The 144,179-nt window shown below is 38.9% G+C and overlaps 4 protein-coding genes across 6 annotated transcripts; 3 read left to right on the top strand and 1 right to left on the bottom strand.

The window, feature by feature from the left end:
- The first annotated feature begins 47,313 nt into the window (after positions 1-47,313).
- On the top strand, positions 47,314-121,034 carry sncb (synuclein, beta). 2 transcript variants are annotated; one of them, XM_067598855.1, is made up of 8 exons: positions 47,314-47,445; positions 95,617-95,699; positions 95,931-96,057; positions 108,889-109,022; positions 114,444-114,473; positions 114,754-114,839; positions 118,603-118,689; positions 120,232-121,034. In XM_067598855.1, exons 4-8 carry the CDS (start codon positions 108,902-108,904, stop codon positions 120,259-120,261), a joined length of 354 nt encoding a protein of 117 aa, XP_067454956.1. In that variant the 5' UTR covers positions 47,314-47,445; positions 95,617-95,699; positions 95,931-96,057; positions 108,889-108,901; the 3' UTR covers positions 120,262-121,034. The 2 variants fall into 2 exon arrangements, with proteins under 2 accessions (XP_067454956.1, XP_067454955.1); XM_067598854.1 differs by lacking the exons at positions 47,314-47,445; positions 95,617-95,699; positions 95,931-96,057 and adding an exon at positions 107,705-107,862.
- Positions 121,035-121,140: 106 nt separating this feature from the next.
- LOC137189154 (adipogenesis regulatory factor-like) lies at positions 121,141-122,657 on the top strand. The gene is made up of 3 exons (XM_067598856.1): positions 121,141-121,512; positions 121,762-121,824; positions 122,351-122,657. Exons 1-3 carry the CDS (start codon positions 121,434-121,436, stop codon positions 122,452-122,454), a joined length of 246 nt encoding a protein of 81 aa, XP_067454957.1. The 5' UTR covers positions 121,141-121,433; the 3' UTR covers positions 122,455-122,657.
- A 1,571-nt stretch (positions 122,658-124,228) lies between these two features.
- On the top strand, positions 124,229-128,132 carry LOC137189152 (G protein-regulated inducer of neurite outgrowth 3). The gene is made up of 2 exons (XM_067598853.1): positions 124,229-124,408; positions 124,924-128,132. Exon 2 carries the CDS (start codon positions 124,954-124,956, stop codon positions 127,144-127,146), a length of 2,193 nt encoding a protein of 730 aa, XP_067454954.1. The 5' UTR covers positions 124,229-124,408; positions 124,924-124,953; the 3' UTR covers positions 127,147-128,132.
- On the bottom strand, positions 128,081-141,856 carry cdhr2 (cadherin related family member 2). Of its 2 annotated transcripts, XM_067598852.1 has the most exons (32): positions 141,785-141,856; positions 141,484-141,676; positions 139,208-139,264; positions 139,063-139,122; positions 138,816-138,955; positions 138,672-138,722; positions 138,494-138,583; positions 138,126-138,215; positions 137,910-138,032; positions 136,392-136,538; positions 136,120-136,195; positions 135,915-136,024; positions 135,490-135,711; positions 135,233-135,382; positions 134,965-135,126; positions 134,816-134,877; positions 134,490-134,733; positions 133,960-134,199; positions 133,811-133,880; positions 133,142-133,729; positions 132,927-132,998; positions 132,231-132,280; positions 131,971-132,122; positions 131,749-131,845; positions 131,571-131,659; positions 131,349-131,420; positions 130,932-131,064; positions 130,100-130,221; positions 129,830-129,943; positions 129,660-129,743; positions 129,310-129,367; positions 128,081-129,223 (listed from the first exon to the last, which is right to left on the bottom strand). In XM_067598852.1, the coding sequence occupies exons 3-32, from the start codon at positions 139,260-139,262 to the stop codon at positions 129,074-129,076; spliced, it is 3,873 nt and encodes a 1,290-aa protein (XP_067454953.1). In that variant the 5' UTR covers positions 139,263-139,264; positions 141,484-141,676; positions 141,785-141,856; the 3' UTR covers positions 128,081-129,073. The 2 variants fall into 2 exon arrangements, with proteins under 2 accessions (XP_067454953.1, XP_067454952.1); XM_067598851.1 differs by having other exon boundaries at positions 141,484-141,816.
- Between the last annotated feature and the right edge of the window lie 2,323 nt (positions 141,857-144,179).

The following is a 144,179-nucleotide window of genomic DNA, read 5'->3' as shown; positions in this document are numbered from 1 at the left end:
ATATGTACTGATTTTCTACAGGCTACCACTGTTGTTTTGGTACTCAGAGGAAAAAACATATTTTTGAGCAATACTGTTGATGTTATTGAAATTGTCAACCTTTTAGAGTCTGTTGAAGGAAATGTTCTCTTCCTTGATCCTTTTTCCAATCCTGCTTATTCTTGATCAGACTGACATTGATGCTGCAGCCTGTCCTCGCATGCACTGAGCAGAAGGCAAAGAAACAGTCTGGAGCAAGTCTGGCTGTGACAAAGCAGTGCTTACCAATGAGCAATGATGCTGTCCTAAGAAAATCTTTCCATTTCCCCTTCATGATAATGTCTATCAAAGAGCACCTCCCCGCTTGAGTGGTCACATAAATGCACAAATCCTCTCCTAATTTCAGTAAGTCTTGCCACAAACTGCTCACCGAGACTTTCCCAAAGGAAACATATAAGGAAAGGTGAAAATCTCATGTTGTCTTGTTGACACGTTATGGGTGTCATGTGAATGAAGCAGTGATAAAAATGAGTTATGTTGACCACAAAGGCCTTGCACACTGCCTTCAGCCATCCTTCATAGCCTTATTGATTGTTTTGAAATCTGCATTGTTACTTTCTGCGTTTGCATGAGATTCAAACAGTTTTTCAAACACTGTTATCATTTGAAAATATTGGAAAATTTGTACGTAGATATGATATATGCAAGAAGACATATACACAAATAACCTGAATGACTTTTTGTGCTAGGAGCAAGTAAATCAGACTGTTTCTCCATTCAATGCTCTTGTGCGTCCTTGTGTGTGCACTTAAAGAGCATAATAGACTAAATATAATTATCTACTACATGATTCTTGATTCATTTATATGCTCCATCCAAAGAGCACAGTAAGCCTAGTTTCAAAGCACTAATGAAAGAGATGAATCCAAGTAGTGTCTCAGACTTCTAGTAAAGTACTTTGGCCCATATACCTGTTCTAAAGTGCTTATTCCCACATAGAAAGACTAAAAGCATGGAGAGGCTAGAAAGTGTCCAGCCGCCCTTATTCAGAGAAAGGCTCAGTGATGCATGAGGGCAGCAGCGTAGTTTCCTGGATTACAGACTACAAGGACAAGCCGCACTTTGTTTGTGTCGAGAGCAGTGTGTCGGACAGGCAGCAGAGTAGTGCAGCGCTGCCTCAGGACAGTGTTACCTACAGTACCAGTCAAAAGTCTGAGTGTGTAGACCATGACACCGCCTGCTCCATACTTGAGAGAGAGAGAGAGAGATAAGTCAAAATGCACTCATCCTCTGTGCGTCGCTTGACTCAGACATTTGAAATTTTGGCAGATTAGGCCTTGAGCCCATTGTTTAAATGTCCTGTTTCTGTTGTTTATTTGCTTAATAGAGCGTTGTTTGCCATTTTTTTTGTACCCTTAAGGCCGATCCACATAGAAAGCGTTTTTTTGACGTTCATCACTGGCCCGACTAATAAAACAAAAATGCTTCAATTTATCAAATATATCAATCCACACTGAGAGGCACGTCCCCCCTGGAGCTCAATGTTTTTTTTACTCTGAGTCTATTTTTTTCTTCTTGGACATTTAGTGAAGCAAAATCACACAAATATCCTGCTATTTTTAATGTATGTTGTGGACTTATTAACAGTATCTATAATGATTAATCAAGGCTCACAGTGTGACTATAGGTAGATTCTTTCCACCCACAAGGGAATTAAAATCAATGAATTGAGAAAAGAAATGTATTTTTGTTCAGTAGGTTTCTGTTGTTTGTCTGTCAAAGAAAGCTGCTTCTGAGGTGAGCAACAGCCAAACAGAGGTCAGAGTCAGTATGGATTTAATGGACAGAACGCTTGAATATAGCACTTATGCGCTGCTCATGTCTTGTTTTTAATGTGGTTTCCCATTTACATTCAGCAAAGACAATCTTGAACCTACCTGTATTTATAGGAACGGTTGATATCTAACAAAGACACTTCTACACTTTGGCAGGTGTTCAAAACTACACATTTCAGAGCTTTAGCTGACTCCTTTTTCAGAATGACAATCCTTTGCTTTGGGGGACCATTTCATTGAATTTAACAATACTTCCATTTTAATTTCCAGATCAAAAATGTGAGTGTAATTCACCTGTGGTTACAGCATAAAAAAGCTGGCTTCAAGCAACTCCAGGCTTTCAGTTTTTGTTTGACTGGTAATTCTACTGTTACTTTTAACTTCACTCTCTACACCTGAAGCTTCAGATTCACCTCTGGCTTATGTTTGGAGATTAAACTACCGAGGGATGGATATGTTGTTTCATAGCGGAGGGTTATCAGAGTCTTGTAGCAAGCTTTGCTGGGGATGTGACAAGAACCAGCTGCCTCTTAATGACAGTAAGACCAAGCAAGCAGCTGACACCTGTCATCATCCAGGGGCGAGGAGTTACAGACTGAGCTGTCCTGCAGGTAGCAGGGGTTGAACATTATCTGAACTGGTGTGACGAGGCAAGAAGCAAATGAGAGGGCAGAGTAAAGTGTTGCTCTTGAGGAAGCTGAGATCTTTCAGTGAAAGCAACAGACTCAACATGGTCTATAAATCAGTTGTACCAGTGAACTTTGTGCTGGTGTGAACAGTGAACTTACACCAACTGAACAAACAGAAGGGTAATATCAGAGGAAAATGTCAGAACAAATATTCACACCTTCCATCATTCCATTTACCAAGTCTAGAGATAGCTTATGTAGTCATGGAGCCTCTTCAGCATCTGCATCTGCTCTGACTGTATGAATTATATTGGACTTTGTTCACATTTCTGCGCTTTGATCTATGCAGAATCTGCTTGCAGAGTTTACGTATGTAAAGTTTAATATTTAAGAAACATGTTATGAACAAAGTAATTAAGAACATGATCGTTCCCTAACCTTAAGCCTAACCAGTTCCATGACCTTAACCACATAGTTATGTTAACCCAAACCACTTACTAACCCTACCAAAGTCATTTTTCTGCCTAAATTTAGTGAAACCTTAACTGTAGCTTTGTCAGATCACAAAACATTTTTATTTGAACTAATTTTTGCAAGGCACTGACAAATGTTCGCATCAGATCAGAAAATGCTTGCATTGTTCAGGTGGTGCAGTTACAATTCATAAATAATGTTGTCATTTAATTTGGAGGACGTGTTTGTTATTTTTTACATCAAAATGTGAAATGCAGGGAATCCTGATGGCCTTAGGTTTTAAAGGCCCAGTGAAATCACAGTTAGAGTATCTTTAGCTTTGATAATGTGATGTTATTCCCATATTTCTTTATTCTTTCACCTGTTGAGTTCGGTTAAAATATGATTGGAACAAAGCAAACATTTAAATGATGAGAAACTAACACTCGTAGCAGCCAACCTCCCTCCAAAATGAGACATATTCATCATGAATTCATGCAAACATGAGGTCAATTTTATCAGATTTTGAAAACCACATTTAAGGTTAACTTCAGTATTACTTTCCAAACTTCAACATCAAATCAACATCAGCAGACCCATGTAAGTGTGGTCTTTAAGCTAACATATCAGCTAATACTGTACATCCATGATCGTCTCGCAAAGTGTTCAGTCGGTAGTAAACAAGCTAGTGGAGCTTGCTAACAGAAGTGCTAGCTCAGCTACCTGTGTCGGTCATGGTCACATGATCCTCTTCTTCCAGGTCGTGGTTGTCTGTCAAGAGTCTCCTCAATACAGAGTTGCAGAAGGAACAAACATAATACAAATTTCAAACATACACGTAGCTGCTATATTTGGGTAGAAATTATCCATGAGAAAAATCAAATGTCATCTCCAAAGGAAAGTTTTCATACTTATTGAACCATCTCAGTGCGTTAATACTGTATCTTGTTTTGCTCTTTTCACTAAGGACCTTTTTATGAGTTTTTTTGAAGAAAACATTTCACTTCTTGTTTCTAATATAAAGTCAATCATAAAGTGTAAAGACAAGACTCACATTGAAAACAACTTCATTGTCAAACTGAGATGTAACAGCAGAGGTGTTGCAAATGGAGTTGGAAATCTATTTCCAGACAATGACTCACTACTGTATAGCACTTGGAAAGTTCAGGGCTTTGCATATCAAATCATTTACATACATGAGAGAGTTATAACTATGTATCTAATGTAAATGCACATATAATATGCACAATTTAACAGCATACATATAGAAACTAAAGATATAGTTTATCAAAATGGAGAGATGAGAGAATAACCAGTGAATTAATCGGCGTAGGATGCAAAACTGAGTACTGACACAATTCTCACAGATAGATGTGTGGGTTTGGTGAGTCAAGACACAGTTTGAAGTGTTAATGTAGTCACAGGAAAGAAGAAAAAAAAAAAAAACTCGCCGACAGAGCCTGCTGCAGGTGCGTAGGTTTAAGGCTGACCAGATTTTTTAGCTGAGGTGCTATTGACACAGTACGAGCTTATGAAAGGTTGTGGGAATCATTTTATTTTCCCTTGTCTGTCGTGGATTGTCTGAGCTCCTGTTTCTCTCCTTTCAGAGGAGCTGGGTGGCCAAACCAGTTATCCTGTGCTGGAAGGGACGCCCTCCAGAAAGAAGGTTTACTAAGGATAAACCTTTTTTATTAGATGATCTAATTTGTAAACTTGGACATATCTTTTATTCATCTGACAAAACATTAATGTAAGAGGAGGTTCACCTCAACTATTTATATTACAATGAACGCAGAGCTGAAATTATTTTTTAGTCGTTGTTGTTAGTCAATCAACAGAAACTTAATCGGCAACAATTTTGATTGGAATTAGATAAATTGGCCAGACTGATGTATTAAACATTATTATCATTATTATTATTATTATATTAGTAGTAGTAGTAGTAGTAGTAGTATATATGGGTATCACAGTACAGAAATATCAAAGATACCGTATGTTTTGGGTAATTTAGAAACAGTGTCTTCATTACATAGTTTGTGCATCTTGGTCACAATTCTTAAAAAATAAAAAACAAGTGGCTCAAGATTGTTTATGTTGTTTCTGTAAAGAAAAAAATTATCGGCCGATTTAAATTTCCAAATATCAATGTCAATATCAGCCTCAAAAACACAATATTTTTTAAGCAAAATGCTGAACAGTCACTGGTTCCATCTCCTCAAATGTGAGGATTTTCTGCTTTTCTCTGTTTTATCATCGTAAAGTAATTATCTTTGGCTTTTGGACTGTTGGTTGGACAAAAAAAAGACGACTGGAGATGTAACCTTGAGCTTTTATAAATTGTCATAGGTATTTATTCCGCAATTTTTTTAGATATTTCATGAACTAAATGATTAATCGATCAATTGAGAAAATCAAATGGCAAAATTAACTAACACATTAACTGATATTGAAAATAATCATCAGTTGCAGCCATAACTGAATGAGCCAAGAGGTTCTACAGTAGTGATATGAGCATATAAAACTCTTCATATCAAACTGGACTTTACATCTCACATCCCTCATTTAATCCCTGCACTTGTCACTTTCATATATTTCATCAAACTTGACTTCACATTGTACATTGCATTCAACCTCCACTGTTTCATAATTGGATTATTTATTGCACATGTCACATTTAATTTTTGCGCTTGTCACCTTCATATATTTCATGCACTTTATTTCCTTGTGTGTAGCGCAGTCCATTTATTTCTTTGTACAGCCAATATTTCATTTCAGGTTTTATGTCCCATTTTAAAACTACTATTATTCCATACTGTAAAGAGATTTGAAATTTGAAAATTTTCATTTAATTTTAGTATTTTTTTATGCTTATTTCATTATCATTTATTCATTATTACCTTACTCTTGTTCTATTTTTATTCTGCTATGTTGCGTTTGTGGGAGCAAATGCTAAGACACGTTCTTCATATTCTTGCATACTTGGCTAATAAATAGATTCTGATAATCTTATGCAATTCATATCACAAACAAGTTTTGTGAAACTTCATGGAGAATTTGAATAGGTGTATTTCAACCTGACTGTCTTGAATTTACAACCGGAGTTGGCAGGAGGAAGATTGAAGAAATGCTTTTGATGGATCTCCTCAATAAAAAGGTGGCGTTCACTTAGCTTTCAGAAAGAGTGTGGGTTAATCCTACATGTGTCCTTATCAGGGTTTTTCATTTTTGTTACCCTTTTTTGCTCCATTCTTTATCACACTCTCATCCTGTGTCTGCTCCCTTTTATTTCATGAAGGAGGGATTGAAGGAGAGCGAGGGGTTAAAGGGTCAGGTGCTGGCTGCAGAAGCACAGAAAGACTCGGCCTCATGCACCGCAGAGGTAATAAGTGGAATGATGCTGACTTAGCCTGGAGCATCTGTATTCTTATCATCTCATATGGTTATAGCACATGGCTTAGGTGTGCCTGCACACTACCCACCATTAATTAAAATTGTGCTTCTGAAAAATGAGCTGAACATTTTCCATTTGTTCTGATTGTACAATCACATTGAAGTGTTCATCATATTGCATGTCAATAATTGTAACAGGGCTGACTGATTAGATTACACAAAGTATTTCATTCAGCACTGCATGGCTTGAACCTTTAGTTCTCCATGTGACTGATCAAGGATGTCTTAAATCCCCTTCAAACAGTTTTGAAATCATTTTAACTGTTCGTGTCTTTAATAGAAAAGCCGACATGATTAAACTGTAACAAGATGTGACAAGATATTTGGTACAAGTCGTCTCCTGAGCAATGTGTTCACATCAAGTTTCAAAGCTGTTAAACACACAGTCGTGTCAAAGTTGCATAGTTTATGGACCAGTTTCTCCTTGACAACAATTCGTCTCAACATGACGTTAGATGTGTCAGCAAAAACAAGAGCTCGACTTAATTCAGAGGCGAGAGATTAAGGAATGGCCTTTGACTGAGTACGGCTTTCACCCCAATGATTAAACACACAAACTGACACCCAGTGTTCGATGAACAATCTATTATTTTTTAAATAAATCTTTCAATACAATAATGATAATGCAGGGGTTCTCAAAGTGGGGACCCCTGGGGTCAGATTCCATTCATAAGTAACCCAATGACAGAATGTATGACCATTTTGGTCATACATTGTTTGTTTCATACACTTTCTTTAATAAAACATCTAAAAGCAAAAACTTATTAGATGGGGGACTCTGGGACAAAATCTTATCAAATAGGGTTCTGTGGTCTAAATTTTGTCAGATTAGGGGTCCTTGATATGAAAAAGTTTGATAACCTACACTATGCTCTATTATCACGACCTAACACTACAACAACTTAAACTTGTGATATTATTTTGATTGTAGCTGCTTCATCAATAACAATAATAATATACACTGTGTGAAGAATTAATACTTTAATAAACTAGGTAGTTGGGTAAGTCGGTAGGTAGGTGGATGGATGGATGGATATTTTTTCTTTCCTCTAATGGTGATCCGTTGACAACATACTAAAAATCTCCAATGACCCAGGGGTAGGTCATGACCCAGACTTTGAAAAACACTGGTCCACCCTCTTGCCAGTTCACAACAAAGAAACAAACAAAAGGTCATCTTTCTCGGGGCAAGAGCAACACCTTTGGATCCATGCCACTGCCCACTGCCTAACAATAATTATCTCATCTCCTAATGTTCAAACTTATCCTTAACCACACTGAGATGGCTTACTTTGAAAAAAAGGAAATTAACTTAATCACAGTCGTGTGGTGTTTTCACATTTCAACAGAATTCAGATCTCCATGGAGTCTGACAGTTACCTTAGATACTGTTAACTTTGCTTATATAACCATTTTGTCATCAAACTATACAAGGTTGACTGCAAAGAGAAAGTTTTTGAGTATCAGACAACACCTGTAGGCTTGACAGGAGGCTATTGAAAGTTTGCTGTTGGTTGTTTCATGAAGAACTGCATCTGTGTCAGCTTCAGTTTTGTCAGGCACAGTTTTCCAATAGTGACAAGTTTTCACAGCGGGGAAAAAAGGAATAGAAACTTAGAAAAACTTCTCAAACCACTCCTGCATCTTAATTCAAATTGACCACACCTGCAGGTTTTTTCTGAAGTAGGAAACCTTTTATAGCCAATTTTCAAACCTATAGGGGTTTAGTGTTTGGTACTTGATGATAGCTTTTGGGATGAGTGTCACTTTAAATTGTGGTTCAGTGATGCATAAATTAACTTCATCCTTCACAATTTAACCCATACTGTCAAAAGCACTACTAAGGCTGCCTAGTTTTAAGCTAGCAGCAAGGTGGAGGGCAACGTTAAGAGAATTACTAATATGTACCTAACATGCATTTCTGTACACTCCAGTCAGCCTTACAGGAATTCAAACTCAGGACATTTTTGTTATGAGTCAGCAGTGCTAACCACCCAGGCACTGTGCCACCAGAGCAGGGAAAGTTTGACCTCGAGGTGGCAGTTGAGAAAAGTCAGGTCACAAAAACCGATAGGTTTCTCCCCGTTGGGAGCATGAATGTGTGAAGTACATTTCATGCCAAACTAGCCATTAGTTTTTTATGATGCACAAACAAGAAAACCCACAAATAGTCAGATGAAAGTAATCACATAACATATCACATTGCAGAGGCAAATATGCTAACAGCATGGCTTTCAGTATAGTGCTTTGTGTCACAAAACAATTAATTATCATATCAAATATGTATAGACTTCAGGGATTTTCTACCTTTTCGCTGCAGCTTTTCTTGATGCGAATATGTCAGCTTTGCAGAGTTAAGCTCAAAGGTACCACTTGAGCTGGAGGTTAAGCTTTTAGCTTAGTGGTGTACGTTCTCTCCTTTTGTGGGTTTGGAAGAATGGACTTCTGGTTTAGATTCCTGGTCACTTGAGTGAGGATAAAAGTGGCTTAGAGCCACTGATCAGTGGTGGGCAGATTGACTCTGGAGTTTTTATCTCAAGAAGGCCAGGATAGAAAAGTGAAAAAGATTTCAGCCTGCCCATAGTCACAGCTTCGCTCAAGGTAAAAATGAGATTTTATTTTTCTTACAAACATGATTTTCTTGTCCCATTCAGCATCTTGGGTTGTGACATTTGGCTATGATCTTAAAGGTTCTCTTGAGACTTACATTCAGATCTGATTTCCATATATTTTGCATGCTATGTATGGTTCAGTGAATCAGAAACACATGCTGCTTAGCATACTTATACTGTTTGGCACATGGAAGTGGAAGGCTTTTCACCAATCAGACACAAAAAAACATGGTGTTTTTGCTGGCTCTGGTAGCTTTTTGCCCTGAATGCAAGGGGGAAAGAGCAGGATAAATGGCTGGTTAAGATTTGCTCCCCTACACTATTCCTACCTCAACATCAAAGCAAATCTTAAGGAACCAGGCCATTCTGGGATGTTTTTGATCCACGTATATGTTCTTTAATGCAGGGTAGAGCTATCTAACAATTCCCAGAGCTGAAGGTGATTGGGACATCTGTCTACTTTACTGTAGTTTTTCTTTTATCATCCCACAAGGCTCCCCTTGGGACTTTTCAGATGGAAGCAGATTCAGAGGAGGGCAGTGTCCCAGGGGCATCAGTGAATCTACAATCAGCAGAGGAAGGTATTCACTGCCATCTTTGTAGCGCAATATCAAAGTTCAGAAGTGAAGTATCTTCCATTTACAGTCAAGGGATGTCTTACCCCAACCTTCAAAGGTTTAAGGTATCTTGTCTGATTTTATTGTAAGTGATTGTTTTTGTTACAACATTTCTCTTTTCATTTTCCATGTTTGAAAGGTGTATTGTGAATTTGTATTGATTTGGGTCGGGTATAGATACTAGTTTTCATAGTACATAGACATAGTTTTCATCACACAAAAAGATAGACTCAGAGTATAATTTGATGGTAATCATGAAAACAAATTTCCAGTGATAACGTTAGCATTGTGTAATTGGGGTCAATCTTAGTTTGGATGAGAAGGTGTGAATGGAATTTTTGGCCATTTCTCTGAGTGTATTTGGAGTCAAAATTATCACATTTATTATTTTTGTTAAAAGTTAAAGCAAAATTAACTAAAACAATTATGGGCAGTGGAACAAGCAATAAACACATCATTAACATTATCAACTAATAAAGTTGTTGTGGCAAACATTCTAGCAAACGGTTGTTAATTCAGATAATGAGCAACATTTGCATTCATTTTGAATAGTTTCCGACCACATAGCAAATATAAGTCCAATATTCACATCCCTTTTAGCTCTGTTTTTGGTCCCTACCAACTATAGAAAAAAAACCTGGCTCTAAATGTGCCCCTAAATGCTCCACTGTGTGCAAGTAGTTTCTAACATTGTCTCTCTGCTGTTGTTGGTGCTGGTCACCTAGCGTGCTGTAGGTTCATAAGAGCTTCAAAATGATGCTTAGAGCGGTGAGACTGACCCAAAACAGTAAAGTTGCGGGCCATAAAGCCAAAACAATAGGCTGAAAGATGCTTAAATGCTCCATTGAGCTGTGAGGAACCACGCAGGTCGGGGATATTTCTGTAGCTTTGTCACTTCGGGGTTAATCTTTCACATTACAGTCATTTGATCCATTGTTAGCAAAAAATATTGTTTAATGCAGCATTAAGAAATTACAATTTGTAATTGGATCACCAAAGGAGGTGAGTCATTGGGTTACTGAGGAGACATGCAATATGAGTAGCAAGCATCTGAAGCAGCAAGCTGTTGTGTATGTTGATTTTTTTTTTCCTTTGAAAATATCAACAATAACAGTTACAACTCTTAAAATGATCATTCTTTTTCTTGAAAGCATTGATGTGAGACGCTCAGGTGAAATGCCCTGTGGATGTTGAAACCAGACAAAACAATTGAAAAACAAAAAGTTACCACTTCATGGATCAGCGCAGTTACCCTTGATGTTTACCCATGGCAGGTCACACTCGCTTATAGGGCAGGAAAAGCTCCTTGGGAGATGAGAGCAGCTGTAGGAATCAAAGATGCTGTAGCCCCCTGTGTAACTAATGTATCACTGCATATGCCCAGCGTAATGTGATCTGACAACGCAACACAGTGCTTTTGCAATAGGATAAGTATAAGTTGTACACCAGAGTCCATGCACAGCAGGGGTATGAGTTTGAAGTCATGCAGCTTGATGTAACTTGACAACATAGGATTGTGTAGGGAAAAATATTGGATGCAAGGGGCAGCATCCAGCAGGTATGTGCCTTAAGATGTCACCCCTTCATATGAATCAACAGTAGAGCAGGAGGGGATGGTGGGGTGCATGGTGCCAGGGGGCTACAGAGACCTTATCATCAAAACAGCTAGTGGAGCAATCATGTACCACAAAGTACAGAACAGCCTGTATTATCCATTGCTTGCTCCTGTGTCCTTTGAATTTAACAAGCGATGGAATCACAAGTGATGCTATGTAATTATTTTCAACCAGGCAAATTAAACAACACAACGTCAACAGCTGTAACTTTAATCATTGATACAAGGACACACACACAGATTTAATTTTTGCAGGGGGTAACAGCGTAATATATGACACCTTGTCTCAAGGTCAAAAGGGAAATGTATTCAGCAAAAAGTCTGCACTAAGTACCTACATGATATTATGTTTGCTGGATGGTAAAGGACGCTGTCATAAAGGGTGTGTGTAAAACAAATTGCAATCTGTCTGTCAGCTCATGTTAAATGGAGTGCACCATTGATGAGACATGCAATCTGGTGTCTCCTTTTGTTAGAGCCAAGCAGTCGCTTATGAGTCATGGCATTTAATATAGATTTTATACATTGCATACATTTTGGGGATGATGGAAGCAAGGTGAAACATATTGTTCCTGTCATTATTTGATGACATCATGTTTTGTTGACCAGCAAATGTCAGAAATGACCTTCAAGAAGAATGAATATCGTGAAATATTTAATCCCATTTACGCTGATAGATTCATACAGCATATTCAATAAATTACTAAACCTGGAAATATTCCTGAACACAGGCACAAACCACTGAATATAAAAATAGGATTCAAACCATGCAAATCAGTTGAAATGTGTTCCCAGGGAAAAAATTCAGTATTCCAGTTTAACTTTTACCTCTGCTGATTCTGAGGCATTAACCGTCAATCCGGTAGTAGCCTTTCTTCATGCTTTTTACATTACATCTACGTGAACGTTTTATGGATTTGCTTTCTAATCCTCACAGTCATGAAATTCCTCAATTTTTATACCAACAAGAGCATTTATTATTCTGCCAGCACTACATTCAAAAGGGCTGGTGTGGCAGAGAGGTCAAACATGAATCAGAGAGGCTTTCTAATATAAAAATATCGCTTTAAAGAAGCCAGCAGCAGAGGCAGTTAAAGATATGGGCAAACGCCAAGAGCGGTGTTTGCAGTATTGCTGCTGGCTGTCGGTGGCTGCGATTGTATGCGCAGTAAAATAGTAATAATATGATCTTAATAAACATTGTCCTTTCAACACAATCAGCATCATTACAAGCTAAAAATCCAGTTCTGTGATTAAAGCCACAGGTGTCTAGCTTCTGGTAAGAATTTCATTATTGCTTCCAGCTATGTAGCCATGTATTACTCCTGTTCTCTCTGATCCTCTGCGTTGTCACCATGAATGAGAATATGTTCTTAGTGAACTCAGCCAGTAAATTAAGGATTAAAAAAAGACTATCCATCATGTTCATTTCGTCAGAGGTTGTTGTCCCACACAACAGATGCATGTGCTCCTTTTAACATCTCACTCGAGAATCACCACCACTTCCCACTGCCACCGCTACGACAAGAAAATCAGGGGGGAAAAAAGAATAAAGAGCGAGTGGCATATTGTTTGGATGACAGACTGAGTGTTAAAGCATCAAAGGAAACCTGCCTTTTTGTTAGCATACTTCCCACCTGTGCTTTTTCAGGATAGACGCCATGCCCCACCATGACTCAAGACGGTTGATGCATACTAATCCTGCTTTATACATACACCTCTGCAGCCCACAAACCAGTCAGAAGTGGCAGTCTGCCTCCTTGTGTTGCTACATGGCACCGGTACCACTTACCTCTGCTGCTGTCTGTGCCGCTGTGGCCCCCAGTGGCCTGTACGCTATGGGGGTAAGAGGTCTTACTGTGCATTTACTTTATAGCTGTGGCTTTATGTCTGAGTCTCAAAGGACTGGACGGAAGGCGCATGAGAGGAATACGTAATTCATTACCAGCAGGGCCTTGTGAGTACATCTTTGTGACACATATAGGAACTGTTAAAAATGAGGCTGCTGGTTTATGTAGCGTTTCCAGGCATCCATGGAGTACTCTGACATCAACACGTGTCATTATTATGCCTTCAGGGAAAAAAAGTTCACATCCATCAGGGTGAAATGTGCTCCTCTCTAAAGTAGCCTTGATGGCTGGTATTCGGTGTCCCTTAACACTTTGCTAATAAATATTTACGCCCTGTAAATATTTGAGAGCTGAGCTACATGCAGTGCAGTTTATTTTAATCATATTGCACCTTTCATTATTTTTCTGAGGCTTACAAAATCAATCTCTGCAGAGTGTGCAAAGATGCATTTAATTTTCCTTCGCTATTAATCTCTAGCCCAATGAGATGATTAATTACAGTTTAATAAAGGCTTGTGGCAGTTTGAACTGTGTCTTTATTCACGAAGGCCTCCACACGGAGCTACATTTACATTTAAATGTGTTCATGGGCGGGATGTTCTTATCTGCTGGGCTTAGGTTGGAGGGCAGGATGGGTTCAAGAGCGGAGACAACAAATGTGGTGGTTTGTCTGACTACTCTGCGGAGGCTGTCGAACCAAACCGGGAATCCTCCATGAATGACTGGTCGGTTGTTTACAAATGGCAGCTCAAATCTCCTGCAACCAGAGGTTTTCAATGTTTGGTGAGAGGAAAGACAAATTTGTCCCATGGCAGTGCAGATAAATGGTTTATTGAAATAAGAGTTGAAAGGGCCAGTAAAAGCATCTTGTCACCTCTTTTATAGTAAATGTGCTGTGTGATTACAGGAGGGGGTGCTGTGGGGTTTGCAATTGTCTGCTAATTGAATTGTGTTTTTAATATGTTTGGAGCATAAAAGATGTGCCTCGTTAGCTGACATTCTTGTTTTGAAAGGTCTAAAGACACCTCACATGTTGAATAAAATGAATGTTGGAAAAAAAAAAGAAAAGTGTTTTGTTCCAGAGGAAATAAATAACTTAACTACTGTTCTTACTTATTCATTTGCATTTATGCAATCCATTCATCTCCACTCAGGGCAATTAAGATGTCATTTGAAATAAGCAGATCTATCCTTGAGAAATGACATCGAAGCAAGGGAATATTTAGGGAGGAGAACTTGAGATTTCTTATACCCTTGGAGTATAGCAATTCATTTGACCTTCAGATGGTTTTAAAGGGAATCTCATTCAGCCATGTAAAGAGAAATGGCTTGTGTTAATGCAGAGGTATGCTGCTTGAATACAGAAGAGACTCAAAATATGTTCGCCTAACGGCTTCCCTACTAATAATGAAGCCCTGCCCATCGGTACTCGAAGAGAGATAAATGGATGCTGTCTGTTCGTATGTCCAGCACTCCAATCCTACATACAGTTCCTCTCTTGCTCTCTTTCTCTCTTTCCCTCTCTCTCTTTATCTCTCCTCCTCTGTCTCTCTCACTCTCTCTCTCTCTCTCTCGAGCATATTTTCTTGCTTGCTCCTTCACTATCACACAAACACGCTTGCACATACCCTTGGAAAAATAAGGGATGGGGGGAAAAAATGAAATGCATGAGTAAAGTTTTAATAAGGGAGAGAGGTAATTTGAAAAGTCTTTGGAGGTGTTTGGAAATTTATCAATAACAACCAGCTGGGATTTAATGCATGGGAGCATTTGGTGTAATTGCCTGCACATCCCTGATAGAGGTTCCTCTTCAATAACAAAAATATGCTCTTTAATGCAAAAAAGACTGACACTACTTACCGACTTTTCCTTTTAGCTCTGTCTAAACAGTTCATGAGATGTGATGGTTGTTGTTGTTTTTGACCACTTAACAGCCTTCTGATTTATTTCATCTAGGTACGCTTTGTGCCAATTCTTGTTGCTTGCAGTTTCATTCATGCAGAAGAAGAAAAAATGATATCCTTAATTTTCTAAGATCGCTGTACTTCAAAGGCATTCATTTGCATTCAGCGGCACAAATTTAAAGCCTCTTTTTGAAACAATAACTTTCCGCCGTGTATCTCATTCCCTCTTCAAGTCTGAGGCAGTTACAGAGGAACACCACTTTTTGTAAAAGTATCACAGGTTATTGGTAATTGCATTGGCTGGCAATGTAAGATGTGCTCATGTAAATTATAACCTGTCCTTTGTCCCATTAGTGTGACATGGATTCATTCTCTTATCTACACAGTATCTCAGAAGGGATTCAGCTTGTTTTGAATATCTTAGTGTAGCTGATGATAGTTTAAATAACACATCAGCTAGATCTATTTGAGCAATATAAACATAAGTCAAGCACGAAAAACGTCAATACTACCCTCACCACATGCTTCAAATGTAGCATAGATGGATGCTGAAGGCTTTTAATAAAGAAAAAGCAAAGCTGCTCTCACTGGCAGCTCATATTTCACTAAAAGGTTCCCATTGTTATCAGCCTGATCAATGAAATAACTCCTGATCCATACAACAAAACATCGACAAGCCCAAATGTTGGGCGAAATTTCAACCGAGAGGCACATTTTGGTTTAAAGAGTAAGCTAAGAGCTTTCTTCAGTAACATCAGACCATGATTTGAAGGGGTTCCAGGTTTTATTCAGCAAAGTTATGTGGATAATTTTGTAAACCTGTTTCTTGGAACCAGCCCCAGATCCACATTGATCTGTTTTTTTTCTTTCATATAGTTTTTGTAAAGCAAAATGATCACCGCCAGCCGTTGAAGGTTTTTGTCCCGTTGTTGTTGACACTAAAAAGAAGCTGGGCCTGACTCTTACCGTCATAAAATGCTGTGTGAATTTCCTCACACAAATTACACATGAATGATAAGGTCATGGTCACTAGCAACGTAATCATCCAAACCGGAGATTGGATGTCTTTTTGTCTGACTGTCAAGAGAGAGTCATGCAGAGGGAAGTGAGTGCTCTCTACTGTGCAGGGAACAAGCTTAGGGCCTCATAGTGTATTACAGAGGGAATAACCCACACTGCCACCCCTGCTATCAAAATTGCTTGGGAGGAGATTGCTGCGGGAGGTTGTGTCTGTCTCCGCATCCCGGTTCTATATTTTGTTCTGTGCCCAAGGTGCTTCACTGATCTCAGGCCAAAAGCTGTGTGAAAAATTCTGCCAACTCATAGAGGATGATAGCTAGAGGAGGGGAAATTCAACAATCCACCAAAGAGCGCTAGTGAAAAGGAGAGTGGAGAAGGGAGAGAGAGAGAGAGAGAGAGAGAGAGAGTGTGGGGAATGAAAAATGAACTGGAAAATGAGGACAGAACTCTAGTCTCTTATCTCCTTTTGCTGTGATGTTCTCTGAGATAAGTACCTCGTAAGTATGTTGTCAGGTCCACTGAAACACATTACTGACAGCGCCACAAGTTCCGGGGAGGTCTTCTGGTGCTACTGCTCGGCTAACCTTTTGATCTTGCACACTTTTGGTTGCTTGTTCACTGAGCTAGAAATTCCTTGACCAAGGTTTATGGATGTTGTGGTAGTGGAGAGTCCAAGTGGTAAGAGAGAGACCATCTTTTAACTGAAAGGTCATACAGTCAGTCCTTGCAACAGCCATTATGCATCCATCAGTAGGCATGTGTGCTGTCAAAGCGTGCTGGAGATGCCTGAATGCCTACCTGCTCACTCAGCGTAAGTCACCCTATATAACACTGTCAGCTGCCAAAAATGTAAATAATATATATGGTGTTTGTTAATTAATTAGATGGTGAATTCTTATCTGGTGCTTTTTCCAACAATCATGAGTCAAAAAAAAAAGCTGCTGCATGATCTGATGAACCCATAGCTGCCACTTCTTGTGGTTTCATAGCCATTTTTTATTTACTTTCTGGTGACCTTGTTTTTCTGTACAGTGCCCTTTATATGACTGATGTGGATTCACAGTAAATCAGCTGCACAGTAAAAAGCCATGAACTCAAAGCTTCTCATGGAGATCCTATGAGACTGGACAACTATTATTATACATGGAGTATCTTTCCTCTAAGTGCACGTGCACTTAAAATCTGAAATACAGGACAACATAAAATTATTGAAGGTGAATGTTATCTTAGACAGCCACAGATGTAAGTACAATGTTTCCTTTCTCATGAGCTATTTTGTCTGGAGTCAGGAATGATTGAAAACCATTTACGTCTATGCAATGCCCTGCTCAAAAAGCTTGCCTTTGCAATATGTCTACATGGCAAAGCTGCCATCACACTACAAGACATCAATGTTTTCCCTGCTATACAAGTGTAGCTTTCTTGTTTCTGGTTGTTTGTTTTCTAAAGTGGAGCCAAGCTTACCTAAGCAAAACTCAATATGGATTATGGGTTCAGTTGTTTCTACACAGAGGTGTGTGTGGCATATGTACACTGTATTTCCTCAGTACACAGTAATAAAAGAGGTGCCATGTATTGGAAATATTATTGGAAATGTGGGTGAATAAAAATATTGTTCTCATTAAGGAACAAAACCTAAATTAAGAACATGAATGCTACTGTTTGTGAACACAGTCTTTATCCCTAATATCTGTGTTGAGTTTTTATCATTACAAAAGCATTGAATACCATGCTTAGAATATTAACTGTTAAGAAATAGAGAAAATGAATATGAAAAACAAAAGGCAAACTAAAAGGAACAACATAAAAAAAGAATGGAGGTAACTTTAGCCCACAATGCACAATGATATACACCACAATCACTGGAGTAAGATATACATCAGTTGCAGATTATACCATCAGTCCGGCCCAGTCAGTCTTTAATCAACTGATCTGGATTTTCAACAAATGTAATACTGTCTTCCTGTGGAGCTATTGAGGTCATGTTTTCGACATGGGGGGTCGAGTACACACTAAACTTAGCGCTCAAGTGGTTTAACCCCTGAGAACCACGTTGCCAGGCAACTGACAACAGAAATGTTCGTCACCTTGTTCACCTTGTGAATGATTCTGTGTTTTCTGAATTTTAACATCATGCTCATGAACGAGAAAACAGAAGTAGATGACAAAAGGTGAGCGATGACCATGGGCTTTAAAAATGTGAAGATTCCCTCTTACAATGCAGGGAAGTAGGTCATTAATGACTTTTCTTGTTAACACAACCTCATTCAAAGGGAAAAAAATACAAGGGCAATCAAATATTTGAGAATTTCTGAGTATTTGGTAAAGCTCTTAAGGCAGAAAAGATGAGGCTTGAGTCATCCATGTTTAACAGATGATCATTCAAGTTAATGGTCATTTGAAAACAACATATGAGTCACAGTACAATGATATAAAGCAAGAATTGTCTGATATGAAAATCGACCTTTTTTCTTGTAATGCTTGAATCTGTTCATATTGCTGGTAATAGTTGTGTAACAGACCCTGTAAAAATGAACATTGAACAAAGTGCTTGCAGCCTTTTTAAGTTTTATTTCTATTATTTTAGTTCCAATAAAGTGGCAATGCAAAGGTTTATGCTTTGCTGACCTTGATCAGCCTGCCATTAAAAGAGGAAGTGGCTTTGAAATTGTATTGATCAACAAAAAGTAGAAGTTCTATGTCTTGCTTCAAAGCACCTTTTAAGATCCATCATCTTTTTTTCATTAAGAAGTTTATATAAGAGGCCTTATTTATTTTGGAGGACTAACTGAAGAGAGGCCAAGCCTGTGTAACTATGAGGTTTTATCAATGCTGCGATTTTTCCATTAGCAGGAAAAGGATCAGATGAAACACTAAATGGCTCGGCCTTCTATTTTAATTAGCTTTAACGGAAGTATTTTGTTCTCATTACTTATTCTATGTGGGCAAAAGTGTGTCACCACATCTTATTAAGTAGAATTCCCTTTCATACACACACTGTATATTCACCCTACAAATTGGCGACAGCTTGTTAGGGCTCACATGACGTATAAATCAGGTTTAGGCTGCCATATGTAATGAGCAATAGTTCAGATAGTAGTGTTTCTTACAAACACACAGCATAATTGGCCATTCTGTACCTGTTTCTGGTATAAATCAACCAGCTTATCTTTGAAGCAAATTGCCTGGGAACAAGCAGTGTGTTATTAATGGTGACCAACTTCTCAGGTCCACTTTACATACAGTTGTTTGCCCTATTCAAATTTATGGAGACAAGGAGACTAAACTAAAAATGTAAACATTGTTCAGAAGCACAGAGCCCATAGTTCAGCTCAGTCATTACATCTCAGTGAGTGGATAATTTCAACTGTCTCATATCTTACATGTTGACTGCAATCACATTTGTACAAATTTATCAACAATGCTTGACGCAACTGCATCAACTGCAGGATTCCCATCTCATTTTGAACCCTAGCCAGGACAAGCAAATTGCTGCCTGCAATATCAAGCTGCATTGATAAATGGGTCCCTCCTACCAGTGGGCTGTGTATTTGCATTTGCACAATTACCTTTCATTGGCAAGTGCTTGCACGCAGGTTTTCATCAGATTAGAAATTTGACATGCCTCAACATGTGTCGGAGAATAAAGAAGGCCTTTAGTAGGGATCCCAAAGGACCATTTCACACTCTCATGTTCTTCCCCAAAACAAGTGGCGGAGGCATTTGAATTACAGGAAAGACAGGGTGATACATCAGGCCCTGATCAAAGCATTCTATTGGAGTCAGCACTATCGGGCTGTATTTCTCAGAGATGATAGAGAAGGAGAGTGAAACCTTTTGAAAACAAATTTGTCACAGGGGATTATTTTTATCTTTATGATGACCTTGCAGTAAAAGAAACAAGCAGCAAAACATCATATTAGCGAACCTTTCAACTGCTTCCCACTGCTTGGGTTCCTGCTACAGAGTAGATGATACATTCTGATTCACTGGACCCCCCTGGCTCATGAATCTGGACGGATATGAAAAATGTATCAAAAAGATTGAAATTATAGCAGAACTGTATATTTTTATTTAGTGAAAGTTTTCCAATGAAAGTATTCAATACACAGCTCATGTTTACTTGCAGAAATTTTGACCTATTTAAGCCCCAGCTACAAATCAACAAATTATGTTTTTCCTAATAAAGACAAATCCAAAAAGACAGCGTGTAATTCACAAAGCACCCGCAAAGAGTGAAATGCACGCAAACTGTGCTGCCAAGCAAATAGCGTCATGGTGCACCTGTGGCATTTGCATGTATGTAAATTAGGTAATATTCATACATTCAGTGCAAAATTGGCCCCTTTCTATGCAAATAAGCCTTGTTGCAAAAACAGGCTAATTCACAAAGACAAATGCTAATTGCCACCTGCAATTAGGGTGGAGTTATTAGCGTAGCTGATGTGAACTGCGCACGCACTCACTCCTCACTCTAACCTCTCTCTCTCTCTCTCTCTCTCTCTCTCTCTTCAAATCTTCAAGCTTGTGAGACTTGAATTGATATTGAATGATATCAAAGCTTCAGCCATACATTGGAGGGATCAAGTGGGTATGGGATGGTAGGCTTATTTCAGACTTTCAGACACTTAGAAATAAAAATGTCTTGACAATGCTAATGGAGCTCAGGATTCATCCATAAGGGCTGCTTTATTACAAACAATTCTGCCATATAAACCTGGAATCTGTGCTGAATTGTGTAGAACATTAATTACTGTATTACTGTACCGGATTGATCTGGTGTTAATGAAGTTACTGCTGCTGTGCTGCTGTACTGCGTGCGTAAATGCGCATAGCCTCTTTCTCAGTTAGGAGATGCACTTATCATTTCAGATGCTGTGTGATGCTGCAGCCAGCTGTGACACACAGCTGGCTACAAAATCCCAGATACATTCAGTGACACTTGAACAACATTAGTGTAAGATTCAGACATTAATCTAACAAGTTTCAGACCTGCCAGAATCACATTAATAGCTGTATTTTGACATTTGACATTTCAGTAGATTATGTTATAGATGTGAAAGTAAAAGAAGCAGAATACATGAAAGTTGGTTTGTGATTGTGGAGGGCTCTGTGTGTGCACACCTTTGCTAATTAAAGACACACAAATTGAGGTTTTTGGGCTCTCTGCAGAAATGTGGAGAAAAGCCTGAAACACTACAAGCCGCTCCGCTCACTCAAACAGATGCAAAACAAGGGCAAACACTCAGCTGCAAAACTTTATGGGCATGTTTGTCCCAGCATATTAGTGCAAAATCTTTTGTGAATAAAAAAGATGGGGCAGATTGCGGGTGCACATGCTGTGTAATTCACTGTGCTATTAGCAGGTGCAATCCATTCTTTGTGGATTCAGCCCAAAGTATCCATGGAAGTTATGTTTGTTAAACATTCTGTTGTATTCTGAGAGAGTTTAGAAGACAAACCATTAAGCAAAATGGGATTTATTTGCACTTCTCCAGCCCAGTGCTCTCTCTTGCACTGCAGTCTGATGGATTTGACTTTGGCCAAGAGTCTGAGTGTGATTTATGATCAAACAAACAGCACCTGAACCTGGGATTTATTATCCATTACTGCTGTCCATCAGGCAACATTACATTACACTCCACTGTTCATCAATCAATCAATCAAGTTTATTTGTCACATGTAATCATATCAGGTACAATCACAGTGAAATGTAATCCCACCCGTTCCTTCAATTTTTGCATTAAAAAGAGACGGCCAAGATGGCTGCCTAGGAGAGGACAGACCCCATGTTTCCTCAGGTCCCCTTAAAGATTCGGCTTTTTGTCATTACTTTAGTGAAATGTTGATGTAAGAAGCTTTTGCAACTCAGGATGAGTCAGAAAAGTCATTGTTTTACTTGCAACCCACCTCATAATTACAAGGCAAACCATCACCTGACTCCCAGGAAACACCCAAGATGGCGGGGACATCTGCTACATCAGAGAGTCCTCCTAATGAGAACGTGGTGGCTGAGTTAACATCTGAACCATTCTCAATAATCTGGCCAAAGATACGAATAGTGTGAAAAATGGTATCAAGTCTCTGAACGAAACTGTGAATAATCTTGGCGTTAGAATCACTGAAGCAGAAACATGAATCTCCAGGTTGGAAGATGAGGAGGTAGAGGCAAGTCCAATTATGGAGAACCTGGTGAAACAGAATCAGCGACTACTGGAAAAACTGACAGCACTGGAAGGATTCTCCCAGCGCCAGACTGTCAGAATCTCTGAGGGCCGAGATCTGGAAGGATTTCTGAAAACTGTTGAGTGAGGCACTGGATGTAAAAGCTGATGACTGGTATGAGATAGACTCCATCGTGTAGGCTCTGCACCTGCAAGTGACTCAAGACCAAGACGTATCATCGTCCACTTTCTGCATGACAAAGCCAAGTCGGCTGTTCAAGCTGCAGCAAAAAAAAAGAAACAGATCACCTGGAAGGACATAAGGATCTGCTTCTTCCAAGATTTATTCCAAAGATGTACAGAAAAAAATGCAAGAAATTTGATGATGTGAGGCACATGCTAAAACAATGCAAAATTGAGTATACTTAGCTTTATCCTGCTGTTATGACCTTCACGCTTGATAACCAGTGACACCAGTTCTCCAGCCCTGCAGAGGTGAAGCAGTTTCTTTGTGGCCGAGGAATTGCTGACGAGGGAGGACAGATGCTCTTAAACCCGGGTGAAGATGGATAAATCTGCCTGTCACGGATCAGTCTAATTAAACAAAGGTACAGTCTGATCTCCTGCTTATAGTGTAAAAGGATCAGTGGACAAGATCAATAGATGAACAGTGACTGTTTGAATTTCAATCGAGTGCATTTTTTTCTACTCATAGCCCACTGGTGCACTTATCAATGAACAAATAAAACAGACTGGAAATATTGACGATGTATTTGACACTATACTCCTTTTTGTTTGCTTTCCATTGAACGGGTAAGATCTGATTTACTTTTCATATCTGTTAAAGTCCAGCCCAGTTTTGGTTATTTTGTGTTTGAGAAGGAACTTACCGGGGTTGTCATAGTGGTGCCCTTGACACAATCTTGCTATATATATTCCACCAGAATAAAATACTACCGATTTGATTTAAACATAGACCAGCATTAGTTCTTCCACAACTTGTTTTCTTTACGAGTAATCTTAAGTTATGTAACTATACATTGGAAGTTGCAAGTTGTAACTATATGACTCTATGTTTTCTAAGTGTAAAGCGAGGGGTGGGGAAGGGCAAGTCAGTAAGTGAGCCATAAGTGGGATCATCAAGTGCAGCTGACCCGTGGAAGTTGAGTTTTTCTGGGGGCTGTTATGCCCAACTGTTCACTGTGTTTTTCTGTTTTACTTGTTTTATGTTTGTCTAATCCAATATGCCTTCAGTTTTACACAGTTCAGACTAGACTGGTCACTGTATTTAACCCAGAAACCAATCAGAATTTAAAATGGACAGAACAGGCATGACTTACGTGGGGTGGTTGCATATTTACATATAATAAGTTAACACTATCTTATGACTGTATTCAGGGATGGAGCCCAAGGCCATGTGCCCAACCCTAAACACTAAACACCACTTCATTTTTTTATCATTACATTCTGGAAACCACACTCTTTTAATAATTCACTTTCCAAAAAATGTAGTAAGTTTAAAGTTTAAACATTAAACTTAAACACACAGCTTAAACAAGTAACCCTGTATGGTACAGTGTTGTCTCTAAGTAACATACCCATTTTTGGCCTCAATTATGATGCAATACTTTAAAAAAGAGGCAAGGCCCTAAGGAAACCAATAGCAGTGTTTTAATTTGTCTCATGACTCTCTGGAGGCCATTTTGAATCCCTTTTTTGTAGCCTTCGTCACATGGTTCAGCTCCATCATCTCTCTCCACAAAATTGGCCTGAAAAGGTATATTTCTGTCATTTTACAGTCTGGAAAAAATGGATTCACAACAATAAATGAGTAAAGTTGAATATTTAATTGTTTAAGGGAACTTTATTTGATAATGTTAAAATCCAAATGTTGCACTGAAGCAACGCCATACCACTATGAATTCCCACCATGAAATTCTTTGGTATTATGTATTTAGGTTTATAGACTGTTCAAAAGCATATCAGTCATCATTATTTTCTTTTTATCTCTACAAATTAACCTAGATAAATTTGATAAAGTTAGATGTAATAAAGTTCAGGCTATTACACTGTATAGTCTACTATAACAGTGCACTTTGTGAGTCCTCTCTGCAGAGCATATGTTTATATTTTACACACATTTTTCTTCTATTTAGAGAATGAACACAACAACAATTTACAGCTCTTCAAAGATGAAGAAGGTAAAATTAGCACTCTCAGTTAATATTAGTGAGGATGAAATAGAGTTTAGTAGTGAGGAAGACAACGAGCTGCAAGGAGAAAGTGAGGGTGAGAACGAGCCTGAGAGTGAGGATGAGGACAGTGAGGGTGAAAGTGCAGCGACAGGTATTACCAGTGTAAGATAGAGTGTAAAATGCATTGCTAACTATTTTTCCTGCTTTTAATGTAATGCATTTTATTGATATTTTTCAATAGCATGCTTAGGATGGCAGCAGCCAAAGATGGTGGCAACATGTGTCAGGAAAGACACACACAAGGAAACTGAAAATAAGTATTTAAATGTAACACAAATGATCAAACACTGAAATGTGATTCACTATCTAGTTTTGAAGGGGGTTGATGTAAAGTTTTCTGAAATATATTTACACTCTTTAACTCATTCATTCCTATAGGCTGTTCCACAATGGTACATGGTTGTCTGAGGGTAACATTCAGTCAAACAAGCTTATGAATGAGTTTATTTTTAATGTTTCTCAGTTTCAAGTGGAATTCATTAAACTGGTGAGGAAGTTTGTTTTTTTGGGTTTTTTTTCCATGAGTATTGTAATAAATTTTATTCAATTTTTTAACAATAACTATTTTTTTTCCATTCCTCACCATTTTGGTACTGTGCTTTAATGTAACGCACCCTAAAGTGTACCTCAAAAATATTTTTTCTTGAAAATTTCTTTAAATTATATCTACTTTGTCTATTTTATGACAAAAAAGCATTACAAACATTTTTTTTTACCAACTGGCATCATAATGCGTACCATAGAGGGTTAAACATTATACTCACAAGAAGGTAGATGGGTAATCTTGGATGCTGTCATGGAGGGTCAGAGATATGTACGCACCTAACCCATCACAACCAGAATATTTCCATGAGGTTTGTAATGTAATAAGAAATATAGGAAATGATAACATCATCATTGGAGGAGACTTTAACCATGTTAACCAAGGATTTATACTTGGATAAATCTTCTTGACCTAGGCAAATCAATGATCTGTCTTACGTTGGAGTAGATGTAATGTCAGAGAAATTGGGATTAGTTGATATGTGGAGGTTATTTCATCCTCAAGAAAATTATTATACTTTCTTCTCTCACCCACATTCTTCTTACTCCAGAATTTCTCGTTCTGGTCAACCAGATTCTTAGTGCTACAATTGGTAACATAGTTTTAAGTGACCACACCCCAGTAGACATAACTAACTCATGTTCACTGAAGCGGTACTCAAATCATTCATTACTGAATAATGAAGGCTACTGTGAATATATCAGAACAGTAATAAAGGAATTTAGGGAATTTAATGAGGGTTCTATTGATGATGTCGTAATAATAATAATAAGCTTTTTTATAAGGGCGTGTCTTATTCAATATAGCTCTCTGATTAAATTATTGAAGTTAGAGCAAGATATCAAAGAACTTGAGAAACAACACTGATGTCATCCTGAACAAGATTTATGGAATAGGCTAAAGAAATTAAGATATGAGATGAACAACATTTTACAAAAAAAAAAGCTGAATTTACATTATTCTGTACTATGTAAACATTATGATAAGGGTTAGAGCACAGGTAAAGTTTTAGCATGTAGGGTGAAACAGATGTGAACTTGTAATATCACTCCCTCTATATCTGATAGAAACAACAAACTGATTACAAATAAAAGAGATATTAATGAAGTATTAATGAAGACATTTTATCAGGAACTATGCACATCTCAAGGAAAGTTGGAGGAAGAAGGAATTTTTTTTATTTCTTCTATTAAAATTCATACTCGGAGGAACAAAGAAACTCATTAGAAGGAGAGATTACATTAGCAGAAGTTAAACAGGCAATTTATAGGTTATGTAAGGCAACGATGGATTTCCACCAGATTTCTATAAAACATTTGTGGAAGATCTTGATCCAAGACTAATAGCTGTTTACCAGGACACCTTAGAGAAAAGTATGAGATCAGCTGTTATTACCATACTCCATAAAAAAAGAAGAGACTAACAATATTGTGGAAACTACAGGCCAATTTTGTTGATTAATGTGGATGAAAAAATCATTTCCAAGGTACTTGCAGCTAGATTAGAGAGGGTACTTCCTAGTCTGGTACATGCAGGCCAGGTTGGATTTGTCGAGAATATTCAGGTGAATATTCAGAATGTTCAGCTTACAATCTACCCAGGTTATTACATATTATGTGGAAGAGTAGGAATAATGTTGATCCCATCCCAGTTGCTTTGTCCTGCAGAGAAGGCATTTGATAAAGTTGAGTTTTTTATACATCGGAGAAATTTGAATTTGGCCCCTCCTTTATGCAATGGATACAGCTAGTTTATACAGAACTGATGGCAACAGTTTTTACCAATGGAGTTATGTCATCCCCATTTAACCTTAGTCATGGCACTAGGCAGTGTTCACCATTGTCACCACAGATATCTGCCCTGTTTTTAGAACTTTTGGCAATTGCATTGAGTGAAAGATATCAAAGGGGTTCAAATGGGCCAGGAGGAACACAAGCTCTTTTTGAATGCCAACGATATTCTTTTGGCTTCAAGTAATCCACGCACAGCGGCATCTCAGATCTCTTCAATTATTAATTCATTTTCTGAAAACTATTATGTGGGAGAAATGAGCCAGATCTGGAATCCATCTTCTTGGTGACTTGTATGGGAAAATGGAATGAGGTGATTTGATGAAATTAAGAGTGAATATAATCTCAGTCAAGAGGATTTTTTGAAATTTTTACAGATCAGGGACTTTGTTCTAACCAGAAGAAAAAATAATTTTGACCCTCCAACTGGGATTCAGGAATTGTTCCACATAACTTAGCATAAAAAGGTGGTTCTAAATTCTACGGGCTTATTCAAGATGTAAATTTACCCTGATTGGAAGGTTTGAGAATAAGTTGAGAAAAAGATGTGGGTGAAAAAATTGCATGAGACAGATGGAAAAAGTTTGTTCCCTCTTGGCAAACGTGTTCACATGACGCACAATCTCAACTTATTCAGTATAAACTGTTAAATAGAAGCTACTGGACACCTCCTGGGGGGAGGGGAGGATCTGTCATAGTTCTTAGACCTTGCCACATCCCTCTGGGACTGCCCTCCTGGAATTGTAGTTCCACTTTCTTCCTGTACTCCCTTTTTGCCTCCTTTACTGCTCTTCTTACATTGTAGGCTGCTGCTTTATAATTGTCCATGTTTCCAGACTGCAGCCCTTAGTTATGGGCAGCAGTGCATGTGTTTATGGCATCCTGTTTCACAAATTCAATCCACCACAGACTCTGTGAATCCATTGATGTCATCAGTGGTATCCTGGAACGTGCTTCAGACTGCGTCATGTAGTGCAAACTGTAGGGCGGCCTCTGATTGGCCTGACCATTTCCTGACCTCTCACTTCACTGGGGCCATGCATTGTAATTTGTTTACATATTTTGACCTCAGCAAGATGGCCGCATGGTCGCTTTTCAAAACACGAGTAGCGATTCTGCTTTGTAGCAGAATGGCATGTAGCAGTGATCCAGAGTGTTTATTCCCCTTGTGGCACAGTCAATACGTTGATGGAAGTCAGGCATAATATTCTTACATTTAGCCTGATTGAAGTCTCCTGCTACAATGAGCGCAGCATCAGGATTACTGGTCTGTCAGCAGTTCAAGTCTTTGCAAACATCCGACAGGGCAGCCTTTGTACTCGCCTGTGGCGGGACTTAGACCGCTGTGATAATGACCGATGTAAACTCCGTCTGTAGAAAGTGCAGTCTGCATTTGATTGACACTAACTCCAGATTAGGTGAGCAGGAACGGGATAGCATTTTAATATTCCCACAGTCACACCAAGCCTTATTCACCATTAAGCATACGTATCCTCCTTTTTTCTTGCCAGAGTCCTCTGTACTGTCCGCAGCTCCTCCATGTTTTCCTTGGTGTTTCCTCCGATGTTGAAATGGATGCAGAGATGGATGCAGAGATGGTCTTACTTGTCTATGTGGTTGGGATAGTAGCTGGTGTTTATCCCCTCCACCTTTTCCTCATAAGTGGGGAGCAAATAGAGAGGTGACTGGATAGGTCCGTGCCTTCTACTGGTACTAGTTTCATCTCAGTTTGCTGAGCAGCAATGCACCACCAGAAAGAACTATGACCTAGTTTAACACATGCAAAACATCAAGTGACATTGCAGTGTCTAAGGAGGTGTTTCCCCACCTCTCCCAGCCTCCACAGCCTTTTCTTCTCTTTTTAGGGTGTCTTGTTTACCACTGGTTTGCACTTACAGTACTGTATTGCCTTGTCGTTACTCTCTCCTTTCTTTTTGATGTATTTTATATCTTATGTTTGAATTCATTGATTGTACTATTTTAAGCTTTTAACAGCAAATGTAAAGTCCACAGTCGGAAACCTGCAAATTATTTTCGATCCACACCTAAATTTCAATCAGCACATTAAAAGCCTTGTACAATCCTGCTTTTTCTGTAACCAAGAAACACTGCTAAATTTAGAACAATGCTGCCTAGAAATATAGTCAAGAAATTATCCATGCTTTTGTTTCCCTCTGCTGCAACTATTTATATGTCTGAATGGTTCAGCAACTGCGCATTACCTACTGGTTCAGAATGCGGCAAGGCTTCTGAGCAACACTAGAAACAGTGAAAGTGCTGTGTCTGTCCTGCTGCATTGCATTGACTTCCAATTTTAGAATTTAATTTAAATATTTCACCAAAAACAGTCACCACCTGTAGGTTAAAAGGTGGCTCTGAAAAGTTTGCAGTCAGCTTGGATTCATAACAGTTTCAAGTGTTTCTAATGGTGACCTAATTTCATGAGAAAAATACGGCATCAAAATGTCCATACTGTAGAAACATCTCAAATGACTCCTGCAGCATAACCTACTTCTCCACTGGCATCCATATGTTCAGTACTTTCCAAATACTTTTATTTTTGCTTGCTGGCAGAAGCATCTTGCTCTATTTCATCTGTTGGCACAATTTGTCCGAATCAAGCAGGTCCTGGTGTAATGACACTGAAAGTTTTGATTTTAGAGAAGAAAAGACAAAAGTTATAGAAGCAGCAAAGAGAATAAAGACAATATTTTCTTTAGTTATACTTAGACATGCCATGATGAAATTATTTTCATCCAGTTTCCATTTAAGACTGGTTCACCAGATAGAACATTTTATATAATGTAACACTGTTTGGGCCTTCTTGAAAATCCCAGTCCTAATTGTTCCAGGACTTTTGATAAGATAATTTAAAATCATGGTGCAGGGTGTGTTAACTATAAACACAGGTTTTGCTACATAATTTTTTTGTCAGCTCGGAAGTCAAAGTTTTGATATGCAATCTTTCAGAGCTGCGCCTCGCTAATTCCAAGCTCACAATGTGCCAAATGAAAATAGTCTTCCTTAGAGCACACCTTCCTTCTCTGATCCTCATAATCTTTCCCAGTATTAAAATGGGTTATTCTGCTCACACTGATTCTGGCATTGTATTTCATTTGGCTGAAATCACACATAGCAGATAGTTAATAAGGTATGACCAGACGGTCTGCATATCCAATTATTTGTTACGGATATTGAGTTCTCTGGATATGGCTACTGTATAACTACTAGATTGGGCTGATTATAAACTGATAAATTTGAAAATGATGGTCAAAAAAGTCATATAGGTGGACTAAACATTTCTCGTTGAATGGAGTCACCGCTTAAATGTTACAGAGTAAGCCTTTTAAGAGAGTATCGAATTAGGATTATTTCTAGCTTTAATTTTGCTATCTGTTTATCAACAGTGTGTCTATTAGAGTTTAAGTTATTTCGTTATCTGGTCATTCATGTTACATGTTTTGCTGCCAAAGAATTTAATTATCCAAAGGAAAATGGCAGTTCAATAAATGGAATATGATGTTACAGAATACCACATCAGAAAATAATGAGCCAAAAAGACAGTCGGAAATATGCTAACAGCCAAACTGAAGTCTTTGCAAGTGCCTCCAAGAGCTTGACAGGAGAGTGTGTACTGTACCTGTGGTTTTGTATATTTATCCCCCTCCACTGTATTTGGTTTGAAAAGTTTGTCAGTGTGGTGCCTTCTTGTGCTGGTGGACAGCTCTGACATCCGAGACATGAGCGTTGGCTGCACAAGAGCCAATTTATCTTACGATAAGTTTTTATCTCAAGAAGCTACCAAGCTCACAGTCTCCTGTTCACAACATCAGTGTTTGTTTTTATTTTCAGTCAGCATTGCTCATTAATTGAATGTCATTCAGGAGCAGACTCCATGACAGCTGGGGATCGGCTTCTGGACAGATCTGAACCCTGTCTGCAACGTACGTTTGTTGGCTCCGACGTAGAGGATACCAAAGTGTTTGTGTGTGTCACTTCAAAATTTCTCCACACTTGTTACCAGGACAACCTGCTCCTTCAGTGTGCCCTTTAAGTAAATACTGGGGAGGATGGGCGGAAAGGAAAGAAGGGATCTAGTCTTTGAGATCTCCTGGGAACCCTCGGAGAGACGGCAGGAGCAGATGTTGAGGAGGAGCCCTTCTATTCTTGGCCCGTTTCTGGAGGTGTGTTTGGTCATTAGCAAATATTCCATGCGAGTGGAGAAATGGCAAAGGATCAACATTTTCATAAGGCAGAATGTAATTCACTGCTCTAGAAAATGCATGGCTCTTGTGTGCCAAGATTGTGGGACTTCTGAGTGTCTGTTTTTTTCCTCTGATCAAACATGCATGACAGCTCGCCTTCAAAGCCAAGACAATATGTGAGCAAGCCATGCTGGCAGAGACATACGAACACTGCGTCCAGAGGACACACACACCCTCACAGATTACGGTTGACAGTCCTGCTTCTTTCATCCAGCTACAAAGATGTCCCATCACTCTATAAGTAGTTAATAGAGGTTAGGATAATACCAAGGTTGTTATATACTTATTTATCAGTAAAGAAATGCCAAGTCAGTCCTGCGACAGCCTCACTGACCTGTGTGTCATCTGCTGGTGTTCATAATATCACTGAAGCCTTTTGAGTTTCCCATCAGTCTAAAACGATTCATCTCCATCTGTACATCTGTTCAAGTCTCCTCTAGAAAGGAGAGGAACAAACAGTTGACACTTTAATTGCTTAAAGGCAAACAACACAAAACGCTCATTTCCCTGCAACCATCTAGTGTTGGCATCTGATTACTCAAATGTTGCCGGTTTAGATGAACACAAATATTCAGACCCTATTCGCCAATATTTTCAGAAGAACAACAGTGCGGCAGCTGTATTCTTGACAGTGCTGTAAACAAGCTACAGCAGCTTTAAATCTCACATAATGGAGACAGACAGAAATAACAACTGTGTGCACTTCCCCCTGAGGCAATTTTCCCTGAGGCAACTTTCCATGAGGTGAACAGATTTGCCAGCGCACACTTGAATGTGGACGTAGTGACCGACATTGAGATTACTCTTCATGGGAATAGGATATGCACCACGCTGCAGGTCGCCAGGGATCTGCAGTGAAGACATAAAAATCCTTTGAGCCTGCAATCATTGTACCAGAACATTGTTTCATTTAGCTGAAAAACACCTCAGGTAATGCACAGAGGCATCTTGAACTACATACAGTCAAAGATCAATTTTTAATAAAAATTCTAGGGCCAGATATTTTTCACACATCAAAGGCACATCTAAAGACAGCAACAAAACTGGACACAGCTCCCTGTTGCCATAATTCAACAAATTATACACTGTAGGAGACAATATTTTATCTCGTAAAAAAAAAAAAACATCCATATTTGAGACTTTCTTGGCACTGTGTATGCATTTGCATCCCCTCTAATTTGATACAGGCAGCAATTATGTATGACTAATTGTGGATAGGAAGCTTCGGTATTCACTGTTGATATTTCACAACAGTGCTAATTTAAACTGTTGATCTATGTATTGGAACAACTGTGATTAAAACATGTTATTAACATAAATGCATTATTTGGATTGTAAAACACTATTTGTATGTGGATGGCATGCAAAGTGTCTTCTTTTGTTTTGTTCTGTGTGTGTGTGTGTGTGTGTGTGTGTGTGTGTGTGTGTGTGTGTGTGTGTGTGTGTGTGTGTGTTCATTTAGTACTGAGCCACTATCACACTATCACACTCGTCAAGCACAAAATGGAAAACAAATCCTGGTCTATCGTTTGGATAGACTCCATGCAGAGGACAGGAGAGTCAATGACTCGGGTGTTGTTAGGCGGGTTAAACTTTGTGTCTATCCAGTTTCACTTTGATCATGAAAAGAGTATTAATTAGAGGAACCTTTTAAGGCTTAAGTGGGAGGATCTGAGGTCCAACTGTTTTCCACAGCTTTCTATTGCAATTGTACTCAAAGTACCCCAGAGAAAGGGGCGGTTGCTATGGTAAAATGAATTGATAAAGCAGTACTTTGATCCTGTGCATACTGAGACTCGACCTTTTATAAGCAGTGTTTATTAGATTATTTTATTATTACTGATTATTTAGACTGGTAAATGCATATATGAAATGACATGAAAAGATCTCAGTGTCTTCTTCAACTGAAGATGGCTCCCCATTCAGGGACTTTTTACTTTATGTAATTATGCTCTAATGTATATTCCTTTTCAATGATGGTCAGACAATGACATTGATTTGTCATACTGAAAGTGCTTATTCATACTGTCTGTACTGTGCCATACAGACTTTTACATTCAGGCATGTTGCATTAATTTATTAGTTTCAGTAATTAGATATTAACACTCACTATAACCGCATTAAAACAACAAGGATAAAATATGAAAATATTTTTACAGTGAAGCGGCACATCAGTGAGAAAGGCAGAAATTATACACATTTAGATCCTCTAATGGATTCTATTCATCAAGTGTAGGTAATGTTTATGTTGCTGTACAAATGACATTAATACGAACCTGATTCCCTGAACCTTGAGCCTTTGATTAGAAGTTCACCTTCTCTCTGACTGGCTCAGATTTTCAAGATTTATCTGATAAAGAACTTTATAATCATTAAAGGCCAGACATTTGTGCTTCACTTGAATAACCCTGCAGGACATTGTGATCTTGTGTCTGAGCTTGAAAGGTACCTCTTACTGTCTGTGACCTTTTACATGATGTATTTTTCCGTGTGCGAGTGTTGATAGTTGGCACAAAATATTTAGTCTTCAACCTTTTCTAATAAGTGCTGTAAATTCTGTACATTCTGTTCATGACAAGTTATAATATTGAACCATTTATTAACATATTGACAGTGTGTAATTTGCTTGACCATTTGAGCTCAAGTGTTTTTTGGCGTTTCTTTAGGATGTGCTCATATAGTCTTAATTAAAATGCATGACCAATTTTTATTAATGCCCAACCTAATTGCAAGGGCAGGGATTAATTACTCACCATATGCAGATTGTAATCTGCTCATGCGAGCATTTACAGTTGCATTTATTTCTAGCCCAGAAAACATGAATAAATGTATTAATGTCAAAGTTAAGTGTTAGTTCGACAGAAGTTCGTGCATTAACTCACATTTATTATACTGATACCCAAACAAGGTTTAGTTCAAGTCTTTATCAGCAGATGTTTTATCACTGGGCTGAGAAAGTGTAATGACTGGGGTTAATGTAGGGATTGTAATCATGATGACAAAAACTTTAGATAATCTCGATTTTACAGTAACTTCATAAAGCCCCAGACGTCTGAAACCAAAATATACTTTTAGGCACATCAAAAATGACAAATGATATTGAAGTTGCCTTTCTAAAAAAATGCACTCTTAGATTGATCTAACACCACTTCATAATTTCATTAAAATGTTTCCTGCTTTAAAAGATAAGCCCTTACTTTTCATATTGCAGATTACAAAGTGCCATTATTATCAGTTTAATTATTCTCTGACTGTGATTAGAGGCTTTAATGAATAAAATGTCTACATACTGTAATAGTAGTGATTTAATTCTCATTTAATGACGACTAAATCTCCTCACTGAGAAACACTTCCCATGTCTTGGTGCAGACGTATAAAATCCACAAGAAAATGGGTTTGAACTTCAGAAAAATAGCTGTCTTGCATTTAATCATGGGCTTTTACTTTAGATAAAGAAAGTGGTTTTAAAAAGTACAGAACTTATCAACTGTATGTATTCCCACAGTGTATTCTTGTAGAATAAACATCAGTGTAATCTTGTGGAAAATATACAACACAAAAACACTACAAATCAGTGTAGTGAAGTGGTCAGTAGCATAGGAGAGAGAGCTACTCCAGTTGCTGCTCATCTCTACAAACAATTACATTTTTGTTCATTTATTTATTTATTTTTATGTAGAATGTAGATGTCATTTTTGGCTTTAGTCAAGCTGAACAAGACCACTCAATCAAATATAACAAAAAATGACTGAGTTCCTTAAGGCTACAATGTGCAACTTTTCACCTTGAGGCAACAAAGTGCAGTGTGAGTCCTTTATTTGTCCCCTCAGGTGTGCAGGTTAGGCCAGCAATTGTCACTCAATTTGATGGGTTGTTGAGAGGACATTCAGCCTGCGGCTGTGGTAGCATAAAGCTACCACAGGCACTGAAGACATGGACAGAAGCTAATCTGAACATGTAGCATACACAAACCACACCAGTGTGATAAATACCCACAGAAAATGTCTGCGGCCCAAAATTTCCTTAAAGGACAGGTTCACAATTTTCAAGTCCATCTTAAAACAATAGTCAGGTGCCTTAACATTGAAACAGGTTTTTCTTACCATAATCTTTCCTCCTGTTCATACTGACCATTAGAAGATCCCTTCATGATGCACTTACAATGTAAGTGATGGAGGGCAAAATTCACAAGCTTCCTTCTGTGCAAAAATGTATTTAAAAGTTTATCTGAAGCTAATATAAAGCTTCAAAGTTCCTCTTTTTGTTACTATACTTCCACCACAGTTCAACATGGAAACACTGTCCGAGGAAACACAAAGAGGGAATTTGATACTAAAAAGACTGTAAATGTGTCAGATATCCACTTGATATGACTAACTCAGACTGCTGAGGCCTCATATGAACTTCAGATAAACTCTTAAATACATTTTTGTACAAATGACTGTGAACAATGAATGATTACAGCAGAGAACCCTCTTCCTGTGTTCATCCTTTTAGGCTCTAACATAGCCAACTTCAGACAAAAAGCGCACAAGGTCACAGGCAAACAGTATGATTGTTTTCTTTGTTTTTTGAACTGTGAAAAGATTCATAATTCAAATCCAATATAGAGAAATGCTGCAAGTCAACACAACAAAACAAACATTTCTTGGGACACTAAAAACTGATTAATATGTTGTTCGCCCTTCAATTAGTTTTCCGAATGCTGACAATGTTTACTTTTAGTTATTGGCGAGTGGCTGGATCAGCTTTTAGTGCTCCTCTGAAACTTTGCTTGTGTTCTAACTTAGGAACTTATTTTCTGTGCATCTTGCAGCATGTTTTCTGTATTTGCAGCACCTGCTGCTTATGTTTACTCAAGCACCATAGAAAACATATTTTTCAAAGATATAATGCCTTAAAACAAGTGACAAATAGTGTAGTACTAATTTCATTGATGTGTCTATGCAGCTGACCAATACAACTGCTTTAATTACCAAACCCAAGTACATCAGCTTTGCATACAAACCTCCAAGTAATGCCCATCATTCAGGCATAAATAAAAACAAACAAGCAAACAAAAACCTCTGTCAGTGTATCTTCCTCTCATTCCCTTTTCAATACACTCACACTCAACTCTCGCACACATGCACACGCATGCACACACACCCACACACACACACAGAGCTTTTCATGAATGCCATTCTGCAATTATTTCAAATAGCTTGCTTAAAGACATTTGAAATGACTTAGATAAAAAGATGCATTCAATACCACAAAGCTGTAAGGCAGATACAGGCTGTCACAGCAAGATGCACGATTCTGGTTTGACACTGTGCTGATTACAGTATAATTTATAGAAAGCAACTGATTTCTCACTGCAATACACATACAATCAGCTGAAAATAACTACTCAGTTGTGTCTGACTGAGCTCTGGTCAATATTATCAATAGCTAAGTAGCTGGAACTACCATAGTGAGATGGTTTTTGGCCTGGTCTGCAACTTCTCTCCCCCTAATTGCTTTACTTAAGCTAATTTATTGTGTTCGACTATGTATTTGTGTTTCAGTGACTCTCTGTGGTTTGTACATACAAACATTAACATCTTTCTCTTGCAAGTATGCACACTGCAGAAATGTCTGTGCAGATGTTGGTGGATTTGCTGTTTTAGTCTTGAAAAGATTCACCTGCACTCATCCAAGAGTCTTCATCAGCTCAACTGACAGCTGGCGAGTTCTCAGGTAGAGAAATCTTTTGAGTCATTCACACAATTATGTCAAATGAAGGTCTCCCAATGTTAAACGCGAGATGTTAAAGGGAAATTCTGCCATGTTTTATGTGGATGTCCAATCAATGTTGATGGTAAATGTAGTCAATTGAAGCAATAAATTCCTCAGTGCGTGTCATATTGACCGAGAAAGATGAGTTTTCCTGCTCACGGAGCTGTGCCCGCAGTGCCTACATGTACCAGGATGCATTGCACCGCTGCATTTCTTCAGCTGTATACTCTGGCTCGAATAAATACGGCTAAATATCTGAGTCAGCCAAAGGACTGTAAAATGTATCCTCGTCCAAAACACCCTCTGCACTCATATTTTGGGATGCCATTTCCCTGTTGGAAGCATAGCTAGTTTGCAATACAAGCGAGGAGAACAAGGAACTTTTGTTTCTGAGCGGCATCTAGAGAATGCCCCCTGGCTACCTACAGGCTGAGACTGGAAATCCAAGCTGAAATACGTAGCTTGTAGTTCTTTCTTGCCCCCAACTACGTTACTGTACATGTTAAATGGTGGTGCCGGAAGAACAACAGATTTTGCAGCTGTGCCCCAGAGACACAGAGAACATCGGCAACTACTGCAGGCGTATTCCACACTATATCCATGATTTGGATAGTTAGAGATAAGGTAGAAAATCGGCAAAATGGTCCTTTAAGGTCACATGAATTAGAGTGCAGAGAATTAGTGTAAAAGTGCCTTGGAAGGGTTGTCAGTATGACATTGTAACTATCTGGCAAGTGGTCACAGTGCCCTGGTTGTTCCAGTTTGACATAGATGGTTGTTAAAGTTTGGTACACTCACAAAAAAACATCAGAAATCAGTTTTTAGCCAATTCCACACCATCAGAAGTTTACTGCTGATTTTTCTTTATCCCTTAACCTTAAGAGGGGAACAAGGTTTCAGGGAAATCATCAGATTGCTTGAGTGCATGTTAACACAGTGGAGAGCATTGATTGTGTGTGATTCAATGTTAATGTACCCTTTAAGACATTGTAATAATTAGAAAAATCAGACGACTCAAACAAGGTGCAACCTTATCAAACCTTCACCTTGAATGCCATCATTAAAATACTTTTTTTATGGCAATTCACTAAAACATTTAGCTAAGCACATATTATTATTGCATACACACATAATTTCTAATAAATGAGACTCTATTTTCTGATTCTTTTCAGTTTCATTTCACTGTACTTAACATCCACTAAACACAGTGTGTGTGTAGTGTTTTTTTCCACTAAAGGTTTATCGGTTTCACCAAAAGTCATTTAGTCTCTAATGTCTACACCCACCTCTAATGAAGCATTCTGTCTGAAGATTAAGAAAACAATAGTATTATTTATGAGCAATTGCCTCACATTATCATCATTTCTTGAATAACATCTCTGATGGAAAAAATCATCCCGAGACAATGTTTGTTTTCCATAATGCTGCCCCTTTTAACCTATTTACATCACATTTCAATTGCAGTATAATAAATCAGTGTTTAGTGTTCTCAGTGCCCGACCTTTTCATCCAATACTGTAGATAAATAAGCATTCTGCTCTAAACCTTTTGTCTTGTCTACACGTTGAGATTCAAGACTTTTACATCCATGATTGTAAAACATATTGAAAACAAAAAATTAACACTTGTTACATGATGTGTCAAGACCTCAATGCAGATAAGTATTGACAAATACTCAGGTGTTGTCACTTTATTAGTAGACTAATACTCATACTCTGTGTTTTAAGTCTTATCATCAGCGTAGGTTATGGCAGCAGTAAGCATTTAGTTTTAAAAAGATTAAACCCTTTTTGTATGAACAGATATGCTTACACACACAAGCACATGTATACATGCATGTACCCTGGCATAGCCAATCTCAGAACATCAAAGAGCGATTCATTAGTTTTTCATTCAGATGTGAATTTCATAGTATAATTGCAGCAAAATGTTCTAACGTTGGGGGGCATTTGCAATTCAGTCACATAGAGTATGTAGTCATGAAGACACCGGCATGTGAATATTTAATCGTACAGACAGATAAATACGTCTTAGATCTATTTCTGTGTCTGTTGAACTGTTAATCTCAGACGTCTTCAACAAATAAATGCCAGATTCACAAATGAAATGAGAAAAAAATAACGCAAACGCAGATGTGGTTTGGATGTTAGACACTGAGTTTGAAGGTTATGATGCTGCTTTCTGATGATAAGACCAAAAACCTGTCCGGTGTTAATATAGTTACTTAAATTACAAACAGCGGCCGTTAAATTTAAAGTTCAAACAAAGCATATGAAACGGACATCTTGGAAAGGAACCAACCACGGCAAGTAAATGTCAATTTATGTATGTTTAAATGTAAGAATCCAAGTGAAAGGATAGGTTCAGAGTTTTTTCAAGTCTGTAATAATACAGTGCCCACACATCCATATGTACATTGACAGAGTTATTTTTAAGTGAGATCCCTTCCTAGTGTGATATCAATGAGACACTTAGGGGACAAAATCTAAATCTACATTAATATGAGGCTTCAGCAAGCTAAATCTTACCAATTGAGCTGGTATTTTCCACACTTGGTCTTTTTAGCATGAAATTCACTCTTCATGTTTCCTTGCTGAGCTGCAGTGGAGGGATAATAAAAGACATTTCACAAAGCCTCTATCAAATACCTCAAAAAAATGTAAAATCTTAATTCATACCTAGTATTCTCACACATAGAAAGGATCTCTTTAGGGCCAGTAATGACAAGAGAAATGATAATAGTGAGCATGAGCATGAAAGTATTATATTATAGTAAGACTCACTTGAGAAATTCTGAGCCTTTCCTTTAAAAATGTGACTTATATTTGTGTTACTACAATACACATAAATATACAGTGTGGATCAGTAAAGGTAATTTAACACACAGTCTTTATAGTTTGTCATTGTGGAGTCATTAATAGATGGAATTGTCCTGGTCCTAATTAAAGTAAGTATTTTATTAGTGTTCTCCATTCAGAAAAAACAAAACACGGAGATATCATTATGTGGTTTAATAAACCGAGCCATCAGTCAGCCAGATGCAAAATGACACTTGTAGAAGGTCTAGGACAGATGGGGGGCATGGTGTTAGATCTGGGAGCGTGACCGTGAAGCACAGACTCGGTGTATAACCCTTGAACCCTACATGATGGATTGCTTCCATCAACAAGCTGCTGGTGATGTTGTGTTGAGTCCAAGATGTGCAAGTGCACGCTGCAGGTGAAATGGAAGATATTCTTCAAAACATACAGAGACGGAGGAGTTGACAGAGGCCATGAAAGACATTAACGACTAGGGGTAAATAAATAAAAATTACAGCATTTTCCTTTTCACAGCATTAAATTTACACTTTACTGTTTTTCTTTTGTCACTTAAGACTCGGACAGTAAAGAGGAGTATGGCAGATGCCTTTGAATTCCACTATGCCCTAGTTCAAAGATGTACAGACCCTGAGCTAAATTCTATACTAGATTCAGACCCATACAAAAACTTCAGTACAGTTTGCTCAATCACCCATTCAGTGACTCACTGACTCTTATGGGCATATGTAGAGCGTTCCCACCCAGCGGCTAATCTCTAGTTCCCTGTGCTAGATTTCCTGCTTGAATGCACTGTAATGACATTTATATCATTTTTAGAGTAGCCTACTCATATTCCTTATAATTCCACCCACTCACAAATGTGCATTACATTATGTTGTATATGGAAGAAACATTGTGATGATTACAGAATAAATTGTAAATTGGAGAGAATCTCTCATGAATTGCCCATCACTGCTCTTCTGCACTGTGTTCTGCTACTTGGCTGGTTATCATTAATTTTCATGTGGCGTATGCTTTAAATATGAATTCTCCCATAAAGCGTTTAATCAACAGTGCATGTGCTTGGGGTGATTCTAGAGGCCCAGAAGGTGTTAAATGAATCATGGATTGCAGCTAGTCCTCTGGTACGGGAGCTTGCAAGGTCATATCTGACTGAAAGGGCAGAGGGCTAATAAACTGCTTTCCCAAATTACTTTCTCTAACTGTAAGAGTAATGTCCACATATTATCAAAGGATGTCATTTTTATAGCCCCTGGACCTGGTGTTTCATTCCTCTTTTAATTAGGATTTGCTGTGATTCTGGTCAAACTGGTGACACACACGGTTCTCAGCTGTCTGCCAGTTTTGTGCCCAGGAAAAAGCTCATGATTTTGGTAGGCTGACAAAGCAGAAAGACACCAAAACATAGTTCTGAAATATTTTAGTCTATTTGTCAAGTTGTTGGGTATTTGTCCACATGTACGTTACATGTAGATCTAACAGATACTGAGCGACATTACTATCTCATAGGAGTCGTGTTTGTGGCCACCAAATTTAAGTCCAATATTCACTGGCCTTGTAGTTCTTATTTTATTTTCTGAGAAAAATCTCTGGTTGTTTACTTGACTTTCTTCACCAGTTACTATTAGCTTCGTTTCTCTGACGTCTTGTGCTGAACATGTAGTTTACTCTTGGCTTTACCTGTTTGGTAGAAACAGCCGCCTGCTGTTTTACATCAGACGTTAGATGATACTCTTTCATATTTATGTGCAGGTCAGAGAATCAAAAAAAGAAACTAAATACTCAGTGGGGGTCATCATGAATGGATTTATAGTAGAAAAGTTTGGATATAACCTGCGTTGCAGTGAGATATATTGATGTGATTTTGTATTCTAAAGCTGCACTTCTAAGAATTCAAAAAACTACAATATAAAAAGTTGATCACAAAACAAAATAACTCTTAATGCAGCTTTAAAGTTTGCCTTGTTTGTTTGCACTAATAGCCATCAATAGGGTGCTCCTTAATTTCCATATCAGACTCTACAGTATTAATTAACATCAGCCGAAGTGCACACTTCATGGTGACAGAGACACAGCATCACTGCCTCTGTTATTTCAATCCAAGCCTGATTTTTTTTTTTTTTTCTCATACCAGACACTCCAGGGAAGATAAGGGAAAAACAACGCCTTTTTGGTTTCAGCTTCTGAATTAAACACTACCATTTCAGTATTGATAAAACATGTTTTTTAAAATTCCTTTTACTTTTACAGCAATATTTTTTTTTTCTTTTCTCGCAAGACTTGGTAAGACGATGACCATGTATGTATAGTACATCAGTATAGTATAGTACACATTTTTGCACATAGTGTACAATATTGTACCAGAAAAAATCAATTTATTGTGTTCTAATACTCTTAAATGTCTCTGATGTGGTAATGTGGTAAATGTCTCTTCACAAATGCGGTCAACTGCCACTGGGAGCCTGCTGCAGTAATAAATGTTACGATACACTAATTTTTATCCACCTGAGTTAAGTGATCTGACAACTTATAAAGACTCACTGTAGACCATGGCTTTATATAGTGTTACTTCTCCTTTAACTCACAGGAAAAAAAAGCAGATGTATTGCTTATCCTGTCGACACTAATATCCTTTGGAGATTAATTTTCCAAACTTGTTCATGTGGAGACTGCTGGCTGCTCATCTAATAATCTATTCACCATCTGTTTGACTTTGGAGACACAGTAACCGGGTTATTGCTCTCTTTAGTCTTGGGTGTTTGTACTGTTTTGAACTTTTACTACTACAGGTTTTTGACAAGAGAGCTTGTTTAGTTTGCTGGTTTGTACAGCGCGATGCCACAGTCAGTTTTGGTGAGTGAAGAGATGCATTTAGTGTTGCACTCATGGCAAGCTGTGGCTTGTTCACAGAGATTAGTGTCAACACACACACATACACACTCTCATGAATACACACACACACACATTGTGTAGTAGCAGATGATGCTATCCTGCTCACTGCATAAGCGCTCAAGTGGCACCTTGCATTAAAAACATGCCTGGCTCTGCCAGTAAGTGTTGTCAAATGCTCCATAAACTGGAAAAGTTAAAATTCCCCAAGGGCACATCAGAAAAGCTTCACAAGCCTACAGTAAGTCGTTTCCTGGGATCTTAACATTCTCAATACAGACACAGTGTTTCTGCAGTAAGTTCTGAAGTACGGAGAAAACTTTCATCTCACATCCATCCAATAGCAGCGGTGTTATTAGGTGAAATGATGAGCATACTGAAACAAAATTGTCTGTCACAGTGCATACACTCTGCGCTCTCTGTTCACTTCAAAAGGCCCATTGAACCTTAACAACCATGGACAGTGAATGTTGGCTTTAAACCCCCACCCCCCCACAAAATCCCTGGAGCAAATACTGTTTGCAGAGTGCGTCTGTATGTACAATGGTGTCAGATGTTGGAATAAAAGTACACACACATTTTCCACCGACCCCAAACAAATCCTAGAGCTAAACAACACTACAGCTACTGTATCTGCTATTCTCGGTTTTAAAACAGCGGATTCAAATATCTTTACTTGCATACTGTAGACATTTACCGCTGTCAGTAACTATTCAACTAAAAGAAGCACATGTTCCAGTATAATCACCTCATCAGCAGGAATTTCACAAACATTGCGATAGAAAATAACAGAAGCTGGAGGCAGTGTACTGTTTCCAGATCCATGTCTCCCCCCCTTTTAGCTCGGCTCCACAGGGAGTGGAAGTGTGACAACATTCTGTTTGCTGTTCCTCCCCACCGTACTGCCTACATGAGCTTCCTATGTTACTCTTGGGAGGTTTAGCAGGCTGTTTTAACTTTAGCAGACTTTATTTTACTTTAATTGTCCTGTCCCTGAGCACAGAAAATGTATCCTTTCTTCTCCCAGATGCACTCTCAGTTGGTTTTATAGTTGTTTTGCTATGTGTAGGCTACAGTAGTTCCCTCTGCAGTAGATGATTAAAGAAAACACTGTCTTGGAAAAGCAGTTTGACACTCTGTTTGACAGCGCATCGTCTTTTTGATAGAGCAGCTGAATATGATTAATTTAAGCGGTTTTACCTAATTGACGCTGTATGTTACGGAAGTATGGAAAACTATGAAATGTACCCACAGGGATCAGAATATCTTCTACGGGAAGTCTGATGGGATGCGACCTGCTAGCCTGCAACAATTTTAACATGCAAATAAGTATGAACAACATGTACTTGGCTCAAACCAGAAAGCCTCTCGTGGGATTTTACAATCTTTGCATAAATATACACTTTGGTGCCTCCAGTAAGTGTTGAAATAAAACTGCCTCATTCAGCTGTTTACTGTATGTCTCCCATATATCCTTAGCGGGTGAATGGTGCATGTAAAAGGCCAATTGTCTCTTTCATCCTCCAGACTCAGCACACAGTCAAAGTTTAGCCATCTGTTTCCACACGTGACCTTTCTTTTTAATTGCCTAAATTAGAGGAGAATGAGGAAGACTGGCTGGATGCTCACTCCTGTCCAATTTTAATATTGAAGAAACAATTGTTATTTATACTGACAAATAGCGCGGGGGAGCTATGTCTGTGTCAGCTGCTTTCCACCTGGCCATGTTGAACACCTGCCCAGAGCCAGTTTGGTTCACTGCAGATGGCTAAAGTGAGCTTCCTATCCTCAACAACCTTTCCTGCAGGCGGCACCTTGTGCACAGAGAGAGCTGCACAATCCAGCCAGTGCAATATCATGTTAATTCATGCTCTCTGATATTAACTTCTTGCAACATTGAATATGAAAAGCTGCAGAGACGAAGGAGAAAACAGAATGTGTTGATGAATGGAGGATGATAGATAATCAACAGCACAATCACGTACATGTATGCTTGTAACACAGGGTTTGATCTCCTTGAATGTTGCTTACAGAATAATGTAAAGGAACACACGGTCTTACAGAAACATGTTTGGAAACCTACTTTTATATAAATCAGGCATTTGTGTGTGTTTCCATAGAGATTGCTTGCACTCTCTATGCGGTTAATCATGTGGTTTTGTGTTAGAAACTAGATTATGCTCCAGTTCTCAGTGTGACTTCTGTGCTTGAATAGGTATTAAGGATAATGCTATCATAGAGAAAATCATTTGGCATCTTTCAGTCCCCTAATTAAGACTTGTCAGGGTGGCAATAATACACAAAACAGATAGGCAGCTATTTATTATAAACTATTCATCTGATAAGCTTGTTACTGTACACAAGATATTTCATCACGGTGATCATTCTTTTTAACCAGAAATTTGTTTTTCAGTGGAACTTAGCAACACCAAACACACTTACAAAGTACAGTAATTACATATCCTGGGAACAGTTTCCATTATTGACCTTTTCTCTAGATGCAACATATTGTAGAATTACTAATTAAAAGTTGCTCCCAGTAGTTGATCTACAGCACTGATTAATCCATTAGTATTTAATTAATCTGTTACTAAAATGAATCGATGAAAATGAAGATTTATCATCTTTTCAAAGTTTAAATGAGTTGATGGATGTGCAGGTCAGCCAGCCTCAAAGCTAACTAGGTTGGAATGAAGGTGAGCACATGAAATACAATTATTTATATATGTAGGCTTCACTTTGTAATTCCTGTATCCATTTTCGGTTCAATGTATTTCCATAGTGTTTGAAGAAAGAGGAATCAAGCACAAAGCTAAAACCGACTCAGTAACAAAGCAGAACATCTCGTGTGTGTCTTCTTGTTGTTCTCTTTTCAATGAAAACAAGCTGAAGGAGACTTATGACAGGCTGCCATGGTGATCTATAAAAAATTAAGACTTGTAAAATAACACAGGCACTTTCTACTAAGCTTTGTAAAAAATTTAAAGTCAAGAGGAAAAAGAGCTGCAACCAAAATTCCAACCTCATTATTTATTGCCAACAAAATGTATTGGCCTCAGTGGAGGTCAGACCATTGTTGTGACTGTGGTAGGGGACTTAGCTAGCGGACGTATGTGTGGCTAGTGGGCAGAGGTTTCAGGGTCACGCACTGACATGCCTCAAGGAAGCTGTGTAATGAAGCATTAGACACAGCTGGTGCTTGCCAGGGCTGGCCCCAAGTTACAACAATGAATGAAAGGTCATTTTGTGACCAAAACTGTATTAGATTAAATGAGTGTATTTGTGGTGCTGCAGAGGAGGTGTGGGCACTGTAGGTATACTGTGGGTTAACCTTGGTTTGGGGTGGCACACAGGATAACCTAAAGACTAAGAAAAGATGACAAATGACATTGAAAGCGTGCACCAAACCCCTTTGACCACAAAACCCCTTTGTCAATGTATCCATGCACAGCTCCAAAGAGTAATGCAGGGGAAAGCGCGGCAAAGCAGATCTCATCAAGTAATGTATAGCGGCAATACAATGAACGACGAAGGGTAGCCCAGGGGTAATCGATAATTTGAGCCACCAATCTGTTCCAGGTGCTTTATGATGTGACTGAGGTAATTATCACCAGATCAATAAAAGAGTTTGTTGTGCAGAGGAATGGGTGAGGGGAGGGGGGTAATTGGTTTCTGCTGCTGAACTGATTTTATGTATGTATTTTTCCAACCCGTGGATAGGGGTTAAAAATGATTCTCTCCAGAAGTAGTAAAAGTCTGTTTGTCCAGCGCTGTTCATTCCCTCTGGGTTCAGGACCAATATTCTGAGATGTCCATGGGTTTATTTGCATTTGCATGCATCATTAAACTCTCACAAAGGAAGATTTGGTGAGTCTTGGAGCAAAGAAGAATGTACCGAGGTCGGGACTAAAATGAGAATGAAAAAGAAAAAAGGGTGGCCAACTTCAGAGGAGAGTTCATTTGGGAGAGTAAAGAATAAAACTATTTCTCTTTACTTGCAAGAAAAAAATGTTCATAAAACTGATGATCAAAACACACCAACACCATTGTTGTGGAATTGCTGCAAAAACACTGGACACAAACACAGAAATAAAAGCACAGACACCGGTTGATCTGAAGATTAATGAAATTATTATTGATCAATAAGGAGACAGAACTCACACAAAGCGACTCATTCCTCTGTCTCTCTATACAAAGCAAAACTGACCTTTTTATAGTCTTTAGAGACAAAGAAATGATCATCGATTGGTTAAATCATACAAACTTATGGATTACAGCCAATGGCAAACAGCCACGAGATACGTTTATATGCACATGTATGTTAACTAGGAGCCACATCACCTAAAGACACAATCAAGCAAGAGCCTCGAACCATATGTGGCCTTCTACTCCTCAACATGTCCTGTTTACTGCAAGACACAGAATGGCACCTTATTTGGGCCTAAGGCAGGATAGAAAGTGAGGAGTGTGGGCCTCCTAAAGCACATTCCTTCTCAGGAACATGCACACATTAGCAAAGGAGAGAAGTAATGATCATCCTTACACATCTCTGCACATTAAAATGATGAGACAATCCTCTGATCTTTGATTACCTTTACACCATCCTTAAACTCTGCCATGTGGGTTGTTTAGTGAGACAGAGACAAGCTACAGAAAACAAGAAGAAACCATTTCTGGATTACATTTTATAAGATGAGTTCAGGTGAAAAAGAACATGCGGCCACCCAGCTTGGGAGCCCACTTCAGTTCTTAATCCTTCCACTTTTTGCCTCTTTATCCCTATTTGCACGGGAGTAGTATTATCTGGGGACCTGGTGTGATTTAGAAATGCCCCCCCCCAATATTGTTTGTGCTCAGCAGGTTCATCTGGGAGCCCTGAAGCTCTGTCAAACACCTCAAGGGAAAATGATGCAGAGGATGATCCATCCAGTCAAGGCTTGGGCTCCAAAGCACCACCTTCACCTGCTGCTGCTGCTGAACCAAAGCCAAAAGGTGGGCTCTCATATTTAGTAATGTTCTTATCAATTCAGTAAGAATCACTTTATAAAAAAGATGATATGGTCACCTATAGGTTCTTCATTGTCAAAGTTTCTGTGTACTCGGAACACTAAATCCTCATTCCTGTGTAAACAACAGTACATGTTGTAAAAAATCATCATTAATTATTTTGTTTTGATTGATCTCTTTGGAAGTGGAAATTCAATTGCATCATTCCATTAAATTGGAATCAAATTTATTGGAAATAACATGTATGTAATGAGTTTATAAACTAATGAAAATAGTTAACTAAAAAGTTGATTTAAGGATTTAATTGCATACATTCAGTTATTGCTAAATGAATTTGTTGATTGAATCAGTTCAGTCATATTCATACCATACCTGAAATAAACAGAACTGATCATAAAATATGTAAGCTTTGATGCATCAAATTGTTGCTGAAGGAATGAAAATTGAATTCAATCACTGTTGCATTGAATTTTCCCATTATTTTTTACCAATAGAATTTGCTCAACAACAAAAAAAAGTTATGTTTTTGTAGCGCATCGCCAAAGAAAGGGGTGAAAAACCCACATAATGGAGGCACTGGACTTGGAGGCACTTGACTTGGAGGCACTTGACTGTCTCATACAAAATGACAACACTCATGACTACAAGAAGGAGCAGCTTGAATGGGAGAAAGAGGTGGGGAGAAATAGAGCTGGAGAAGAAACGTCTTGATTTTGAATTGAAGAGGATGGAAACCGAGGATAGAAGAGCAAAAGAGAACAAGTAGTTAATGCTTTAATTTCAGTGCTTTAGGCCCCCGCCCCACCTTCCACCTTTTATGGCCCCCATCACTACCCTTTGCAGGAAAGCATTATTTGTTCTTGTTATGCATTTTAGATATTAGATAATCCGTTGACTGTTTAAATGCAAGAGTCATAAGTTGTGGCAGGTCATAACTTGATGTTATTTGTTTTTCAGTTGGAAAGTAGTGATGCAACTATGCCACTTTTTCACTGTAAATTACAAGTCCTAAACTTTCAGAATCAGCGAATGCATACAGAGTACTGAACTGATCCATTGATTTCATTGAATATTATAGATTTAGACCATCAATTTTGGGTCATTGGATAAAAATGATTGATCAAAGTTTCTCCATTACAGAGGTCTAACAGGCTTTTGTGCATCAAAATTGGAGCAAATCAAGTCACTTTGGTTTTAGAACAAAGTATTTCATTTTATGTAAAGCGGGAAAAGGTGAAACAACCAAGTTATTGTATAACAGAGTTGAAACTGAATGTCAATTGCAAAATTCAGAAATGTGCCTTTTTATTTTAAACCTGCAGTGCAGAACTTTTACATATAAATAAATGTCTGTTACATTCAAGCCCTTACCAAAGAAGTTCACACAATGTTAATTAAGCCAATCTCTCTGTATTTCATAGTATACCAGAGTTTTTAATCTAGTGTCGGGTTTGACATTCCTGCACTGGCCAGTTAAATGCATACTGCGCATGCTCTATGAGCAGAGCATGCACCCTACAGACTTCCACTGGCCGAGCTGGCTAACTTCCAGTTAGCTCTCTGCTAAGTTGAACAGGTTGCCAACTCTCACACTTCAGGCATGTGACACACGCTTGCACCTTCAGTTTCATGTTCTCACGCTTTCCAGACAATTCTCACGCTAAACCACTGCAACAGCAACTTTTATTTTTACAGTTATACACAGGACTGTATTTGAGACTAAACGCACCTAAACACCGTTTACCCTATTAACATGATAGTTTCTTAAGCTGTTAAAAGGAGCAATTACCTCAGTAATTGGACTTAAGCATTGGTCATGATGGGAAAAATTATGTTAACCATGCTTGTAAGACCAAGTTAAGACTAAGTTTTACATTTAGCCAAAGAATTAGAACATGAACCAAACATGGTTATGTAATAACTATAAAAATGTCAAACAATACAATCAAAATGCTGAAAACAGATGAAAAGTTCCATGAGGTAAGCCTGTGCTGGTTGAAATAATATTTCTGTTTTATCTCAATGTATTCAATATCTTATGCCTACACTGACATTTTACCAAAATAAACAATATAAAAATAACTACAGGGTATAAGTTAAAAATCAAATTACCAGTGTTTTATTAAATTAATGTAAACGATGGAAGAAACAAAACACAGAACTCAGACAAACACATTCAAGTACATGAATGCTCTTTGTAAGATTTTGCATACATTCTAGTCAAGTCAGGTCAGTTTTATTTATATAGCACCAAATTACAACAGAAGTTATCTCAGGGCACTTTTCATATAGAACTGGTCTATGTGGTTTGTCCATGTGGTGTTGCTGTACCTAGCTGTCAGAGATGGTGGACCCACTCAACCAATTATATTTAGGGATACAATGGTAACTGGGTCCGCCCACTTACTGCCAAAAAGAAAAACCACTGGCAAGTGAGCAGGTGAGAGTTTTGTTAGCAGGAGTAATGATAGTAGTTGACAGTCATGCGCTCCTTCGGATTCTGTGCGCGCTCAAAGCATGGTTTTGTACTTGCACTTGCAGGCAACAATATTGCTCACATGAGCAGAGATATTCTGTGTGCAAGTGCAAAAATAATATGCATGTGTGGCTGTTTGAGTTGCGCGCGTGTATATCTGCGTGTGTGGATCTCATGCACTATTTCGGGGAAATATTGACTGTAAAGTGTCTGGTTGCCAGCTATAGGCCTAACATTACTGGTCCACCTGAGCCTGGTCAGTTTAGGCTAACGTGTTGTCACTTACTTCAGGGCTTGGTCTTGAGAAGCTGCAGCATTTATTAACTGACACACTGTAGCCTGTACTGTACATTTACTGCCATATTGACAACATCACCTCGCATTCACCGTCACTTTTCTGCCACTCGCTTAATTGAAGAATGAGGAGAGGGAGGATGACTCAAAACAATTCCACGGTAATGTAGGGTGTTATGGTGCTCGCACAGTGTGTGAGTGAAAATCATTAGTAGTCCATTGATATTAATGAACGTGTGAAATTTTAACAGCAGTGCTCATAATTTTGATTAGATTATTTGAGTGCCACTGCTAAAATTGATTATAGGGGAAATACTGCTTTTATAATTTCCACTGCACCCTCCACAATTCTCGACTGGAAAAGAGGCAGAAAAAAAACACGGAGAAAACAAAAAACCTTTGGCGAAATATGGTAGGTAATTTGCGGTGGAATCTTTACTTTACAAATTACAGACATGGCAGATTCACATGGGATCCAACCCAGTAGAGAGATCCACCCCAGTATCACAGCAGTTCATGAAATAGTCACGAAATTGAATGTATAGATTCGTGTACATGGACACAAATTTTTCTTTTTTTCCGAAATAAAAACATGATTCTTATTTTCAGGTGATTATACACTAATTAAAACATGCTTATGAATATTCCAGGGTCAGACTGGGACAAAAAAACAGCCCTTTTCTTAGATGCCACTAAATTCTACACACTGCACCTTTAAGCTTTGAGCAGCACACAACAAAATTTCTGCAGTCTTTTTTTTATTAACTTAGAAATATTTCCAAAATACAATCTCTTTTATCTTTCAAAGACACAGAAACCATTTAACACACCTTCATCTCCTCCCGCCTCGACTATTGCAACAGCCTCTTCACCTGCCTCAACCAAAAATCTATTAATCGGCTCCAGATTATATGGAACTCAGCTGCCAGGCTTTTAACAAGATCCAAGAGGAGTGACTATATTACACCTGTTTTAGCCTCCTTGCACCGGCTCCCAGTATGTTTTAGAATTGATTTTAAGATCCAACTGTTGACTTTTAAGGCTCTTCATGGCCTCTCCCTGTACTATATATCTGACCTCTTAGTGACATATGAGCCAGTACGTAGCCTGAGATCCTGGGGCAGAGGTCTTTTATCTGTTCCTGAGACGCAGCTGAAAACTAGAAGTGACAGAGCATTTGCAGTCAGAGCCCCAAAGCCATGAAACGAGCTGCCTGAGGAAATCAGGTCAGCAGAATCAGTGACCTCTTTTAAATCTCTTCTTAATACATACTTTTATTGGAGAGCTTTTCCTGATTTTACTTGATTTTTATTGACTGCCCCTTTGCATGGCGACACTGCAATTGGTTTTATTTATTTGCTTATTTTGCTTTTGTGATCTGCTTTCTGTTTTTATTATCTATTTCTGTTTTTATGATCTGTTTCTGTTTTTATGATTTGCTTATTTTGTTTTTATGATCTGCTTATTTTGTTTTTATGATCTGCTTATTTTGTTTTTATGATCTGCTTGTTTTGAAATTGTTGCCTCGTGTGAAGCACTTTGTAACGTGGGTTTAGAAAAGTGCTCTATAAATAAAGATTATTATTATTATTATTTACACATATAATATAATTTGATATGGCATACAAGTATTGTACTGTATGGCAGCACTGTTAAAGTCCACGCTCACACATCTTATTCAACAGAATTCGTGGTGTTGACTTCAGGTCGACGGTTCAGACGCGACATTGCAGACTGAACCGGTTCAAGAACTCATTCATTCCATCCTCCATCAAGATATTAAATATCAACAAGTAGTTGTACTATATGATTTTGTTTAGGGACTAAGATATAATGATTTGATTATTTATTATCTGGTTTGATTATAACTGGCTTTATCATTCGAAACTATTGTCTTTTTCTTCAACATGAATTTCAGCAGGAGTGTATGTATGTGTGATCTATGTACTATGCGTATATGTGCATTGTGACATTTTTGGCAAGTCTGTTGTATGATGCAGCGGCTTGGAGCCCAAGACAAATTTCCCTGCAGGACAATAATTTATATCTTATCTCATTAGTGTTCATTTGGAGTTTCTGGGCACACACCTATACGTCACATATTCGTTCTCCTTACAGCCTTGTTTTGGTCTCCACCAAGTCCTGAGAAAAATATCTGGCTCTCAAATGGCTACTGAATGCTCCACAATATCCACCAACTAATCGCAAACTTTGTCTGCTATTAGAACATTTTCCCTTGAAAAAGCTGCCTGCTGCTTCTGGAGAAATTGTGAAGGAGACTGGGAGGGAGACTGAACCAAAAAAGTGTAGTTCCCGGCCGTACAACCAAAACAATGAGCCGAAAAATTATATAGAACTCAATAGAGCTGAGAGAAACTGCAGCATCGGATGATAATAGTCTCTGGGTTCATCAGAATGAGTGACCCCTTTCACATTAAACACAGTCATTTGATCCTTGTTAACATAAAAATATTGATTAGTGCAGCTTTAAAGTTTTTAGTGAAGAGGGATTGAAATCTGGTTCCCACAAAACATGTTTCATTACAAAATATCTAAAGCTTAGTGCTGTGTGTTGAACAAAAGATTTAAGCTCAGATGCAATTCTCAAGCAATCATACTATCAGCTTAAAATATTTTTTATACCGTAAAGCTGTAACGTTTTACAACTGTGGAATTGGTGAAATCGGGACTGCAGGTGAGGAGGACAGGGTGGGAAGAAAGTTGGAAGGGAGCCATGATGAGTGTGAATTCAAGGTGGGGGATGTTGGTAATAGAGGTCCCACTAGGTGACCAGGGGTGGGGGAGGATTTTATGTCAACCCCTCTGCAGAACAGGTTTTCAAACGGGTAAAAACTCATTCAAACTGTTCATGTGCATTTCCACCTCTGGCTGGCCCTTTGTGCCTTGAGCTAATAATCTTTCTGATGCCACTCCACACCTGCCTCACTCCTCTTTCTTGCAGACGATTCTCCTCACACTCTTTATTTTACTGTTCAGCTCCCTGTGGGTAGATTTAACCTCCTGTCTGTCCTTAGCCCTTCTTACCCTCCAACTTATTTGAGGGATTTAATGTCTTTAGTTATCTGCGGTTTGCTTTTGTTTTATAAATTGTTGAGTCTGCCCATTGTAGTAACAGTAACAGCAGCAAACTCAATTTGGCATAAGCCTAACTATGCAGCAGGAGACATCCAAAGTATCCACCATGTGCTCTACAGAGCAGATTTCACTCCACACTAAACTGTCTAGTTCAGCACACATGAGACAACGATTTCACAGCTGTGAGGGCAACGGACTCCTGATAGACAATGGACACACCTGAATACTCTGAGACAGATTGTGGAGTGTAGAGAAGAAAAATGCCAGTCTAGCATTTGTATTTGCACACAGCAAATTCTGTCTTAAGCCAGGATTACATTGTTGTTTTTGGTGCAGATTTTGTGTTTGGATGCAGCTAGTCTCATGATACCAGACAAGTCTGGGGATTTCTAAATGCACGGTGGTTGTTTGAACAGTGACAAGAACAGCCACTAACAAACCCTTACATTTTGTCAAAGACACACCTTACCGGAAAGGATGCTCTCCCCCCATTCTCCTCTGTATTGAACTGCATGTCACTGCCTAAAGACTTTGGATTGATTCTGCAAATTCTCCAATTGTTTCCACTGAGTTTTAACAACAAAACCTGGGAGATTTGTCCTCAGTCTCTATGAACAAAGTGTTTAGAGGCTGACCTGTGAGTCAAGGATGCAGCAGATACAAACAAAAAGCTGAATCAACATTCACATGTTGATGACACTTTATTTGAACTCTCTCTCAATCTGTGATTTGTTGTGGCTTTTCTGCTCAGTATTATAGTGTTAGGATAATCCCTCATTTCATTTTTTTTTTTTTCATATGTAGAGCAAGGGTGCACAGCAGACATGTACTGTTGCTTGTGTTGTGTGTAGTGTCTTCTTGTTCCTGTGGAGAGAGGTTTTTTTTGTAGTGTTTCTTAAAAAATAAACCAACAAATAGTCCAGCATATAACACCCTGTAAAACAGCAAATTGTTGTTTCTATATATAGAGAAACAAATTAGATATGATGTGTTAATTAATGAGCTTTAGATAATTTTGTTACCTTTGAACAGAGCCAGGCTAGCTGTTTCCCCCTGTTTCCAGTCTTTATGCTAAACTAACTTAATTGCCTGCTGGCTCCAGCTACATATTTACTGTACAGATGCTAGTGTTAACGGTCTCTTCATCTAATTCTCGGCAAGAAAGCAAATAAGCATATTTCCCAAAAAGAATCATGAGATTAGAGTATAATCTTATGAAAAGTCTCTCTGAAATATACAGTATGTTGTCATGTTTGTCCCAATTTTAACCATGCTAGTGACACAGCTCTAGTGATGGTCTGTCAGTTGGTCCACCACTTTGGTCCAGACTGAAATAGCTTAACAACTATCTGATGGATCGCAATGAAATTTTGTACAGACATTCATGATTCACAGAGGATGAATCCTAAAAGTGTTGGCAATCTCCTGAATTTTCCTCGAGCGCCACCATGAAGTTGACATTTGTGGTTCAGAGTGAAATATCTCTACAGATATTAGATGGACTGACATGAAATTTACAACAGATATTCAGGGTTCCCAGAGGATCTATTCCAATGACTTTGCTGATCCTCTGACCTTTCCTCCAGCACCACCAGCAGGTCAAATTTTCACTTATACTGTGATATACAATAGCTCAACATCAGCTTGATGGATTGGCACAAAATTTGGTCTAATTCAATGAAAAAAGGTAACACCTGCACACTTATTCCAAACTTTTAAACAAAAGTTTAATGAGAACTTTTTGATCCTACTGAGATCTTTGTCGTTTTATTCAAATTTGTGTGTCAAGGCCTAAAAATATACAAAATGCATATGTATATATGCATATGCATATATATATATATATATATATATATATATATAGAGAGAGAGAGAGAGAGAGAGAGAGAGAGAGAGAGGGGGGGGGGGCCATCATAACACTACCACTATTTTTTACTTATAATTTAGAGAAAATGTTTGATCTCGTACTCTTAATTCAGAGATCTCTAGGTGTGAGAGTCTGAAGAGTGAAAATATAAAAAATTTCTCTTTGGAGTAAGAGGGTGTTTAAATCGACTCCTCTTTTCTGAGATCTAACGTACTCAATGCCAATATATCTGAGAGGGGCCACGGGGTGGTTTGCCTCTCTGAAATGCACTGCCACTGGGTTACGCTGGTCCTGGGTTGGATGTAGCTTCTGTGCTCTGCTATCCTGTTTTTAGTGCTCTTTGTGTTTTTCCTACATATGCTAAACCACATGGGCATTTGATAAGATAGATCACATTTCTTGTAGAACAAGATATAGTGCCTCTTACTTTCATTGTTTTTCCTGTTATCGGGTGGGTGTAGGTGGTACTTATATGTAAAATTGCACTGGGTGCATGAACCACACTGATAATTAGCTGGTGGAGGATTAAGGAAAGTTGTGTTTTTAGCAGGGATGAGATCAGATTTCACCAGAATTCATCTCAAGTTAGGGGGACATTTTTACACTTCTTTTGGTTGATCTTTGAATTAATTTGTAAGTAGTGGATCCGAGCTCAAAATGTGCCAGTGTTTTTGAATAATTTTTTCAAAATCTTTGCCCAGAGCTGAATATTTTAAAAAGCACTTAGGACCATTATTTGGTGGAGGTTTTTCTTTTTTGATAAGGCACTCTTCCTGTTTTACAGTGCTGAACCTGTCTCAGGCAGCTTTTATCCAATTTTCATTATACCCTCTTTCCTTGAATCTGTATTCTAATTCATCTGCTTGTTTGTTATAGGCAATTTGTTTTGTGCAGATTCTCCTGATACGGCTGAACTGGCTAATGGGGAGGCTTTTTCAGATGGGCTGGATGAAAAGACTGTTCATGTAAAAAAGAACAAAAAGAACAACTTTTCTATAAAGGTCTGTTACCAATATCCTGCCCTCACATTATACTAAAATATCCGAAAAACTGATTTGTTGTACATCATGATTAATGGTAAAAAATGGCAATGATTGACATACTCAAAAAAATGCAATAAGCTATCAAAAGGACCATCGCAGATCATGACAATGTCGTCCACATAATGCTTCTATACTTTGATGTAGTTGTGGAAGAGATTTTCAGAGGAGATGACATAATCATTATCAAAACAGGCTATATATAGGGAACTGAAGTTAGGAGACATTTTGCTGCCCATGGCAGTCCCTTTGCATTGTCTGTATAAAGAAGACATTTTTAGAACAAGAACAATCTCAGTCAGGTCCCTCATACAATGAGTACTTGGTAAAGTCCCAGGTGGTCTTTCATCCAAAAATTGGGTCAGAACATTTCAGCCAACCTGGTGGTCGACATTGGTAAATAAATTCTTTATGTCCATTGTCACTAAGTGCATCAATGCTTCAATCTTCAACTTTCAGATGTTAATCATGTCCATTGAATCAGGCACATAGGATGAAAGGGAAATGACAAAGGGCTTCATAAAAAGTCAGCATAGCTGGAAATGTTTTCAGTTAATGGCAGAAACAATTGGTCTACCAGGTGGATTTTCAAGACTTTTGTGAATTTTTGGTAGGGTATAACTAACTAAGTGATAGGATGTGACACCTACATGAATTCACACTCTTTTTTTGTAATTTCTCCTGCTTCCAAAAAGACCCTAAGTTTCTTGTCAAGCTCTTTTTCATGATTGAGAGTTGGATCTTTTTCTAATTTTTCATAATAGATGGGATCTGACAAGTATTGTTCAACTTCTTTGATGTAATCTGCACGTTTGAGTATGCAAATTGCACCACCTTTATCAGCAGGTTTCATAACAATGCTGGTGTCATTCTTCAGTTCTGCCAAAGCCTCACGTTCCTTTTTGGATAAATTGTATTACACTTTATACTCTCTTTTCTTATTCAAAATACTCAATATATCTTTTTCCACATGTCTTCTGTAGATATCAGTGGAAGTGTCTCTAAATTTTAGGGGGCAAAAGGTGAACTTAGCCCGAAATGGAGTGGAAACCTTGTTAGGGATAATGTCTTGTTCAGAGTGGGGCAAGAATAGAAGAATTTTTGTTAATAACACTAGATTCAGTATGCGTGTCACATGCATTTATTGAGCTTTCATTACAAACCTTTTTGCATGAAAAAAACTCTCAGACTTTGAAAGGGCCTCAGTGCGTAGTGGAGACAAAATTAAGGTCCTTACAAAGGGCAGTTTCACATTCTGGGGATATTTGTCTCTTATTTGGATATTTGTCACTTAAGAAATCTTGCTGTGGGTGTTTTATTATGTTTTGTCTTTGGTCTTCTCTTACCCCGCTGGCACTTTTTCTAGGCTGGGGGCCATTCTCCACCTGACTGCCCATCCTCCCCTTCAACCTTTGCCTAAAAAAGCAGGGGAGCTTTCTCGTGAGCTTCGGCTGCCATCTCATTTGCCATCCAGTGATGATGCGCTGGAGGTGGCAGGCTGTCTGGAAGGATCTCCTCTGACATTGGATCAGGGATCCCCTTTGTTCTCTGCATGACTTTTCCCACTGCGCCAGGGGTAGACTTTCTGTAGTTTGTTGTCATCCGAATCCCTTTTGAACTTAATTTTGTTAGATTTTATCTATTTTTATCTTTTCTATCTGAGCAGATTGTTTTCAGTGGCTGAGAGTCTTTCCTTATGTGAGGTTTCAGCTTCCAGCTCAGTTTTTACAGTTTGTATGTCTTCACGTATCTTAGACAGTTGATCAGTAGCTTCTTAGATTATTAGTGTCATTAGGTCTAGTGAACATTTGTTTGAGACTTGGCACCATTTGTTACAAAACGTCTCATTTTCCTGTCTAATAGTAGGTAAAAGTTTTGCAATTCAATTATTTTGTACTTAATTGAATTGTTAATAGTTTTGGTTTGATCACCTTGGGTGGTTTGGATGGTTAACCACACCTGCCATCATAGAGCTTGTCAGCCTAGTGGTGTGCATGATGTATAAATATGGGCATGTCAGGTCAAACATTTTGACCTGACAAAGATCCAAGGAGGATCCAAATGTTGTCATTAAACTTTTGTGGCTTGGAGTAAGTGTGCAGGTGTTATCTTTTTTCATTGATGTGGTTTTCCTGATAGCCTCACACCTAGGCTACGTGATATGTGTATAATTACTCTCCTTCAACAAAACATTTGGTCCAGACAGTCATGGTTCCCAGACGATGTGACGTTGATGATCCTCTGATTTTTCCTCTTAACACCACCATGAGGTTGACTTCTGGTCAAATTTTCCAATACTTTGGTTTATGATCAAATACCTGCAAAACAACTTATGAGATTTCCATCATCCACAGCTGTACTGTGTTTAGTGCTAATTAGCAAATGTTAGCATGCTATCTTGTTAAAGCACCACGGTGGAGATAGTAAACATTGTACCTTCAGTGTGCTAGTATTATCATTGTGAGCATTTTGCTCTAGTACAGCCTCACAGAGCTGCTAGCATGGCTGAAGGCTCTCTGTCTTGTTTATCAGCGCTTGAAGACTCATGTATAAAAAGTCATAGCAGACTCAAGTTGACAAGTAAAATTGAAAATGTCCTTTTTTCATTGTTGGTCAAGTGCTAATATATTGTAAATAAGTCTGTGATCTAATTTGTGGACAATCTGTCTAATCAAATGAAATGACTGATTTTCATTTTATTAATCTTTTTAATTTGAATCTGCACTCAATTACATGTTTTTGTATCTTTCCCAGCACCACACACAACAGTATAATTTGTTTGTTGTGGTGGGTCCATCTTGGTTTGCTCTGCATCATAAGCATTTGCAGCAGTCCTTGTAATTCACTGTAAATGTGATTGATGCTTGCAAAAACACTCCAAGACAGAACTGTAATCGATTATGTTTGATTTATTGTCTTTGCAGTATCAGTATGCATTGTGTAACCATTGTAACAACAGAAACTTTCTGTGCAGCCTCACTCACAGAACCATAATCATTCTTATCCCAACCCTCTATTTGATGTAGAATCAACGCTCCCAAGCTGTGCTCATCATATTTCATTACTGTAATTCACAGTGAAGGTCATTTTTATGAATTGACTGAGGAAAGACCAGTTTTTGTCTAAACTTAATTAAAACTCAAGCATAGCTTTCTGGCCAAGGCTTTTTTTCTTCCTTCATGATTCAATAATCAACAGAAGTAAATCATCTACAGTCTATTGAATCAGTTGCCAGCAGGCTGGAACAAATGCAAAAAATAAATAGACCTACTCTGGCATGCCCTGAGTTACTGGCAGGAGCTGCAAGGTTACTCTGTGAAGCACTCAGAGGCACCTTTAGACCACATGGCTGCAATTATCATAGTCAGACACTGTTCAAAGCACTGTGCCATGATTTATGGAGTGCTGATCAGCTGTGATATCAACTATATATGTTATTTTATCCTGTGATCTACTGCAATCACAATATATCCTCAGTGCTGCTGGTGCCACTATAGCTTCACTAATTACTAATGGTGATTTAATGTAACACCGTGACTATTTCCCCTCCTGTGCAGGCCCCATCCCTGCACTGTTGTCCTTGTAAATTAGGTGTGCACCACTGATTAATGGTTAACAGCCACTATTCCAAGAGAAGCATCATCAGCAAAGCATTTAATTAAATGGTTGTCTCAATTACTTAGCAAACTAATGTAGCTTAAACAGAAGCTAACTTTATTAAACCATATGAAATGTCACCCTCTCAGCTGAGGTTTTACACAAACATTCAAATACTAATCTAAATGTTATACAGGTGTTATTTTAAAATTAGAGATTACAAAGGCAATAGAGGACATCAGAGACTTATTTTTTAGTTATATAGATTATTTATCTCCCCTAAAACAATTGAAGAAAAAAGACTGGAAGGCCATGTACTTTTAGATGACACAGCAATGGTACAATTTGCAGGATATTTTTAGAACCTGTGTATTTCCTAAATCAAAAACATTTCCCCCTCAAATTAATTGCTTCTATCAACTGGTTCAATTCCTGAGCTGCCCTGCAAAAGACAAAGTGCCGAGCCAAACATGGTGCCCCGTGCCATCAATCATTGCTCTGTATTAACTACCCCACCTCCCATTGCAAAGAAAAGAATTAAAGTTAAACTAGTTGATTTGTTATGGTAGACCATAAATCACACTGGTATGTGAAACCTACCATCTCCTGGGGCCCCTTTTCATGTTCCTCGATCAGTAGGCTGAGGTTAGAAAGTACTGCTTTGAACTAGTCCGATGGTACTCATTTATTTATTTGCTTGTTTGTTTTTAATGAAATGATAGTTGCCTCAGTCACAGTAAAATATGCTTAATTAAAGCTCTTTATGTGAGCCTATAAGCACTGCACATGTACATATAGATAAAGCGCTTGCATTATTTGGAAAGAAAAGGGGAAACACTTTTCAGAGGGGGAGAGATACAGAAGTCTTGAAGATTATGCTGTCTGTATGGCTTTATGTTTCTTCTGACTTCAATACAGCGACAGGAGAGAAGTGTTGTCTTTTTGTCTCAGCTGGATGTCATTTTGAAACGTACAGTGACATATTGTTTTGAACAGCCCCAACAGCTAATGAGCTGTTCTCTTCTCATAATGTTCCATCTTTTCAGGACTGGCTATTGTTATTTTTTGCCCCTACATTTAGTCAATTTTTGTTTTTGTTTTGACAATACAAAAATAACAAATGAAGTTGTCAGCACTCACAAATAAGTGCATATCATTAAAACAGACACGTTTTAGCCCTAGGCTTTAATGCTGAGGAAAGGAAAACACGTCAGTTTTTTTGCTACTGTGCATCATTAAAAAAGTGATTTACACGTAGTTGTGAGTGGTGATGACTTCATTTGTTATTTTTGTGATTTTGGGGTTGGCACCAATTACACTCTAAAGACTGTGAGTTGAGCATGCCAGTTCTTTTATTTGACAATACAAACATACTATGTGACAAGGGATGTCCCACGAAACCCGGTTCTGAATTGGAACCAGTTCTAAATTGTTAAGAACCCGGGGTATTTTTAAGGTTGGGTTCTTTTATCCATATTTTTATACGTTTTGATGTAACTCATGGTACTGCAGGCACCTTCTCTTCTTGGTCCTCTCCTCTGCTCTGTGTTGGTTTGACTGAGGGCAGGGCTCAGCAAAGCAGGGAAGCCGCAGCGGAGACAGTTGCTGCCTTCAGATGGAATTTGTGAGCTCATGGTTACGACATGAGAAGTCATGTACACGATATGCTTGGTGTTCAAATGGTTAAGTCATGAGAACACCACTGCCAGGCAACACGGATGCCAAAAGACTCTTATTAGCATTACCGTCGGCGTCTAGAAGCCGAGACTAACAATTCAGCTAACTAGCGAGCAGGTAATGTAATACAGGAAATGCAAAGGCATAATGAGGCTGTTGGGAATATCAACATTTTCCTCAACATATTTTAAAATTGCTAAGAAAAACTCTATATGACTAAAATTAAAATAACATTAATTTATATTATATGAACTTCCATGGCCTCCGCAATTTCTGAAAATGTTAACAACACATCACAACTCGTGAATTCAGAGCTTTCAGAAAATTTCCACTTCCAAGTGTTCCATGAAGAGAGAGGGGGGCATTTATATGGACTCTTCTCGTGACACGGTAAACATGACCCCATTTGAAGGCAGCAAGTGAATCAGAAGATAACGTAGGCCTACTTGAGTTAAAGACAACTATGCTCATTACTGTGACTGCAATAAAACCTTCACAGGTAAAAAGCCAGCAAGACTAATTTATCAAAACACCTGTTCAACAAGCATAGATGTGGAAAAGCATTGCTTTGCCCACATTCTCCCATCCACTGCTGGCATGTTTTACACAACCACAGCGCACTGGTTAGGCTAACAGCTAATTGTTTTAGCTAAAACAAGCTAAAATGAAAGCTGTCTGTATGTAGCCTAACTGTTAATTTGTAGCTAATTTGTAACATATATTAAAAGGTGGCATATTCTTGTAAACTCAGCTGCTAGCTGAGACGGCAGCCTTCCCTCCAAACCAGCCCTTCCTCTCTACCAGCGGTACCTGCAGGCAGGTCTTCTTTCTACTCAGTATTTTGATGTCAGGGATATTAGTTATTTTATATTTTCTACATTTTAGATTTGTTTCCAGTGAGATATTACTGGGTTTATCTAGACTTCCTGAGGTAAACATTACTGTTTCTGCTCTAGAAACAACATTTAGTTATGTTTAAAATATGAATTCTAATCCTGTTCTGAACTTATTATTTTTTATTAAAAAAAATAAAAAATTTTAAGAAGAACAATTCTTTAGTTATGAAAAAGAACCAATAAGAGTACTAATAAAGAACTGGACCTAAAAGTAGTATCAGTAAGAGTAACAGTATCAATAAAATCCTAACAAAACCCGTCCCTACATGTGACTGAGACTTTTCCATCAGTCTTGGCCACTTCTCAGAAAGCTATTCTGGTACTGGCGGTGCCTTCGTCTGCCAGCATAAAAGAGGTGGGCATTGTGATAATGTCTGGACTTTGAACAGCTGACTAGGAGTGAGTCACGATTTCCAAGGCTTTGTCTTGAAACATCCACAACACTAAATGTTTACTCCTTGGCAGCTTCCAGTCATTGTAAGCATTTGGCCACTGCTACTCGGTGTATACTCCATTTTTTAACAGAGGAAATGAGAGGGACCCCTTACCATGCAGCATAACTGGCAGGCTCATATCCCATATCCAGTGACATTCAGGGATCATGCAGAGAGCACTGAAATCCTCAGCATGCTACGTTATAGGACAGAGGAGTAAGAAGGGCCAATTTGATAATGAGATACAGCACAAGGGCTGTCTGTGGCCACTCGGCTTCAGCAGCACAGGAGACCTTGTTATTGTCCAGGGCAGGCCACGGGTCAGACAGTCCCTGTCTAAAAATTTTATGGATGGAAATCTGTCTGAAGAATATCAAGTACATTGTGTCTGCACAAGTAATGAGACCTCAACACATCATCAACTGAAGACACATCAAAATCTGCAGACAGAAGCCTCACCTTGTTAAATTGCACGACAAATTAAGTTAAGACAGCAAATTACAGGACTCCACAGTTTCTGGACGAATTACCATATCTTGTTAAAATCAAGCCACAACACTATTGTCTTAACTTTGATGTCAACAGTTTATGTAGTCTCTTATGGAATTTCCTTTTATCCAGTAATTGAATAAAAATAATATGCTTATCACCGTTTTTTGTACGCAAAGCTAATCTATTACTGGCATGGTTAGCTCTCGGTGGCTGGAAAAGCAAATTAAGTTGTTGACACAGGATATTCATGACAGCCAACCGTTTAAAAAACGTCACTTGTGTGGATTATAATTGTTTTGCTGGTGTCTATTAATCGTAAGGTTCACATTTGAAATAAATTAGATTCTGTGTAACAAATCTATTTGTGCTGAGAGGAAAACAAGATAGGAAAGTCAAATCCATTAAACAGCCATTCATACTGCTGTTCCACCTAATTGAGAAAGCAGTACTGTTTTCTGTTTACATAACTTTACAGTGGGCACAATATCTACAGAATGACTTCCATGGGTACTGGCAAAATCTCATCTCTCAACAATGCATTATTCACGCTTTACCAAAGGAGCAGTGTTGTACAGAGTAGTGGAGTTCACAATGTCGAGAATACTCAAGCGACCCAGAGGTCACAGAGACGGTGAGAAATTCTCCCTATCATCACTCAGAGAGAGACATGTAGGGTACATTTACAAAGCTATGTAAAGCTGGAAAATATACTTAAAGGATATCAGTATGGATTACATTCTCCCATACATACTCTACATCTACAGTGAATCTTGCCAGTTTAGCTGGAAGCGCTTACAATTAGGCGTTGAGCAGAGACACATTATTCATATCTAAGCCAACTATCATGGTGTGAACACACATACTGTATAGCCTGTTGCCAGTAAAGTCACATTGGCTGGTCCTGACTTTGATTTTTGGCACGTTTTCAGAGCTCCGGCTCTGTCTGGCTGAGGCAGCTTAGTTAATGAGCTAACCATGAGAAGTGTAAAAGCCTACCTGCTGGCTTTCAACTAAAAGGCAGGACAGCTAAGAGCCCTGCCAAAATGCATTTCTTTCAATTAGACTTTGAAGAAGCCCCGACTTGCTTCCACTCAGGCTCGCTTAGTTCACATGGCTTGGCTCAAAAGGATTCCTGGTTAATATTATAAATAACCACAGGTTTGATGTTTTGTAGATGACAAAACAAAACTGAGTAGGATTTTGTTTGAGGACTTTGATTTGTTCAGCACTTACTCTGTGCTCTGAATCATTAGCAGCTAGCAGTATTTGTGTGCCAGCATCACTGCAGCTTCATCAGTTGTACATCAAATTAAGTGCTTTGTTTGCTTCAGATTTTACAGAAAGTAAAATCCTAATGACCAACTTCTTGAAGTTTTAGAGCTCTACAACCAATTTAGATCAGAAAATGTGTTGATATAAAGCCATAAAGCTTTGATTTGTGGTGAGACATTGGCACAATCTTTATGTACTTTTGGCTCATTGATTCACTATGCTGCAGGGGTCTGCAGAGAATGTCGACTATTTGGAGCTGCTCAGCACTACACAATAATAAGGACTGACTGAGAGAGATTTGTGCGAACAGTTCTGTTGGTTCTGGGAGTCTGTTTGAGCTGGGCACATTCAAACAGTGTTACCCAGAAGGCTTTTTTTTGTTTCAGTGCAAGCTACAAATCACAGCATAGTATATCTGCTGCAATTTTAGTAAAGAGAAGAGGAGGAGGATGGTGGGGGGAGGGGAGGAGGGGAAGCAGGGAATGTAGCCTCTTCTGTCAGACATGGGGTGAACTCAAAGAGGGTCATTTCACAGTGAGGATAGAGAAACCGCAAAGTAAGTATGATGAACTTGAAACTTTGATTTTTCTCGCATCTCTTCTCTGACATAGCTGACAGATACGTCTAAATCACCTCCTGCTTTAGGGCTCGCTTTACGGAGTAAATGTTGTACAATGTTGTGGCATAACTTTTTTTTTTTTGTTTGTTTGTTTTTTGAGGAATATAATTCAAATGCATTTCATTGCAGGAGCCTCTAATTGTAAATCTGTTACTTGTTTCCCTTTGGCACTTTTATGAAGGATTGAAATCAGCTGTTGAAAGTTAAATCAAAATGTATAGATGTGATTGAACTGTGGTTTAAAATTAAACAAGCTCTCAAAGATTTAGGAATTCAATTCACACAGTGTTTAAAAAAATTGCTAATGTGGTCATTAAAATTGCTTGAAAAAGCCCCAAGATGATTATTTAACAAATAGCCTCCCAGGAATCCCCCAGGAATTTATTCCCGGTGGGGGGGGTTCTGTTGACCACAGTCTCCTCAGTAATTTCTAATTCAACTGAAATTGCATATAATTGCAGCAAATGCTACGGACAAGGAAAGCTGCATTTTTGGTAAATGTGGTAAATTATGTTTGCTTTGTGGCATATTGTTGTACAAGAGCCTCCTACTCATAAGGCTGGACTCTGGATAAGCTGCAGGGAGCAGAGCAGCTCTGCTACAGATTTATACAAGAGATTATACTTGTCTGCTGGAGAGTACCTATACTACCTCTTAACCATCCCCTCTAAATATGTGTGTGTGTGTGTGTGTGTGTGTGTGTGTGTGTGTGTGTGCGTGTTTGTCTGTGTGTGTGTGTGGTCTATTCATAGATACACTTGTAGATGCATAATTCTATATGTGTGAGCGAGGAACAGACTAAATGTATATTTACACTGTAGGAATAGCTAATCACTTGCTAGCAAGAGTAAAAAAAGCAACAAAAATTATACATAATTTACAATGGGGTAGTTAAGTTATATCAAGTTCTAAAGCAGATGTGATGCTGATTGATTGATTACATTTGCTAACATCAAGGTTGTTTAAACGTCTATTTTCTTCACAGCATCCACTGCACAGTAGGTGATGTCAGATTCCCATTGTATTTGAAGCAAAAGTCTGTTAATTTATTTTTCATGATGAAGAGGTGTATAAAATCAATCAGAACACATACTGGAGCCATACAGAAAGAAATCTCTCCTATCCAATATCTCAATATGGAGGCTGTTTCAAATGCACTTTGTGATTCATTAATTTGAGCTGACGCTTTCTTCTTCCATCCCAGAAGGAAGCACAGTGATAACCTGAAAATAATGTGTCAATGCTCTTGTCTAAGCCCCACACCATTTGGGTATAGGCCTGTGTATTGGCAGGAAACCATGCTTTGACAAAATAATCCGTCTCTGCATAGCGGACATTATCCACCTCTGATGCTTTCACCCGTTGAGCCGTATTCTGGGACTCTTCCATGTTAACCACCGTGCAGGATTGCCCCTCTCACAATTTTCTGGGATTCCTTTCTTTGCAAATTGAGCATTGCATGTGGTTAATGATCATTTATATATCATGAATGACTAATATTCCTTTTCTGTTTTATTGTGGAAATAGATTGATGATTGATCACTGTGTATCAAATCGCCAGTTACAGATTAGTGAAAGTATCCCATTAATTAAGTGACAAGCCCATAGTGAGTTTGTCTAAATTAGCGGAGGAGTTAAGTCTGCAAATGACTTATCCTGTCTTGTTCTTAATTACATGAACTATTGTATACATTATAAATTATCCTGATAACTAGACCCCAAACTGCTGATACCACAGATCTGTCTCCAGAGTGGTGAAACAGCATAAGATATGTGGATGAAATTATCACCCGCTCCTGTTAGAAATCTAATCCCTGAAAGATATTTGAGAAATCTAGATATTCGCAATGGATCGTGGTGGAATGAAGCGTGTGGTTTAAAATTAATTATCTGTGTGTTCTTGGGGCATGAAGCCATAAGCTATGAAAGTGATATGATATAACTCAGTCATTAAGAAATAACTGCTTCATGCAACCTATCTCCTTGGTCTGCCCCCTTGGTGGTAATTTCTCCAGTCAAGGTCGTGGCCATCAGCAATCAAGCAGCCATCAGTCATTTCCTGACAAAGTAATACATATAAGGGCTAATCATTCATTACCATCTCTTGACATGGCCTGCTTTTTTGTTATAATTTGTGACAAAGGAGAAATCAATAATGTTTCAATGAAATAAATTGGGAGCTGTAGGTATAGCTGACAGTTCGTTTGCACAAAGGAAAGTCACATCAAACTTTAAAGTGGCTCTATTTATCCACAGGCTAGGTGATTGAATATGATTTGCCCACTCCATCCCAGCGTTTTGCTGTTCTTTCACTTAATCCCTGGAGTGCAGATGTTGTCAACTCGATTACAACTCCTGGCATGAATGAATACACATGGCACGGTGACATTTTTTAGATAAATATCTGTGTACTTGAGAAGACACTTTTAAGCCTGGGGCTCCAACAAGATTAAATGGCCAGGCAATCGCTTGTGAATCTGCAAATGATTTGAAATAAAAGCAAAAAATGATGAAATATTTCTGTCCTCATCTTGTCCTTCCGAAGAGAGAGGTGGATTCATTCGGGGGAAAAGATTGGATCACGGAGCTCTTCTTTAATGTCTCTCAAAATATACAGCACATTTCATATTTCTGACAACTTAACATAAATGTATTCCCTTAATTTGATGGCCAGTTATCTTTTCAGAGCTACCCAAGGATTAAACACACTGAGCGAACAAGAATCTGTGGAATGACTGATGAGCTGACGTCAAACTCGCTATCGCTCGCTGGAAAATCGCAGGAAGAAAAAAAAAAAAGAATGTCCTGTGTCATCAGACTCCCATTATTTTTTTTTTCCCATCTAACAGCAACCTGATAATTCTCTTGTGTGGATAGCCCCACTAATTATACCCTGCTGCAATATGAAAATGCAATGGATGAGAAATAGGTGCAACAGAAAGAAGGTCAGAAGCTTCCCGTGCCTTGTTGCTAATGTGTGTACATTTTATTTCATGTGGTTTTGAGTGAAAAAAGGAGGGAGTGGAGGGTTCAGTATCGATTAAAAATCCAGAACAAATAGTGGCAGACGGACGACAGAAATGAGCATGAGGGACGACGGAGAAAGAGGGAGTGAAGGAGAGAAAATGGGTGTCCACCAAAAGTGAAATGGTGGAGCAAGAGGAGGAAGAACTTGAGAGAGGGTGTGTGAGAGAGATGAGAGAGAGCAAAGAGGAGAAGCGGTGATGAGAGAGCGTATTAGTACGAGAAAGAGAGGGAGGAAGAGTGAGGAGTGATAGAGTCACAGAACAAAAGGAAGACAGAAAATGGGGAGGGAAAGCTGAGGGAAAAGTAGAGATGGAGGGAAGAGAGGGACAGACGACGGGGAAAGTGCTGGAGTGCCCCCCACAGGCTTGCTGACGTACCGCCATGGCAACACACACTGATCCATGTATCATTGCAATGCATTGCCTGTGTAAATTGAAACATTACACAGTGATCACCTGAATGGTTGCAGTCATTTCCTAATAAGTGCAGTGAATGAAATGAATGCAATTGCTTTCTTTCTGACAGACTTGTTTTCTCATTACATAAACTACTTCAAATTTATATCCAGCCAGAGAAAATGAGGAAACGCAAACACCGACAGTCGACGGTTTTCTATCACAGACAGTGAAAACTGTTGCTGTGCAGACACCCAGAGACTTACCTTGCTGCTAAATTCATGTGGGAAAGGAAACTCCACATACCCAAGGTCAATCAGCACATCACATCCTACTTGTGTTACCATGAGAACAAGAGGCCTAGCAGTCTTATTTATATTCACAGTCACACAGATGGACATTTGCAATAGCAATTAAATGCCATTTTGCCTTTGTAGGCAGAAACAAAAACATAGACGGGGTGATTACAAAACCTTTGTGATGCATCTGCAGCAAATTGTGATTTTATTTTAAGTAACTTGGTTTTTCATAGATTTTTCATGTAACCCTTAGAATACACATTTTGAGTTGTTGTGATAATATGCAAGTTTCATAACTGCCATTCATTTCCACCAAAAAGTGCAGTCAAATTGAAATTGAAAGTGGGTGTTTAAATGCCAAGAGCACATTTTAAATAATTTTATGAGTGAACACAATTTGAATCAAGCTAAAAGCTAAGGAAGCTATTTTTTGAGCGTGCAAGCAATAAGTCCCCTCCATCTCTGCTCCTTGTGTGTGTGAAGTTTGCTCAGCACAGTGGGGTCACTGCAAAAACCTGAATATATGGATGGTAAAGTCCAACCCTGAGGGTTCAATCAGAGGCAGAAACACAAACATAACCCTCTGTTTGTGCTGCAGTCTCAACTGCGAAGGAACGGTGCCAAGAGCTGGAGGACCTTCAGGGAAAAAAAAGGTGTATTTGAAAGAGGGACAGGAGAAGAATGTGATGAAACGCTGATGAGAGATAAAGGTGAAGGTTACAAGGACACATTTTAGAATCCACATTTTTTCCTCACCTCATTTAAAAATTTCACTCCCCTCATTCTACTGCTGCTGCTGTGGAGGTCAAAAAATATGATAGAAGCATGTTTGCAATGCTCAATTCAGTAGGCTCTGATTTAAAGGGTCAGGAGTTTCATGACTAAACATGCTAAGGCGCTCTATAAATAGTGCCGAGCAAATGCTTATAATGGCCTTGGAGAGCTGGGGAAGCATGACTGACATTTAGCATGTCCATATATAACATAAAACTCCCAGACCTGCCCGTAAGTTGTGCTCATCCTGTGGGTAGCATGGCAGAGTACTTATTGATCTGCAATCGCCTCATAAAGGCATTTCTCAGCAAATAAGGGACAAGGCGCAAATGGCCATGCATTTATTCATCCTCCTCATGACCCCACTCACCCAGAGAGGAGTGAAAAGAGAGCATTTGACCAAGCAATCAGAAAGAAAGTAGACAGAAATTTGTTATGCGTACTTGGTACAACCTGAATGTTGATCTTCTCTACTTAAATATTCTCCATAACCCTGAGTTGAGGTTTTCCATCATGCAGCTTTTTATTGAAGAGTAAAATGTAATGCACCAAAGCAACAATGTTAGTGTTTTCCACAATGCCTATGAGTTCGGCAGCTTAACATGATTGATAAGTATGTGCAAGCATCGTTTAACATAAAGCATCAATGCATTAAAATGTCCAATCAATCATTAGTAATAATGAGTAGAAAAATAAATCGAGTTTCAAAGTAGCTACTGCTTCACAACCCGATGATTAACTCTGCAAAAAATAGCACCACCGTGCCTGTGCAGCCACTGCCCCGGCAAGGACTTGGACAACAAAAGCCCACCTGGACTCTGCCATTCCAACTCAATGTAATCAAACGCTGTGTGCTCAGAAAATGCAGACATGTTAAAATCTGAAAGGATGACATTAAGGATGAGAGATGAACAGGATGACAGAGGGCTGTGTGAGACAATAAAATCAAGGCCATCCAAGAACCAAGATGGATTGATGAGTCCATTGAGTGGAGATGGCAGGCAGCCAGCTAGCACAGAGGTCAGTGCAGAAGGATATCTCTTGGAAGAAATGATGCATTTAAGAGGGCCAAGGCTGCTAGGGTGGGCTCACTGGCGGGGAGAGAAAGCGAGAGATATGAAGTGAGCGATGGATGAGGAGGCGGAGAGAGGAGGCTGGTATGTAGATGAAGTGGGGACGTGAGAAATATTTAAAATGAGAACAAGAAATGATGGAGAGTGAGAGAGCGATCGATTTAACAGGATACAGGTAAGTGGACAATGGGAGGGGAAATATGGAAGCGGGAGTGAAGAAGAGTGATGAAGGGTTACGACTCGATGACAAAAGGCGACAGGTGGAGAAAACATGATGTGACGAGCCAAGTTAATTTGAATTAAAGCTGTGAGAATTACTGATAAATTTGTCACATTAGCTGTAACAATGTCAGAGGATAAAGAACAATAAGAATTCATCCAACACATGAACACATACTGTACTAGAGAGACCCGCTTTTTCCATTGAGACACGAGGTTTCATACCACAGCGGGTGCCAGAAACATTATACCCAGGGAGACTGGTTTTATTAATCAAACTGATTATTCAGTGAGTCAGCCACTCACACAAACAAGGAAAAATAATGGGTTTGAGCCTTAGCCACCAAAAATGAAAAATATCACCCATCTGCCCATTGTGATTTGCTGCGATGGATCCGGCTAAGTGTCTGCTAACACCCCGGCTGGCTAATTGTGTTAGGGTTTATAACGGTGAGGTCCACAATGAAATTCATGCAACCCATCTGCCACATAAATAAACAATGCAGATGGAGATGAAGTGAATCAGTCGGAAGTGAACTGTATGACTTTTCAAAAGGTCTCCGCTCTATTCACTGTTTGGCATGCCATCTCAAGACCTTGACTTTATTCCCCTCCACTCTCCCCTTCTTTCAAATTCCACCCTTGACATTCCCCCCTTAGACAAATAGCTGCAGAAATCCATCCTGTAATGTGGACAGCCGTGGAGGTTGTCTCCCTTCATATTTTCTCTCTCCTCACTTCTCTGACAAGGAGCTAAATGCTGCACGAGGTATTAGTTGACTATGGCCTGATTGATATCCCATATGGAGGTGCTAAAATGCAACCCTTCGCTTCCTGTTACAATTCAAGGTCACCAGACTAATAAATAGAAGTATTTCCGCAGGGAAGTAAAGCAGAAAGCTTTCATAGATTTGTGATAATGCTGATTTAATATCCTTGTTAAAGTGAAACATGAGATCTTAAGAAGAAAGAAAGACAATGATCATTTGATGGAGGACAGTCACATCAAAAGGTACCATGAATGAATTCACTGGAAGGGTTTCAACAAAACTTCAAATCAGAGAGGTAGACATAAAGAGCTTAACTCTGCTTTTAACTTACCACGATAATGTTTGATGTGTCAGCTCATTGCATTTCCTTCTATTTAGAAATGCAGTCAAAGAATGAAATGAATCCCCTTAAGATGTCCCCAAGGGAAGTTCTTCAGATTTTTTTTTCCCTCCTCCATCTGTCAAAATCATACTTTCACTCCAATACACAGCCCGCGGAATATATAAAACGAGAAGGTTGTCGTAAATGTATATTAAGCATTTTAGAAGCACAGTTGACAACTACCGAGGGCTAAATCGCTCAGTTGAAGCAGAACCTGTTCTCAGGCAAAACACAGCATCCTCATAATCCAGGTCATATATATAGAGAGCTCTCCAAGCCACGGGAGTATCATACATACATGCATGTGCACATATTAGGAAAAGATAAAAAAGGAATTTCCTCTCAGGCGAAACTGGGTAGGTTAAACTACAAATGATACTTTAGCAGATACAAGTAACTTTTTACATTAAGGGAGTTCTATTCCCTTACCAAGAAAATACATACTGTTGCAGATGAAAAGAATTTGATTCAGCCAAAATGTAAAAACTTGTGACACATTGATCAGTTTTTTTTTTCTAGCATTGTACAGCTCTGTGATGAAGTTTCTACACTGCAGGAATATTACTAGATTGAGTTTGGTTTCTGTTGCTGACCTTTGTTACTGCAGGTGCTCTGCTGTGCTTGGATGCTAGCTGCAAGCCAGCAATGTCATTTTGTATGACTCGCCAGGCAGGCAGCACTAGTAAGTTTAGGCAGCTTGTGTTCAGGTTGTTACTTCAACCTCTCCTCATTGGGCACACTCTCCATCTGCCTGCTCTGTGTCAGCTTGGCAAATGTCCAACAAGCTGTGGGTAACCCCTCCTTTCACTGCCACTGCATCCACATGGGAAAGAAATACCTACAGCAGTGCTTTGATATTTTTTTCTAAAGCACCGAACAGCGCAGCTGGCATTCTCTGGATGAGCGGTATGAGTGTGGTGATGCACAAAGAGCTAGCTCCCCTTGTAGTGAATTGTTGGACAAGTTAGACTCACCTCTTTTGACCACAGTAGCCTCTGTGCAGCCCTCAGCCTGTTTTCACTGTGACAGCTAAGTCCCATCCCATTTCAGCTGACAGGACCTGCTTGTACCAGGTTGTGATCCCTTTGACAAAAGAGCTTTAACCTACCTCAAGAAATATCAGAGTCCAGATAAGTTGCAGCTCAGCCCCCATCTTATAATTGTGCTGCAAAGGTGTGATTTCCCTCGAGGTAGCTCGGCTTGTTGCACCGTCGTGCGCAGCAGCAAACATGGCTTGCGCTCACTCATTCGTCTCGTAGCTTCACTCTTTGTTGAACTCTGCAAAATTCCAACTTCCTGCTATATTTCATGCCCTAGTGTTGTCATTTTAGAAACCTGTCAACTTTTACCATCACAGCTAAAGAAAACTTACCATGTTAAAGTACTCATTGCCTCAGTCCTGAAAGGCATACCAGGCTTCTTGACATATAGAGACAGTCTGGGAACAGACTCCTGCTCAGCACACTATTAAATCAAGATGTAGAAATAAACGTTATAGTTCAGATAATACGACAAATTTTACATGCTATTCATGACTTAATATTAGGAAATAATATAAAAATAATAAATAATATAAAAAATCTTTTTATTCAGCAGCTATCTGTGTTTACATCATTGGTATTGATTGTCACCGAGGGCACATCCTGGATGAAAGTTAACACTAGTCTTGGGCAGTATCTACCTTTTCATACCTTCATACCTTCCTACATTTCACCGGGGTATACAGTATATTTGTATTTTTAAAAAAACCTGTAAAAGCTGAGCTGCTGGTGAAAGAAGTCACTGTAGTGTATTATTTCACATGTGTGTTTAGTGTTTTCAGACAATTTCCACAACAGTAGCATGTATGACATTGTCTACTGGATGTGCGGGTCAGAGGTTTTTTAATTCTTGCACCCACCTGACCCGTTCTGAGAGCCAATCCGCACTGCCCGACCTGCAAAAATCAACCACTCAAATCTGACCTGACCCAGCGCCACTCTGCTGTTGCAATCCACATTGTGGTCAGAGGGGGGATTACATGCTGCCTTCAAGTGCTCCTCGTAAACTCCAGGTGTACTCTGAGTTTGAATTTTTGAGGGTATTGAAAATCATACCTTCAGGATTTCTAAATACCCTGACATACTGTAATACTGTGATACTGCCAAAGGCTACTTGACACCAGTTCAGTGTTATAGTTCTCTTTTGGGATCTGCCCTTATTGGTAGATGCACGATATGAGCCCCCTTGTGAACTACAGGATTCAGCAGGTCTTCTTGTGGTATCTTAAACTGCCCTGTTCTTTGCTCTCTGCTTGCCAAGATAATATTTGACTTTCATGCACTGTCGGTTCACTCCGTCTGTACTAACTCAACAGTAAATGTTATCATATATACTAATTTTGTATGTACTCACAAAGCTTTTGGCCTGTCTAACAAAGTTGTTGCTATTAATACAGATGTCTTCTTCACTCTTGTGCTTCTAAGGAGCAGAGGAGACTGACTGCCCTCTGCATACATTGCACTCACATACCCGGCTCTCGACTCATGCAATCAGCTGTTTGGTTGCTGTTTAAATCCAGCTCAGGGCGAGCACTGTCGAAACAGTCTTTGTGCATACTATTACCAGATCCTTCACTGCTAGGAGGGTTGATTGCTTGGCAACACTCAAATTCGCTCTCTCCCAGGAGTAAAAATGCATCTTGGAATTATTTAAATGACTTTCATTGAGAGATGTCATTGATGATAACTGTGTTTCACCCTAACACATCTATTAGACACTAGCATATTATGAGGGGTCCATATTATGCGTGGAGACTGCAACTTGTTTTTTTTTTCCTTTTAGCTGAACTGCAAGGGTTTGTCAGGGAATTACTTATATCCTCCACCCAGCTGGTGTTACACTGGATGAACCGACCAAAGTGGAACGCAAGCTTATCTGCATAACCCCACTTTCCTGAGAGAAAAGAAGTAAGATTGGCCTTACAGCATCCCTTAGGACTTGGTGAAGTGCAGAATTAAACTCTGGTAGTAAGCATGTTACATGAAATAATTATGCACTCCAAAAGGACACACATATATTTATCCCTCCTAAGGATGTTCTCCCACTCACACTGGACTTAAATCCTCTGGGACACAGAAATCCCAGATGATTTAACTTGTACCTTGTACCTGACAAGAACAATATCAGTGATATTATGCTATAAATAACTTCATGTACCATCTTTGGTATTTATGTAGTAAAAGAAAAATACCTTGAACAAGCAATAATTGAAGAAGATAAATGTTTTGTGTAGAAGTAACACTATGAAATGGAATAAATAAAACCATGAGGTAGTTTCCGGCCCATTCTAAAGCATTTATTTGGCGTCATAGCGTAGTAGTCAGGTTGTCTCAGGTTTCAAGGATTATTAGGTGATTATTTGTGCTGTCAGGGACGTGCTGTACTCAGGCTGTTATAAATGGTGTGTTTCACTCAGGGACCAAGTATCCTATCAATCTAACACTTTAGAGTATCATCAGTAGACCTTGGTGTGCTCTGCAGCTCAAGAGAATTGACTATCTTTTCAACAGGCTAAGTCATATTAATGCGTCTTTTAATTTTTTATTAGTTCACCAGCAGTTAGTTATAATTATGTACATGGAATCTGTTGCTTTGCCATATGTTTTCCCAGTATAGCCATTGTGGAATAACTCGTGTAATTTAACAGTAATGCCATGCATTGCTTAATGTCTTAATTTATTATACGAAATTTCCACGCTGGCATTCACAGATGCTTTACACTTGTGTTTGTTGCTGTTGAATCTGTTTACTGTTGGATCTCAAAATAAATATTTCCTTTGAAATGCAAATCATGGCATGCACAAAAGATAAAGAAATGTGTATAGCCGTGTTTTCTGCTTCTCTCCTCTTGCTGAGGAGCATGTAGTGTGTATCCTGAGCTTAAACATAGGGTTGTGAAGATGCTGTCATCATTTGCTATGATGTCAAGCTGTTTGCTCCTGGGAAATAGACAGAACGCTATGTGAAAGAGTATCTCATGATTTTCTAGCATCTTCTGACCACTTCCTTCATCTTCTGCCACTTAAAAAAACAGCATTTGCATCATTATTGCAAGTCTGAATAATAAATAAATTATGCTCAGCATTTCAGGATGAAATAGATAAATGCTAAAATCTGACTGTTTTTACTTGTATAAAAATGAATCCACTGTCCAGAAGGAAGGATCCCTGCATAGCTTTATCAGCTTATTGAGACTTTTGATCTTCCAGCTGAGCTTTGAGCTGGTATCTCTTTGTACAATGACACTTGAGAACCTATTCATCTTTGGTGCTTGACGTTTCAGATGCCTTTTTGAGTGTTAAAAAGATGTCCTCTGAGTGTTCATCAGAAGAGCGCCTGATCAATTGTGAGAGAAATGTAATAAAACATGTATAAATGTGGTAAGGGGATCCTCACATTGGCTACCGCACTTCGTATCTCCCTGCAGATTGATTTCTGTCCTGCGCAGCAGCAGAGTCAACTAAATATGTAATAGGCTGGCTATCTGCTCAAGCTCAGGAAATTACGAATGGATATTTAATGAACTGGGTGGACTTCAATATATCACTTCAACATGTGCACATACTGTATGTGGGAGGAAGAAAAGGATGTGGAAGGCAAATTCTGTTGGTCAAGAAATGAATGTGCTTTATCTCATCATCGCGGTCTTAAATTAGACCATCAAGTCTATGATGTCAACTCCTGCGAGGAAATTCGTGCAAAAGTACTATACATCTTACATTTTATCAGACATCACCATGGAGGGTGAGATTAATGTCATTCTGCTACAGTCTGCAGAGATGCAAAGATAAGATTGTTCATTTGTTGTGGAATACTAAATGCATGGACACGTTCTAAATGACATTATTCTAAAAGTGTAAAATAAACAACCCATTTCAACCAAGATTCACATAATTTTATACACTGTAGGCTAAATTTAGACATCTCTATTCCTAGCCAGAGGCAAAAGAGTCGAGATTCTCTTGAAAATGTCAGCGAGATGACTCTGAGGACTGGTAGCAACAGTGACAGCTGACAATGAATGGATGGCTGACATTGTGCACAAAATACCAGTATCTCATATTGTGATGATGGAAAATGAAAATAAAGATCTCGGGGAAAAAAAAAAACTATGATTCATCACCGTGAATCTACATTTCACTTGTTTCACCAGTTTTGTCTCTTGGTGATGTGACAGAATTGTGCCGCAAGATTTTGTTCTATAGCTTTTGGACTAAATTGCTCATAAACATTGATTATGTGTCTGAGATCACAATTGCAACCCATTTTTTGCTTTAGAGAGCTTTAGCTAAAGCTGAGCTGCATTACTGTCGTTGAATGGATGGCAGCATTAGGAGTGTTGAAAGCAAGACTATGTTAAGGAATGGCATCAAACAAACAAGGCTATGCCAAGAGAGAAGATTAATGCCTCTGCAGCTTCATGTACACATAATGTACATTTCACTCAGTGCAGTACATGAAACAAACTGTTCCTGCTTTAAGTAACACTAAGCCTGATTGATGAATCATAAACTTAGTTGCCACTAGATGCTGTAACTCCCTAAAGATTCAGTTCTTTGTTATATTCACAACAGTCTATGGACTGCGCTCCGTCACTGGCAAAGGTCCGACAGAAAACAAAAAATATCAAAGGCAGACCAGAGTGTTTTATGAATTCCTCCTCCACACTCAAGTGCTTTCCCTTGTTGCTGAATAGAAATGCTTTTGATCTAAAACTTGAGGCCACTGTGTTCTCAGATGACAATGAATATTACATGGAAACAGCCTTGAGATGCAATTCTGCTTCCTGTCCTCGACAATGATGTAGCGTTTGTCAACAGGAGCTAGACCACAAGCAGGACTGCAGAAAAAAGAAAAAAAAAAAACAGCCCGAGACTCTCCGCAGACTTTCACAGGATTAGTAGCGCAAATAGTTTAACTAGCCTCGGTGACAGCTGCTGTCACCTAATTGAATTCTGTAATTCATCATTCATTCTTGTTTACTGTCAACACAACAGGTGACAGACTGATGAGACATCTCCGAAGAATTTAATGATGAATGAAACCTACTGCTACTATCAGCGTGTGTTGCGGGCTCGCTGCCTACCAAATGACAGGACGTCTGTTTATTCCGTTACATCAAAGTCAGCATGGTAGTTTTCAGCTGAAATCGTGCTATTCTTTTGAAACTGGTAAACACCTTATCATGTCCTTTTTATGCAGTGCTCTATTATCTCCCACATTGCAAGAGAAAGGGTAAGGAGTAAGACATAACCATTATAAAATGCAATTATAAGTTGCTCAGGGGTCCGAACACCCACGTTGTGCATTACATCAGGCCAAAATTTCTTTTTGCCACGGCGAGTGGTTGCTCATACATATTGCACCAAGGAGAGATTATGATTATTTCCGCCAGGCTTTGACATCATTCCGCTGTAACACTCAAAAATTGATGTACCTGGATTCCAGCCGAATCCAACCCACAAAAAAAAGAAGAATTCAGAAGATAATTTCATTGTGTCTCTGTAAAATTAGGATTTCCTTTGAGTTCTAGTTAACAATTAGGCAATAATACATGAGAGGGAGTGCCATTCACCATGTTTTCACACAACAGAACAAAACAGTGACGCTGGTTAGTTTGCGCTGCCTTGTAGTCAGATGTGTTGCTGGGTTACATATATGAAATGGTAAATAAGGTGGAGTGATGCTGGATTGATGCATATTGGCACTTGTGTTTGTGGCACATGATCTAACTGTGGTGTAATTCAATTTTTAAAGTGATGATGACAGTAAGAGTAGAATTCATTCTTTAAATTAAGCATCATTATTAATATTCTCTCTGTTCAGGTTTTATGTTGATTTCTTCTAAAGCTATGAAGATGCAGCTCCAGCATCTTGAAAGCATCTGCAGATGCAGTGGCACCTGATTACTTTGATCAACTCTTCATTAGTTATGCCTTAATCACAGATCATAGCAGCTGATGCACCTGGGAGTGAAATGGTCTTAATATGGCTGCTGGCAGAGATGAGCTCTCCAGCTGTTTGCTGCCCTCCAAAAGCTGTCAGCCCTCATTTGAGCCAATTGCCCTGTGGAACTCAATAATCAAACCTGTAATAACCTCACACAACCTCAAATGCACCGGGCCAGCCGCTGCACATCCCATTTCCCTCTCTCTCGCCCTTTCTCTCTCTCTCTCTTCCTCTCTCCGTGTCTTCTTTTGGCTCAAATCGAAGTGTTGTGCAGATCTGTGTGTAAATGGCCAACCGAGTACGATTCATTTCACACTCGCTTATCTGACTTCAGAATATGCCAACCTGAAACTATATTTTTCAGGGTAGAGCACATGGCTTGGCATAGTGGTAAAGTGTGCCTCTCCGTTTCTTGAAATTAAGCAAACACATAAAAAGGAGATCAGACTAATCGTTGAGTTGTATTATTTTCCTTCCACACATACTGTATCTTGAATTGTTACCCTTTAGGTTGCTTCCTTTGCTGGACAGTAAATAAATTACATCATTTTATACAAAATGTAACTTGCATCCTCTAGATCAAGATTGTTCACAACAGCAGTAAAGAGTAACAGAGATGAGGAGCTCTTTTATATGCAGATTTATATTTCTCTACTGAAAATATTTTTTTTTGTAAATCAAGCATTAAAAACATTTGATTATCCTCAGAGATGTTTTCCAGTAAAACTTTACCCATCAGCTTCAAACAGACACTAAAATGTGTTTTTTTTTTCAAGCAATAAATTTGACTGGTTCCTCTGACAGTGGAGTGAGTTATAAAAAGAGAGTCTTTTTTCCTAACAAAGTGTTTTCATGTACTCAGATGAAAATGAGAGTTTACTGTATAGAAGAGTAAAATGTCATGTCCTGCAGGGAATGTTTTGCAAAGGATTTGCTTAATTATGATTTACGTGCAACAGTGCTATAGGGAAGTCTCACTTTTGAGATCCCACGTCTCATTACATTTAAAGGATGCTCTCATTAACACACTTGATCTTTGTGTCACTTTGTTGTCTGTTTCAGTTATAAACGTTTCACAATAAGGTTTCCTGTAGATGATATTAAACAAGTGACTGCATAACATAATGCAGTCTGTTGCTCTCAAAGAACTGCAGTCTTTTCTGTCACATGACAATAACTTGGAGGCACCGCCTGCCTTGTCCTGTAACGTTGTTAATGAAAAGTTTAAGGCTTAAACTTTTCTGGACGGCTTCCCTTTTCTACTTTGCCTAACAAGGTAGATATTCCATTTCACTTGGGAGCTTTCAGATACGTTTTAGTCTCCATGGTGTGATGAGGTGCCAAAACTACCAGGGGAAGGCAACTCTGTGGAGAGTCTGTCAGTGTGCTAAGGATCAAAGGCATTTGCAAAGAGCACACACACATCAAACACTGCCGTGCAATGTGTTACCTAGCAACCCCAGACCAGGTGTTGCAGAGAGTAGGAAATATTAAAGCCCACATTCTTCCTGTTTTCTGCAAATACAATTTTAAAGGAAATCGATAAAGCGGCGAATGTGTGCTGCATGCGAGAGGAGAAGTTCTTTTTTTTTTTTAATGCACTACGGCAGACAACAGGGGCGCAAAGATAAGAGTGTAATATCAAAACCTGAGACCAGAGGAAAGAAAATATGAAGGAGTGACGCATATCCTCTGATGAATCATCCTAATAATGCCCATATCCTGTCTGTATAACAGAATTCACACTGACGTGAGCACCAGAAAGTTGTGGAAGAAACTCACACACATACATACATACATAAGCTTGAAAGGCCCAATTCCACTGAGTGGCCATGTCAGAATGGAGTTAGGCAATTATGTGTGATGCAGCAGAGTACTGAAAGGGAGCAACGCTTTGAGCACTAAGGTGAGGCCACTGGGTCCTCATGCATCACAGGCAGCCCTTTATCATGATTACAACACAGCTGTCATATTAGTAGGAAATTAAGCAGTGCTATAGTCCTACGGTTTAACAAGGCTGAGCAGCAGGTATCCATGCCTGCTGTTACTGGCAACAACAGTATCAAACCGCTGGCAACATGTGAGGTCAGATCCCCCCACAGTGAAGTCAAACATAAGTCAACCGTAAGAGATGACGACGCTGTTTGAATGTTGTTCGAAATGCATCAAGATACAGGTGAATTTGTGATTTACGGTCATTAATAACAACCGTGTCCTCATTTGCTCGCTCCTTGTCACACTGGGGCAGGTTAGCTTTATTTACCTATAAATGGTGATGGTCATTACGGGGAGCTAATGCGAAAAGCATCTGCAACAATATGTGCGCGTAGCCCCCTCAGGAACACTTGAGAGAGTACGGAGAGTGATGTGGCACTGCTTGTCTGTCTTAGCCAGCAGAAACAGGTGTAAGCTGTGAAAGTGCTTGATGAATGTTCTCTTTAGTGCCGGTGACTGACTGCCCTTATTCACACAGCAGACAGCTCCTCTGGCTAAGTACTCTGGGAGCAGATACTGTACATGGCTGAAACAGGCATATAGAGCAAACCAGGCAGACACACACATACACATAAATGAACATGAGTAAAAATGTAAACAAATGAGAACATTTTTTTTATCACACGCAGCCCAGATTGCTCCACTCGGATGAGAGGACACTCACCGGAAACATGACCACTGATTGATTTTGTTTGTTGATGATAAGAGACATGAGGACCCCACCTGTAGCCTCCCTCGGAGTGGCATATGTGGGCGTGTGTGTGTGTGTGTGCATTAGATGCATCCATTCTGATAATTATTACAAGGATGGATAGGCTGCGAGAGGATACAGCCCCACACATGACAACTTAATCAAGCCGCACAAGGACAAAAATAGGATTAAAGAGGGTGAGAGAAACGTGAAAGACAGCCCTCTTTTCATGATCTATGAATAGGGTCTGAAACAAAAGGACAGCAGTGGATGGAAGGCTTGCGTGATGAAGACAGACTGTTCCCCTCTGGGTTAAAGGGATGACTGACAGAATAACAGGGTCGCGATCTGACTTCCCCCTGACAAAGGAAATAAAGCATCACATTTAAACAAAGAGCTTGCCAACGAAACATAGCTTTCATCTCATCCAGTCTGACTATGAGAAGCATGATAGGAGAGGCACAGAAAAAAACATGCACACACACAGACCAATAGCACAAGCAAACAAATCAGCAGACACGTACTTTTAGAGCCGTGCATCCTTTATTACTTTTGGGTTATTGCTTTTTCTTTTCTTGGCTGGCCTCTGACCCTTCCTCTGCACTGAACTGTTATTCTGTTTCCTTTTGGGTTTTTTTTAATGCTACATACAATTATATGAAATATAAAAGCTAAAAGTGAAAGAACTCTGCAGTTACTGTAGGAAGAAGATGTTTTCACATGTACAACATCTAAAGAGGTTACTTTCTCCAAGCGACCTGTAAGGATATTGATGAAATGATGAACATGATGTGAATGGTTGATGATGAGGGATTCTTAAAAATTGTCATTGGTGTCGTGGTTTTGGGAGCTGCATGTCTGATGGTCTCCTGTAACCTTTCATTTGACACCCCGCCAGATGTCCCACAGAAACCAATTACTCCACTGTCTGAAGCTTTTCCACAGCTCGATATGCCAACTTTTATCCAGGCATGCTTTGGTCCATGGCAGTAGTTATTCACTATTTATTTCACGTTTTTTTTTTTTCTTTAATGTAACTCATTTGTATGGAAGCAAATCTGTCTCACTAGATTTTGAAATTTAAAAGCTATTATATTTCTAACACTGAATTGTTTTTGCATTGAAATTACAGTATGTATCTGATTTTTTGCCTCTGAATGCAACTCTTCAAATTTTCAATAACTCATAATCACTCATTCCGAACAGCAAGCATCCAACTATCACGTTGCATCGAACACTCTCTGTCCACACTGAATCCGTTAAATATGCACTTCTGTTACGTCATGTAAACAAACCACATACCTATCAACCATGCCAGTTTTTCTATCGCTGAAATTTAGCCCAACTTTAGAGTGTTATTTAGTTCCTTCCCGACAAGAATGACATGGTCAGTCCCAATGGATTCCTTAGGTTGCCTAGTTTCATATGATACAGGTATCTTCACTAGCTTTAAAACTGACTAATCTTCTGTAAGCTGTTGTGCCATAGTCAGTCATTTATCCTGATGACTAGTAAAGTCAAATTAGATTTTTTTTTGTTGATGATTTGATTCCTTGTAGCTATTTTTTCAATCCATTTTAAACTACCACACAGCAAAACCAACCAAATTGACCAATCTGGTCAAATTCTGGACTGGATGGGAGATTCTACCAACAAGTCTCTCCGTAGAGGTAGTCAAGGGCAGATACCCCACAGCCTCCACCTGCTTTGAGACCTTGAACTTTCCAGGGCATTATAAGGATTACACATGTGATATCCTGGCCTGTATTTGCACTTGCCAGACAAGATTTGATCTTGTACTAAAAGATGTTGCTGTAACCTTTTAAGCTTGTTAGCTGTTAAAACTGTTCTGTTAAAAATGTGAATGTTTAAAGAGTCATTGACTGAGTTGTTATACTTGTAAAACTGAACGGAGGTGTCACTTGAGAGGGAGTGCTTCACACGCCGTCCTTACCCTACCAAATTAACACACCTGATTAGTTAAGTGATTTTGCTTAAGTATGCATATTTTTGGCATAAGCTTGAAACATCTGAAGTTTCTTATAAACAATCTCTGCACTCAAAGAAACCATTCAAGCAGGAGTTGAAGGTGAACTTCACTGTACTGGTTTTATTTTCTCAGACTATTACAGCTGAAGGGGATGAAAGTGTTTGCAGTATTACTAAACATCTGTCAACTTCAGCTTTCACATAAAAAAAAACTGGTGTGGATGTAGAAGTTATTTCTTTTAGGTGATGTAAAACAAATCAGAATAACAGAAAAATTCTGGACAGATGTGGCAATCAGAAGAACTTTTGAAGGTGCAAAAGTGCTGCAATGTCTTCTTGAGGCAAATATTTTAAATCCCTTAAGGAATACCATGTTACTTCAATTTTTTCCATTGACACAGGTTTACTTATTGAACAATCTAAATATGTGATTATAACATAAACGTGACATACACAGTAGGCACATTGTCAAATACTATGTGCTCTTTGCTGCTATTTGAATTGCTTAAACATGTGAACCACACTATTCATTAAAATCACATTATATTTGCATGTATCTCTGTGTTATCTGGTCCAGGAGTTGTACGACCCTGCACCCTCAGCTGATTAGGGGTCATGACTGTATCTTTGGTTCTACTATTTGAGATTCGTGCATGTGTCTACCCACAATTAATTAATGTGAGTGTTTTTCATGAACTTCACAACATATCAGAATACAATATACACTCACTACACGCCACTTCATTAGGTACACCTGTGCTATCATATACAATCCAACAGCTCTGCCAATTTTGTTGACATTGTCAGAAAGGTGATAATGCGACTTTGTGTGATTATTGAGGTCGTAGTGGGTGGTGGTGGTGTAGTGAAGTGCATTATACTGAAAAATGTTCCTGATATTTTCCCTTCCTCATGTATGTAAATGGAGTGGACAAAATCTTAGAAACACCATTCAAAATAATGCACTGAAAACAGAAAATGTACAAGCTTTGTAAATGTAGAATTTACAGCAGAGCTGTTCTATTGGATTGCATTAGATTGCACAGGTGCACCTAATGAACTGGCCAGTGAGTGTACAATATATGGATTCTCGTTTTTTGTACAGCTAGCCTAAATAACTAATTGCATGTTATTACCTCCTCATGTGTAGTGCTCTCATCTCAATGAGCAGTCCTACGGCCCAACCCTGCCTGCATATTGACTATTTGCTCCTGTTCTTTTAAAGTATTTTCACACTGCTATGGCAGCAAATAGAGAGCCACTTCAAGTGGTTTAAGTCTCTTGGCAGGAACAAGATTTGATGCAGGAAAGCACCTCTTTCATCTGCCCTTGGTAAAAATACCTGGAAAAGACCTATACAAAATAAGAGTGTTAAAACATGAACTATCACTACTATCACATTATCTGTTTTTTTCTAATTATATTAAAAGATGACAATGTTAAGCAAGCATATTTGAACATTGTCTTGCATGACATAGATGAATATAGAAAAACTTGGCACTTTACTCCATACTCTCACCAGGTTCCAATAAAGTACAATAGGCAATCATTTAGGCCTTCAAAATCCATGACTTTTTTTTTCTTTTCATAGACAAATTTCACATTAGCTTAAAGTGAAACAAGTCTTTATTCAATGGTCACAAAACATCAAATGATTTCTTCCAACGTTTACTTAGATTTTAATGTCTGCAATATTGGTAAGAAGTCGAGCACGCAACAAAATGCTATGACTATCATTACTTACTGTAAGTAACCATAGACTGTAAAAAAAATATGGACGTTGTCACCATGACGTCACCCATTGGTTTGCGAACTGCCTTTTTGAAGCCTTGAGTGTAGCAATTTGACCATTGCCATCTTGGATTTGGCCGTCAGCATGTTTGATTTTTGGAGCCTGAAGTGACCATATTTGGACGAGAGGGTGGAGCTGACTATGGCGCTAGCTGCTAGCTTGGTTAGCGCGGTGTATTTACAATCAATGGTTAACAGTGATCATGCCAACAGGCCTAGAACCATTAAAACAAAATGTACTCACCGGAAGAAGTGATCATCCATCTCATTGATGGGTGTTTTATTACAACCGAACAAGACTGAACACACTGTGAAATAGCAGCAGCTACGCCTATATGCAATGGTTACATTACGTAAGCAACGCTGTCACTGTGGTAGCGCCTTGTCAATCATAATGTAGCCACGCCCTAAAGTATACACTGCCTTATCATCTATTTTACTCTAAATGGGACTATAATTTACAAAATGAATATCATGCTGTATTGAAGAAAACTTGAAACTAGCAATTGAAACCATAAAGTCCTTAGGAAACAGTTTACAGAGGTAATAAATCAAGAGAGAAGTAGGGTTATTTTCTCATAGACGTCCATACAATCAAGCTTCTTTTTGCAGCCAGTAGAGTCGCCCCCGGATGGCCATTAGATAGAATGCAAGTTTTTGGCACTTCCTCATTGGCTTCATTTTTTAGCCCTGGAGGTTGCCGCTTGTAAGTGGTGGAATTTTGCCTGTACAAAAAATCTAAATATTTGATTTGAAGTTTGCATTTAAAATAACAAACTTATCCTTTAAGTTTTTACCTGATCATCTCCATTTTAAGTGATGGTCTTTCTAGCTTTCTTTCTTTTCACTTATTCTTAATTTTTGCAGGGACAGTGCCCTGGGCAGGTAGTTGAAGGGCTGAACTGTCATTGTGACCTCCCTGCCTCTGTCCTCTGCAGGATTGTACAAGGATATTTATTAACCATCAATAAATCTAGAATCAGTAAGTAAAAATAATTATATATATATATATATATGTATATAATTATTTTTACATGAATTGAAGTTTAACACTAAACCCCATGTCTTGATTTGTGATATCACCACTGGCTGTGCCCCGTTTTCTTTCAGATGATAGTAAGTGCAGTAAGCACCTGGCTGACTGTACAATATCAGCCTGACTACCCTGTCATCACAAATACAGCACATTACAAATCAGTAGCACAAAGATGAAGTTTTAAATGGCCAATAGTTACTAAACTTTGGTGAGGATGATATGAAGAGGTTGGGTACAGCTACATTATTGCATTATTACATTTGTGCTTTTTTAAATAGTTTTGAGTAAAGTGAAACAGCCAGTCACATAACTACCCAGCTGTTAAACATCTTTTTTATTGCTTTTTTTTGTCAGTCAGATCATAAACTCTGCATCAGAACTGTAAGTAATGTTAGTGACAATGAACCATGCTCGCATAACTCTGTGCTAACAAAATTTGAATGAACGCCACCTCATTAAAAGTTCTGCATATATATTGTCCAGTAAATTCTGTTAATGTGCAACATGTCAGGTATTACCTGTTACTGACTTTTACAAAAACAAACAACACAAAAGGCAAATAAAGGAGTTAATACACTCACTGAAGTTTGGGTCGTGGATGTCTGGGTTTGTTGTCGTTATAGCTGGTAAATGCTAGATTGGATGAGCCTGAGGGACAAACTCTCACAAGTGCAGTTAGGGTTAGGTTAAGGTTGAGGTTAGGGGTAAGGTTAGCATACAAATCTCGCAATAGTTTCGCAAATCGTCCCTTTGGCCCATCCAATCAGTTGGTGCTAGATTGGATGGGCCAGAAAGATGATTTGCGAAACTCTCATGAGATTTGTACACTAACCTCAAGTTCAAGTTCATTTTTATTGTCATGTGTATTAAAAATACAGTGAAATACTTGTGCTCTCGCTCTCTCTGTCTTAACACAAAGGACAGAGCATCCCAAAACAGCAAAAAAAAAGACACTACAGACCTACATAGACTATGTACACAGTGCATTCATATGTATTCATTATAAACACAATATACAGTGCACAAAGTGACATGTAACACGAAAACAAACAAAAAGATGAGAGCAGTTCGTAGCGAGTCGGCATAGTGTGGCACCATTTTGGCCATGATCTTCCATAAATCACCACCTGAACCTTAACACAAGCCTAACCTTAAAGGTGCAGTGTGTAGAATTTAGTGGCATCTAGCAGAACGGACTTGGCAGAAATGGAATATAATATTCACAAGTATGTTTTAATTAGTGTATAATCATCCGATAATGACAATTGTTGCATTTTCGTTACCTTAGAATGAGCCCTTTATATCTACATATACACTGGTTCTTTAAGCCTACCCCTAACAGCACTGGTGAGAGTTCGTCCTTCCTGCCCATCCAATCTAGCACCAACCATTATAGCTGGCCTTCCTGTAATTTCAAACATCGGTGTCACGTGACCAATGGAGCATAACTTGCTTGGCTAGATGTTGGTTCGATTTGAGACAGAATCGAGTGCTTATCCTTGGTATCCTGTATGTTTAATCTGAATTTTTTCACTCAAATTTTGGGATCTGAATTTTGCCTATTGAATTTGGGCAACTTGAATATATATTGTTAGATTTTTTTTTAAATGTGAAATTTTCATTCTGAATTTGTGAACATTGAAAAATAAAAGTGAAAATAAGTTATTGAAAATTTTAATTTAAGTTGAATTCAGAGGCAAAAAAAAATCAGATACATACTGTAATTTCAATGCAAAAAAATCCAGTGCTAGAAATTCAGTGGCTTTTAAATTTCAAAATCTGGTGAGACACACACATATGTTGCTTCCATACATTTGGTAACACATGCATAACATTTCTTGCTTTTGTATTTAACTTTTGCACTGACAAATATACAATAATTTCAAGCACAATTGGATTCATGAACATAATGGGCAATTAGGCAACATTGAGAAGGTTTGTCATGTGCATTAATGTAAAAGTAATTTGTGTGTGTGGGGCAGTGAAGCAAAGCCAAACAACTAACAGTAACAAAACTGGTTCACTTGATCCAGCAGGACATCCACATACAACACATACAACAGACAGGAGACTGCCTCTAGTACATGATCCTGCATACAGTAAATACATTCAGCATTGTCACGCTATGTGTATTCATGCAGCGTGTTGTCTGACAGGATGGTGAGTGTTCAGCAGTATGGCTGTACTTCATTGATCACAGTTGTATCAAATTCATTCTTGATACAAAGAAAAAGAGTTTGGCCTGCAGGTTGGAATGAAAATACAATAGTAGTAGTATGAATGTAGAATGAACACTATACACACACCACCTTTTGTTTTGTTCAAAAGCTTCTCATGGTCTCTAGCCTTAAACCCTTTGAGGAAAAGAATCTTCTTGATCTGTCTTGATGCAGCCAAGCTTTTCGCTCAGTATGCTTTGGTTATGACAAAATTCACACTTTAGAACTAGCTAGCAGCATGGTGCCTGGCAGGACCGTCTCAGTGTATGTGTGTGTGTATGTGTGTGTGCGTGTGTGTGTGTGGATGATAATGTTTCTCAGTATTGTAAGTTTGTAGCTAAATAACTGTTTTTTTAAATAGGTATTTGTAAGACCTTGAAAAGAATACATGTATTCTCTACAGTATATTTTCATATTAAAGCTGAAATGTAATGGGTATATTCAACCCATAAATAGTACATTCAGCTTCATCCCACAAGTAAGTTATAAAAATGACCGCTGATGCCACAAACACAAATCAAATCTTACATAAAGCAATCTAACTAGGACTGTATATTAATGCTGTGTTAATGAATGTACCTTAAATTATGATAAATAAAAGAAAACATACTACATTCACAGGCTATCTTAGTAATATGGTTCCATCAACTTGAGTCCTCTTTTTCCTGGTTCATTTGCTCTCTGTCATTCCTCTTTTTCTGAAGTATTCTTCACCTGAAGTACAACATGATTGAAAGCAGTTGAGCTAATTCTCAAACCAACTCCTTATTCAAGTACTTTCTGCCTCTTTTCCCTGCAGGTCATTGTATGATATTAGATCACTTGAAAAATGAATATAGGGATTAGCAGTGTTTCTGCTCCATATATCTCACTTTAATACATCTTTTTTTCTTCTTTGTGAAAGAAAAACACTAGAAACTAGAAACATGTTTTGTGTCACTTGGGTAGAGTAACCAGTGCAACAACTCAGAAAAAAAACATTTGAAAACATCTGTGAGCAGACACATGCTTCATCAAACTTGAATCACTCCCAAGTGGTTTCCTCCTTTAATCAAACACACTCATTCCTCTGCCCAGTTTGTCACTGAGAGGGTGGTTAAAGTAGAAAGGTGATGGTTGGCTCTCACAGATGTATTTTTATTGTAAAAATTTTAAATGATTTGACATAATCTGTAATGTACCTTATGACTCCTTTGTCATAACGACATACTTTATGCTTTCCTGTCATAAGCTTTCATCAACTAATGGCAACATTACAATTCATGGTATAAAACCACCTGGGAAATTTGTTCTGAAAGACTGTGTATCTTAGTGTATGAGATTTGAAGACAACGAATAACAATAATACTAGCTAAGCTCATCAGCTGAATGAGAAAATATTTTTTTTCTTTTTTGATATTCTGGTATTTTAGTATTTTCTAGTTTAATTTTTGTACATTTAGATTTGAAGTGCTTATTGTAGCATTTGGTTGCATGTATTTTTGCTGATCCCTGACTGAAAAAATTACATTTAACCTCCTAATTGGAGCATCCAGTGGCCTACAAGTTAAGACATATAGCATTTAACTGTGGCCGGGGACCTTTGTTGCATGTCTTTGTCTACACTGTCTGCTTTTAAATAAAAGGCCAAATGCCAATAAAAAAGTTCAACTGCGACTGTAAGACTGTAAAAGTGCATCGAGGCAAAAATGTTTAGAACAACTTATTTTGCCTGTGTCTGTTGTTGCATTAGCACAGTGTTTAGCTTTGTCTCCTCACAGTAAGAACCCAAACCCAGCCAGCTGGGTCCTGTTTGTTCTCCTCAAGTATGCGTGGGTTTCCTCCGGGTGCTCCTGTTTCCTCCTACACTCCCAAAACATGCAGGTCTTGTGAATTGGAGAGTCTTAATAGCCTGTAGCGGGTGTGAATGTGAGTGTGAATGTGTTTGTCTATACGTGTTAGCTCTGTGATAGACTGGTGACCTGTGCAGGGCATATAACACCTACAGTATATGCTGCCGTCCCCTGAGACGCATGTGGATATAGAAGATAGATGGATGTTACATGTCAATGTGCATTGATTTGATACATCAATGAGATCCTAGTGAAGGAGGAGCTCTATCATGTTTATAAGAGTCACATAACTCAGACACATCAGATAAAAGCATAGTGTCAGTTGTAAGAGAAATAGACAGAGAATGAAAGTCAGAATAGATATTTTGTGTTTATCACCTTTAAGCTTGCACATGAAATATCACTCAAATTATCAGGTATGAATAAATCTGAAACTGACAAAACATGAGACCTAAAAGCAAATTATTCTTCCTTTCAGCACCTGTTGAATGCCTTTTAGCAGTGTTTATAATACTGAATCCAGAGGCTTTGGCACATAGTAACAAAGACAGTGTTCATGGAAACTATAGTATACAGAAGGCAGTGATGGAAGGATACATGATTATGTACTCAAGCAAATATAATGTAAATACAATATATTACAAGTTTATGTTGAGCATTCAAAATGTAACTGAAATGAAAGTACAAAGCATTAGCAACAAAATAAGTATGAAACTAACAGTACTTATAATTTTAGGTATTTCCTTTTTAGGTGTTAGATTGATGCACTGACCTTTTATAGTGTTTACTGTATAAAGTATTTTGAATTTCATAATGATCATCATAATGTGGCATAATCAGCATAATGTTTTTAAGTGTTTTACATATAAAACCTTTACCTGCAAAGTAACTATACAACCATCACATAAATTTAGTGGAGTTAGAGCCTCGAAATCTGAAATACTCAAATAAAGTTGCAGAAAAAATTACCTTCTACTTCTGGTAAAATGTCATTTGCTCATTCTATTTTGTATGATTGGCCAAACCTGTGTACTGTATTTGCAGGAAATTTTAATTTTGGCTAGCCTCTAAAACTCATTTTCAGGATAATTTGGGTGAAATGTAATTTTCAGGGAAATGTTTAGTCACAAAATGTATTACTGGCACAAGCTGAACTTACATTATCCAGCTGCATTCAAAGGAATTTTGTTATTTCTTTATAATACAAAACATTTTCTGAAAAATACTGAGAAGTGTTTCCAAATTTATGAGTGAATTGTCATTTAACTGCAGAAAACTGGCTAATTTGCATTAGAGATGTGTGACTGCAGTGCGGTCAGTGGGTTTCCTGTGGCTTCTTGATCTAGAATGGCAATTAACAGCCATCTAAAGAGATGGCTGTTAATTGTGTAGCGGTTTTAATTGCAAACGGTTGAGTGCTTTGGACACAAAGAGACACAATTGACACACATGTGCCTCCCCACACCAAGAAAGCCCTGCTTCCTGCCACTCAGGCTACACCAGGAAAATAAACCAAATGGCCACTTGTGACCATGTAGCGGTATCATACAATGTCAACAATCACGTCTGCATTATGCAAAAAGTGGGTAAACAACAGACTGAGGGACACAAATTGGCTCAACACCAGCTGTCTAATTAGCTTTGTGCTGATCTTGAAAAGCAAACAAACACTGAAAGCGGGACGTCTGAAAGCCGGCCAGGCATCGGTTCTAAGAGTTCTGTTCCCCCCAAATCAGACGGGGCGCTCCAGTTCCGCTTGCATGGAGAGAGAGGGAGATTTTAAATAAGACACATGGATAAGATCATACGTTAAGTTCCCAGAAGATCTTCGCTCGGTTATTTTGGAAACATTGTAAAGACTCACAAGAGGCTCGGGTAGAATTTACATTTTAATGAAGCCTTAGCTGATTGCTATTATGCTGAGTTCCTCGCAACTGCCTAGTTTAAGGTTATGTGAAGCACAAAAGAAAGCATATACTCTCACACACACACACACACACACACATACAGAAAAACAGCCTGATGCACATGTGCCCACACAGGCCTGCAGATACACACACGCCCCACTAATTTAACACACTCCTGCTGAGAGGTTGTTGCAGAAACAAACTGTCCTGTAAACATAGGGAGAGAGCAGAGAGGACACCCAGGGGTGCATTACATTCTCTCCCAGCACAATGTGGCTGGAAAAAAACATTTGCAACAATTTTCCTGCATTAGAAAAGGTACAAAATAGAGGCTTTTTATATTATACAGGACACAGGGAGAGCCAGTCAGAAAAATATAGGGGAAGAGGGAAAGTGGTCTTCTTTTTTGTTGTAACATGAGAGTGACAGGCACAGCGATGAGTAGCAGGAGCACCGTGACAAGTGGCACGGTGACGAGTGTTACTGACGAATTTTGCTCGGCGAAAGACAGCATGTATCATGTCAGATCAGAATCGTCAGGACTCGTCACTTCGCTGTCATTCAGCAACAGCCTGTGTGGGAGTGTAGACAAATCCGCATTCCTGCGTCGTTATCAGGCACACTGCAGTCGGAGGCGTGAGTAATGATTAGTCACATACAGTGGTGGCTGCTATTCACCAGTCATCACTTAAAAAGATGGCAGTAATGGCAACTTGAAATTCCTGCCGTTAATGACATTTTTGGGGAGTAACATCAGGCACATTACAAAGACTGTTTCATACTGTGAAAACCAAATCCAGCTTATGCTCTGGGACTCCTGGCAGTCCTGACGCTGCTTTAAAAAACGATTCCCTCCCTTGTTAAATGTCCTGGCACACCCAGAGTAGGAGACATCTTATCTGCAGCACCCTTCTTATCGCTCAGCCCCAGTGGAAACTATTGCCAGGTAGCAGGTTGTCATATGACACACAGCGCTGTGACAAGCCACAGCTCAGCATAGTTTGCCACACCGCTGGCAGCTCCTATGTGATAATACATAACACAACAGTACTGCAGGGTCTCAGATAGCGCCAAGGGGAAATATGAACCCAGTGGTGATTTGTATCTGCCTTATTAAAGAGCTGACCTTGACCATGGGGAAAACTGGATTAGTCTGATTTTTAACAAAGAGGCGGGATGATGTTATGCTGTTGAAATGAAGAGCTTCTTCCTTTTCATGCTCTCCTCTTCTGTTCCCCCCCCCCTCTCTTCCACCTCCCCCCTGCTGTCTGTCTTACTAACATCCAGTGTTCATTGTCCTGTTAAACAAAAGGAAGGGCTGATGCAACAGTCTGTGTCCAGGCGTCTTCCTGGCACAACATAAACACAGAAGACACCAGCTCGCTGTGGGGTAACACTGCTCAAGCAAACACACACAAAAACGCGCGCCAGCCATGCTACTTCCATCACAGACAAAGCCTGATGAGAGGATCCTTGAGGTGATTGAAGGGATAAGTACATCCTGCAAACTGCAGCTCATGGCAGGTATAAATCCATTTTTCTCCAATAGAAATACACGAGCATGTAATTTCAGACTTTTAGAAGACTTGCGTGAGACAGCTTTCTGTCCAAGACTGTAATCATTTTGGATAGGCCTACATTTAACTACTTTTATGGACATTTCATAAACATAATTAAGCTTGGGTGAAAGTACCCCTTGGCTCTTTTTATCCAAGCAATTTGTGACACCTTCAGAATACGAAGAGCTCTGAAGCGAACGGAGAGACAAATCCTGACTAGCAATAACCTTGGTGATGGTGACCTGGGGTTCGGTTAAAATCCATTTTGAACACTGGTAATTGTAGAATGAGAACTGATAGTCCCAGAGGATGAAGGCCAGTTCTTGAATAAATGAATTGAGAGGTATTTACATCATTGAAGTGACTGTGGGGACATTGAATTGACCCTACATTATAGGGTCACTTCTCTCCTTTCTCTTCTCCCACATGGAACATTAGTGCTCCTTTTTTTCCCCCCCTCTTCATCTCCTCCTCTCCCCCCCTTTCCTTTCTCATTTTCTCCCCTGCTCCGGTTCCTCTACACGGCACGCTCCTTTCCCTCACCGTTAGACATTATCTCAAAGACCAGATCACCATGGCAACATTTAGTCACATCGTCATCGCCCACACTTGTATTTGATGGCTGTTTTTATTTTGGAGGGTTTGTCGATGCACCCATACCTCACTGGCAGATCGCCAAGTAACCTGTTCTGGTGAAGAAGGAACAATGTTGCCATCTGTTGGTTTGACGTGTTTGTACATAGCGAGCGACAATGAAAAACATCCAGCCTTCCTGTGATGACTCATGACAGGCAATCACATGCCAATTAAGACCTTCGGCTCCAACCGAGATCTGTATGGCTTGATAGTATTCCATAAGATTGAAACACATCTAAACCATAGATGTCCCTCTCTGAAAAGGTCAACATGCACCATAGAATTTCTTTCCCTTGAAAATAATAGAAATGGAAAACAGGTTTTGAAAACAAAGATGCTGCCTTCCTTTAGTTTCCGGTATAACAAGCAGCTGTACACACATAATGGTGGTTTGATTCAAGCACAACTCAGGTCAAACTTGATGGCAGCTTGGTTAATTAAACATGGAAAATATTTGGGCTTACAACCAGGACTTACATTTATTCAGTGCCTGCCATATTGTATATCTCTAATGAAAAGAGTGCTCTGTTGCAGCAGGGTACCAACTAATATGAGAGATAATATATTGGCTGAGATTTTGGCTGAGTGTTACCCTTGAAATCTTGGATCTGTTTCTGTTCTCTGGAGGCGCTAATTGAGTTTTTTTTTTCCCCCCCTAAGTCTTACCGTTAAGTGATGTAATACTTCATAGTCACAAATAATTTTCCATGTGGGACAGATCATTGCTCATATTATTTATTCTGCTCGCTCAAGTCCATGCCAAGGAAAGGATGTTAAAATGTTTACCTACATTATCAGGATTTCTCCCACAGATAATGCGAAGAAAGATATTCCTCAGCGCTGAGATGCTGGAACAAAGCTGCTTCTTCAGGGATCAGATAATGCAGTATTGGAGGTAAATAAACTCAGGTCTGCTGGAGGCGTTTCTGCACTGGCACCATAGGAGGGGACCCCTGTGAAGACACAAGCCCAGGGCTACGTCTTAATTATTATTCTGCAGAGCTGTTTAGTGAGAAATCTAATTCAACATCTTTATAGACAGATTTTACAATATGGATTGTGCTCTAAAGACAAATGAGCATGTCGCACTGACCAGTCACTGGCACACAATTGTGTTTGCTTTCAGGTCCCCACCAAGGAAAGACAGCAGCCTTCCAGTTCTTGGACTGTAAAACTCTGCTATTGCTTGCCAGACAGTTGGAAATAAAAGAGCCAGTTGGCCTGCAGATGCTCAGTGGTCTTCTGTAAATTGAGTGAGTATTGTCTTCATCAGCCCTGCAGCAGTGAAGTGCCATATAGTGAATTCAAGCAAAGCTGTCGTGTATAAATACAATGTTTTTACAGTTATAAATGTGTATCTGATTTAAGGAAAACATATATTTAATATAGGTGGATTCAGGAAAAGGTAAGATGTATAGATAAAGAATTAATTGCACGAATTTCTTCAATATGTTCCTTACATTTGGATTCAGGACCAAGCCTTTACTAAATAAAAAGGTTGTGCAGTGTTTTCCATTTCATTTACTGTCACTGCATTTTTAAAGTTTCCTCACCAAAGCATCGCTATATTTGGCTTCATATTGTAACACCCTGCCGTGAGGTAAATGATCCCCCCCAAAAGCTTGGCTTAAAACTCAGAGAAATTTTCTGCATTTTATGATTTGCAAATTAATGCAAGCACCTCGTTTCCTTTCATTATTTATTCATTGAGAGCAAATGTTTTTCTCTGTATCCGTGCAGGAGTGTCTTTTCCCTTCAGAGGACAAAGATACAGTAACCCAGGTATTATTTTATAAAATAAAAAAAAGACCATAAGAAATACGGTTTTCATATACCCTCCCTACAAACACCAGATTGAAAACATTATCTTAAAACAAAGGGATAAAAATAGTTTCTGAATTGTTTCTCCATTATTGCTGTGTTTTCCATGTGAGGCTAAAAGCTTTTCCCTTTTTTTCAGTCAGATTTGCATAAAGTTTTATGGAGATTACAAAAAGGCTTCAACTGTTGATCCTTTGCCAGTCAGTGTTACTCAGGAATCGGACTCAGATATCCTCAAATATCCTGAGTATCACTATAACATTATGTAACTGTAATGAAAACCAAATGAAGACTGCTTTGAGTTTATTGTGATTTAGGACCCCTTAGGTTGCAAGCATTCATTATACTGCCTGTTTTTCAGAATGTATTGAACTGACACTGATCTTTAGGAATATGTTATGAAAAATCTGTAAAAAAATATTGTTTATGTGCTCTTAATGAGCTCTTGGTTAAATTTGCATTCCTCAGAACAGTTGCTTTTGCCAATAATTATCTACAGTAACTCATCACACCAGTCACCAGACCTTACACAACCCCATTTAATTAAGCTGGATTGAGATCCTAACATAGACAGACTGCACTCATTGTTAAAGCCTTTCCTGAAGCTTTAAATGTCTGTTGTTCTAGGCGTCCTCAAGACTGCATTGATCCTCTCGGGTACATTAACCTATCAATGCAGTAGGCTCTGTGCATTATGATTAAGCACATGGAAAACATCCACGTTCCTCACTCAGAGGTCAGAGAGAGGCAGATACAGTAAACCACAAAGCACAGCATGGAGCAAATCCCGACATTAATATTGATGAGATGGAGTTCATGCTATGCTATATCTATCATGGAGCAAAGATATCCTGATTAAGTGCGGCCGACAGTAACGTGAGAGCTATTAAGCCTATGGCACATCTGGACTATATAAGTGGGTCCGAGGTATTGATAGGGACACATGGTTATATAAGGGATGTGAGGGGACGAGGAAATAGCCAGCCGTTGAGGTGCAGTGTAATTAAAGTGCAGAGGGCTCTTTTGACGCTGGCGGGCTCCTTGCCACGTTTCCCATTGACTTTCAACTGGACGAGGAAGGTCACCAGCAAGGTGTTTAGAGCAATCTCCACAAATTGTTGGACTGAGGCTTGATAATCTCCAAGGCTTTAATGGATCTCAGATCTGTTTACCAAGTGAGTGCACCTTACAAAGTCATTTGGCAATTGTTTTACCCTCTAACACAATAATAGAACTGGAATTGGCTTTTTGATCAATGACATCAGTGGTTAAGTTGATATATTCAATAAGCACGACAACCTTGAGCCTCATAGAATTACTGTGTGCGTTTATGTGTGTGTGTGTGTGTGTGTGTGAATTACAGCGACAGTTGGGTGGTCTGTGTGAACTGTACTCCTGAACTGTACAAAACATTACCAGAGGAAATTATACTTCTATACTGAAGACATTGGTTTTAAATTTCTCTTCAATATCTCATTAAATTGTTTTGAGGGTGTTTCTCTTCAGTAGTTTGACCTATAGAATATTTGTGTGTAAACAGCTATTTACATGCATAAAGTGTATAATGAGTCTGTTCAGTGCTGGATGTTTATCCCAAACTCCCCAGACATTATTACATTGAAGTAGCTATAATTAAAAAATTAAACTGCTGAGCATACAGTAGTTTAAAATAGTGAGGAGGAAGATATGGAGAGTGTGCTGTACTGTCTTGTCATGTGTAAGAATTATTGAGTTTGGCTGGGCAAAGGGAGCAGTGAGTTCGAGGAGGAAAGGGACCCTGGTCTCTCTGCCTCAGAGTTGATCTGAGGGCTGTAATGTTTCCTCTGGTCTACTCTCAGGCATTAATGGTTGAATGGATAGGATTGGACATGCCTGAAGACTCAACCAGCCTCTAGATTCGCTCCCAGCAAATCTCAACAGCCTGCATCTTAAGCTCAAATAAGCACTGTGGTCACTGCCCTCCCAATAATTTGAACAACTCCCAAGTGTAAAACCCTTCTCTCATTTGTAGCTCATTTATCAGATAGTTATGCGGTTTTGTTAAGACAGAGGCAAACTGAAAGAGAGAGGGAGACAGGGAGAGTGCGAGATGACTACCACACAACCAAACAAATAATTTCACTTCTACGGCAACAACTCTAATATGCACATTATTATTTGAGGAGCCAACAGCTAATAGTTACAGATGGTTATTGCCCATAAGATTGCAGGAGTTCAGCCTCTCAGACTGACACAAGGAGAGGAGGGAAGGAGGAATGAGCAATATGGTTTCATAAGTCTTTAACAAGAACTACTTATGACTTGTTACGCCGCATTGCAGCTCAGATGCAGTTGTGAAATATCCACCCTTTGGAGCCTTTTAAGACAGGATTCTTTTTTTTTTCCTGCCATTTCTTTGTCATCTTAATTTCACTGCAGCAATATCCATAATTCACAGTGATTTTCCCGGCCTCCTTGTCTTTCCCATGTGAAAAAGTTGGGAGATGGATTCCCCCAAGTTTCATGAAAAAGTGTCAGATTCTCAGGCGAACAATGAGAACACTATTACAAGACTTGGCACAGAAAAGCCTCAAAGGCCTTGACACAAAAGCCTGTACAAATTGAGAAGATAGAAGTGCAAACTCATTAGCTTACCAGGTTTCCAATCACAGCATTTTTTTATATGCTGGATGTCTCTGTCTGCAGAGCTCTCATCTTATGAGAGCCATTTTGCACGACTTCAAAGGATTCAGTTCTGCCTCAGAACTCGTGGATGATGTTTCCAGCACTGATATATTTTGTCAGAACACATATATGGCAAGATATGTTTCACCTTTAAAAACTCCTCTGTTCTTGTTAATGAATTTGGCCCAAAACCTCCATCACCAGAGCATGACATCCTGCCTTCTACTTCCATTTTAGTGAGCACATAAAATGCAGCATTTTTATCTACGGCCATCCGCTGTTCCCAGCCTATTTTGTGCTTTTGCTACAGTGTGACAAACTTCCTTCACCACACTTTCTTCAAGCACTTTTGAGAGTGTGAATCTATCTGCTCCCATCCAATATAGAGCTAAAAGACAGCCAAGATATTTCCCAAATGGCATGCAATACGACACAGAAACAATACTTGACTTTGTGTTTAGGGGCAGAGGCAATTGGAAACTTGGATGAAACAGCCAGTTTGATCTCACTTCAACATGCACTTACTGCATGGCAAATTTGAAAAAGGCCAAATCTGAAATAGCAAAGTGATTCAGTGTTGTAACAGGTAGAGAGTGCTTTGTATTTGACATCAGAATACCTATGAAATCATATGCCAGCACTATGCACAACAAAGCAGCGTTTGATGACACAAAAAGTCACAAATCCCTCTGTAAAATATGCTCTTTGTGATGCAAATAAGCCACATTTTTGACTTATCACATGTAAGCACATTTGACATTTGCTCTCCTCCTTGTCTGCTTTCTGTAAACCCAACTGGATGTCTCTGCCCCTGCCGTATCAAGTATTTAGTCTGCAGTTTGAATATTATGATTGCACTAAATCCTGGATTCATTTACGTAAATGACTGGATTCAAAACTGCAGCCATACGCACATACATTCATTGCACCCCAGCTATCAGTGTGCTCCACTTTTAATCGTCCCCCTGGGTACACCATATGGGAGATGCTGAAAGATATACTGCTGTCATTCCTGATTCTGTCTTTTTTTAATGTGCTGCCTTGCACAATAATGGTGTAGGTAAGATATTACCCTATTATCCCATTAAGGTTCGTACCTCGGAATCTGCAGCGTTCATTTTCAGACAGCTCGTCTCCTGCACCATTTTCATCCTGCTCTGAGAGATGCTCCTCTGCGATGCTGCACTACCATCTGGTGGGAACCAACAGGCAGTCAGTCGCAGCAAATGTTCGACTCTCCTTCGCCCTCTCCCTCATTGTAACAGAGATTGATTTCTCTGTCTGTCACTGATGACATTGTACGACTACTGTGTTTAAATTAGCAGTAGTCTGATAAAAGAATATAAATGAATCAAATCTCTGTGGACTAGAAATCTTACAATTCATTAACAAAATATACTGAAGTGCTGTAGCAGTCACAAAAACCCCATTGATAGGGCTTAAAATTGACAATGACCTGCGATAGCTCCCATTTATGATTAAGCTGTTGTCTGGCAGTGTACTGGAGGAGAGTGCTTGACTCTGTGCACAGCAGAGACAGCCAATAGCCACAGCTGTTTGACTCCTCTAAAAGACAGCACAACACATTATGTAATGCAATTATGCATCAACATTAATAGCAGGCAATTGTGCAGGCAAACCAGCCAGCTGGGATGGGTTTATATAACTGCCAAAAATTGACAAATAAAAGAAAAATGGGCAGCGTTTCCTGTAAGGAGCAAATTCACAGAGAAACATGCACACATGCAGGCAACCCATAAGTTATCCTTATGTTCATGCGGTCAGCCTTGAGACAGTTTAACAAATTGCTATGACATAATTGTAATATTGCTTCCAGTATGTCACATTGTTAATCTGTATAGCTTGGCTTACGTTCAAGTTCTGTATATCGAGTTCAATCATTGGTGAAAGTGCTCTCACACAGATTCATTGAATTAAGCCTGCATGCATAAAGAAGATGGAGAATAGCTTTAAGCACTTTGTATGTACAATTTGCATAATGTCTTTAATTTTAGTACATCCTTTATTATACCCGAAGGATAGTTCGATCAGCAGACTATAGACATGCACACAGTATGTATAATGGATACAGTGGATAATGGATTACTAAAACAAATATGTTAACAGCAAATGCTACATAAATTAACACACATTATCAAAAATGTGGGTGTATTCTTAAGAGATAATGGAAAGGTCACAGCTACATTTTTTATGACAGATAGATACAAGGGTGTGTAGCAGACAAACAAACAGAGTGCAAATCCTCTCCAGAGATGTTAACAGGGCAGATTATGAAAGTCATGGTGAGATAAGGTTACAGTATTTGTGATGAAAGTGACCCGACAAATATGTGTTCTTTTTCATTTTCTTCCTCTATCAGTGTCTTGATTGTGAGATGAGAGTTCATCTTGAGCCATTTTGGATGTCGGTGCTAAACTTGCTGGTCGTACACACATGCAAAGACACACAAAGAGCGCAGACTGTTCAAGGTGATGACAGCAGCATCCTGTTCTGTAATAACAGCTACACTCAAGCTCCGCGGAAGTGTCATATACAAGTAAATATTTCATTCTCTGCAAACCGCGGGTATACATTAACCTGAATCGATCCATGTATGTCCTGGGTTGATATGTACCCTGGTTAGTGCTGTGAATAGTAATCACGCTCCTCCAGAAGATAGACAGTCTCTGCTGCCACCTACAGGTGTTGAGGGCTACTCTGCTGGATTGCTCATTCTTAAAAATGTCATGAATGTTTTCTACTAGAAAACCTGCAGCAAGCAGCCCCCTCCCTTTTTTTTTTCTTACAGTTGATGGCAGACTAAAGAATATTCATGCAATCTGATGCGGTAAATGTACCCAATCATTTCTGTTTGCTTCAAAGAGGGAGTAAAACTCAGATTTGAAATCTCTCACAGGCAGGGTTTTATTTCCACTCAGCTGCAGAAAGCAGATGCAGTGTGTATGCAGATGCCACGGGGAAATGACTTGCAATCTAAACAGCTGTAAATTTCAGCTGTAGCGCGGCGTCGGCCTATGTCAAGATTTTATAACTCAGATTGATTGGAATTATCTGCTGTGACTGACTGAATCCACAATGGATCTGTAAAAGGAAAAGCATCATGCAGGAGCTCAGCTCATAAAGAGGCCATGATAAATAAAGGTGGATTCACTGGGAGCTGAAAGGACCACTGCTCAGACTGAGAAATTAGACTGTGCTAGCCATTTTGGAACTGCACACAGGGAGCATTTTATTTCACTGAATATAACGCTTGAATCACTTTTATTTTTGGCCTGCTGAGTCTGTGGAACCTGCATTCACTACTACTACTACTACTACTACTACTACTACTTCAGATATGCTCTGCTTCTCAAACAAAATGTGCAACCATCGTCTTCTACCGTGGGCCACTGGGCATATGTTCTGCAAAAATTGGAAGTTAAGAAGCAGATATTATTCAATTTTCATGATTTTGATTTCAAATAAACTACAGCTCAGGATGAGAGTGATTTGCTTCAAAGTGTTGTGCAAGTTAATGTAGTGTAGTAAAAGGGTGTTTTGTTAAATTGATTGGAAAACAGTCCTCAAAGGCTGAACACTGGACCCTTATTAGCAGCAAACAGCAAGCTCCTCTAATTGAAATAAGGTAAACCTGCTTTACAGGGTGGTATTCATTAAGATGCTGTTAACTGAAAGGATTTTAGGATCTTTTCACTGCGGGGAGCCAATCAGGACCATATCCAACCGTGATGTGTTTACTAGGATAAGTGATTCCCATAAATCTGAACTTTATTCAAGTTGCAGAAACTTTAACCATTAAATCTGAAATTTTAATTTCTTAGGGTTAGTCTCGCAAACATATCTATAATAATTACCTCTAAGAGACTTGTATAAGAATACTTTGGGGGGCATTTTACCTTATTGGACAGTAGAGACCTCACAGGAAATGTGGGAAGAGAAAGACAGAGGATGACATGCACAAAGGTCTCTGTGGGCCGGGGATAGATTATGTGGCTAGTGAGCTAAAGCCTGAGGCACCCAGGATGCCCCGAGGCAACTTCAGTGATGTTGTCTGTGAAGGTGTGTGAGAAAACCATTACAAATGGGCTAATATGGACAATCCCAAGTAGGTATTGGGGTATTGATGTAATTTGATACGTTTATCAGCTTTAGAACCATTTCATAATGAATATGCACATATATTTAAATTAGAATAATAAAGACTTTAACTCATTATTAGTTTGGAAATTGTTATAAATGTGAAAACTACAAATCATAAGCTTGACTGACAAACTTATCAATTTACATGTTGGTTTTGTTAAATTGATCATGTGATTTAGTGAATGATCAAATGAGCCTTCTTTCAACTAATTTAAATCACAAGATTAGGACTCAAGATAATATTTGCATATTTTAAAATGTTACCTTATTTGCATGCAGTACCTCTTAGCATGCACTGCAGCTTTCTTTCAATTTTAATAAAATTAAATGATGTAGACTTATTAGATGTCTTTCCGTGTAGGGATCTCAGCTGAGTCATGGGTCTTAGATCTTAATATCCGTTTCAACACCAACTCCCACATTTATTAGTCACCCCAGCCGCAGATGTGACATCCACCTTTCATCACGAATATTGATCTGAATGTGGCTGCTAACGTTACAGCAAAAGATGCACTGATTTGAATGTCAGGCACACGATAAACTAAACCTGAAAATTCTTCTTGGAAGAATTAAGGTAACTGGAATCCAAGTCAATCGATATGATAAAATGATTCTTGTGTGGCAGTGGTTGAAATTAAAGGTGCACTCCACTGCTTTTACATATGAATTCATTTTGCTTGTCATAGGGAATACTACTCAGCCTGTGAAGCGGGTTGTATTTTGTGTTGTATAATGTCTTTTGTGAGCCAACAAGAAAGAACAACACAAGATAGAGACCAAGTGCGGCACATTTGAACCTCCCCCACCATTTTGGCCAATTTAGCAACTGTATCACTAGATTTGTCAACTTTTAAGTTATTTTAACAATGGAGCCTGTTGAAAAAACTGCCAATTTTGTGGCCATACAATAGCTCCTTTCCTTTTAAGAGAGTTGCATACACTTGATGAATGTTGATTAATCTGCAATCTCCTGCTTGCTGTGTCTGTGGCTCAGCTGCATCCGGTAGTTGTTATAGAGTTGCACGTAAAGTCAACCACACAGCAGCCAGACTGAAACAGGTAACTGACTGCAGAGTATCAGAGGCAAAACTGCACAGTCACCCAATGTATCTCAGCAAAGGGCTGGGCTGGATTTGTGTTTTAATAACAATTTTAAGCTCAAATAACTCCATATTTTTTTTACAGAGAATATTTACTTAACCATCATGGTATCACAATTGTAAGCATCTTATTTTCGCAAGACCTTTGTTGAAATTAAAATTAAAAAGAAGACAGTAAAGTGATGGTCTAGTTATAATCTATGAGTAACATTATCTGCAATTTTAATGACATTATTTTAAAAGTTATAACCAGCTGAAATTCACTGCTTCCCAGCTTTACAAAGATGATGGTTTAAATTGAAAAACTATATTTAGTACACAGTTGGACTGACTGAGACCAATGAAATGATAGAAGACTTCCAGGATTTTTAAAAAAAAAACATTCAGTATTCCTAAAGTGTAATGCACAGAGTAGTATGAGTTAGACAGCTCCTCAAGTCTGAGCTCAGCAAGTTAATTTTGACAAAGAGCTCTCCCTGATGAGGTTAAACTGAACATAATTGTGTTGTTATAATTAATGGCATGTATTTGGTGCATTAGTAATATTCTTACAAATGCTCAGGTGGAAGAACTCTATGTTTGCTGACAGCTAATTGAGGAGTGTCTCTGTTGTTATTATAAGAACACAATTGTGCGCTCTCACAAACAGCTCTTGCATTTAATTTCCTTTACAGCCGCTACAATTTCAGTAAATGCTGCTGTAAATACAAAATGGTCGCCATTATTACAAATGACCACAAGAGGGCAGGTGCGGTTTACAAGTACAGCAGTCAGTGATGAAACAAGATCATCTGTTGTACATTTAAGCTGAAGGTACTTCCTTAAAAGACGACTGGATTACCTGTATGTGGAGTTTTCTTCCACTGTGTTGATGGAAGACATCACCTCCCCTTTTACTTGCACCCCACCCTGCAAGGCTGTCTAACGTTGGCTCAACAGATCAGCACCATGGACAGAGACACACGTTCAGCACCCTGGACAGCGCCTTATTCACTGCTGAAGGCTGAGATAAGATGATTCAGTGGTAAGGCACGAATCACACATAGTATGTAACTGGTGGAGGGATGAAAAAAAAACAAGCTCAGTAGGCTGTTTGACACGATGCTGCCCCACAACAGCAAAAACATGTTTCCTCTTCTGATTAAACTAATACATGGGAGGTGAGTGTTATAGTTTGCGCTGTTACAGCACATAAAAGCTGTATTAATTTTTTTGTTAGGACAATATGGTGGTCATATTTTTTGTCACAGTAATGAGCAGAGCAACAGCCTGCCTACTCGTGCTCGCAGAGACCAGATGAGACGAGACAGGACGATTCAAGGAGTGGTAGCTATCTGGGATTTCCTCAAACTGGAGGGGGGAGTTGGGGGAAGAAGGAGGATTTCGCAATCACTCGCCCACTACAACCATTGATGGCGTCACTACACATACGTCAGACAGTGGGGGGAAAGGAGGAGGAGGAGGCGGTGGTGGTGGTATTTAACCCTTAGCTGAGGCTGTAAATCGGCTCAGTGAAAGGTGGGGAAATGTGTAGTATCCAGTCACAGCACAAATAACGCAAATCGGTATGTGATGGTCTTCTCAGGTTCTAGTTTAGTCCTTATCAAAGCTACATAACCTGCAGGGATGTTCGATCTTCTACCAGATGGAAATCGGGACTCGATCTGTAGTCATCCTCTACTCTGATTGGCTGAGACATCTACGTTCGCTGCAATCGTAAAATACACGATTGCAGCAGTTTCAATTAACTACAAAACTCAGAAATCATCTGGTGTTTCAATAAATGGTCTGGAAGAATATGTTAATATTTATTTGCTCATCTAGTATTATAATTAAGGTTATCAATAATTATATCGATCAACAAAATGCGTGCTTTTCTTTTCAAACCATCAATTTACTCTTCTAGCTTGTAAAAAAAAATCAATATACAGCAAGCTTCATGTGGCTTCATGCTAAATCAACACACCCCCATCTCCTCCACAAAATGGTATCACCCTTGGATCACAGTCATGTTTGGTTAAAGAAGATCGTAGTATGTCAGTATTGGCACACCACATAGGACTCAGATGTCTTTAATGTTCACTTCCTCATGAGAATAAAGTCTATAAGAGGGCAGAATTAATGAGCTACTGGCTCATTGTAGCAGTTAAGAATAAAGGCCCAATAAACTATGGGACATTACAGTTATTACATCTACTCATATCTTATGAGATTCATAACAGTGATAGCAGTTTTCAGTACAATACGGGATGACAGTGGTAGTTAAATTCAAAATGGGGTCCAACAAGAATTCATCTGGTCATAGTCAAGTGGATCAAGTACTGAAAGACATATTTAAAAAACAAAAAAACAACCCTCATAGCATTATTTTGATTATTGAAATTTCACAATCAGTAGAGCCTATAGACACAGTAATAGAATGTAGTGTTCATGAGTCCATAACATTGTAATCAATGATATGAATGAATAAAGTATTTATTATCATGTCATGCATACATGCCCAGCGTGCAGTGGCTTACAAGACACAGCAAACTCATGTAAGCCAGATCCATAGTGCTGCATATTAATTTTCTAACAACAGCCTATAGTGCAAAAAAGTCCAAATATTAAAGGAAATCTACTTGAGCAGCTTTCACAATCAAATCATCAGGACATTGTCTACACCAAAATCCATAGGTCACTGATTTAAACATTAAACACTGCAGAAGTCATCAGATTGAATACTAATTAAATGGCTAATGTTCCCTTATTTTCTAGCCTTTTGAGACCAAGTTACAATAACAATAACAATTCCACAAATTGATCGTCTGTACACCAGAATATTTTCGGATTTTATCGAGCAATTTCATGCAAAATTTGATTCTTTGATCATCCTTGTGTGTTTAGTACAAAAGAAAATGGCAGTCACTTCCCATATGTGTATAACATATAGTCCAATTACATTTTTCGTTATGGACACTGGGTCTAAACTGCAGCAATAGAGAAGGAACGAGATGTCTGCTGTGGCTCTGTTGAACTCATTCTGCTCGATGTACCAGTTGACATGTGGGGTGATCAATAGTGGAGGGAGCCAGTGATGGTGGAGAGAGTGGAGGTGGGGCGGAGGGGAGGTGAGGGAGGGAGAGAGGGGGGGGGGGGGGGGACGTGATAGTCTCAGCCGAGCTGTGAAGGGGGCCGTCCCTGTTGGTGGAGATCATCCCGAGAAAGGCCCACCTAGTGATCATTTGAAGATATCTCCCCATTTAGACGATACTTTGACTCGACTGTGCGACAGAATCATAAGGGGACAAGTCGAAGGCGATTTGTAAATAGGTAAGGACTCTATTTTCCCCCTTTGCATTCGCTTATATTGTTATTTTTTTAAGCATATGGAGGTTACTACCATTTGAGGACCATGCAATCCATGTAAGCGTCGTCATTGGAAGGCACTGGTTTGCACCGTGCGTAAAATAAGTTAAAGCTTTTAACTCACATTCATAGAAAAAGCATCTCAGTTTATCACCAATTCGGACTGTGTCGCAAAAACTAAGAAATTCAGTTAGAGACGGATGCAAACGTGAGAATCGTTCAATTGGTGTGTATAGTAATTAAAGGTTTGACCTGAAACATCCAGGATGGGACTCTGATGGTTTGGTGTCTAATGCAAGAATACCAGCCGAGCTGCTGGGCTGCATCTGGGGCTGATTTACGAAAATGTTCCCTGTGTGTGTGTGTGTGTGTGTGTGATCGGACAACCTCAGATTACATCCACATAGTTCTACGTAAAAACCGTGATGCGTGCAGATATGATAGTGTAGATCGTGCCTCCCTTCCCCCAGCAACATTGTGTAGCTCTTGCAATAAATGCCACCTTCTAGTATATACTGTGTAGTCCCTTAAAAAGGCCTGTGCTTTTTTTCTCAGGCGCAGTCCTGTCAGCTCGCTGCCACTGAGAGTAGCATTACAGGCGAGCAATAATTAATGAGCGCCTCCACAATTAACCATTTCATTGAAATCTTTTCGCTTTTGAATATTTAATGCATTGAGGAGGTTGTGAAAAGGGGGTTGAATGCATGAGTGAACAGCGCGTTTTTACTACAGCCTGATGGCTGGACTGCAGCTGTCAGGATCAACCACAGGAGGCGTTGCTGCCTTCTTTTACCAAGACGTATGGTCCTATGATAGACTGAAATATACAGATGTTTGTAGAAATATATTGAAACAATATACTTGAAGCTGGCTATTAATTACATGAGCTATTTAATGACATCATCCCCTATAAATAAGCTAAAATCCACATGTGGACACAGTGACAGCAGTGATGGTGACTGACAGCATGTATGGTCCATGTCTCCACAGTAGCTCGGCCAAGATGGATGTGTTTATGAAGGGTTTGTCTAAAGCAAAAGAGGGGATGGCTGTGGCTGCAGAGAAGACCAAGGAAGGAGTCGCAGTTGCAGCAGAAAAGACTAAAGAAGGCGTTATGTTTGTAGGTAAGATGATCACAATTCTCTGTTGGCACGTTATGTACTGTAAATGCATATCACAGGCCCAGTGAGATTGCCTGCTTCACGCAGGAGCAGAGAGAATATTTTATGACTTGGGCTCATGCAGCATTCCCATATGTCCTGAAACAAATGGTTAAATTATACAGTAACTTCCTTTAATGGCTGAATAAATAGCAGAATCCTGCTTGTCTTATACATCAAAGAAACCAGCAAGCTGTAGCTTTAACCTCTTTGTTCGCTGTTGTAATACAGTTCAGTGACAATATTATAGCTGCATGGCTTCCTCTGTATGACTACATTTATTTTATTGGACTATACTGTGCGGTACAAGTTAAAATGACCAATATTTAACCATATAGACTGTGATATAGTGAAGTCAGTGTAGGTTATTACAGCAGCAGTAAATCCATTAATCACTCAGCCCCTCAGTTGATCAATATCTTTGTTTTACTTATGCATGCTGATGCAGTATGTCATTAATTATATCAGCAGTTTTACCCAATATATCAAAATTATAAGCATTTCTGTACTATTAATATGAATAGTTTAGATAATAATGCACTTAGATAGGGAGTTATCTTTGGTGTAGATGATGTGATTCGAGGCTGTGAATGTCCTTCTGCCCTGTCGCCTGACTTGACTGGGTTACAGGCAAGAGATGGGAGCAGGGTTGGGGGTGGGGCAGCAGGATGGTGAGAGCAGCTCTTGCCACATGTCTGTGCATTGGACGGCAGCAGATTGTAAAACAGCCTCATCCCCGCGGTCACCTCCTGGAGACAAACAGACTAAAGGCCTCTGCTTTTGTCCTTTTCAGTGCAGCTTAATTTGTAACAGACACCATTACAGATATCTGCACAGATTAGTGACTCTATGTCATGGTTTGGAGTGCAGTTGCGAAGTAGACAGTCCCATCAATTGCTCTTGATTTACTTCGTTGTTTGAATAACCACACGTGACAGACTTCTGTTAATATTGAGGGAAAATGATGGTAGATGGACACCTGAAAAAAATAGAAACTGGCAAAACATAGTCTCAGCCTCTTTGATCATCTTGTGTTCATAACATTAAAAGAAGCTAACTTCCACAGTTGTCATATTCCAGTTGAATATCTATAATGCTTTTAAAGGCAGTGCTATAAATAATTTAATTATCTGTAGTAGGGCTGGGCAGTAATTCAGGATTGTTCGTTAATGGTGTCAAATCATTATGGAATAATGAAAATTTAATGTCATGATAACCAGTGATAACCAGTTCTATTGTCTAAATAATTAATACCAAGCTCAATAAATTCAAATGTTGAACAAAATTACATCGACTGTGTTTTAGAGAACCTGAATGTGTTTTAATTAGGGCCCGACCGACGCTGGATTTTTGGGGTGCTGATGCTGATACCAATATTAGGGAGTAAAAAAATTCATATTGGCCGATAATGTTACACATACAGAATATATACATAAATGTACATTTTTTGCAGTGATCCCTCAAATGTTGTTATCAAACACTTGTGACAAAGATATGTAATGGAGGCATGATATTTTACAGTTTAACAATAAACTTTATTGTATAAAATGACATCAGTGCGCTGAAATAATAAACTGGGAATTTAATAATAATATTTAATATTTAATAAGATTTGATTATTTATTATTTCATAATAAATAAAAAACAAAAAAGGATCAAATATACATGCCTATATAACTTTTATATATATATATAGGTACATATCAGACAACATATATGTCAATATCAATATATCTGTGATAGGCCAATATCACCCAATAGCTGACCGATATATCAGGTCAGGCTCTGGTTTTATTTTAGGGCTGCAACTAACAATTAATGTCATTATCTATTAATCTAAATATTATCATCTTGATTTTTCAATTCATCATCTGGTCTGTAAACAACTGTCCAAAAACCAAAGATTTACAGTTTACTGTTACATAAGATAAAGAAAAGCAGCAAATGCTCACGATTAAGAGGCTAAAACTAAGTAATGTAATGTAAATGAATCAAATAATAAATGAATTATCAAAATAGTTGTCAATTAATGGTCTGTTGATTAATTAATCCATTAATCAACTAATTGTTTCAGCTCTAAATATGCACCATGTCATGCACCATGCGCTCAAGTGTAATGAACATCACTATTTTATTTCATGTGATTTCATATATTTCACCAACTCTATATCTACATTACAAACATCCCCATGATGTTTGTGGTAAACACTTTCCTACGTATCAGCCAGCTCTGCTCGTTAGCCTACAGTTGGTCTGTCAGGGGTGAGTGAGGGGGAGGGCTCGGTGACTCAGGCGACCTAGAGCTGGGCTGAGGCCCTGGAGCCTGCCAAGCATTACAGAGGGCCCAAATTTCCAGTGACACCCCTGCTGGTTTTACAGTCACCAGCTCGTACCATTGATTCATTGACGGTGTGTATTGGATTAATTCATGAGATGTTGGGTGTTATCAGGAGAAGTTATCAGATGTGTCTGCAATAAGATGAAATCTAATTACCCTACATACTGTATTTAGCACTGTGTCCCTGTCACTCATCAGCAGAACTAAACATGTCAGGCTGCAGTCAAAACATGTGCAGGCTCATTTAATCTTCTCTATCATATGTCTCGGCTTGTTTTATGCCTGTGGTACGCAGAAAGGGAAAGGAGCATAACTGTGGCATCTCTGAGCTTCTGCGTCCTGCTTGTTGAGCGTGGTCGGTGCCCTAGAAAGCTGCGTATGATTTGCTTGAAGGCCCCTCTTGGAGGAGGGGTAAGAGTGATCTGATAGGTCTGTGACCCACCTTTTGACAGCTGCTGCTGCTGCAGCCCGCCCACCCAGCTGAGCTAAGCAGTCAGCCTGACTAAGGCAGGAAGGAGAAAACCCTGTTGTACAAGATGCCATTTAATGTCACAATTAACAGTCTCATTCATAGAGTATCTAATCTACCCCATTATGACACAGTGAAGTGTTACAGTGTTTACAGTATACAATGCTGCTTTAAAAACAACATTATTACTTTTGTGAAACCTTGCACTCAAACCATATCAGTCTCAGTTTAATTTACACAATTATAGATTTTACTAATATTTGCCAAACAATAGCTACAGCCTAAAATTGCATTATAAATAACAATCTGCACATAATCTGTTTCAATCACATCATTATCACTGATGCTAATCAATGTTTAGTTCACAATTATTTATATATATATTTAACAGAGGAAGTTACTTTTGAAATTAACTTACATTCATGTGTTGTGCATCACGCTTTTCTGTGTTAATTTAAAAGTCGATACCACTGAAGTGATAAATAGCAGCTCTGCTATTCTCCTAGCAGGCGCCAGCTAGGAAAAAAGTAATTAACTTTGAAAATGGAACATTTGTTCTAATATTTTTTAGGTACTTTAATAGCCACCTAAATTACTTAAATCTTTTTTTTTCTCTTACACAGGTTTACACTTTCACTTAACACTTACATGAGCCTGAAACAATTCTCAAAAATTATCATAAAAGCTTGTGTTAAAGGAAAATGTTACAGACAATCATTCGTCAGTGGGAGTTATGATTCTTTTTCTGGAGAACACAAAGCCTAAAAATAGGGACTGTTATTTGTAATTAATATAATATTAATACTTATAATTTCCTTTCACAAAGAGAACCATATAGTACTATAGTTGTAGTTCAGTTGCTGCACTTCACCAAAGCAAGGCTTTCAAATGGATGCATCTCTTAGATGTATGTTTTTTCCTTTGAGGCTCGCCTTTTGTAGAGACAGTTCTGCACTTCATCATCATTTCATCTCTCCTCAGTCTGCTTTTAAAGGCCCTCAGGGACCAATAAAGCATATGACTGCTGCACAGTAAAGAGGATGACAAGGCTTGAGTGACCAGGACCAGTGGGCACACAGTAGATTGCCCAAATAGCTCGATGGAGTAAAGTGTAGATGGATGAGGTCTGCCAAAGGTCAGAGAATTGAACAATAACGTGGTTGTAGTTTAAAGCAGCTACAAAGTTTAATAACCTTTGTCTAGAAAAGTACTACGAAACTCAAATGCAGCAGACACGATTGTTCTCTTGTGCCTCTATAGCTGTGGCAAACTGTGAGTAATAAACAAAATCTTTGAGAATCATCACAAAAGGAAATAATAAGATCCTTATAAAGACATCATCTTACAGATATTACACAACCACAGTGGTCAAGAGTTCACTTATACATGTGACACTTATTCAGCTGATTTTCTTGGACGTTACCGCTTCACTACCTATATATAAAACTAATTGGTTGGTAGTGACAGTTCAAAGTTAATCATGTTAGTTATATCTCACAGTTTATTGTGTGAGCTGTTATGAACAGGAGGCTGTAGTCAGGATCATGCAGTTGTACTTTAATGATATTAATATTTTTATAATATTTTATTTTATATTCAGCTGTATCCAGTTGTTAACTCAGTTTCCGGTCTATTTCATGTCATCGTGTTATATTCTGTCAGTTTGTAACTTCACATGAACACTAGTCCCTGTTATGTCTTAACCTGGTTTTAATCATGTTAGGGATAATGCCACTTTAGGCCTGCGTGAATATTTTGTTTTTCTATCATATTTTATAGTTTCTTCTTATAGTATTTTCTACAATATCCACACAGAGATGATGTCATTGTGGTTCTGTTGTGGCAGAAAGGATTGGACATGGTTAAGACAATTAAATCTCAGCATCCTCATAATATTGAGGCATTCAATCAACACCATCACTTCAGAAGTTTGGTTCACAAAGTGTAAGATGACTGCTCTGCATGTAGTTGACTGCTTGTCCTGTAATTAATGTTATGACAGCAAGTTTCAGCTCCTCATAGAAACATAATCTGCCTGTAGTCTCCTCTCAGCATCAGGTGCTTAGTGCAGTGTGAGCAGCAGATTTGTTTTAAGCAATGAAATGTGTGTGTTGCACATCAGTCTGACAGACTTTTAAAAAAGTAGGCATCTGAAATTAATTATAAAACATTCTTTCTCCTTTTTGGCGCCTCTCCAGCTGGTGGTGCCTTAGTCGACTGCCTAGCTCACTTATGCCTAAAAATAGCTCTGTCTGTATTGCGTTGTCTTTGAATTAATTCTGTTTTTCTTCATGTTGGCATACATAGATGACGTGTGATGTGTCAGGTTAGAGAAAAAAAAGCAAGTCGCTCAGAAATTGTGCATTTTAAGTACAAGGCTGCCTGAAAATCTGACTGCATGGACTTTTTGTTTGTTCCATTCAGAGTGAATGATAGTAGTGCTTCAGCAGTTAGGTAGTACGTTTCTGTATCTGTATCACATATGAAAGAAGAGTAATCTTAAAATGCAAAATGTTAAATGGTTTATTATTTTCACAACCTGCACCTTTTCTAATTAATTTCTTTTTTGTTAACTCAGGTAACAAGGCCAAAGACAGCGTGGGCACAGGTGAGTTTTTTTTCCATGTTTTTCAAAGCTAAACATCATTAATTGTTGCAAGAAGCTCAGTTTCATTACAGAGACAAGATATTTACTGCTGACTGGAAAATGGTAAATTCATTATAGGGATGGGGGGGGGGGTGGGTGTAAGTGGTCATTATGCACAATAATCAGTTGGGAAACAAAAGAGGGCTAACATCATGTGCATGCTTTTAATCTGTCTGCAGAATCTGCAGAGATAATGTTACGTGTGTGTGTGTGTACATGATGTTTGTGTGTGTCTCTGCAGTGGCTGAGAAGACCACAGGAGCGATGGGGAACATCGTTGCTGCCACTGGCCTGGTGAAGAAAGACGAGTTCCCTGCTGACATGAATGTATGTACAACATTACATTCACCATCAGCTCCTGATAGTTTTCACTGTTTCTTTTTCTTCAGTCTGCTCCTGTTACCAGACCATAACGTATTGAAGCGTGTTCACACACAGCTGCAGGAAGTCAGTAGTCCCTTAACTGTGAAATCATATGAGAGGTGTTTCATGTTACATCAAGGATTTCGACTACTAATAGTTTTTTTTATTATCATTAATCTATCAATTGTTATTTTATGATTGTTAAGTCTATAATACGTTAAAAAATAGAGAAAAATGCCCATCACAAAGTCCCATAGCCTAAAGTTAAAGTCTGTGTTAAGTAATAATAAATATGTGTTCTGACTTTTTTTCAAAATTTAATGATTAAAAAAAATCACCAAGTATATAAAATTGGGTTTCAAAATTGTGTAAAAATAAGCAGTATTCTCTGCTCTGAAATACTGGAGGTGTGTCTGCTGAAGGCGCTGAAAGCACGGCCCATACCTAACTCCTGTATAAAAATACACAATTTAAAATAGGCCTTGTTTGTAGGTGTAAGGCAAGCAACATGGATGATGTATTTAAAATGAAGTAACACCAGGAGCCACCGTATAATTCGGCACCTTTTTATAGGTAAATGTGGACTTATTTCAGTAAAAATGTAACTTAAATGACTAGTTAACAAGCGATCCATCACAATCATCATTATGTTAAATTATCATTTTTTTCAATGTAGTTTGCCGCACTTACGTTATACTAACATTACTCACTTCTCTGCTGAAACGTCCTTGGCAGTTTCATTGTGGCTGTCACCCTTGGAGCAAAAGCCTCTCAGGCTGTGCTTTTTGGTGAAGTGCTGCCCTGCAAATGCTCTTCCTCTGGCCAGAGACCCCATTCACCAGTAACAGCAGATCATCCGAACTGAATTTAACATGTATAATGTATTTAAAAAGAAATCTCTCATTTTCCTTTACACAGACTTCTTCAAATTGTTTGTTTTGTCAGACAAACATTATAAAACTATCCTGACTTTAGACCCTAATACTGTATGGGTCGCCTACATTTCCCATAATGCAATTCAATAGTGTCTTTCTTCAAGCCCTCCCTGCTTGGTAAACGCCCATGTGATACCCGTCAAACCCCACACCTCCACTTTGTAATGCAGGCTTTCTGTAAAAAAAAGCCCAATCTGAGAAAACCCTGATGACATTATCAATATTTTATTATTTCATCTATTTTCTTATTCTGCTGCCAAGACAAATATTCACTGTACTGAGGGAACCTGATCATGCTTTTTTTTTGAGAAAGCTGAATAAATGTGTTCTCTTTCAAGAATATAACAGAACAGAGAGGTTAAATGCCTTGAACTTACTTATTTACTTATCCTCTTCGTCCAGGCTGGGACATAAGGCCGCTGACCCTAATGCCTTTAACGCTCCACTGTAAATCAGTGAACTTCTAATTGGCATCTTTTAAAATGAAAATAAATCTTTGTTAAGTGAAACTACGCTGAGGCCTCGGCTTGGCACACAGAGCTGCGTTCACTCTTTCAGATCTATAATAAGGCTGTTTCGATGTTCAGGTGTCTCTAAATGATGATCAGCTCCCGTCAACACACAACTATTCCATCATTGCACCCTCCCCCCCTCTGATGACCTGAGTCAGATTTGACTCCCCACTAAGATAGAAGATGGGCAAATCTACATATAACCAAACTCAAAAATTTGAGTGGGGAATGTTGGGTCTCTGTAAATTAAAGAGTCTATACCTGCTCTATGTGAATAGTGCCCTGAGATAACTTCTATTGCGATTTGGCCCTATATAAATAAAACTGACTTGACTTAAATGACCTGACCGTGCGCTGTCAGCATGCTGTCATTTTGTCTATCTCTGTCAGACTGTCAGTGAAGCAGGGGGAACCTCATCCTGTCCAAAGCCTTCATCCCTCAGAGTTGGACCCTCTCCACTGACTCACTAATAGTAAATTTGACAGCCTGCTCTAACAGGCTTCTTGAAGGCACTATCTGAGTGATAAGGCTACTCATTTCAACACTCTGACAACAGACTGTTAAACTGCTGGCATTGTTACCAAGTGTGCAGAGCCATTTTTTTATTCATTTCTAGCTTGTGCTGGGCTGAATATCCACTCTTTGTAACTGTATCCTGAAGATGTTTTAAAAAAGAAGAAAATGCATTTGTTTGTCTTTAAAGCTAGTATGTGGAAATTTAAAACAGCGCTCATATGTTTTCTCTTGTGTTTGAGTCTCAACTGAATTCAAATGTGTGACCAATCAGACACAGAACTTATCCTTCTCGTCTGTTAAAGCCACATAAACAGTCTTTCTCATGTTCACTCTTTCTTAGGCAATGATCCGTCTGATTACATGTGTCTTTATGGCGGTGTCCCACTGCGCAGAGTTTAAGGCCATGCTAATCGTGTTGGTGGGCTTACAGCAATAACAGCAGCTCAATACAGTGCGCAGGATTATGGTCTGTTCTTCTCCGACCTAATTGACTTGATTAGTGCTGGGTTTAAAAATAAATGTGTGGTGACCCACTGGCTTTGTTTTCAGGGCTCGTACTAGCAGGTGCAGCGATGATGAGCACTGTCTGCTTTATCAACCTCTCAGAAAGACGTAGAGTATGTTTACACCGACTGTGTCGAGATATCAAGTTATTAGATTTTCAGTGTGGCCTCAAATATTGAAGGATAAGAGGGTGATATTATATGTTTTTCTTACTGTCAATAAATGCCACAAAAAGGCCAAAACCAACACTGAGCTGAAGAACTAACAAGTATTGTCCTTTTGGCCAAAGCTTGATAGAGATTATAGGCCTTTGTCACTGTAGACATTGTGACTTGTCATTGTCGGGAAAGTACAGGTGTTTCTAATAACATTAACAATGGCTCTGTTCTTTTTAAGTGTCCCAGTAAGTCATGACAGTGTGACATCAGCCAGCATGCACATTATCCAGGACTCTGAATCTGAAGCAGCTAATTGGAATAAAGCCACCGTTAATTTTATTATTTACATCTGTACTTTTCCACATTGACACGTCAAACGGTCTTCTGTGTAAAAGGCCTACTCATCTGTGTGATAGACCTCCCCACACACACCCCCCTGTTGTCCAAAAACTATTAAATATACATCAGTGAGCCAAACTATTGCACTCACTTTCATTCTCCTTCACTGTGATTAACATCAGTACTGCAGTTTATTTTGAGTCAATCTTATATAGTATTTACATCCTGTTGTCATATATACTAGACCACTAATAGAACTATATATTTGTGACCTGTTTTTAAACATTTATATCTACAGTAGGAACCAGTTGGCTTGGGGCTGAGTGCCACAGGCAGGGTAGGGAGGTCAGAAAATATGAAGAGAAAGAACAGATTATTGGTTTTGGTCTTTTTGTGGGATTTGTGTGATTTATTCTGCAATGTAGAATATAACCATTCTTATCTGCCTGGTTTTAAATCCCATCTTAAAACACATCTTTATTCCTTGGCTTTTAATTCAGTATGAGAGTTGCCTTTCTTTGTCTTTTTGTCTGTTAAACTGGTCTTTGTGTTTCTATTGTGTTGTTTTATGGCTTTTGCTTTTTTGATCGTACAGCACTTTGGTCAACTGTTGTTTTTTTAAAAAAAAAAATGTGATTATAAATAAATTTGACTTGACTTATCCTTTAAGTTCAGGTCACTCTAAATGTGTATCTGTGCTTCTGTTACTGTGCGTATGATCTTTCTTCATCTCTCTGTGTTTCTCCCTGTGTCTCCATGCAGCCTGAGGAGTACGGGCAGGAGGCCATGGAGGGCCAGGGAGAGGGAATGCTGGAGCCAGAAGGGGAGACATATGATGAGACCCAGCAGGTAATCAGCCTACACGACACAAAGTGCATATATGTGTCTGCTCTACATCGGTGTATGTCTCACTGTGTGAATTTAACAATATGTTTTATTGTAAATATCTTTTTGCATGTTTATTTTAAAGCCTGTAAAAACTGTAAAGGCTTGGAGTGCAGTCATGCATCAGTCCATTCATGTACAGTAGCTGTAGCCCCGTCAGTATTCAGCGGCTCATACACATTTTAACTGTATTGCATTTCAATAGCACTCTACACTTGCCCTCCACTTCTGTCCCACACAAACACTACAGCTCATGCTGAAGCAATTCTTCTTTTCTCTGGAAATGAAAACAGAGGGACTAACAAGCCAATTGCCACATAGCGAGTAGAGTGAATATAGCACCACCTACCTACATTGAGCTTTGGGTGTGTGTCAGTGTGTGTGCGTCGAAGAAGGATGCAAGTCTGACACAGATGGGTATTTTTGGAATTTGGCTGTTAGGGGCGAGACAAACTGTGCAGAACCTATTGCTTTGAAAACAGATTTTAAATAGCTGATGGAAAATAAAGATATTATACATTAATGTTGGTTTAATTACTAGTATATATAATTATTTAAAGCATTGCAACAGTTATGTTTTTATCCAGAAACCTATTATGTTCTCTTAAATTTTGCTCTTTGGTGAGTATGAAAATATCCGGCATCATCTTCAGTTAGAGGAAAATTTAAGACAAGATTTTGCATGATCACTTACAATGTTCAATTTATTTAAGTCCATTTGGTCAGATTTTCTTTACATTCCTGTTTCTCAGATTATTCCATTAATCAGTTAAAGGAATATAACAGGGACTTTCCCTGAGATGCAAATTAAAAGTGAATTTCTCAGAGGCAGTAGCTTGTTCCATCCATCCTCCATCTCTCTCTCCTACTCCTCCGCATCTCTTTCCCCTCCCCCATCCTTTGCTACACCAGCGATGCACGAGCTCTCTCTGTCTGAATGGGTGTGGTGATGACGCTCACTGCTGCCATGCATTGTGGGTAATGTCAGGGTCTCCCTGCATTGCTGTAAATATGGAGTCTCAGTGCTGCGGAGTGAACAAGCCTTCTCAGGGAGGATTTGGAGATAAAAATCCTTCCAGGTCCATTATCAGGCCAGGTTTTGTGAATACATCAGATGACCTGAGTGTACTGCACATTCCTGGAGGCTGTGATATTTCTTCATGATCATGTGTGTGGAGGAGGCGTGTGCAGGGTTACAAGGATGCTGGGAATGTGCTCACGACATGTCCTTGAAGCTGGCATAGGCTTGTGCTGCCCTCTGCAGGCTGGAGAGAGACACTGAACCGGCACACAGCTGCGATGGAGTGACATCATTACCTTCAGCAGAAAGATATCCTGTGTTACTATAAGCCCTCTGACATATATGTTCTTAAACCGATTTAAGTCTAATTTAATGCGATTAAGTTTTAATTAAAGTCTTACTGTTGAATTTAACCTGAGGTGTCCTCTGGGCTGCAGATGTGACTTGCCTGTCTCTTAAAATCTGTTCTTTTTTCTCTCCCCCAGGAGAGCCAGGACTACGAGCCAGAAGCATAAAAGCATCAGTCCAAGCCACCATCCAACCAGCAGCACAATAATATTTCTAACAATAAAAAGGACAAATGCTGAAACTATTACAATTATACCCCTGTTGCAAAAAACAACAAAAAATCAAGCATTCCCACTGAAAAATGTTCTTCCTTCAAGACAAATCTTTTATTATTATATATTGTAAATGTCATGTTATTAATGTAATGTGTTGGGTGTAGGTATTTATTGAGATGTAGGATCGTCCGCACAGTCTCATTTCCTTGATTCCCTCCCAATGAAATGAGACCAGAGCCAGGGCTTGTGACTTTGTACTTGTGTGTATCTGTATTTAGAAAATGTGCAATAGATGTTCATCATCTTCCAATGAGACGTTGGGAGTGGAAAAAATAAATATGTCCGGTTGCAAGCAGATATTAATACAATAATATCCTCTTAAGTGTCGACAATGCCTGTTTGTGGGTTTTTTTTTTTTCCTTTTTGCATTTCTTTGGAAAATCCATTTTTGAAGTAAGAGTTTTTTACATTGTATCTTTATAGTTGCTTGTGAAATCATTCCAGTAAACTATCTGTTAGAAATGGACAGAGTATACATGTTTGTGTGTGCGTGTGTTTGTGTGTACTGAGATTTTAACAAGTTAAAGTCAATATATTACGTCTTGAAATCATAATGGTTGTCATATCAAAATGTGCTTTAAATTGCAGGACTTGTCAGTATAAAGGTTTATGTGTTAAGCCAGACATACAAATCCTCTGTAAATAAAAAGTAAAAAAAGAAACCATTCCTTAGTGTTGTTTGATAATGTTGAAAATCACTTTTAGCATTGATCACTTGTTAGATTTTCAACCACTTGTAACCAAGTTTTTTTCCGCCTGTTGATCTAAATGAGTATCCATTATGCATCGTCCTTGCATGTTTCCCTTTTTGCTCGCTCTTGTCTGGGGGGTTTGATTGCAGGATGTGTAGAATCTGCTGAGCGGGCTCTGGCACTTGGCAGGACGCTGCCATAGCTGGGATGCCAGTCTGATCGGGCCTCTTTGGGCGGGTTTTGTTTGGATTAATCCGGCTGGAACGTGCAGGCTCGGTGCTGTCAGGCTCAAACAGAGGGTATTAAACAGCCGCTCCAGACGCTGTCTGCTCAGATGGATGTGTGGACGCTGCAGGGACAAAGACAGGAGCCATGGCCTCATTCAAGAAGTCCTTTGAGAGCCTGAAAAGCACGAGCCAATCAGCAGCAAAAGGAGTCACAGACACTGCAGGTACGGAATTAAAGCTAGAAGATGACACAGGACCCAATGTGTAGTCTGGTAGATAGAGAAAGAGACAGATTGATCTCCCCCAAATGATTACAATTCTTAAATGCGTAGCACTTTAAGATCTTAGAAGTTTAAAGCATTTAGAAAAAAGAATTTATATTACAAGTTAAAGTTTTCAAAAGCAAAATGTGAAGTGCAAGAGCTTTTTCCTCCTGAGGTCAGTCACTGTAAGCTCCTGTGGTGTGTTTTCAGTGCAGGCAGCTCAAGATGCTGTGCAGCAGGTGGCAGACTCCTCCAAAGAAACCGCCAACACAGGTACAGTGCACACTCTGCTGCTTTGTGAAGCTTCATGAGTACTTCTTTTCAGCAGATAAGTGTTGACACAAGCAGACAGAGGACATAAATAACTTTGTTACCAAATTAAATGTTTGACGGTTGATGAAAGATAAGCTCCTAAAATCTCATATCTATAATATGAAGAGGTGATAGTAGATTTATTAGACCGAACTTGTTACAAACCTGTTATTTGACTTACGCAACATTGTGTGTGATACTGGATGACAGAAATAAATTCGACTGAAATAGAGCTTGGTTGAATCTAGTTTTAGTTTTAGAGACTGAATCCTCAAAATGTTACAGGAGTAGAATAATAACCTGAAACAGCTTCTTCTTCGAAATAGACATTTTTCTGGTAGTAAAAAGACGCAGCTTTTTACAGATATGTACTGTAGATACATACTTGCACTAATAAGTGTATATGTGAGTTGATAACAAAAGGTTGAAAGTTTTGATGTTTGACTTCCTGAATATGTCTTCTCTGTTTCACTCTGACTCTTTGAAGCTGCTCAAGAAGCCAGCAAACAGACTCAAGCAGTCTTAGGAAAAGCTGCGGACAAGGCCACAGACACCATCAAGGAGTTTGGACATAAACTGGAGAGCAAATGATCCCTAAAATATGAACTGTTCCACCTGAAACTGGAGCCAACTTGTCTGATTTTAGACAAGTAAATTTGTTTGAATGGAAGCATGTTGGCATCCAATCACCTGAAAACGAAGATATATCCAGTATATATCTCCACACATTCCAAAGAAAACCTCTATAAATTGTCCTTTTTTTCTTATTTTCCTCTCACCTTTTTTCACTTGTGTTTCTTGATTTATTATAGATTTCATTATATGTGACTATTTTGGGAAATAAAAACAGATACCAACTTGTTTCTCAGGCTTTAAATATGTCATTCCCTGCAACATACAGTAGAGATAACACTGCTAGTAGCTGCAGAAGCCCTCTGTCTGTGATGCATCCTGTTTTGTTCTGTGGAGAGCGCTCATCAATGAATCACCACGGTCATTATTATCAACACATTGCTGAGAAGATGGCCTTTGGTAGCCTGATAGCTCCTGATGAGAATGTGATCAGAGCTGTCAACCTTGGTCCTCAGCAGCACACCTCCCTCCATCACACTACGTGGTTGCTAGGCAACAGAACTCTGTGGCAGCCAGGGATTGGTGGAGGTCTTTGAATTAATGGTGAGAATACTCAGTACAGTCAGTACACAGTGTTCTGGCCAAGCTGCAGCCCACCGTTACAGTACTGTATCAAGAAAGGCAAGATTCTCAAAATAAGAGAAATATAAACATCCTCAAGCCCACACAATTACTCGAGGCAAGCAGAATTACTGAGGCTCTAGAGAAATATGTGTCGCAAAAGCGGAAAGGTTGGAGGGAAGAACGAGTATGAAAGACGTGGTGGTTTACAAGTGTGTGTTTGTGTGGGAGGCATAGATCTGCCTCCTCCAGGCTCCTTCAGCTGATATCCCCCGTTGTCTTTCATGCACTTTTACAGTTGCAGCAAAGCACTGTTGTACTAATATTTCACAAATTTCCTCTACAAGACCTCACTTTGCATTTTACATACTTTTCTGGTCCTGTAATCCAGTGGTTCTCAAAGTGGGGTCCCTAAGGGTCCTTGAGGGGGTCCCCAGCAAAAAGGGGAATCATTTATTTTCACTATAATGCTATCCATAAGTAACACAATGAAAGAATGTACAACTATTTTGGTCATGGGTTTCATACACTTTCTGTAATAAAACATCTAAAAGCAAAATATCTTATCAGATGGGGGACCCTGGGACAAAATCTCATCAAATGGGGGTTTGTGTCAGTTTAGGGGTCCTTGACATGCAAAAGTTGGACAATCACTGCTGTAATGAGCCTGTAATGTCCTGCCTCCACAAAACAAATTTTGGTGTAGAGGAAGTGCCTTTTAAAATCTTTTCAACCTGCTTTACATTTGGTCCTCTGCATTTTTACACTGAGCGTGGTCAAACAAATGTGACCCTAACAGATTGTATGTATTACTTAAAAGCGGTGATCCATTATTAAAGTGAGAAATCCCACCTCTGCATATTTCACCCTCCCTCCAGAAGCCCTCATCCCGATTACCTGTACTGACATGAAAGCTTTTATCACCAACTAATGCCTTTTCAAAAATTTCTTTAGCAAAGCCAGTGTATCAATTCACATGTTTATCTCTCTGCACACAGTTGCCATTGTGTTGCTATGAGAACCTGGAGTTAATTACTATGATTTACTGATGATTAGAGGGCTGAACATAGATTTTGTCATTACATTACCACTCACTGCCAGAGCCTGACCGTGGTTTCCAGGGAAACTAGAAATCTGAAGCTTTTCAATAGACACAGCCACAGCTTAAAGAGCGAGGATTGCCTGAGATAGATTCTTCTAGAGACAAACCTGTAGCCACTGCAATCAGTACCAATCAACAGGGGGGATATACGGACAGATGAGGGTCTCAATCAGCAGTGAGATTTATGATGTTTGACCTAAATCTGAGAGAGAGTTATGGAGAGACTTCAGACTGACTTGGACTGCTGAGGTATGTCTGTGGCTCGTGATCTCCCACAATTTGATTTATCGTGTTTGTTTTCATAGTTCAAATTTGAGAGGTACACTGAATTCTTGTGCATGAGCTTGGTTTCTTGTGATTATGCTCTAAAACAGAGGTTAAATATAAACTATGTGGATGTATTTTAGGGTAAAGTGCAAAGAGAGAGATCATTACAATATGAGACATAATCACACAGTAAAATGTTGGAAGGAATCTAAAAATTTGACATTTAAAATGCAGTGTAATCATGTGTTTGATAATAGTAAATACCCCAGTTAACAGTGATCTAATATACTAAATTAAGCATGTGATTAATTTCACTCAAGTAGTAGCAGTGACGTAACTTGGTTACATATCAGTGTTTGGATACTTGACATCCATATCGTGTGAGAGGATATTTTTATCACAAAAACAAACCATCGTTCTGTCTTCCACTCATGCTGGGGCTGTTTTTGTAGTTACCGATTACAAACAGTATGTCACTGCTGTGTTATTCCCTGCAGGTACGTCTACCAATTTTATGCAGAGACAGAATGGGAAGCCTTAAGGATGAGATGAGAGGTCTCAAAGAGGACCACCAGTCTTGTGAGAAGACAGATAATGGAGAGCATCCAGGCAGCTCAGATGGCAGCACTGTGCCTCAGGCACCTCAGATAAACACCAGTCAAGACTCTACAACTCAAGGGGATTATCAGCCAGAAATACACATGAATACCAGCTATGTTGAGGAGAGTGATGGAGAGCCGATATCCAAAGATCAAGTGCTTTCAGGAGGGGTTTGTGACAGCAATGACCAATCAGACTCTATACAAATTAAAGACTGTACGCAGACTGATGACATCCCTCTGATGCAACAACCTGAGGCTGATAAAACAACAGCAGACAATGAGACGACAATCTCTAATAAGTTCCTGAGAGATGGAGAAGCTGAAATTCAGAGGGAAAGGTCTGAGGAAAAAAACATGGATCAGGAGAGTGAAAAGGTGGCAGAAAATGAGAATATCTTGGAGCCTGTGCTATCAACTCCAGACCCCTCTGACACATATTCCCCTGCACCTTTCGGGCAGCACCACATGCGCACACAGGTCAGCCTGGAGGTGGTCCAGTGTCGCTCTGCAGCCACTAGCCCCATGACTCCTCCTGAGGGCGAACATTCCTTCTTCTTCCCCAGCTCTTTTGGGAGATCCGAAGCTAAAGATGCTGAGCTGCAGGTGGGTCAGCAGGTTGAGTTCTGCTCTGTCGCCACGTCCCCCATGACCCCAAAGATGCCTTCGACCACAGCTTTCCCAGAGCTTATCGGCAGAGAGACAGTGCAGAAGGAGGAGAAAGTGAAAAAGATTGAGGGGCAGGGTGGGAGCGGCCGACAAGAGAGTTTCCCCGCGACAAAAAGTCCAACAGAGGCTGAGTCAGAGATAACTGGAGCTTTGAAATTTACCACATCAAAGGAGCTGACTGAAGTCTTCAGCTGCCCTGCTGCTGGGTTAAGAGATTCACAAGTAACTCTGGAGGATAGTAATCACCAGTGTAAGCAGCAGAGGATGGGAAGCATGGACCAAGACATTACTATCCTGGTGACCCACTATGGCAACACTGAGGAGGAAGAGGGAGAAAAGGCTGAGTCATCTTTTTATTCCATTGAGCCAGAGATGGTCAAGATAGATGAGTTTGAGGAACTCGGAGAAAATAGCAGTGATTTAAAGAAGGAGGATGGGAAGGAAAAGATCTCCTCAGAAATTGTTGACCCTGATCAGATCCAGGACACCTCAAACAAGATCAAAACTGAAGAAACCTCTGTTTCTGCAAATGACCAACCAAAAACAGATGTCAAATCCGAAAATTCAGAGGTCAAAGAAGAGAAAGAAGCATGTGAAGAGTTGAAAGACATTTCAGTGACGAAGCCTCCTGTGCCTGAATCTCCAGCTCCCTTTGGCTGCCACAACATCCGCACGCAGGTGAGCCTGGAAGTGGTGCAGTGTCAGTCTGCGGCCACCAGTCCCATGACCCCTCCTGAGGGGGACCAAGCCTTCTACTTCCCTAGCTCTTTCGGGAAATGTGGGGGTGTGAGTACAGAAACTAAAGATGCTGAGCTGCAGGTGGGTCAGCAGGTGGAGTTTCGCTCCGTTGCCACAGCACCAATGACCCCAAGAACACCCACGACTACAACTTTTCCTGAGATCAGAAAGGAAGCTAGCATAGAGGAGAAGATAGTGGAGGTGGAGGAGGATGAGAAGGAGCACGTGGGTACAGAGAGAGCCGAGGAAAAAGAGGAAGCAGTTAAAGAGGAGGAGAAAGTAACTGAAGAGAAAAAGTTGGAAGCAGCTGAGGAGGAAAACAGTGAGGAAAGAAATTGCAAGGAGAAAGGTGAGGAGAAAAGTGAAGAGCCGGTGCAGGAGGTGACCTGGGACGAGAAAGGGATGACGTGGGAGGTGTACGGGGCAGTGGTGGAAGTGGCCGTGCTGGGCTCAGCCATCCAGAAACACCTGGAGAAACAGGTGAAGAAGCAGAAGAAGCAGCCTTCCTTGCCTCCCCCGCCTCCACTCAACCCCACTGCCATACCTCTAATCCCAGAGCCCACCCAAGGATGCTCGGGTTCAGGTAAAGGACGGGCGGGGAAGAGGGGGGAGCAGGATGGCAAGGTGAGTCGACGCAGAAGAAACCCCTTCCGCCTGCTGATGGAGAACGTGCAGCAGCCACACTGTTGCTCCAGAGCTCATACCACCGAGTGAGTTGTGTCAGAAGGCAACAATTAGCTGCCTCGGAGAGAAAAATCTGTGCTGGAAAATCATATGACAACTACATCTGATCTACAGCAACCTGTGATACAGTGCTTTCACTGGTTTACTGGTGTTGAAAGTGTGAGACACAAATCCTCACTCAAGACAGAAAAAAAAGGACAAAAGTTGAAAATCAGCCATACAAGATGTTTATGTGTTTCTTTTTTCTTGGCTCAATCTTTTTTCATAAATTTCCTGTGACTTCTCGCCACACAGACTGGCAGTTTAACATGTCCACATATGGAAAAATGAGGGTGATATATCAATTTCATCGTTGGCTCTTCCCCTTTAATGTTTTTCACTCAGACCATTCAGATGTCCACTGAGTCATTTTTGCTGTTGATGCTTTTTTTGATGCACCTCAGACAATATGAAGCCATGGCAACAAGCTTATCCTCCTCTTGGTTGCTAAAAAGCTTAACGCAGCTCGGACAGAGAAAGATGATAGTAGAGTTACAGTTTTTGATTGTGATTCATGACCTCATGGTTAGTCGTTACAATATGGAGGTCGTTTTTTTTAGGATGTGTGGGAATTAAAATGGATCTAAATGTTGCCTTGATGTGTGTGTGGAAGGAGTCCCTACCATTAGTGCAGGTGTTTGTATGTCTCATCTTCTGCTTTTAGATTTGGCACAATGCTTTGACTTGTTTGTATTGTGAAAAGTATGAAAATGTACTTATGACAAGAGCACAATCATGATCATTCTACTCCCGATAGGAGGGTAGTTTTAGTCATTCCTAGTTAGTGTAATTTAATGCCATGATTAGTGATTCAGTTGTAAATTACATGATGCAAATAATTTCTAATGTGTTTTATCTCAGAGGTTGTTACAGTTTCAGTGATGTTGGTGTTCACACATTAATTCCATAAAATTGGGATCAAATCCACATTTTAAATTTTGTTTATTCACAGATTGCACTTGTGATACATTCATTTAGATGTCAGTATATTTTCAATCTGCTGCTTGTACAAGCTCACAAGCTCAAACTGCATGAAGTTTTATTTCAGCAAACAAGAATCTCAAACCCAAAGCAAACACTGACAACAACATGCTTCATGTTAAACCTTTTGGTTGTGATTAGAAGTAAGGATGTTCATTCACAATATTGTTTTCTCCTTGATTTTCTTTTGAAGAGTAGAACAGGCTGCATTTGTAATTAGCATTGTATGTTGACTTAGCTTATTTATAATTTATTTCAAAGCAAACCAAACAGTTTTTAAACCATTGCTTCATATATTAACAAAAATAAAGTGATTCATGTGTGCAACAAAATAATGTTTTGCTTGTTTTCCCATAGATGTTGTCCAATATTTATAATCTTGATTTCGATTTGATTGAAGTTTAAGTGTGAAGACAGTTTTAAAGTTAGTGTTTGACACTTTGGGAAACATGCTTATTCGCCTTCTTGCAGAGGATTAAATGAGAAGATCAATACCTCTCTCGTGTCTCTGCACTGAATATGAAACAACATCCAGCAGGCAAGTGGTTTCAATTTTTGTCATCTAAGTCTCTGCAAGTGGATAAACATATTTCCCAAAAGTATTCCTTCAATTGTTCAACAAACAAAACAGTTCTCGATCAATAAATCATTACATTGTTATTATCACAGAGTAACACCTTCCATTTTGGTTTTCCCTTTTGCTTTACTTGAACTGAATTTTTAGACAACTCATCATTTTAGATGCCATGAATATTGTGCATAAGCCATACTAGAAGCTTAATAATACATTGGTACAGAACAGAAGGCTTTTTAAAGACGTATGGTCTTCATCCAACACCATCAATGTTTGATTGGCAATTTGGTTAACCTGACTACAGAGAAGCAACATATGTCCATCTGAGGCCTCTGGTCAGTGTCTTTATCATGATTATTTCCATCACAGGTCTGTAGTGCTGAATGCAGGGTTAGTAAAACCCATATGCACATTGTTGGAGCCTTTCTTCTGGCCCTGCTGAGCCAGCGCAGCACCCAGAGGCTCAATGTAATCTGGTAGCTCATTGTCCTCTTCCTCCTCCAGGATCATATTCTAATGAGCAGCAGACAAGTTTTAAAATTAGACCACATTCTAATATTCATAAGTACAAATGAAGATGAGTTGTAATTCAGACTCACCATGGTGGGTTGTGAATTCTTTTCAGACATGTCATCACTGTAGTCCAGGGAGTTGAGGCTTCAGTGGGAAAGGGAGCAAAGTACATACAGTATGTACAGTTAATCATTTGAGAAGAAGAGTGTTCAGGTTTTTCATTTGGATAAAGGTCACATGACATTGCTCAGAGCCTAAAGACAGCTCTCCATCACAACACTATGATAAAACGTTCACCTGGAAACAATCCAAGTTTATTAACCAGTACTGCTACAGCAGAGAGGAGCGTGAGCCACCACCTTCTCAAACTGTGGCCAGTGTGAAAACAATCGCCATCAACAGATGGTGAAGATAGTCAATGGAAGGTTTTCTTTACCTGACTTTGTCGACATCTGAGCACTCCTCATCTAAGTCCAGGACCATGGCTGTGTCGAAGTTGAGGTTGAGTACAGGGTTAGCCCTAAAGAATAACATGGAGTCAAAAATAAGTCCTATTGTTCATTCATTCATATTCCTTTGTTAATGGAGAGGCTATCGTCTTCTCACCCCTCCATGGTGTACTTGTTGGTTCCAGGCACCACAGCACCGCCCTTCTGGTTGTCAGAAGTCACCATGGATGCAGAGTTCATGGCCTTAGCAGCCTTTAGCTTCCTCCTGTAGCTGTAGAGTGAAGTGAGAGTGAAGTGAGTTGATTAATAAAACCTTTCATAAATGTTTTTATATTGACAATACTTTGGAAACAGGAACGTGAAGCCACTGGGATTAACAATGCGTCCTGTCCCCTCCTTTCCTGTTTATTCCAAATGTGTTTCTTACTTTCTGCGAGTGCACACCAGTGAAGTGGTGAGGACAGCCATCACGATGACGAGGCCTCCCACTATCCCCAGCAGGATGTATTGCAGAGGGTCTACTTCTGGATTCTGCACAGAAGACTGCCCCTGAAACACAAGAAAGAAATCTTTCTTTAGTAAAACAAAACCACCTACTATGATAATCATTTATTTTATCTTTATTTGTGTATGAACAATTTGATTATATTTCAAACATGAAGACAATTAACTGACACCTTGCTATTCTGTAAGTCCACCTGCCCTCAACTGTTAATAAAGTCTGATTATTGCTGAAGGACAGTATGATTACTTTGTGCAAATAAACATAAAAATGTTTTGACAGACTAACAGCTTTGTGGATGTTGTTGAATCAGAGGCTAATTATATCATCAATATGTTGCACATTTGCAGCAATCTCTCAATCTAATTACTTGAGTGATTGATCACTGCATGGAAGTTTGTATACTCTATTTTAAATCAGATACAGTGACAATATCATGAATCTAGGCTGTAAAAGGGACTGCTGGCTAAAAGAAACTACTGCAGTTAACGGCAGTCTTACTCACTTTGATTTAGTTTAACTTGGAGTTCATTTTCAGAGATTCACTGTATAAAAACGGATAAAACAAAATCTCTTCCGGTAAAATGCAAAACTAGGCAGCAGCAGCAGTGGGAGAAGAAATGATAGATATCTACTCCAAAAAGTCACAAGGGTCATGTACATACTGTTTTAATTAAGTTATTGAATGAAGTGCAGCTAGGATTCACTACAGAGAAAAGACCAAAGCTTTCAGAAAATGAAACTGCTCATGACTTACAATGTACGTGAGGCCCAACTGTCCCAGTACAGGAAAATGTTCAGGATCAGAGAGCATCTTTTCCACTTCATTGGAGGCGAGAGCACTTCCGTTGGAATAGACAAAATATGCCTCCATGATGGAGCCACCCGCTCTGATAGAGGAGAACAACTTACTTACACACTTAAAAAAATGAAGCTAAATTAACAATTTTAGCTTTTTAAAAATCTAAATATTACACTGCTATAATTATCATCTACTATTATCAGTAAATATTTCACCCTCAACAATGTGATTGTCTAAAGGAACACTGGCACCACCTAGTGAACAAAAACAGTCCATGTATGCTAGTGAAAACACCAGCCAATAATTTATTATCTGTATTGGTATTTACAGACTGTGTAATTAAAATTTAGAGGTAATCTTAAAGTTACTTGCCTGGTTTCTTCAGAAGAGTCAGGCCCAATTGAAACAACTTCAACAGCAGCCTTGGTGGCAGCAGTAAGCGCCCTGGAAATGTAGAGATGAGAGAAAATACCAAGTCAGGTTAGATTTAACTAAACACGTTAGAAAAACTTCTTTCAATTCCCTGTCATCAGATGCAAACTCTCAAAAATAAAACCAGGTTTCTAGTTTACAGTATAGCATGAAGATATGTACCTGATGATGGTACCCAGGTTTTTTTCAACTTCAGCTTGGGTTGATACAAATCGAAGTACAACTTTATACGATTTGTCAACTGTGAAAATCTGCAATATAGAAAGAACAGAAATATTGACAAAAGGTGCAGTCTTACTGTCCGCCTGCTGTTTTCAGCTGCATGATTTCAGTCACTCACCTCCAGTACAGTGTTGGTGGAGAGGTCACCAGTATCAGTTGCACTAACTGTTACCAAATACTTCCCTTTTAGTTCCAGGTCAAGCACTTCAGTAGTTCTGTGTGAATGTGGAGAAACCATGAGTGCAGCAGTAAACAGCAAAGCTCGTGAGAAAACATAAACATGTGTTTAGACCAGAATGAGTTATGGCAGCATGATGCTGATGGATGACTTTGTACTCACTGAATAATCCCGACATAAACATCCCTCTGCTGTGTGGTGACGGCCTCAAACAGCATCCTCTGGGTAGTCGTTTGATTCATGGTGTTTTCAAAGAGCACTGATGTTACTTTAAACTCAATCTGCTTATTTACTCCAGAGTCACGGTCTGTAGCCTGAGAGCAGCAAGAGACACGAGCAGAATGTCCAGACATCATGTCACGTACAGTATATCAATGACAAGCTGAAATCATGTCAGGCATTTGCATTTCACTCATACTCACAGTGACTCCTGCAACCGATGTCCCCTTACTTGCACTTTCTGACACCACAACTTAATTCCAAAAGAAGGAAAAACATTATTAAACTTTAAATTTAGTGGAATAAATCTTAGATTATTGTGTTCGCAAAACAGTCAAAGTGACAAAAATGATGAAATTCAGCCCCAAAGTTGTATGATTTTTACACCTGTTCAAAAAGAAAAAGTTTATTTATTTAAATGATTTGCTCAGAATAGAATTTCTTGTAAATTTGACTAGTGTCACTTTAGATCAGCAGTTTGGGACCCTCCCAAGATTAGTGTGAGGGGTCACCAGACAATTTATAGGACAGGGGAAAAAAACATATAAACAGAACTATCTTTTTTGTGTGTGTGTTTTTAATAATTATTATTATATAACATTATAGCACATCAACAGATCTTTCTCTATGACAACTGAACAAACTCCATCCAATGATGAAGGTCATGTGATACGATTAAAAGTTTGTAAGTGGACCATGAGCTAAGATTGCTTTGTCATAATCCTCTAATTAGTTTTTTGTTTGTTTCTTTGTTTTTTCTTGAGAATTCCTGGATTTTTTCACAGGACAAAACATTATTAAAATAAAATGTGTAAAAAAAAATGAGATATATGCAAGTGCAAGGTGTCACAAGGTTGGAAACTGAAAAATGTTACTTACAATCTCAGATATACACTCACCATACACAGAATCTGAGTAGATAAATTCTGGAGTGTTGTCATTGATGTCTTCGATGATGATCTCCATTCGTTCTGAAATGATCCGAAGAAAAACAGTGAAACAGCTTGTGTGTGGGATGTGTGTTTGTAGGTCTGTATTTGAGTATTTTCATGCTTTCACTGATTATACTTGATGCTCTAATGTTTTTGTTATCTGTAAATAACCCAGTGCTGACCTGGTTTGACACTGTTGTTCTCTCCTTTCTCTGTGTGCTTGTCTACCACCTGAGCCTCCACCCACACCTGGTCACATAGCTCATAATCCAACACGTGCTCCGGGTTGAGTCTCACTTCCCCTGTCGGTTCCAGGATAACATAGTCGCAAGGTGCCAGAGAGCCGTTGCATCTGCAATTGATGGATTCCAGCTCGTAGATCAGTGAGTGGTTCCCGTCTTTGTCCTGCGCTGTGAAATTCCCAATAGCCTCGCTGATGGTGGTGTTCTCTTTCACTTTCACAACAGGCGAAGGCGGCTTGAACTCAGGCCTCTCATCATTCACGTCCAACACTTCCACCTCCACGTCCTTTACAGCTGTTTTCTGCTCCAGATCTGTGGCCTCCACCCGCAGCTTGAAGTGCTTGCGATTGCTCTCATAGTCCAGCTCAATGTCTGGGTCCACGGTGATGTTCCCCCTGTAACCCCTCTCCTCTGCAAAGGTGCGAATGATAAAACTGCCAAAGCTTCCCTCAATGATCCTGAAAGAGATGCGGTTAAAGTCTGTCGTTTGGTCCAAATCCTCAGCATAGACAGAACCCACAAATGCACCTGATTGGATGGAAAAATAAAATGAATACCTTAACAACAGTTATGAAGACTTGAAAGCTCTTTGCAAAGTGAAATACTGACCTTTTACTCCTTCTTTAACAGAGAATTTGTAAGAGGAGGCTTCAAATTCTGGCTTGTTGTCATTGACGTCCTGGGATGCATTAAATGGAAACATCAGTAGAGGCAGCATCAGTAGCATCACAGCACCAATAATTGGATACAAGACTTACCTCTACATTGATGATAACTTTGACCATGGTGGATAAGGGGGGAGTACCCTTGTCAGTAGCTGTAATGTTAAGCTCAATCCTTCCATCCATATCTGGGTCCAGAGCTTCACGGTCCAGTTCACCGCTGTTTGTCAACACACCTGTGTCAGGGTCTATGGTGAAGTTATCGCTGTACTTGCTCGGCACAATTGCAAACACAATTTTGCTGTTTTCCGTATCGGGGTCATCGGCATCAGTAGCCTATCCGAACAAGACAAGGTGGAAGAAACAGTAAAGACAGGAGTATATAATTCAGTCAAGTTCTTCCACACCAAACAACTGTTGCCACAATGTTGGAAGAACATTACTGTCCACGTCTTCCATCTCCAAAATCATGAAAATTAGTCCACAGTTTTGCCTTTCAAATAGCTTCTTTTTTTTTCCATCTACCAAAGTTAAGACACGCAATCACATATTTTTCATTAAAAATTTGTGTGATTTAGGTTTTTATCAATGTATTGATACAAAGAATCAAGGAAATAAGAAGTTACCTCTATCTTAAGTTTAAGCTCTCCACCCTCTTTAACAAACTCAAGGTAAGAGTCTCTGTTGATGACTGGATGCTGGTCGTTGATGTCAGTCACGGTGATCTCCAGCACTGTGGTGCCGGGTTTGTCATCAGTGTCTATGGCCTGCAGAGTCGCTGAATACAGAGATCTGACCTCACGATCCAACAGAGTTCTGTTTTTCACATAAACTGCACCCGTTTGTGGCTCCACATCAAAATACAGAAGTCTGGAAAGCAGATATGGCCTGTTTAGTGTCTTGACATTCAAGTAACCAGAATAACTGCAGTTTGGTTTAAGTGTAGACATACATGCTTTCTGGAAGAAGTCTGTAGGTGATGTTGCCTTGATCCATCGTGTCAGGATCCTCTGCCTATGAAAGAGTTTTAAGAGTATTTAAGAGTTTCTTACATACAAGTTCAAATTGTCTGATTAAAACTCAAGGCTGTAAAGGACTTACAGTAATGTTGGCCACTATTGTCCCAACAGGAGAGTGTTCAGCCACCTGCAACTTGTATGTATTTTGTGGGAACTTGGGGCTGTTGTCATTGGTGTCCTTGATCTCAATAGTAACCGTGGCAGTGGAGGGGGGGCTGTGAGTTTCTTGATCTTGGGCAATCACCTGCACCACAACACAGAAAACACCTCAGACTAGTAAAGCACTTTAAAAATCACAAATGTGACAACGAAAAAGATAAAAGATGTCACTAATATTATTATCACAGCACCTGCAAAACCATTTGCTGTTTTTCTTCAAAATCCAGCTTTTGGGGCTGCTTGACCAGAAGCTGAACAATGCTATCTGACGAGGTAAATTGAGGTTCCACAGAAAACACATCCTTGTCAGGCCCTTCCAGGGTTAGTTTAGTATGTGCAACCTGTGAAAAAGCCAAGAAAGATTCTGGATACTTATTATACATACATTACAAGGAAAATGCACCTTTTAATTGAAGAATGTTCTCCATTTGTGGAGTTTCTTTTGTACCTTATCCAGATCTCTGACAGTCATGTTGATGGGAATAGCCCCCAGCGAGTGCTCAAAGACCTCTCCTGCGAAGTTATTCGCCCTCACACAGGAGAGATCATCGTCTGAGTCTCGGCACTTGTAAAACTCTGGCTTTTCGTCGTTGACATCGATGATGTTAATCTGTACATGTGCAGTGGTCTTGGCTTCGACCCCGTGGATGTTTGGTTTAGACTCAGTGGCCTAGAATAGAAGAGTTTCACCATAACCAGAGGTTTTGTTCATTTCCCATATTCCTTTTCTTCCTCCTCATGGTTGTTTTCTTTTTCAGTAAATATTTTGTCATAAATGCTTTGAAATAAACAATGTCTACATGTTTTGATATCCTCAATGAGGGCAGTAATTCCAGGTGATCAATTTAAATCTACAAGAGGGATTTTGCTTACCTTTACAATCAGGGTAACAGTATCACCAGTGGATTCTCTGTCAATTGGTGACCATACAGATATAATGCCATTATTTGGTGAGATTTTAAACAGGCCATTTACTGTGGAGTCTGTCAAACAATGGGAAGAAAACAAAAACCTTTCTTACTCCCTCACTGCAAACAACTTATTGTTTATCATTATTGTTATAATTGTTGAAGCTCACTTTCAATGCTATAGATTATTTTATCATTGACTCCTATGTCCTGGTCCATGGCGGTCACTTTAAGCACTTCAGTGCCCTGCCAAAGAAAAGGAGATTTTCTGATCAGATGAATGAGATGAAAGTCTCCTTATTTACACATAAACATTATAACAACTCTAAGCAGCCTTACTGCCTGTAGATTGTAGTAAAACTTTCATTTCCTTTTCATTCACACTTTGAATATTAATATGAATCCATCTTTTCCACTCTGATTAAAATCCATCAGCACTCACCGGAGCAGAATTCTCTTCAACTTTCTCAATGTAGGGAACACCGAGGAACTGTGGGTCGAGGTCTGGGACATCCACAACGGTAACAAAGGAAAAAACCGAGCTTGACTGGAAATTAGTTACGTTGTAATAACACTGGCCTCCACCATCCTGTTGTGGGACACACAATGTTGTTGAAATTCAAAAATGTTGTCCTGCTTGTAAAAGAGGATTTTGTTTGCCACAATAATAACTATAGATTGGTGAAGTGATTATTATTGATTAATCATAATATCAGTTAAAATATAATGGATGATATTACTAATAAACAGGACACTTATTTCTAATTATTTTAAATGTATAAAACCAGTAAGTGAAATGCAATTAAACTGAAAAATCAGTGTGATTATTTTTAACATTTGATTCTGTGTGCATGACAGTGTTGTTTAGTAAATACAAAAAGTAGTGTTTAAATTTAGCTCCGCATTTGGTGGTATAATCACTGAGTAAAGACAGAATGAACTTTGACATAAAATATTGATTGACTTGTTCAAATACTATTTTTTCACTGTATCAATTGAATAATTAATATCAAATAAATTACTCGTGATTTTCATATTAAGATCATGGTAAATGTAAAAACAGCTGAATTCAATACTCAACAGACCAAAATGTTGGCTGTAAATGTTATAGCATGCTCCTCAGTCTACCTTGAAATTTAATTATTAGTTAACTTAAGTGAACTGTCCCATATGGAGTAGTCTGCAATTAAAATACACTAGTTAAATTTCTTGTTGAGAGTCAGACAAGAAGATTGATACCACTTTCACAGGAGTTGGTTAGCTTAGCTTAGCAGAGAGGGCAAAACAGTTGACTAGACCTTGGAAAGTTCCAGGCTAGCTGTTTTCCCCTGTTCTCAGTCTTTATGCTAGGCTAAGCTGCTAAGGTTTGCTGGCTGTAGTTTCATATTTGACGACAGATTTGAGAGTAGTAATAATCTTTGCAAGAAAGCAAATAGCAAAATATTCAACTTATTCATTTGGCAGACGCTTTTGTTCAAAGCGACATACAAATGAGGTAGAACTATTGCTCTAACAACTGGTATTTCTTTACAACTATTGCTTTCAAGATTCAAGGAACCCTGACATTATGTTTATGTGTTAGTATTGATTATCAAGGCATCTTTAAGGGATTCTTTCCCAGTAGTTCCACTTTTCTTGCTTGTGCAATGATTTTTAAAAGTTGATTAATTTTTTTTTAAAATTATTTAAAGATGCTGCACTTGTGGCAGGTTTTGCACGTTATTAGCAATCCATACTAAATATGAGAACAAGCTGTTATTGAAAGCTTCAGAGGGTTTAAGTGGCAAGAAAACTGTATATTCACTTTCAAATCAGCTCATGTTTCACTGCACATGCTGCATTGTCATTCAAACTGTGTTTAGTCAACAGCTGCCTGGCAAAGCACTGTCAGGTCGGTATCAATGTTATTATTAAGAGCAAAATTATAAAACCCAAAGTCATCTATAAACATAATACTTACAGTTGCGTTAATCTTCAATCGATAGAAAGTGCTCAGTTCAGTGTAATTTAGATTTCCATTTAATTTGACTTCCCCAGTAAAGGGTACAATACTGAATAGACTGAATCCTTCACTTGGAGTAACCTAGAAAACACGTGTAAAAGATAATGTTAATAACATTCATAGAACATCAGAATGTAATATTAATGAGTTACATGATTTAAGAAAGAAACTTACTTCATCAATGCTGTATCTAATCACAAAGGCGCTTCCAGTGTCTGCCTCAGTTGCCTCCGCCTTAAATAGAGTTGTACCTATTGGGGCATTCTGATAAATTGGATGGAAAAAAAGAAGAGAACCAAGAAATCAAACACAATAATCCTGCTCAGTATTAACAATTGTTTTGTTGTAATTTTGACATCACAATTAATGCTTTTCTCTCACAGAGACTTGGAGTATATGGTTTAACTAAAGGAATTTATACAGGGGATTTAACAAGACACACACACACACACACACACACACACACACACATACATACACACATGTCTATATAAAAGTTAAAAGAATTAAGTAATGAAGGAATTTAAAGATGTTTGACTCACTTCTGGGATCTTAGTATCATACTCAGCCTTCACAAATACAGGTTTGTTGTCATTGGCGTCATCTATTACTATAAGTAACGTTCCAGGTGTCTGAAAGACAATTCATGATGCACTCTGTGAACATAATGAACAAATTGATGGGGAATGGATGATTAAAGCTGTCTTAAATGTGACTTACATTATTGGAACCATCAGAGACAACAACTCCAAATTCTATTGATGGAGTACTCTAGAATAAAAAAATGAATTGATAAAACACACATGCAGAACCAAAATGAAGTCAGTGACAATTGACGGGTTTCTCCACCACATCACACCATACCTCTCTATCCAGCTGCCTCTTGACTGATACCTCCCCAGTATTTTCGTTCACACTGAAGAGTACGGCATTGGGCCCAGTGAGTTTATAGGTTAGTCTGTCATTTTCTGGGTCTGATGCATTTATAGTAAACGCATAGGCACCTATGAAAATAACATCAGTGGAACATATAAAAATGTTTGCTGTAAACTGAGGCATAATATCACCAAAGTGAAATAAAAACAGTTTTCTGTATTTTACACATAGATACCTATGGGGGTGTCTTCGCACACGTGATAAATTTCTGTATCGATTGAAGGACTTTTATTTGCTGTAGAAACACACAATATTTAAATGTTAAGTAGTGATACAAAGATATAATGACAAAATTACAATAAAAATAACTAAATACTCACCGCTAGTTAAGCTGATAAGACACAACAGTAGTATGCTTCCTGTGATCCCCTCCATGCCTGCAAAGAAAAATACAGAGAAATCTTATAGCCAATAATCAATTCATTTATGAGGTCAATCGACAGAAATTAGTTGGCAACTATTTTAATAATCAGTTAATCATTCAAGAGTCTACAGCAGTGCTAGTGACTCTGTGAGGCTGACACAGAATGCTAACATGCTCACAGTGACTTAGGCTTTGCTGCTTTTCTGTTACTGTAAGTTTAATATTTTGGGGTTTTAGGACTTTTGTTTGGACAAAATAAGCAACTTATAGAAGTCACTATGACTTGAATGGACATTTTTTACTACATTTTACAGACTAAACGATTAGTTGAAACAATAATTGACAGTTTGATTAATAATGAAAATCATTAGTTGCAGCTCTACGTAAAAGGTAAAAAAAAACCTATTTTAGTTATGAAATTTTAAAAGAGAATCCAGGAATTTTCATCTTTTGGCTTATTTAGAAAATTTGGTGAAATAAATCAACACTGATATTAGTTCCAAAACATTTTATGGAAACGTTTTAGATCACAACCAGCATATAACAGTGTGAATATTGTTTATATACGAGGTAGTAATTAAGTTCTTACTGGATACCTACTGGTAGGTACAAGGTAAGAAGCGCAGGGATATTGTTATTATGGGATAACAGATGTTGTGTTCAGGAGGGACATAGAAATAAATTTCAGCATAAGTACTTTTTAATTACCTGGTTCATATGAAATAATTACAGGGTACAACATTCTTAGCCTATATGTACTTTCACAATAGCATAGAAAAGGAAACAATCTTCATGTGGCACTTTTACTTGGTATAAAAAACTTTATTTTAAACCTTCATATAAAATGTGATATATTGACTTCTGATGTCATGTTCACAAATGAAAAGGTGCGTTATTGCTGCATTATTCTTTATACTGTATGTTGTCCAATAAACCACAACGGGCTTGTTTGTGACTTAAATTATATTTTTTCTGCCTCACTATTGTTTGTGATCTGACAGGTCTAGATTCTGCTCTAACCTGAGGAATCCTATATTGGATCCCAAAACTACAGTACTTGTCTACAGCATTATATAATTTTAAAAACATACACAGTGTACTTTTTAGCTACAGTTGCAAAGGCACATACCTCCCAGACTTTCAGCAATAAAAATGACTCCATATTTTAAAATGTTTAACAATATAATTTCCCAAAGAAAACCTTTTGTAAGTCTATCATAATGTAACAATATTTATGTGCTCTGAAATCAATGAATGGACATTTTTTCTAAAGCATTAAACATTTTTATTCCTTTTGGTAGAATTTAACCACATTGAAGTTACTTGAAGGGAATCACAAAGGGAGAAAACTGCATTTTGCCCTGATTTCTATGGGTTGAAACTGAACAGCACGTTGCACTTTGTCTACACCCAAATTATAGCAGGTGTTCTGCCTCATGTGAAAACACCTGCTGTGACATCACTGGGTGGAGTGGCGCCAGAGGTGCCATAACATGCTTGGCAGTCTCAGTACAGAGAGAAGAGCAGTGTCAGTTTTCTGCCCTGCATGGTTTAGTGTTGATTTCAACTTTGATACTCATAAAGCTAGAGGTTTGCTGTAAGAGAAGCAGACGTAGACCTACACTGTGTAAAATGATGTTAAATTGGATAATCTGTCGTGTTTTCCAATGTGAGCACAATGAAACCAGCAATTGCTCAGGAGCAACATGTAGTATAACATGAGTAATTCTGAGTCTGAGGACGTCTTTGAAATTTTGCCTTACTTTCACTACAGCAACAAAGCAGAACCCTTTTATTTCACACAAATCTATTTAAGAGGTAAAAACAACTGAAGTTAATCTTCAAGTTCAGTCTTCAACAGTCCAAAATCAAGTCACAAAAGCTGCGACACAAGTCTGATTTTACATTCATGATTCAGTTCCCCTTTAAGGATTTAAGGAACCCTGAATCTATATGAATGAGGGTTTTGTCACTAGTCCATTGTTTCTACTTAAAGACATAAAGTTAGAATCTGGCTTTTGGTTGGTTTTATCTTATGCAGATATTTTACTACGTCGGATCAAAGAGAGCAGCACATGTATTTCCTATTTCTAGTTTTTATTAGCAGATTTAAGCACACATATTTTAAGGAGAACTGCATTTGTTCTTTTTGAGATTGTCACTACACAATCAAACACCACACTAACACTTTAAAAAGGTAAATAGAATTAAAAATGCAGCAGTCAGACTTACCTGACGACGTTGACAAAGGGCTTCTCACTGACTGATGTCAAGATGAGACCTTTGACTCTTGGTCCTCCTAGTGATTATCGTCTCACGGTTGTAAATATAAATGATTAACACATGCAAGAAACGCACATCCAGTACAACGTGACAAAACCTTCTCCCTGTGTTTGTTCCTCATAGAAACCCAACAGCAGTAAAACTGTAAAAAGTGAAATAGATCAGCTTTGCAAAGTTCAAAATATCCAACTGTTTGCTCTCACACATGGCTACATTATGGCTGTGTAGTAGTGAGAGAAAAACTCCTCACTCTGTCATTGGCTGGCCGGCTCTGTCACCAGGACTGCATAACCCCATGCCATAGTGGGTCACCAGTGTCCATACCAGAACCCCAGAAGCATCTGAATTGCTCTTTTGTTTGAATGGGCGCTTCTGTTGTCATGGCAATAACAGTAGTCTCTTTGCATGAGCAGAGGCCTTTCTAAAACGTGTCTCATCAGAACCAATCAGTGGACCGATGCCTTTTTTCAGAAAGCACAGATCCATGCACCTCCCTAATGAGCTCTTCCCAATAAAGCCCTCCTCCCTTTTTGGCCTGCTGTCCTAATTAAAGGGTTCCACACAAAGGATGATCTTCTCTGGTGCTCACAGGCTTCATTCACAAACGATCACTTTTGCCTCAAAACAAAAGCACAGCAATCCACTTCAGACAGAAACATTTGTTAGTATATTTTATTAATTTTCCACAATTTCAAATGAAGTCTTACACGTGAAAATACACTAGGAAATCATTAAAAGTAAGCTACAAGCAAAGTGGTTGTTCTATAAAGTAGGGTCCAAAAGTCTGAGATCACTTTCCCATTCACTTGAAAGTGGTCTCAGACTTTTGGACCCTACTGAGGGTCTTTGGATTTTGAAAAGAATAACTTTTGATGCCATAAAATTGATTCTTTCTGTTATAAAACAAATAGAAAATCTAACTAAAAAGTATTTTTATTCATTGAAAGACACTCAGCTGACTTTTCAAAAGGGACGAAGAGTCTACCATGATAGTTAAACGTCAGCTTGCTAACGATGACATTGTGAACATGCTGATGGTATGTTTACCATCTTGGTTTAGTTTAGTGTGTCAGCATGATAATTTTACAATTAGCACTTTACACAAAGTACAGCTGAGGCGGATGGGAATGTGGTTTTGCAGATATTTGCCCAAAAACAAAAGTATTGGAGAAATTTAAGTTTTGAACTGATAATGGTGAAAAGTAAGGGGATCACTGAAGTTATTACAATTTTTCCTGAAGGGAAAGAATGTGTCGGTACCAAAATGTCATGGCAATCCATCCAATGGTCGTTAAGATATTCCAGTCTGGGCCAAGGTTTGATATCCCTAGAGCTGTGTTGGTTAAAAATGGTTTAGGCTCATTAGATTGAATTAGCAACAGAAGCAAAAAAAAGAGGATATGACTTGCTACAGTTTGGACCAGGACTTGTGACATCTTGAGTTGCTCTCCTGTGGGTATGGTAGAGCTTGGTCTGCTTAATGTGGTCCTTGACAGCTCATTTGACATTTATTTTAAAAATATCAAATAACTACTCAGAAGCCCATGTAGTTCTTTATAATCTGTAACATTTAAAACTTGAGCAGTCTAATCAAATTACATTACTGAAGGAGAATAAAACTATGAGTTAGTTTGAGTCTTTTTTGTGCATGAAAGCAGGATCATGATGCCAATTTGTTGACTTGGTCTTTTAATGTGTCACATGTCAGAAAAAAAGTAGAGCGGTGAACAGAAGGCTCAGGATTAATAGAGAAATAATTCAGTTAGTTGAAGAGAATATTTGACTTTTTATGAGACAACCAAAGGTTAGTCCACAGTAATATTATCATTTACTTATGATAACAATCAGTGTAGATATATCACAGCCGTACCAGGCAACTATTCCCAAAATCTTATCCAATTAGACTTTGGTTTATTATGCACAGTACTGAACACACCACTGCACTCTTGATCTAGCAATACAGCTATATCAGTGGGTGGGGATGTAATAAAACAGTGAAATTAATTCCAGTAAACAGAAACTTATATATGAAATAGATCTAGGGTCAGTCAGGGTGTTGTCTTTCCATAAACAAAATGATGTAATAAATCCTGATAAAGTGATGATGCACACTGACTCATCAATTAAAAAACATAATTTTGTAATGAGGATGACAGAAGACTGTAATTATATTGCACACACACTTGTGCCAACACAGCAACATGTTGGAAGGTTTTGGAAGGCTCTTTTACTACCTTACTTTTTAGGGTTAGGAGTTCCTATATTTCATACATTTTTGTCTATATTTCCCCCCTTTTTTGTTCACTTCTTTATTATTTATGCATTTGTTTTTGTCTTTCAGTACTCATGAACGTTATCATTTTGTTTTGGGGAGAATTGCGTTTGTACTGATGTGTGTTTTGTCACTTCCTCAGGATTGAAGACGTCTGTCTTTCTGGCTTTTTTTGGGAGGGAATTAGTGTGTCTTAGGGTACATGATGTTTTCACTTATTTCATTTTAATACCAAAATGCAATAAATAACTGGCCGCACAAAATATAGGTAAATTAAAATCTTTTACATGGGTTAAATCCGTACCCAACTGATTGCTAGCAAATACTTATGATTAAATGAGGTCACCACACAGTCAAATGAAGAGAGAATCAC

Source organism: Thunnus thynnus, chromosome 9 (assembly GCF_963924715.1).
Source record: "Thunnus thynnus chromosome 9, fThuThy2.1, whole genome shotgun sequence".
NCBI lineage: Eukaryota > Metazoa > Chordata > Actinopteri > Scombriformes > Scombridae > Thunnus > Thunnus thynnus.
The sequence above is the reverse complement of the archived record's forward strand: the minus strand, read 5'-3'. Positions and strand labels throughout refer to the sequence as shown.

Coding starts and splice junctions, on each gene's coding strand:
- cdhr2 (XM_067598852.1), bottom strand. CDS start 139,262: ATGGAGGGGATCACAGGAAGCATACTACTGTTGTGTCTTATCAGCTTA. Junction 138,956..139,062: donor GTGCGAAGACACCCCCATAG/GTATCTATGTGT, acceptor TTATTTTCATAG/GTGCCTATGCGTTTACTATA. Junction 132,281..132,926: donor CTACTCAGATTCTGTGTATG/GTGAGTGTATAT, acceptor TTTGGAATTAAG/TTGTGGTGTCAGAAAGTGCA.
- LOC137189152 (XM_067598853.1), top strand. CDS start 124,954: ATGGGAAGCCTTAAGGATGAGATGAGAGGTCTCAAAGAGGACCACCAG.
- LOC137189154 (XM_067598856.1), top strand. CDS start 121,434: ATGGCCTCATTCAAGAAGTCCTTTGAGAGCCTGAAAAGCACGAGCCAA. Junction 121,513..121,761: donor AGGAGTCACAGACACTGCAG/GTACGGAATTAA, acceptor GTGTGTTTTCAG/TGCAGGCAGCTCAAGATGCT. Junction 121,825..122,350: donor CAAAGAAACCGCCAACACAG/GTACAGTGCACA, acceptor GACTCTTTGAAG/CTGCTCAAGAAGCCAGCAAA.
- sncb (XM_067598855.1), top strand. CDS start 108,902: ATGGATGTGTTTATGAAGGGTTTGTCTAAAGCAAAAGAGGGGATGGCT. Junction 109,023..114,443: donor AGAAGGCGTTATGTTTGTAG/GTAAGATGATCA, acceptor TTGTTAACTCAG/GTAACAAGGCCAAAGACAGC. Junction 114,840..118,602: donor AGTTCCCTGCTGACATGAAT/GTATGTACAACA, acceptor GTCTCCATGCAG/CCTGAGGAGTACGGGCAGGA.